Here is a 144,179-nt window from a genome sequence, read left to right as displayed (position 1 = left end):
ACCCAAGATTGGTTTTTAAAATTAAAAGTATTTGCTGAATTTGGTCTAATGAATGGGAGATAAACCATTTCGAAATCGTAAAACCATCGTAGGCTATGTTGTCAGTACTGCACACGCCATAGTGGCGTCATATCTTAAGATGGTTTTACAACTTTGTATTACTATGATAGCTTCGAACCTATTGGCCCAGGACACTACATCATTATGCCAGTATGTAGGAAGACGGCCACCCAATATTGGTTTTTAAAATGGAAAGTATTTGCTGAATTGTGTCTAATGAATGAGAGAAAACGGTTGCTACTTTCACAACAGGATTGCTTCTATCTTAATTGTATTCTGCTATATATGACAATAGTATTGCTATTATAAGAATACTATTGCAGCTATCACAACAGGATTGCTTCTATCTTAATTGTATTCTGCTATATATGACAATAGCATTGTTATTATAAGAATACTATTGCAGCTATCACAACAGGATTGCTTCTATCTTAATAGTATTCAGCTATATATGACAATAGCATTGCTATTATAAGAATACTATTGCAGCTATCACAACAGGATTGCTTCTATCTTAATTGTATTCAGCTATATATGACAATAGCATTGCTATTATAAGAATGCTATTGCAGCTATCACAACAGGATTGCTTCTATCTTAATTGTATTCAACTATATATGACAATAGCATTGCTATTATAAGAATACTATTTCAGCTATCACAACAGGATTGCTTCTATCTTAATTGTATTCAACTATATATGACAATAGCATTGCTACTATAAGAATACTATTGCAGCTATCACAACAGGGTTGCTTCTGTCTTAATAGTATTCAACTATATATGACAATAGCATTGCTACTATAAGAATACTATTGCAGCTATCACAACAGGGTTGCTTCTGTCTTAATAGTATTCAACTATATATGACAATAGCATTGCTACTATAAGAATACTATTGCAGCTATCACAACAGGATTGCTTCTATCTTAATTGTATTCAGCTATATATGACAATAGCATTGCTACTATAAGAATACTATTGCAGCTATCACAACAGGATTGCTTCTGTCTTAATAGTATTCAACTATATATGACAATAGCATTGCTACTATAAGAATGCTATTGCAGATATAGTATTGCAATTATTACAATAGTAATATTGCGACAACCACAATAGTTTTTCATCTGTCGTAATAGACACAGTGATCTCTGCAGTCACTTCAAATAGCAACAGGCCAACATATCGCTTTAAATAAACAATTAAGCCATCCAAAGCCGATTATGAGAGCTTGCACGAATTGTAAAGTTCCACGACATCTGGTCTACTCAATATGTATGTATATATGTCAATCTAATTAAAATTAGCTCCACTATTACACAGCAGCCCGTTGGAGCTCAGGTCCAGTTGACCTTTCATTCGACCAATCAAAATCTTACTTGCAAAATCATGCCAGTGATTTGAAAAGAATTTGAAAACATTCGGGATTATGCCGAGGGTATACCAAATAATTCGGGTGAATTACGAAGTATGCCGGAAACTAATTGCAATATAAAATTTTATATAAAATTCGTTTCAAGACGAAAAAATAAACCGTGATGGTATAGCCATAAAATCTGTTTATACTAGTATACAATCCAAAGTTTATTACTGCACTTTTCCCCCTGTTTTTTTCAATGTTGAAATAGACCAACAATTTCGCCTATTGCATAAATAGTCTCGCCCGATATTTTTAGAATATGTATGCTCCCGAACAACGCTATAAAAGGTGAAGTGTAATTGATCCATATTTAAATTGTTTTTGTAAGGACTTAGTCAGACATTAAACGTTTTTTTTTTAAATAGTCTTCTGACGCCCTTTATTTTTGGCAGTCCGTTTAAATTGCTCAAATCACCTTTGTTTGGCCTCAATTTTACCAGACATGGTAATTTTTGGAACTTACTAAAAAAAAAAAATGTATTCCAAATTCCGCCCACTTCAAACAGCAAGGGATCTTTTACTTGCGCTTCCCACAGGCAGGATAGCATAAACCATGGCCTTTGTTGAACCAGTTATGGATCACTGGTCAGTGCAAGTGGTTTACACCTACCCACTGAGCCTTGCGGTGCACTAACTCAGGGTTTGGAGTCGGTATCTGGATTAAAAATCCCATGCCTCGACTGGGATCCGAACCCAGTACCTACCAGCCTGTAGACCGATGGCCTAACCATGACGCCACCGAGGCTGGTAGAGAGAGAGAGAGAGAGAGAGAGAGAGAGAGAGAGAGAGAGAGAGAGAGAGAGAGAGAGAGAGAGAGAGAGAGAGAGAGAGAGAGAGAGAGAGCGAGAGAGCGCGAGAGCGAGCTTCTCGTTGATTAAGACAATTACAAACCAATAGAAGCTACATGGGAGAGCGCTCGTTTGATGTGTAGTGGGTCGCAGGGTCCCAACAAGTGCCTCCCGTGGAATGTACTGTCCTACCTGTGGGTAAAAGCATATAAAATATTCCTTTCTACTTTCTTCGGTAATTGTTTCGCCTACAAGAGAGACTGCTACTCACCTGGCGAAACTATCTTAGCGCTACGAAATCGTAAAACCATCGTAGGCTTTGGTGTCATTACAGCAGACGCCACAGTGACGTCATACCATCTTTTGCAGAATAATAGATTTTCGTATAGGATATCGGGGACGGATTCAGGAAATGTTATGTGCGTGGGGATCTGACGGGAAAAGGGCGCGCGTGAATCAACTTAACAAAAGGACACCATAATGAGAAAACAAAATTAAAAGAAGAAAAAATGGGCACTTTAATATTTTAGGGGAGACTCGTCTACCCATCCGCATCACTTTGGTCTGCCTCTGGATATTATGTGAACATGCACATTAGAGCTGAATTTATGAAGCCTGTTTTCCTTAAACATATATATATATATATAGTTTACAATGAATTAATGAATGTTTAACAACACCCCAGCGCAAAAATATACATCGGCTAGTGGGTGTCATATATATATATAGTTTACAGGCGCGCCTCTTACAGCTTAAAGGTAATGGTCGGTTTTTCAAAGGGGGGGGGGGGGGGGGTCCGGACCCCTGGACCCCCCAGTTACAGTGTCCGGCTACCATATAATAATATCGTGCACAAATATGAAATACAAGTTCAAATGCACTTTTAAAAAATTCGTGTGTGTTCGCTATGAATGGAGAACGTCAAAAGTATACGCTCGATTCGTGGCCTGTGCGGCCATTGCTCGGCAAACCACAAACGACAGCCTGCTAACAGGTGCGTTTGCGGATTTGAAATTGTAGGGTTCGTCTCAAAAAATAAAATGAGAATTTTTGCGCTGTACAAAGAACGTTCGGTTGAGGATACGTACTATTCTTTCGTTAAAATCAGTTTTGATCTTGACAACATACTATCGACAATCGTACCTTCCTATTTAAGAATTAATATTAGTGTTAGTAGAACTTTCAAAGTTTAGTTTGTATAACACATTGATCATGTATATATTTTTAACAAAATATACTAAAGTAGAAAATGACCGTTTTCACTTTTTAATTTTACGTGTGGTAAAATCGACAAATTCAAATAAATATTATTTCGTTTGGAAAGGGTAAAGTTATTTTGTTTTGTTTAACGACATCAGTGTTAGAGCATATTGATTTAATAAGCATCTGCTTTTGGATGTCAAACGTTTGGTGATTTTAACATATAATCTAAGAGAGGAAACGGACGCATGTGCGGGGGTGGGTGGGGGGGGTGGGGTGGTAATGGGGGTCGAAACCCTTCCCTGACCAAGATAAAAAAAAATTGAAATATATTTTCTGGGGGAACATGGCCCCATATAAACTTCGCTCAACGCAGTCTATAACCCCCAAACCCGCTGAAATCCCTGCACACGCGCCTTGGAAACCCGCTACATTTTAAAAATATGTTTTTATTATTATTATTTTTAGCAAGGGATCATTTATATGTACCATCCCACAGACAGGATATCACATACCATGGCCTTTTATATACCAGTCATGGCACACTGGCTGGAACAATCCCGCCAATGGGGATCGATCCTGTCGCATTTAAAAAAAAAAAACATTTTTAGGTCTAAGTAATGAATAGAAATAACATTTAGTCTTCATAAATGTTACGTATATCGCACATACCGCCCTCTTCCTCTACCTCTAGAGCGTTACGTAATTATTAACACCCCCTTACATGTAAAGCGTATGCCAACCGCTGGTCACTGTCAAAATGTCAAGGCAAATCCCCCACCGACGCCAGGAAAGGTATTATATCATACCTCTTAGAGGTATGATATAATACCTTTCCTGGCGTCACTCTATGGATATAAATATATTTTGGAGGTATGAGACAACCCCTCAATCAAGGCAGTTAAATTTGTTCATAATCACGTGAGAAGCTCAGCGCCTGCGCAAATCGCGTAAATTCCCAGTTCTACTGGCGTCCCGCTAATTGAAGAAAATCAAGCTGGTCATTGGGTTTGCAGTTGACCTAGATAATGTAGATAAGCGAACATTGCGAAACTATAGCGATGTGGTGGGCCTTTTATGTACCAAATAGAACTGGATCATCTATTCTAAATGCTTAAGTAATAAAAATATTCCTGACACTGCAGCTTTAACACATATATGATAAACACAGTCTTTATAAACTCTGCCTTACCATATGCTTTGTAAACAGGATAAAATAACGACTACATAACCTTTTGTAACTTGTTCTGAGAAAAACAACTTTATGGCGAATTTGAGTATCTATCTATGTATATATCTATCCATCCATCCATATATCTCTGTTTGTCAAAGAAGTATATAGAACGCTTCCAAAAACCTCTAACATTAATGTCTTTATTTTTATTTAAAGTGGGATTACCACATGATCAGGTGGACGATGACTTTACGGACATTTCCGAGAAATAAATAATCAGTGTCATGAACCAAAATACATAATTTCGAGAAATTATTTTAAAAGCATCCAATGTTAATGATTGTTTGTGTTCCATTAACAAATCTTTGAAAAACTAACGGAATTTCCCAAAGTATCTAGAATCTCAAAACGTTGTCACTAACAAAAACATGGTAACTGATGAGTTTGTTGTTCGCAACTAACGTGCGATATTGGTCATTTGCAGGGCTCGCCCTGTTGTTCGTCAAAGTCGCAAATTACGAAAAATAATAAAAATTAAGCAAGTTTTTTAATGTTGATTTTTAGTCACCAAACATTCTTTCAACCAATATCGACAGATATGCCTCGCGGTATGCATAAGCGCCATTTGCATGTCCGGGTGACAAGTCTACTATTCAATAGTGAACTGCTTCTCGTAAAGCTACAAAATGCGATCAAATAATATGAAATACTGTTCAAAACATGTTGCATTGTTGATACTGAATGTTTCATTACTAGCTACAACAAGGTTCACTTTTTATTTGTCACGTTTTTAGCGTTGTGTCGTATCAGATAATGTTGTAAAATCTAGGTCACGTGGTTGAGTTCATTTTACTGAAGTGGGTGCGTTGATGAGGATTACATATTTTTTTCTCACATATACACAATCATTATTAGTTGAAATTTTCAAAGTTTACAGATTTAATTTTAAACATATTCAGTGGGGGAATTACAATTTATTGATGCTATGTCTACTTATATAATATTAGCACATGCATGATACATCCTTTCGCCCCTGGTAGATAAACATACAAAAGTCTCGGATCACGTTGCAATGAATTTATGAAACTGAAAAAGGGTTTTTTCCAGTTGTTAAAGTCTGAAAGACGGTCACACGCCAGTGTTTTGAGAACAATAACATATAATGACGTTTTCTTTGTCTTTGTTTTCGGTGACTGGCTATACTCTTGAGTTGGATACGAAAACAATTATAAACAGTATTCAGTTTAAAACATACATATAAGTTAGGAGGGGAGTTACGTACTTAAAAAACCCCACGAAAGCCCAACTATTTCATTTGCATTCATAAAATAAAATACTGCCAGTGGCTATTTTGTTTCTAAACTGTTTTTTCTTCTTTAAACATGAATTCATTATCAAAGAGATTAAAGATACAGGCCCATAGCATATAGCTTATATATATATATATATATATATATATATATATGGCCCATTGGGCCTGTGGAATTGGCACGATATCTGGAGGGTTGGGGACGTATGCAGAGCTTCTAGTGGGGTGGCACAGGTTACATTTTTTATCTTTATATAGAGCAGAACAAAAACATCGGCTACTGAATGTCAAACGTTTGGTAATTTTGATATATAGTCTTAGAGAGGAAACCCACTACATTTTCTCATTAGTAGCACATACCACGACCTTTGCTATACCAGTCGTGGTGCACATACATAAATGAGAAATATCCCAATGGGCCCACCGACTTGGATCGATCCTAGACTTACCACGCGTCCAACCGATTGTTTTACACTGGGCTACGGCCCGGCCTAGACATCAAGGGCCATTCAAATATTACGTAACTTTGTCATTTTCATTATTTTCCAGTTTAACTGAAATGATAACTAGGGAATTTATTCATCTGTTATGTTTATTTCATTTACATTATAAGGTCTTAAAATACAACAAGGCTCTACAACTATGTTCTACCTATAAGTATTGGCTATTCTCTAAATGAGAGTTTTAGTCCTGCTTAATGCTTACTCAGCTTTAGAGGAAATAGAGTGTAAACTGAATCAGTCAAAATCTTTACTGGTAGGTATATCATTGTAGTATGTCATATGTGTTTCACCCCTACGTTCAAAGGCACATAAATGACATTGTATGTTGCGCAATTATTGTATCACTGAATCGCAGTGATTAGTATGCTGTCATTACCGTGGTATACCGTGGTACATTACAAAAAACCGCGGTATACCGCGGTACGGTTTTTTTCGCGGTACCCAACCCTAATGATCAGTGTCAAGAGAATCAAAGCTTCACATGCGGTTTTACACAAATGAGCGTTTGTGTGAAATAAACCTAATCTAATTACAAACCACCTTCTTTGTGCTAACCTGACCGGCCTCGATGGCGTCGTGGTTAGGTCATCGGTCTAAAGGCTGGTAGGTACTGGGTTCGGATCCCAGTCGAGGCATGGGTTTTTTAATCCAGATACCGACTCCAAACCCTGAGTGAGTGCTCCGCAAGGCTCAGTGGGTAGGTGTAAACCACTTGCACCGACCAGTGATCCATAACTGGTTCAACAAAGGCCATGGTTTGTGCTATCCTGCCTGTGGGAAGTGCAAATAAAAGATCCCTTGCTGCCTGTCGTAAAAGAGTAGCCTATGTGGCGACAGCGGGTTTCCTCTAAAAAACCCAGTGTCAGAATGACCATATGTTTGACGTCCAATAGCCGATGATAAGATAAAAAATCAATGTGCTCTAGTGGCGTCGTTAAATAAAACAAACTTTACTTGTGCTAACCTGTGACCATTTTATCATGCATTTCCATCATTCTACCCTTAAAAATAGTTTTAATCCATGTAAAAAAAAAAGGCGTAGTGATTCGTTGGCAACACTATATAGCTGTTTGGTAGTAATGCTAATATGAATAAATGGAGATCTGAGTGCACGAAATACATGTACTTAAGTCACATAATAACACTTCTGAGATAATGAGGGTCAAACGTTTTCAACTTGGCATCAAATCACAGTTTGTAATTGAAACATATTGTGCGGTATTCTACTCATTACGGGTTCTATGCAAAAGTGGAACATTTGGGGTTTTGAGGAGAATGTTCATGCATAATGAATTAATTAAGATAATTAGTTTTGGACTTAAATACTGTTTGCTGTTTAATGGTCAGCCTTGAAAACGTTTAACCCCAAAATCCAAACTGTGTGATAACCATTCATGTGCATGTAACTTTCGTTTGCTCTATTTGCTTGGAAACGGACAGAGATACGTGGTGTCTAGAGGCAATCTAATTAAAATTAGCTCCACTATTACATGTGGATCTAACAGCAGCCCGTTCGAACTCATGTCCAGTTGACCTTTCATTCGACCAATCAAAACCTTACTTGCAAAATCATGCCAGTGATTTGAAAGAATTTGAAAACATACGGGATTATGCTGAGAGTATACGAAATGATTCGGGTGAATTACGAAGTATGCCGGAAACTAATTTCTATATAAAATTTTATATAAAATTCGTTTCAAGACGACAAAAACGTGATGCTATAGCCATAAAATCTGTTTATACTAGTATACAATCCAGAGTTTATTACTGCACTTTTCTCCCTGTTTTTTAATGTTGAAATAGACCAACAAGTTCGCCTATTGCATAAATAGTTTCGCCCGATATTTTTAGAATTTGTATGCTCTCGAATAACGCTATAAAAGGCGAAGTGTAATTGGTCGATATTTAAATTGTTATTTATAGATGAAATGTCACCTGGAAATGGGAGTTCACGCAATGCTGTTAGATTTACTGGTAGACCAGTAGAGCTAATTTTAATCAGATTGTGTCTAGAGGAAAATTAGGTCTTATTGAGATTGGCATCGTGCTGTTTGACAAGTTTTGGACCAATGTGGGCCGACGGTTGGAGGGTGTTTTTGGCCTATCACTTTTTAAAAGATAATTCACATAAATCGGTCAATAATATGTCATATTAAAGGGAAAACAACAAACAAGACAAGATTACAGTTATGGGGTAAAATATATCAGGTTTATTCAAAGTCATCCACATCATCTTCAAGTTTATCATCTCCTTTAAGTAACCATAGGAGGTAACAGGGGGTGATAGGTCGACATACTGCAACAAAGCTTTCACATGCTTAATCTTTGCTGCTTTAACGGGACATTCCAGCGTTTGCTGCAATTTTAAAGATGTTATCGACTAACAGAGACTTTTTAACGATTGTAATTACATACCAAATATAATTTTCTGCATAAAATATTAGTGGCTGTATATTAAACGTGTTTCTGATCGTTTTAATATTTGTACTAGGTTAAATTTCATTTTATTTCCTAAAACAATATTTTTTCGTACGTACGAAATTATTTGAAGACAAAATCCAGTTTGGCTTCTTACAAATATTAAGACGATCCGAAACACATTGAATATACAGACACTGATATTCTAAACAAGAAAATATATTTAATATGTAAGTTTAATCGTAGAACTATTTTATAAGTAAAAAACACCTTAAAATGCAGCAAACTCAGGAATGTCCCTTTAATGGTAAAACTCATGATTGAAGATATCTCGGTACAGCCAATACTGAACCTTGTCCCGGTGATCAGGATTTTCCTCAATGGAAATGCTGTGGAGTTTTGAAATACTCAAAGATGCATCAAGATATGTTCGATTCTCCTTTTTGGAGCGACTGTAGTGGCTCTCCCTAGCTGGAAATCTTTTAATGTGGTCAAATCACACGGCGTCGTTTGTCACCAGGAATGCGTCGTTGATTTCCATGTTTTCCACGACAATCAGCAATGTTTTTGCTAGAGTTTAGAACCTTCTTCTTTGACCTTGATTCACAGCTTTACACACAGATACAGATTCCCCAGCTTCAGAGAAATGGTAGGAAAAGCTTGATCTTTCAGCACCTGGTATCTCCTTTCGAGGGCGTCGTCTGATGCTCTTGGGTGAGTTCACACAACCACGCAGGCAAATAGTCTGCTTCTCGTGGTCACGGAGACCACTAAAGACTTCCAATATGCCACTCTGCTCATGCTGACAGAATGTAGTGAAGCACCAACAGCGGCAATTCACCACAGGCTGTTTTCTCTCCGTGATTTGTTTTCCAGCTTCTGTTTCTGTTGACAGCATCTGAAATGATGAGAATTCCACAGTTAAGATTTTTAAAATACTTTCCAGATCATTGTCACATGGACCATAAAAGAATAACAGGTCAGTGTCCCATGCATAGTATTATGATATTGCTTATTGATATAAGCATGTATATAGCTAGTGCAAACATTGTCACAAAAGAAGCTGGGTGCTGTTTATGAAATAACAAAAACAATACCTTATTGTGCGTAGGCTAATGTAGTTTATGGTCAAAGAAAGGGGCATAGATCAGTATTTATGCAATACACATACTAGGCATAAGCCCATTATAATTAATTTGCATCAAAAGGAATGATAAAGTATTGATATGTAACTTCATAAATGATAATGCAGAATCTAGTATAAGAACATAATGTGAAGTTTTAAACCCAAACCAGTTCTCTTAACAGTTTCTTTGTATTTTGATTGTTTGGTGGGTGGGTGTCCGAGTGGGTAGAAGCTTCATGTTTATGTGTGCGTGTGTGCGCATGTTTTGTTGTTGTTAATTAAAAACAAATATGTATTGAATGTAAATATATATTGTTTTAATTCTTAGCAATTACCATCAGATTGCATAAATTAAATATCTTCATTTTTGATAAAGTCATAGAAGGCAGTTACCAGTTGCTAGTATTCTAATATTAGCAGTAAACAGTCCCCAGGTAACCACACGTGCATATTGCTTTAGCTGGTCTTTTCCATTAGTTGCATATTTTCCATGTATTAAAATGGTATATTATGCAATGATAATCTATTACAAAACTTGTTTATTTACCCCAAATTTAAAAAATAAAAAAATAAAATAAATAGAATAAAATAAAAACCATTTAGTTTTTGTGCGTTTAAAACATGAAAACAGGTTTTAAGACTAGTATTACTTATTATTCATTATGGATTATATGCCTACTGGCCTGTTCTCTTTTGGTGCAAACTCACTATAGGTTGCATAGTACCAAAGAAGAGAGTACCGTGTCAAAGTTCGACGTGCACCGTGAAATATTTACGGAGTAAAAGCAGCTGTGGGTGTGATTGGTAGTAATATGTGACATTGACTATTTGTGCAAATATTATTATCCATTGACAATAAATAAATACACTTTTATTTGTTATACAGTTGTTATGCAGTATATACCAGAGGTTGAAACTAATGCGGGGTACCCCCAAAATGGAACTGCAATTTTCAGCAAAAATGACGGTTGCTATTAAAAACATAAATTAAATCTCTTAAATGATACGTAACCCCCCATTTTCTTGCAGCTAGATTAGATGTGAGGTGCCACACTTTCTATTGCTGTACTTCCTGGGTGTGTTGAAACGCTGCTTATATCAGTTTTATTAGTAAACGTTAACATTATCGGCAATAGGAATTGATTTGGTCTAATGGAACCTATAGCATATATTCACTATATTATCATTATTTTATATTGTGTGCCATTTACTGTTATTTGACAGTCATAATTGCTTAATTAGGTTACACTCAGGCATGGGAGTTCATAATGACCTTGTGACGGTACATGATCTTAATTTGTTTTCGCCTGTGGCGATATTAATTGTTTTAGAAGGCCGTGTGCAGTTTCATTGCACTTAAGCCCAGATGGGCAACTTGTTACGTAATACCTTTGCGCGACTGTACGCCTAACACACACCCAGAGCAGGTGTGGAGGCCATGTGGCTAGTAGTTACGTAATATCTCCGGTAGTGCTGTTTATGGCCAGGAGATTGCTCGCGTTTGGCGACAGCCAGACTGACGATCAGAGAGAAATATACCGACTCTGGGAGAGGTGGAATATCAGATGATAAGATTCGGTGCCGCGATTTACCCCCAGGCGATATTTCGATTTATAATAAATAGCTAGTGTTTTAGAGTTATGAGGAGAAGCAAAAAGGACGGCTCCCAGGGAACGTTGTCCGTTTGGACTTTGGTAAATATATATATTATTTCTGCTCTGTTGTATAACCTTGATGTGATTGATGTGACTTTTAAATATTTTAATACTGTATTATACCAATATTCTTTAGACAGTGTCTTCGGTCATCTGACGAAGTAAATCGTAGACTTTTTGTTCTAACATTATATGAGTATTTGGTAATATAAAGCTTAGCCAGTCATCCTAGAAGACCTAGGTAAACTGTAGGTTATTGTCTTTATTGTGATAGGTACCAGTATTAATTCTGTGTTACAAGGTTACTGAATGAGTAGTTAAGGGTTAATTAAAAATTAACCAGTTAGGAATAGTGTTGTAATTCCTTTATTAATTAAGTTCTCCTGGCAGCGTTTCTCAATTATCACACGTTACTGAACGAGTAGTAGTAAGGGTTAATTAAAAATTAACCAGTTAGGAATAGAGTGGTAATTCCTTTATTAATTAAGTTCCCCTAGAAGCGTTTCTCAATTATCTTCTTCTTCTTCTTCTTTTTATTCACATAAAGACCACCAACGGTGGTACATGTGCCAAGGTGGATGGTGGCAATATACATGTATAACATACTGTACATACATATAATATATACTGCTACAAATAATAAACTTAATTACTGTTGATCTCTAAATTTTGTCATTATAAGACTAACAAATTTACTAAGTTTTCGTAATCTTGACAGCCGTTTCTCTTGCAACAACATAGAAAACTTATAGAATTTTGGTCGTGTTATAAATTCTTTTTTTTTAAATAATTTTCTTTCTGTCAAAAATGCAGGACATTCAAACAAAGCATGATATTCATCTCCTACACACTCATTCTGGCATAATGTGCAAAATCTTTCCAAGTAAGGGATGTTACTCCAACGACCTCGTTCTACAGGTAATAAGTGGTTACCAGTTCGAAATTTAAGCAACGGAAGTGATACAGTTTTTGGCAGAAATATGTAAAATTCTTGATTAAATTCCGGTTTAATACAATTATAAATTTTACCTTTTGAGGTATTTAACTTATTACTATTCCATTCTTGGCGAAATTGATCTTTAAGTCGTGTTTCTATTAAAGATATCAACCATCCCTTACTTGAGAAACCTTGTTGTTGCCACACAAAACTCAGCCCACAATTATCTAAAATACGTTTAACATTATCTAACCAAGGAGACGTATATCCGTTACAATATTTATGTAATAAATTCTTATATAAAATAGAGATTAATTTATTATCCTTATCCAAAATAATTTTACACCAATATGATATTATCCTTTTATATATTTGTAAACGAATCGGCATTTTACCTGTTTCTCCATACAACATATAATTAAGAGTGTTTTTCTTTAATTTTAAACAAATTTTAATAAAATTACTTTGTAAGCGTTCAAGGATATCAATATTACTATATCCCCAAATTTCAGAACCATATGTCATAATTGGTATAATCATATGATCATAAGCTTTAAAAATGCAATCTAATGGCAAACTGATATTTCTAGATTTTCTTAATAAGGAAAAAGTTGCTTTAGAAGCCTGTTCACTTAAATGTTTTATAGCTTGGGTATACTTTCTATTTTTATTGAATTTAATTCCAAGGTACATATAACTATCAACTAGGTCAATAACAATATTATTAATATTAAATTGAAATTTCTTTTGTTTTGTATATCCTGAACCAAAAATTAATACTTTAGTCTTTTTGTAATTAACCTCTAAATGCCAGTATTCACAACATTTTTGAAAACAATTCAATATATATTGTAAATCAATATCATTATCAGAAAAAAGAACTGTATCATCTGCATACAATAACAACAATAACTTTAAACCATTTTGGAGCACTACATCAGATCGCACATCCATTACCGTAATTCCTTGACAATTATTATATTATAACCAGGTTTCTAAGTCATTCAAAAACAAAGAAAATAATAATGGCGACAAATTTTCACCTTGTCTAACACCTTTTTCACATGGGAAAAATCCAGATATTGTATTATTATGAGCAATACATGATTTAATATTACTATACATATTTATAATTAATGTCATTATTTTACCAGTTATTCCATAAGTGATCAATTTTTGCCAGAGTCCAATTCGCCAAACATTATCAAATGCTTTTCTAAAATCAATAAAACAACAAAACAATTTTTTCTTTGACGATTTTAAAATATCAATTATGCTATGTAACAAACATATTGTCTACTGTTGAATAACCTTTTCGAAATCCCGCTTGCACCTTATTAAGAATTTTATTTTCTTCAATATATTTTGTAAGCCTAAGGTTTATAACCGAGGTAAGTAATTTCCCAAAACAGCTCAATAAAGTCAGAGGTCGGTAATTTTCTGGATTAGTATCGTCTCCTTGTTTTTTAAATATAGGTTTTATAATTCCAATTAGCCAATTTTCCGGTAAAATACCCGTTTCTAAAATCAAATTAAACAATTCAAAATAGAAATTAAGTAATAAATCACGTGTTTCAATTAAATATTAATTTTCTATTTTATCTATTCCTACAGCTTTTCTGCGTTTTAAATTGTTAATAGCATTCATAATCTCATCCTTAGTTATTTCTTTATCAAGTTCGTTTGTATCCAAATTTTCTGGAATTCCAAAATCAAACGCTTCATCATTCGAATTACTATTCTGATTCTTAAAAAAGTCATACAAACTTTCTATATTAATTTTATTCTCTGTTCGTTTTGTTTTGGTGTTCAAAAACTTCCAAAATTGCGAAGGGTCTTCCTTTAACATACGCGTAAACTCGGTTTGTAATTTCTGTTTATGCTTCTTTAAATGTTTATTAACAACATATTTATATTGTCTATTAATAATTTTAACTTGTTCTTTTTCTCGTTCAGACTTTGTTACCATATATTTGTGTTTAGCCTCTTTAAACTTCTTTTTCATTTTTTTACATACCGTCCCATACCAAGCATATTTTGGTTTTCTCTTACTTGAGTTTATTTTAAGCACACCAAATACTTTCCGAGCGGTGTTAATAAAATGATTCGACAAATCAGTCACAATAGTATTCACAGTTCGTTCTGGGTCACTCTGACCTGCACGTGCAGACCGTGCCTGCTTCACCAAGCTGTCAATGAAAACCATGTCAATTTCTGTTACAAATGTGTTCGCTTCAGAGTCGACAAATTTACGAGGCCATCCTATTTTATTGTTAGTAGCTACCTGCTTTACTCGATTGTCATTAAACCTATCAATGCTAGATAAACGTATTTCAACAGGTTTAGGTACATCACACGTGTGGGTGTTGTGTCACGGTGAAGTGATTAGCATATTGTGTAAACTAGACACCTAGAGATTAACTAATTAAGTGATCAGTTCTGGGTTGTTATTATTGTCGTTATTAATTAACTACTGCGGCAGTACATTTGTCAGCGTAGATTAATACAGATTCCAAAGTGTATTGTGTTTTTGTTGTGTTTTCTAGTGAACTAAACGTGCTATAATAATATATACTTTATATAAGATCGTATCTCTGATCATACCTAGACGAGCCAAAGCGGTTTTGAACTGCCCGTTACAGAGAGATCTAATGCACATACAGTTAGGAGAGATATTTGGACAATCGTGTTTTATTCAGTTACGGGTATTATAGAATCCCCGTGACAGACCTTAACCTTGGCATTAATTTACTGTGTACTGCTGAGAATAGAGTTTGAAAAAAAGTCTGTGCTTGACCAATTGGAGATTTTGGCCTATATTTTTTACTTAAAATATTTTAAAGCTTATTTATCCAAGGTGATGGACATGTCATATAACACTAATCCTATTTAGGATAATAAGTCTAGGCAAGATGAAATAAGCTATTAGTAATAATTTATTTTTAGTTAAGAAATAATGTTAGCTGATATTATGTTAAGCTTTTAAATCTCCATTAACAATGTGTATTTGAATGCAATTGGCTCTGGAATGACTATATTTAAATAACCTGATTTCTGCTGTAATTTTAACATACTTTTTAGGTTGGTGAATTATGTTTTAGGCAAATATGGGAGTTTTTACAATTGTTTTTGTGAGTTTGGCAAAAACATTAAAATCTACAGAAGTGGGTTCTGTGTAGCCATTTTGCATTCTCTTCTTTATTTGTACACAAATATAAGCTTGGTAATGATAGCTTTAGGTCAGTTCATTAAATCTTGTCCATATATTCAGTGAGTTTTCTATAGTAAAGGGTATTTGAAGTATATACCAAGTACAAGAGCAATTTTGACACATTTGTTAATCTACCTAGGAGTGTGTTAGTATTATCTTCCACTATTACAACACTTGTAAAGCTATATTTTCCAATATTACTATGTAAATGATGTGTTACATTACATATTGTAGTAATGCACACGATATAAATATTATATTCAGTTAAAACAGAAAATAATTAAAGAAAAATGACTTTCGCACTCTTTTGATGGATTGAATGTGCTTTTTTTTATGACCAATAAAAAATAAAGATGTAAAACCCTAATGATAACTCTAGATATGATACATGTCTGTAAACACCAATCACTGGAGATTATTAATAAAATGTCAACAGATATATTGGTAGCTGTCAGTGCATATATAAAAACCAACTAGGCTGATGGGTTTGAAAATATTGCATTCAGTGACTTGACATCCAAGCATAGTCCATACCTTGGGTGTTTACCCCCACCATGATGTGCACCACATTAATTTACTACTATTTGTGGATGCAGTGGTGTTCATTTCAGATACCACATGTAATATGCTTTTTTTCTAGTGAAGTTCTTATCATATGCCCATTAAAGTCTTTCAAAACACAGGGTCACTGCAATAAATGAGTTTTAAGGTAATTATTTATTGGAAATGAGAGACTCTGACTATGCATGCACACACTACATATACAACTAAGCATACACAACTAATCCATAGTATGTATCTTCAAGAGTAGTATTTTTATTTATTATGTGTTTTAAATATGATACATTGCATTTGTATACAACTTTGCATAACACTGATGCTTCCTGAGGTGTACATTAAATCAGGTTGCACTGTAGGAACAACACTTTCAATTATGTTGTCACATCATATCAGAACACAGAAGATCCTGATAGTCATGAAAACACCAAATTGGACACTTTTTGAAAAATATATTTTGTTGATATAGGTTGCATAGTACCAAAGAAGAGAGTACCGTGTCAAAGTTCGACGTGCACCGTGAAATATTTACGGAGTAAAAGCAGCTGTGGGTGTGATTGGTAGTAATATGTGACATTGACTATTTGTGCAAATACTATTATCCATTGACAATAAATAAATACACTTTTATTTGTTATACAGTTGTTATGCAGTATATACCAGAGGTTGAAACTAATGCGGGGTACCCCCAAAAATGGAACTGCAATTTTCAGCAAAAATGACGGTTGCTATTAAAAACATAAATTAAATCTCTTAAATGATACGTGACCCCCCATTTTCTTGTAGCTAGATTAGATGTGAGGTGCCACACTTTCTATTGCTGTACTTCCTGGGTGTGTCGAAACGCTGCTTATATCAGTTTTATTAGTAAACGTTAACATTATCGGCAATAGGAATTGATTTGGTCTAATGGAACCTATACAGTGCACCAGTGCCTCAGACACAGATGATGATGATAGTAAGTTTAAAACAACAAGAAAAAACAACTGAAGAACAAAACATGAACAGAAAAGACATACCTGATTCTTTGGCAATTGTTTGCTTTTTTCTTGTCCAGTTATCTGTGATCCTTCTTCTTTGTTTACTCATATTTTCATCATTATTAGTATTAATAATTACCTGCTCAGCATGACCATCAGCCATTTTTAATTTGACACATGATAAATACAAGCAATTTGATTGGACACTCAAAGAGTTTGGTACATATGTACTTTTTGAACTAAAAGTCAGTGGCTGTATTTGGGCGAGACAAACGAGGGCCGTACTCTTCTCGCCTCTCAAAATGGTGTCTTTGTAAAAGATTGAAGATTCTTGCGATGAATTGTGTGAGGATTACGATATTTTTAATGACATTCCCCTGATAATAATATTTGCTTTCTAGACACTTGAATGTTAGTCCAACTCCCAAAGTAGGTGAATTTGTACACGTTATTGGTTACATGAACAATGTACAGTTTCGAAAACATGTTCGCATACATAGATCTGTGTTCGAGGAACTTCTGGATAAGATAAAAGGCGATTTAACAGCTATGTAGAGGGGGTTTACACCTATTGAGCCTGAAGTGAAAATCCTGGTCTTCTTGTGGTATATAGCCAATCAAGACGCGATGAGAGAAATACGCGTTGTTTTTGGAATCAGCACATACACAGTTCACAAATGCATTCGCGAAGTATCGAAGATGATTGCTGCTCTGAGTAACAAAATTATTAAATGGCCCAGTTTTGAAGATCAGTGTGATACTGCAAAGTCTTTTAAAGACAGAAGTGGCATTGATCACACAACAGGAGCAATTGACGGAACTCACACACGGCTGTTGAATTTACCAAACGATAGCAAAGAGGCCGCAGAGGATATCCATCGGTACAGCTGCAGCTTGTGGTAAAACACAATCTAAGGATTATGGATGCATATACGGGTTGGCCAGGTTCAACACATGATTCTCGTGTTTTTAGGAATTCACCATTTTTTCATTTATCACAATGTGAACAAAACAGATTCCATGGACATTTTCTACTCGGTGATGGTGGTTACCCTGTAACAAATTGGCTGTTAACACCATTCCGTGACAATGGATATTTTTCACCTGCACAACATAGATACAACAAATATGTCAGTCGTGCAAGGCAAGTGGTAAAAAGGAGTATCGCACATTTAAAGGGGCGATTCAGACGTCTAAGAGAAGTATATTGCACAAGTGTTGAAACTGTTTGCTATCTAATTATGGCAGCGTGTGTACTTCACAACTTATGCATATGTGTTGGAGATGATATTGACCATGTTGACGATATCACGGGAAATGATGACGATGTTTCAAATACTATGTAAAACATTTTTCCAAATGCAGATGGTGGCATATCAAGGAAACATGGTATCGTTCAAAGTTTTACGTAACGAAGTTCTGGTGTTTTGAATATTTAGGACCAAAATCACTTGCTACGTCATTGCATATGTAAATAAATGTTTTGCCATATAAAGATGTTTCAAATTTAATTATAAGGTCTGTTTTCAGTTTCTTTTTTATGTTCATCATGTTGTAAGAAAAATCTCAAACGTTTGTGTAAATTAAGAGACATCTGTCGAACTGTAGCAATTTGTTACATGCACATGATACCTCCGTAATGTACAAACGTGTTATATATAATAAAACAGACAGAACTGAATACTATTCATTTATTGATCATTTAATGCAAATATAAACCGTTTCCTGCCAGTTTAATTGTGTCTAGGAGTTCCAGAGATAATGTTTGAGAATCCTTTCAGAAGTGTGTGAACAATGCAACAATCTGGCATCACTAATCAAGATTCACGTACATATAGTTTGTACATTTTCTATATTTAAATTTTTTTTACACTCCCGTCCATTACCTGACTTTGTTTGGGATGCTGTCCTTTTTATCTGTTTATATAACTTCATAAAAAAACCCAAGAATAAACAAATCAAATAACAAACAAATTATAATGATCATGTAAAACAAAATAAATTTGAATAAGCACAATGTCTTCTGACTATATTTTTCTTATATTATTATTTCTTTAACAATTAAATGCTTGTTTGTAGTAGGATAGTACACTGGGTATTTGCAATTGCCTCTTAACATTTTCCGAATTGATCGAACTAAGCCCACAGCAAAAGCTGATGGGAAATGAAATGTGGCACAGATGCCCATGAGAGACAAGTGCATGTCAGGGTCGGTGAGACAAGGACCAGCCTATGGAAGTGGACAGCAATAGAACCTAAAATATAAGAGGAGACGCCTGAGTGGGGTGAATATAGATGAAATTCAAAGTAGAGAAAGGAAAGCGGAAACAAATGTATAAGTAAATCACTACTAAATGCCTTTCATTACTTCAACATTTTTCACTCCTGCAATGTACAAATAAAACAAAGTCAGAAATGTATTATGTTTTTGCTTTAAGTCCCAGAATACTCACGAAATATTAACTTATAGTCTGACGATATTGAAATAACCCCACAGATAAGTCAAGAGTATACAAAATTAAGTGAATATCACATTGTAGTAAGAAAATATACACATTAAATTTGACATATACTCTTCAAAAGAAGAAACGCAAAACCACATTGTCGTAACATTTGGAGAATTGATTTAATTATTGAATGGTGAGTCCGATAATTACCAAATGTTGCAGGATTGTTCACAATTCACTCTAGTCCATTGTGAGTAAGTGATAGGACACACCACCAAGGTCAAGGTCATCTGGAGTCAATACCGGGTGTGGCCTCCGCGTGTGTTGACAACTGCCTGGCACCGCCTGCCCATTGAAGCAACCAGAGTACGGATGACGTCCCGGGGGATGGTGGCCCACTCGGCCTGCAAGGCTGCTGCCAGCTCGGGCAGGGTCTGGGGCTGTGGTTGTCGCTGTCGGAGGCGTCGGTCCAACTCGTCCCATAGATTCTCAATTGGATTCAAATCCGGTGATATCGATGGCCAAGGAAGGACATTAATGTTGTTGTTCTGTAGGAAAGCCGTTGTGAGACGTGCTGTGTGAGGCCTGGCGTTGGCCATAACTGGAACGATGTGTGGCCGGAGGATCTGGTCAATGTAGCCCTGTGCATTCAGGTTGCCCTGCACGTGGACCAGGTCAGTTCTGCCAGTGTGTGAGATGGCTGCCCACACCATGACACTACCCCCGCCGAATCTGTCCACTTCCTGCACGCAGTTTGCCGCATAACGTTCACCACGACGCCTATACACGCGACATCTTCCATCATGACGTCGGAGCAGAAATCGGGACTCGTCACTGAACCACACCTGTCTCCATCGCAGTTGAGGCCATTGTCGATGAATCTGGCACCACTGCAGTCGGAGTCGACGGTGTTGTGGTGTTAAGATGACACCTCGAACTGGACGTCTGGCACGAATTCCTACCTCACGTAGGCGGTTCCGTACGGTCTGGTCGGATATCCTGCGCAAACCTGGTATTGCTGCGGCTGTGGAGGTGGCAGTAGTCAATCGTTCCCGAAGGTGGCGTACCCGGATGTAGCGGTCCTGCCCGGGGGTAGTGACCCGTGGTCGACCGGATCTAGGGAGGTCACGTGTTGGTCCATGTTGCTGGTAACGGTCCCACAGTCTGGAGATGGTGCTTGGGGACACATGGAATGCCCTGGCAACGGCCGTTCTGGATTCGCCTGCGTCTAGTCGGCCGATGGCATTGTTTCTCTGCGGTTCACTGAGACATGGCATGTCCTGGATTGTCAACTGTCGGCCAGATACAGAGGCCAGGCAAGCGAACACCCTGCACTTTTATACTGTCGGTGTTCATGTTGCACGTGCAGACAACGCACGTGCAGTGGTGACATGGTTTGCACGTGGCTGCGTTTTTGCGAATATTCACATTTTGGAACTTTATTGTACAGTAGCTGCGTTTTATCGAATGTAACCGTGGGAATGTGTTTGGGACATGCAATGACCTTATATTCACAAAGCATGAACCGGTAGGAAACATAAAATCGGAGTTATAACCCATTTGTACCCTTTTGCGTTTCTTTTTTTGAAGAGTATATATATTTCAATTGTGAAAGTCTTTATCAGGAATACATTTACTCACTTTTCAATTTTAAGCTATTTGTCAGCAAAACATGAAAAAACAGCATTTGTCAGAGCTGTCTAAAACCAAATCTAGCCAGGTGCTACCCCTTTTTTGCCATATGTATAAAGAAGTGCCAAAATTAAATACACTTTGAATGGTAGAAGTACTTTCGTTGTATCGTTGTTTGCTGTTTGTGACGTTTCTGGAGATGGCTCATTGGACGTCTCAGAATCAGTTTTGAGTGTAGGTAAAACCACCACCTTAAAACCATCGGATTCTGTTGTTGTCAGTGCTAATTTCGAAGTGTCTGCCAAGCCTATTATATAAATGAAAAAATAAACAATATTTAATGACAGTAAAAATTATAGATTATTCAGGTCATAAACTTGATACATTTTTAACCCATTTCAACACAAATATATATTCCGACACAGTTGACATACAAAGTGGGTGTATTCAAATGTGGCTTTACGAGTTCACAGCCCTATCTTTTTGAAAACTTAAATGTGTACAAAATGCTATACATTAACATGAACATATTTTAGAGTGGAAAATGGGGACCAATTGTGGGATAATGTGCAGCAATAAAATAAATATATTTGTAAATAAATATTGAAACATCAATATACATGTTCTTGCATATCCATTTATTCCAAAATGGAGTCATTTCACATTGTTCTATGGAAAGTAAAAACAATTATTTCTCATAGCTATGAACACTGCATCACTGGTGTGAGTGAACTCTTCTTTTATCTCAGTACTTGTGTCATCTGAGATTTTATAACAATTTATATGTTGAATGAACCATGTTAGAGTTGTGTATTAAAAACAAAGATCGATAAGTGGATATGGATAAGGGTATACAATATTGAAAGTTTATTACTTGCTAGTGGTTGCATCTGTTTAAAAATTATCTCTGCAAAAACTGAATCTGTAAAAGATAAAAGCAAAGAAAAAAGCTCAAAACGTATCTATCTTTAATCAAAATGTACCCACATTTTGGTCAATAATTAAAAAAAATAACAATAATAATTCCCCATTCACGATTTGGTCATAAAATAAAGGCAGTCATTTCAAAATATGTATACTGAGTATGTTTTGACCAAAAAGTGTTCAATAACGAGACAACAGTAAAACTTGGCATATATAAATTACAAAACATTATTTTTTTCTCCTGCACACGTAGTCAGGACACGGCCACAGACTGACTAGGGAGAGGGTCCGGGTCCGTGTTCGGATTACATCTGTGTCCGATGATTAGGCGCACTCGGAATTTTGCTTGAAAATGAACTGGAACTGCCGTAAAAACTATTAACTGCATCCGCAAAATACGCCTAAATCACATTATTCAAACTGTACAACTAAAAAAAAAAACTTGCGTACAATTTAGTAAAGCATACCATTTTTTACTAAGGCTTCCTGCTCATCAGTTACATTTATGGGAATTTTAGAGTTACAGTCGTCCGTGTGCAGATCACCAGACGCCATCTTGACCGATGTTTTACTCTCGTTACTCCTTCTCAAATGAGGGGCGGGACGTAGCCCAGTGTTAAGGCGTTCGCTTGATTCGCGGTCGGTCCAGGATCGATCCCCGTCAATGGACCCATTAGTCTATTTCTCGTCACAGCCAGTGCTCCACAACTGGTGTAACAAAGGCCGTGGTATGTGCTATCCTGTCTGTGGGATGGTGCATATAAAAGATCCCTTGCTGCTAATCGAAAAGAGTAGCCCATGAAGTGGCGATAGCAGGTTTCCTCTCTCAATATCTGTGTGGTTCTTAACCATATGTCTGACGCCATATAACCGTAAATAAAATGTGTTGAGTGCGTCGTTAAATAAAACATTTCTTTCTTTCCTTCTGAAATGGGGAGTATACTCTAGACGCTAGTGTTGGGAATCTAGCATCACACGAACGACCGAGAGTATACTCTTGGGTGAAAGTCTATACTCTTTCGCCTCGCGCAAATACAGCCAGTAAATCGTACAAGGGCAGGCCGACAGTATTTGGGACTTAAAGGGACATTCCTGAGTTTGCTGCAATTGTTAAGATGTTATCGACAAAAAGAGACTTTTTAACGATTGTAATTACATACCAAATATATTTTTTGGCATAAAATATTAGTGGCTGTATATTAAACGTGTTTCTGATCGCTTTAATATTTGTACTAGGTTAAATTTTATTTTATTTCCTAAATTATGTTCACGTACATACGAAATTATTTGAAGACAAAATCAAGTTTGGGCTGCTTACAAATATTAAGACGATCAGAAACACATTGAATATACAAATACTAATATTCTAAACAAGAAAATATATTTAATATGTAAGTCTAATCGTAGTGTCACGGGGATTCTATAATTCCCGTAACTGAATAAAACACGATTATCAAAATATCTCTCCTAACTGTATATCTATTAGATCTCTCTGTAACAGGCTGTTAAACCCTAGTATGACTCGTCTAGGTATGATCAGAGATACGATCTTATATAAAGTATATATTATTATAGCACGTTTAGCTCACTAGAAACACAACAAAACACAATACACTTTGGAATCTGTATTATCCTACGGTGACAAATGTACAGCCGTAGTAGTTAATTAATAACAGCAATAATAACAACCCAGAACTGATCACTTAATTAGTTAATCTCTAGGTGTCTAGTTACACAATATGCGAATCACTTCACCGTTACACCACACTCACACGTGTGATAATTGAGGAACGCTTCCAGGAGAAGTTAATTAATAAAGGAATTACAACACCATTCCTAACTGGTTAATTTTCAATTAACCCTTACTAATCGTTCAGTAACGTGTGATAATTTAGGAACGCTTCCAGGGGAACTTAATTAATAAAGGAATTACAGCTCTATTCCTAACGGGTTAATTTTTAATTAACCCTAACTACTCATTCAGTAACCTTGTAACACAGAATTAATACTGGTACCTATCACAATAAAGACAATAACCTACAGTTTACCTAGGTCCACTAGGATGACTGGCTAAGCTTTATATTACCAAATACTCATATAATGTTAGAACAAAAAGTCTACGATTTACTTCGTCAGATAACCGAAGACACTGTCTAAAGAATATTGGTATAATACAGTATTAAAATATTTAAAGTCACATCAATCACATCAAGGTTATACACAGAGCAGAAATAAAAATATTTACCAAAGTCCAACGGACTACGTTCCCTGGGAGCCTTCCTATTCTGGTTCTCCTCGATATCTCTAAAAACTAGCTATTTATTATAAATCAGAATTCGCCTGGGGGTACAGGGCGGTACCTCCCCTATCATCTGATATTTCACCTCTACTAGAGTCGATATATTTCTCTCTGATCGTCAGACTTACTGACGCCATCGTCGCCAAATCACGGTTGTAAAAACCGCACTCGCAGAGGTATTACGTAACTACTCGCCACATGGCCTCCACAGCTGGACTAAGTGCATATTGGAATGCCCGATCGCGCGAAGTATTACGTAACAAGTTGCCCAGCTAGCTAAGTGCATGTGGAACTGCACACGGCCTTCTAAACCAATTAAAATCGCCACAGGCGAATACAAATTTAAGAGCATGTACCGTCACACACCCCCACCTCAAAAAGGATATTTCCTCTACTCCAGGAATAGGGAACTATACTACATTAAAACAAAAAGGTGCGTTAACCGACGCATATGGGCATTTATAACACAAGTAATAATAAGGTGACTACTAGTAATCACACTGAGTCTCTGAGTCCCTGGTATACAAATAAAATATATATAAACAAAACAAAAATAAAGAATGTCAACACATTATCATAACGTTCAACTTCGGGACAGGGCATCAGCGTTTACATTGGATGTGCCCTTGATATGTCCAATGGTAATTGGGTATTCTTGCAGAAGAAGACTCCATCTCAAAACTCTCTGGTTGGAGGCTTTCATTAGGATGGTCCAGTCCGTCTTCGTCTTCTTGGAACAGCACAGCTCCAGCACCCACGTCACTGGCACCCACAGCTAGCTTGAACGGCATTCGGTAGTCTGGTGCTGCCATCACGGGAGACGAGTAGCGCCTCTGCTTGAGACGGTTGAATGACTTCTCGCATTCACCTGACCAATGGAACTTCGTTTCCTTCTTTCTCAGCGTCGCACGTTTTCCAGGTTTTCTCCGATAGGCATGCTGTCGACGCGGTGTAGCGTTGGGTTCCAAGCGCACATCTTGGCTTAAGGTATTGGTAACGGTTGGAAGGTTCTGACAAATGGAAACATTGTCTTGTTTCGATGTAGTCAGCTTTGCTCGCTGGGGGTTCAAGTCTGCTAGAATCTGGCCGTTGGCCAACTTGATCTCCGCAGTCTTGACGTGTCTCTCAATTTGGACCGGTCTCTCTGGAACTAACGGCAGTCTGTCAAAATAACCTTTTAGCAAATTGATGTGACAATACCTACGTTTCCTAACCCTATCAGGAGTGTTTATCACATACCCTGTCTCATTAACCCGTTTGTGCACAACATAGGGCCCGAAATACCTGTTCTGTAATGAACCCAGTTTAATGGGAAGGTACAGCAGCATCTTATCCCCTGGTTTAAATTCCCGACTCTTAGCCTTCCTATCAAACACTGTTTTTATTTTGCTCTGAGCATGGCTCAGTTGCTTCCTAGCTAGTTCGGTCGCCGGCAACCTCCTATCCCTAACTCTTTTATTCATCAATACTCTCTCAGTTAACAATGTAGTGCGAACTGCCAACAATTTTGGATCAGCCCCCTGCTCTAGAATTAACTCTTGTCTATTACAAGGTAAATCCCCTCTATCAAACACAACTGGTTCAATTCCCCTCCGCGGGAGATCAACAGGTTCCACCACATTTAATTCCTCAGTTGACTTATCTACCATTTTATTGATAACCTCATCCACTCCAATTTCATGGCTCACACACGTATCAGACAAATCACAAATATCCTCTGCGTCTTGGGCTAACCTACTGGCCATAGCCCTAGTCTTTACACACGCAGGATATTTAATCTCATCAACCTCACACTCTTCTATTGGTAACGTGCTGTCTTTAATTAACAGTTGGTCACATTTCGGCTGACAACACTGACTAGTCAAATCATTTCCCAACAAAACTCCTATGTTTTCAACAGGCAAGTCCTTCACAACACCCATAATGACTGGTCCCGTCACAAACTTCGAACACAAGAAAACCTTATGTAACCTGACAACCATATTTTCTCCAGTAACCGAGGTTAAAACCAAACTACGTCCTATGTCTGAATTTTCAATACCAGCTAAACACTCTTGCGTGATCAAACTCTGACTACACCCGGTATCTCTATAGATTGATATAGCCTTAGGACTCAATTCTTGTTTCACATCACAAACCATAGCAGTGGACACATACGGGTTTACTTTCTCCGCCATGGGACTAACCATTAACTCTCTCGCTAACGGAGCTGACCTCACTAAACCGACCACTTGCGCATTATCGCGTTTCCTTTTAAAACAGTCCCCGATAAGATGGTTATCCTTTTTACAGTAACTGCAATGTGGACGAAAAGTTCGTGCATTGGCTGATAATGCAGGCCTATCCTTACTTTGCCCACCAGGTACATTCCTTGCCTGACTAGCTGACCAACTAGATGACTCTCCCCGATAGTTACTTTCCCGGGAAAAACCTGGCTGAAATTTCTTCTTATCACCCTGTTGTAAAGAGCTACCCGGTACTGCCTGAGCTTTGTGTATTAACACGTAATCATCTGCCACTATGCCTGCCTCCTCTATCTTTTTGACATCACGATCCTCTAAATGAATACGTAAGCTAACTGGTAATCCATTTTTAATGTCCTGTAAGATCAACAACTCCCGTAACTCGGTATATGACTCTACCTGATGAGAAATCACCCATTTATCAAACATCCCTGCCTTCTTAGCCACAAATTCACTATAAGACTGACCCTGCGTTTTTCTCAACTCGCTATACCGTAAACGATAATCCTCAGGTCGTAATTCATACGCCCTCAACACTGCAGCCTTAACTAAGTCGTACTGACTTGCTCGCTCATCACTCATTGAATTATAAGCTATACTAGCCTTCCCCTTAAACTTAGACACGGCTAACAATGTCCACTTAGACTGCGGCCAATTTAGCTGCTTAGCGGCCCGTTCAAAAAGTTGAAAGAACATATCTACCTCCTGGTCATCAAATACCGGCACTGATCTATAAGCCTCCGATATGTTAAACCCATTTCCGGCTTCTCGTCTGACTTCTTCAGTATTCAACTTTAACTCATGTTCCACTTTTAATTTTTCTAACTGGAATTCTCTATCCCTATGTCTATCTTCTCTATCCCTCTCTTCTCTTTCTCTCTCTCTCTCTCTCTCTCTCTCTCTCTCTCTCTCTCTCTCTCTCTCTCTCTCTCTCTCTCTCTCTCTCTCTCTCTCCCTTCTCTATCTTCTCTATCCCTATCTCTATCTTCTCTATCTCTATCTTCTTTCTCTCTATCTCTATCTTCTTTCTCTCTATCCCTCTCTTCTCTCTCTCTCTCTCTCTCTCTCTATCTAATGCACGTTCTTCTCTTTAGTACTCAAGTTTTTTAAAAGCTAATTGTTGTTCCACACTTAACTCATTTATCTCTATCTCTGGAACAATCTCACTGTCTTCCATAACAGGCCTATCACCAAAAACTTCCTGGATAATAATTGTCTTTATATCACCTAAGGTTTTAGCTGATGTTAAATCAATTTCTCGCTCACCCGCGATTTCAACTAACTCGGCCTTACGTGCTCGCTTAATCTCCACTACACTGCGCGTAGGCCTATCCAGCAAATTCTTATCCATGTTTAGATATGACGCACTTATTATTAATTAATTTTCTAGTGAACAACGTTGCTACTTCTAGTTAATTTGTAAAATTAATTTATAAAGCCCCCATTTACAAACAATACTTTTTTAAATATGCATGTCCCGTTCCAGATCCGGGACGAGCGCCCCAATTTTCTACTCCTGTCACGGGGATTCTATAATTCCCGTAACTGAATAAAACACGATTATCAAAATATCTCTCCTAACTGTATATCTATTAGATCTCTTTGTAACAGGCTGTTAAACCCTAGTATGGCTCGTCTAGGTATGATCAGAGATACGATCTTATATAAAGTATATATTATTATAGCACGTTTAGCTTACTAGAAACACAACAAAACACAATACACTTTGGAATCTGTATTATCCTACGGTGACAAATGTACAGCCGTAGTAGTTAATTAATAACAGCAATAATAACAACCCAGAACTGATCACTTAATTAGTTAATCTCTAGGTGTCTAGTTACACAATATGCGAATCACTTCACCGTTACACCACACCCACACGTGTGATAATTGAGGAACGCTTCCAGGAGAAGTTAATTAATAAAGGAATTACAACACCATTCCTAACTGGTTAATTTTCAATTAACCCTTACTAATCGTTCAGTAACGTGTGATAATTTAGGAACGCTTCCAGGGGAACTTAATTAATAAAGGAATTACAGCTCTATTCCTAACGGGTTAATTTTTAATTAACCCTAACTACTCATTCAGTAACCTTGTAACACAGAATTAATACTGGTACCTATCACAATAAAGACAATAACCTACAGTTTACCTAGGTCCACTAGGATCACTGGCTAAGCTTTATATTACCAAATACTCATATAATGTTAGAACAAAAAGTCTACGATTTACTTCGTCAGATGACCGAAGACACTGTCTAAAGAATATTGGTATAATACAGTATTAAAATATTTAAAGTCACATCAATCACATCAAGGTTATACACAGAGCAGAAATAAAAATATTTACCAAAGTCCAACGGACTACGTTCCCTGGGAGCCTTCCTATTCTGGTTCTCCTCGATATCTCTAAAAACTAGCTATTTATTATAAATCAGAATTCGCCTGGGGGTACAAGGCGGTACCTCCCCCTATCATCTGATATTTCACCTCTACTAGAGTCGGTATATTTCTCTCTGATCGTCAGACTTACTGACGCCATCGTCGCCAAATCACGGTTGTGAAAACCGCACTCGCAGAGGTATTACGTAACTACTCGCCACATGGCCTCCACAGCTGGACTAAGTGCATATTGGAATGCCCGATCGCGCGAAGTATTACGTAACAAGTTGCCCAGCTAGCTAAGTGCATGTGGAACTGCACACGGCCTTCTAAACCAATTAAAATCGCCACAGGCGAAAACAAATTTAAGAGCATGTACCGTCACACGTAGAAATATTTTATTTGTCGAAAACATCTTACAATGCTGCAAACTTAGGAATGTCCCTAATAGTCCAGCAGATATGTGACAAAATTGTGCCTTTTATGATAAAAGCATGCAACTTCGCATGATGCTAGGACATACCCTAGAGACAAAAATTAGATATAAGGACATTACAGATTTATCCTCTGGGAGCCATGGCGGCCATTTTTCAAAATGGCCGCCATGACTAACGCAAGATCCAATGCGAGTGTCTGAATTTACCATATTTTGTGTCCTTTTTAGAACTAATGACACTGATTTATACATATGTCCATTGTACATGATGTAGAGGTGATATTTTATACAAATTTCAGGGACAGTTCCAGAATATAAGCTAAACGACGTTAGTTCTTCCCCCCTCATACATACGTGTGCAATCATTCATGGTCAGTGTGTCCACCAAACTGGTAGAGATCAGTGCACTTAAGTACAGCCGCCAGTAGTAGGGGTGTATAGTAGGTGGTTACAAGTGCCTCTTAACAATGCTGACTGGCCTCGGTGGCGTCGTGGTTAGGCTATCGGTTTACAGGCTGGTAGGTACTGGGTTCGGATCCCAGTCGAGGCATGGGATTTTTAATCCAGATACCGACTCCATACCCTGAGTGAATGCTCTGCAAGGCTCAACGGGTAGGTGTAAACCACTTGCACCGACCAGTGATCCATAACTGGTTCAACAAAGGCCATGGTTAGTGCTATCCTGCCTGTGGGAAGCGCAAATAAAAGATCCCTTGCTGCTAATCGGAAAGAGTAGCCCATGTAGTGGCGACAGCGGGTTGCCTCTCAAGATCTGTGTGATCCTTAACCATATGTCTGACGCCATATAACCGTAAATAAAATGTGTTGAGTGCGTCGTTAAATAAAACATTTCTTTCTTTCTTTCTTAACAATGCCAGAAGTAACTACTGAACACTCCCCGAAGAGTTCACACTAGGCCAGCAGCTAAAAGCTGATGAGGAATGGCAGCCTTGAAACACTCAGCGTGCGCTCCACATCCTTTTCTACAACCATATTTAATGAGTTCTCTACATGCATTGGTAGCCCTAGGCAAGGTTGTCCAAATTGGTTACCATCTGCTTGTGTTACCTTGATGCCATCCTTATTCATTTGGTGGTGGGAGTTCTGGTGCACAAACTAGCATCTGACCCCAACAGCGTGATGGCTGGTACATTGTCCTTTTCACATACTGTAGAAGGGTTGCCTTTGTAGGAGGTATTTGATCGAGTACTCTTTTTTGGAGGGTCGAAAAGCACAGGTGGTGCTTGGTGTTGTTGTTAAGGCACCAACAACTAGTGTGACTTCATTTGCTACTTTCCAGATGGCCCCACTTCCATCCTTACTGCCGAATGAAGACAGTAAAGCCATGGAACATGGGCAATGAAAGGCACCTGTCTGAAACCAAGACATGAGATATCTCATGGACAGCCAGGTATCGAAAATGTCCAGTACCAAAAGCCACCCAGAGTTCAGAGATATTGAACAGTTGGTATGGCGCCAAGACGCCAGTGTGTTCTTCATTGACAGCATCAGCTACATGAAGCAATATTCGTGTGTCTGCCTCCTCTTGGGTATATCGGGCTATACTGGTGACATCTCTTGGCTGTTTGCACAGGACATTTTGAAGATGTGTGCCATGGCTAGACCTGGGTGTGCAGGACGTTGCACCAAATTATGTATAAAAACATAGTAGAAACTGAGATATTTTCAAAAATAATATCAATTATTACATAAGAATAATTTCGCCATATTAAAATAAAATTAGCCATGTGTCCAAATGACCTGACACTCTGTTTCCAACAGAACTGATTTCTTGGTACGGTAGGAAAACAGTTCAGTCTTAGTAATCCATGCCAATTTCCAGGAATTTTACTCAATGACTCCATGTGCCTTTTCCTCTCATGTTTCAAATGCTTGAATTCAGACTAGTTAGGTTGTAAACATCCCAGATGACATCATTCCTTATAGCCTATTGTAATTGTGATACCAGATATGTGAGGAAGATCTGACTTGCATATTCATGGAAATTCCTGGTTTCAACATGTTATTTTCAGCTTCACCATCAAGGATGCCTACCTCAACAGGAGGTCTGTTAATATTGCAATCTGATGTAATAAGCTCCTCTTGGCAGTACGCAAGGTCAGACTCAGTTTCCCCATATGTGGCAGTGATGATGGCCAGGCTTGATTCTCGTGCTAAAACAACTCATCCAAGTTGCCAACCTTTACCTGACAAGCAACGTCAAGTCTGGGAAACTGAGCAGACATTTGCTGTTGTACTTTGGATTTATTTTGAACTGAAGGATGTTTGAAGAGCGGCACAAATTCTCGATTGGTTCTTGGGTGGACTTTGTCTCTAAAACATGTTGTTCTTTCACAAATATTCCATACTGATCCTGTCCTAACGTCTCAAATCTGCGCATGGTATAAACAATAGTATGGTCTGCAATGTATCGGCCATCTAGTTTCTGTAGATTATCACTACTTTCACAAAATGGATCCCTTCTATGGTATTTGTCAGTGACTTGACATTTCAAAGAAATGATTTCTGTGTTTGTTTGGTCTGTTCATGATGTACCGAATTTGCTGTGCTGCCTTCTTCTGACTCATCTCCATGGATGACTCAAACTATTAGTCGAGTTATCTCTGGTCCACATGCTATCCAGCACCTAAGAGCTGTCGGATTCTCTGCCAGGCTTATAACTCCACCATCACCTTTCACAGCAGCGTTATGTTGGGTCTAATCAATGGTAATAGCAGGGAACAGTCTTCTTGACCATCAACCTGCCTTCTAAAATTCGGAATATAAAAGAAGATGACATCTTTAAGTGCTACCAAATCTCTCAAATGGACTGGAATCCATCTGACATAATTTGTGTGATGTAAGGCAAAAATGAGTGGGACAATGTTGGTCAATGTATCAATGTACAAAAGAAACTTTGTCATCTGGATTGCTCGAACAAAGATCAAGACGTTCACTTCCAGCTGAAGAACCATGAACCAAAACTAAAACTGGGGACTTGCTTCAGCTCTGATACCACTCTGATTGACATCAGATGTTTGTCTTCTACAAATTTGCGGCTGCACCATGTATATGCCTTTTGTAGGAGTATGTGCAGGCTACAAGCTGTGACTTGATGAGCTTTATGAGTGTGTGTTACATTTGTAGCGTTTAAGAAAGAATCTGCTATAACTGCAGAGGCAGCTCCAACCTGTACAAGGGCATCTGTCCAACCATTGCCATCCAATAGATCCCTTACCACCTTAAGGGCTGTCGTATCAATATGAAGAGCACCAAAGAACACAATAAAATTGTCTTCATCGTGACTTGCTGGCCGGGACCACGAATTCGTTTATCAGTGGCATACAAAGGTTGATCCAGGGTACTTATTGCCACCTAATCAGGATTTAAGATGTATGCATGGAACAATTGTAAGAAAAGTTAGGTGTTTTTTTTAACGACACCACTAGAGGGCATTGATAGGCTGTTGGATGTAGAACATTTGGTAATTCTGTTAAATAGTCATTGAGAGGACACCTGTTACATTTTCAGTTAGTAGAAAATGATATTTTTAATATACAAGTCGTGGCTGGAACGAGAAATAGACCAATGGACTCACCGACAGGTATTAATTCGGAAATATTGTAAGAAGGTGCAAAATTACGACACAGTCATGACTTTTATTTTATTAGTACTGTACGTCCTGTACTACTTATAAAACAACAAATCATATATATTGTGAATGAAAGCAATTAAAAAATAATAATGTGTTCTCTATTTGAGTTCGGTGATACTATAAATTCATAATTAAAATTCAGAAATGATTAATTAAGGAACAAATTTATAGTAAATGGGGAGAAACGCTACCCTTTCCCATAGACAATTCTCTCTCATACAGGATATGCTCTGAGATGTTTAACAAACTACACCTCTATATGTGGAATGGACATACCTATAAATCAGTTTAATATGAACCTTGTAAATACTTGCACTATAATTATATAAGCTATTTATTGGCAAAGAACATATAGAACATATAGACACCATAGTTTCTTAATTATTATAATTCCGTTTGGCACATACTCTAGATTTGTCCTTGGAATCAGCACCCCTACATGATGTGAAAAGGCATATCTATAAATCAATGTAATTAATTGTGTAAAGAACAAAAAGTAAGCTAAATTCAAACCCCTGCATCAAGTTGTGTTGTGACCATGGCGGCCATTTTGAAAAACGGCCGCCATGGCAATTACAGGAAAAATCTGCAATGTCCCTATATCTAGAAATAACTATTTTGGTATGTTCTTACTTCATGCCAAGTTTCATGCTTTTATCATCAAAGGCACAATTCGTCTATAATTTTCACCAATCTGCTGCACTATAAAGTACTTCTGTTTGTTAATCCTTTGCATCACAGCCACAGAATATGTCAGTTCTGTTGTCAGCTCGGTTTTTTTGCAAAAAATGTGACTTCTTGTACGCATGTCTTCAAATGTTATCCAGATTCGGGCATTTTGGTTTAATTCGGGCAAGAGCTAGCCACCGCTTCCTACGTCAGTGTCTCTAAAATTTGTATAAAATGCAATACATATTAAAAACATTTACTATTTTCAAATTAAGTTCTTTTAATAATACTGTGGGCCCTAGGGACTTGGACTAAACTCTTTCACTATTTAATTCATGAAACTTTTAATATAAAGAATATCGTTCGTATTTTTATGACACGAATTTTTACTTTCGTGGGCAGCATTTGTCTGGCTCTAATTTCTCTAAACAGCTTCTAACATAAATGTCAAAATCGTGATAATAGTTTCAAGAGGTAATCACTTTTTAATCCACAGCTAATATTGACGAACTTGCGTGTGATGAAAAAAAAAGAGTAAATTTTGTTTTATTTAACAACGTCACTAGTTGCGTGTGACGAGGAGAAAAGAAAATGTTTATTTGAAATTGTCTGCTGAGCTTATTTTCTTTGTATGAAAATCTATTATTAGAATAAACATTAGCGCGTGACTCGTTTGTTCATATATATGTATGTGTATGTATACATTGTATATGTAATTATAGACGTCCTTGCAATATGAGCTAAGTAATGTCTATAAAGTATAATGTGTCATGTACACACACCAATACAATCACATTCATGTATGTATGTATGTATGTATGTATGTATGTGTGTGTGTGTGTATTGATGTGTGAATATCTATATATTGTATGTATGTCGAGGTTGACTATTACATACATAGATATTAACGCACTGGCGTAGGGGATAACTAAATCCTTTCTGGCCTCACAAATTGTCCCGTGCCGTTGCTGGGACTCGAACCTATGGCACCGAATCGCCCGCAACTTTGCAGACTTGCCACGATACCTTTCGAGCTATTGAGGCATCTAGAAAAAGGGTGCTCTTTACCTCAACTATATGCATGGGGTCTACAAGTTACGCGGTCGATCCCGCTTACGTGCATGAAACAGTGGGCAGACCTGGCACTGGCTAGTATGTATCTATATATTGTATGTAGGTCGAGGTTGACTATTATACACATAAATATTAACGCACTGGCGCAGGGGATAATTAACTCCTTTCTGGCCTCAAAAATGGTCCCATGCCGTTGCAGAGTTGCCACGATACGTTTTAGACTACCGCATTATTATTATGCATGCATACATACATATATACATACATACATACATACATACATACATACATGCATGCATACGTGCAATATATAGATATTCATACATCAATACATACATACATACATACATACATACATACATACATGCATACGTGCATCTATTCACGTGTCCGTGTGTGCGAGCATGCATGCATGTGTGTATATATAAATGATAAAGAATCTAATTAGCTCAATTTAATGTAAGGACGTTCATAATTATATCGATCTTGTAATCATATTTCTAAAATAAAACTTATTATATTCACTTGACTGAGCCGCACGGGATCGACCGCGTAGATTGTAGGCCCCATGCATATGGTTGAGTTAAAGAGCTTCCTTTTTATGGAAGCTTCGATAGCTCAGAGCGTATCGTGGTTAGCCTTGCAATTTGCGGGCGAATCGGTGCCACAGGTTCGAATCCCAGCAACGGCATGGGACACTTTGCGAGGCCAGAAAGGATTTAATTATCCCCTGCGCCAGTGCGTTAATATCTATGTATGTAATAGTCAACCTCGACATACATACAATATATAGATATTCATACATCAATACATACTAGCCAGTGCCAGGTCTGCCCACTGTTTCATGCACGTAAGCGGGATCGACCGCGTAGATTGTAGGCCCCATGCATATGGTTGAGTTAAAGAGCTTCCTTTTTATGGAAGCTTCGATAGCTCAGAGCGTATCGTGGTTAGCCTTGCAATTTGCGGGCGAATCGGTGCCACAGGTTCGAGTCCCAGCAACGGCATGGGACACTTTGTGAGGCCAGAAAGGATTTAATTATCCCCTGCGCCAGTGCGTTAATATCTATGTATGTAATAGTCAACCTCGACATACATACAATATATAGATATTCATACATCAATACATACATACATGCATACGTGCATTTATTCATGTGTCTGTGTGTGCGAGCATGCATGCATGTGTGTATATATAAATGATAAAGAATCTAATTAGCTCAATTTAATGTAAGGACGTTCATAATTATATCGATCTTGTAATCATATTTCTAAAATAAAACTTATTATATTCACTTGACTGAGCCGCACGATGTAAATACCTCACTGAAGCAGTCAGGTGTATCAGATTAGATTAACAAGAGTCCGTTCAGCCAGTCCATTGAAGAGATTGTCCTCAGGTTGTAGCCAGTGTTAATATGTTTGTCCTCCGTTTGTAGCCAGTGTCAATGTGTTTGTCCTCAGTTTGTAGCCATTGTTAAGATGTTTGTCATCAGTTTGTAACCAGTGTTAAAAATTTTGTTTTCAGTTTGAGCCATTGTTAAGATGTTTGTCCTGAGTTTGTAGCCATTGTTAAGATGTTTGTTCTCAGTTTGTAGCCATTGTTAAGATGTTTGTCATCAGTTTGTAGCCAGTGTTGATATGTTTGTCCTTGTTTGTAGCCATTGCTAAGATATTTGTCATCAGTTTGTAGACATTGTTAAGATGTTTTTTCTGAGTTTGTAGCCAGTGTTAATATGTTTGTCCTGAGTTTGTAGCCAGTGTTAAGATGTTTGTCCTGAGTTTGTAGCCAGTGTTAAGATGTTTGTCATCAGTTTGTAGCCATTGTTAAGATGTTTTTCATGAGTTTGTAGCCATTGTTAAGATGTTTGTTCTCAGTTTGTAGCCATTGTTAAGATGTTTGTTCTCAGTTTGTAGCCACTGTTAATATGTTTGTCATCAGTTTGTAGCCATTGTTAAGATGCTTGTCCTGATTTGTAGCCATTGTTAAGATGTTTTTCCTGAGTTTACAGACATTGTTAAGATGTTTATCATCAGTGTGTAGCCATTGTTAAGATGTTTGTCATCAGTTTGTAGCCATAGTTGAGATGTTTGTCCTCGTTTGTAGCCATTGCTAAGATGTTTGTCATCAGGTTGTAGCCATTGTTAAGATGTTTTTTCTGAGTTTGTAGCCAGTGTTAATATGTTTGTCCTGAGTTTGTAGCCAGTGTTAAGATGATTGTCCTGTGTTTGTAGCCAGTGTTAAGATGTTTGTCCTGAGTTTGTAGCCAGTGTTAAGATGTTTGTCATCAGTTTGTAGCCATTGTTAAGATGTTTTTCATGAGTTTGTAGCCATTGTTAAGATGTTTGTTCTCAGTTTGTAGCCATTGTTAAGATGTTTGTTCTCAGTTTGTAGCCATTGTTAAGATGTTTGTCATCAGTTTGTAGCCATAGTTGAGATGTTTCTCCTCGTTTGTAGCCATCGCTAAGATGTTTTTTCTGAGTTTGTAGCCAGTGTTAATATGTTTGTCCTGAGTTTGTAGCCAGTGTTAAAATGATTGTCCTGTGTTTGTAGCCAGTGTTAAGATGTTTGTTCTGAGTTTGTAGCCAGTGTTAATATGTTTCTCCTGTGTTTGTAGCCAGTGTTAAGATGTTTGTCCTGAGTTTGTAGCCAGTGTTAAGATGTTTCTACTGTGTTTGTAGCCAGTGTTAAGATGTTTGCCCTGTGTTTGTAGCCAGTGTTAAGATGATTGTCCTGTGTTTGTAGCCAGTGTTAAGATGATTGTCCTGAGTTTGTAGCCATTGTTAAGATGTTTCTCCTGAGTTTGTAGCCATTGCTAAGATGTTTGTCCTCCGTTTGTAGCCAGTGTTAAGATGTTTGTCATGAGTTTGTAGCCAATGTTAAGATGTTTGTCATCACTTTCTAGCCATTGTTGAGATGTTTGTCCTGAGTTTGTAGCCATTGTTAAGATGCTTGTCCTGAGTTTGTAGCCATTGTTAAGATGTTTGTCCTGAGTTTGTAGCCATTGTTAAGATGTTTGTCGTCAGTTTATAGCCATTGTTAAGATGTTTGTCATGAGTTTGTAGCCATTGTTAAGATGTTTGTCCTGAGTTTGTAGTCAATGTTAAGATGGTTGACATCAGTTTTTAGCCATTGTTAAGATGTTTCTTCTCAGTTTGTAGCCACTGTTAAGATGTTTGTCATCAGTTTGTAGCCATTGTTAAGATGTTTGTTTTCAGTTTGAGCCATTGTTAAAATGTTTGTCCTGAGTTTGTAGCCATTGTTAAGATGTTTGTTCTCAGTTTGTAGCCATTGTTAAGATGTTTCTCATCAGTTTGTAGCCAGTGTTGAGATGTTTGTCCTCGTTTGTAGCCATTGTTAAGATGTTTGTCATCAGTTTGTAGCCATTGTTAAGATGTTTGTCATGAGTGTGTAGCCATGTTAAGATGTTTGTCCTGAGTTTATAATCAATATTAAGATGGTTGTCATCAGTTTGTAGCCATTGTTAAGATGTTTGTTCTCAGTTTGTAGCCACTGTTAATATGTTTGTCATCAGTTTGTAGCCATTGTTAAGATGCTTGTCCTGATTTGTAGCCATTGTTAAGATGTTTTTCCTGAGTTTACAGACATTGTTAAGATGTTTATCATCAGTGTGTAGCCATTGTTAAGATGTTTGTCATCAGTTTGTAGCCATTGTTAAGATGTTTGTCCTGAGTTTGTAGTCAGTGTTAAGATGGTTGTCATCAGTTTGTAGCCATTGTTAAGATGTTTGTCCTCAGTTTGTAGCCATTGTTAAGATGTTTGTCATCAGTTTGTAGCCATTGTTAAGATGTTTGTCCTGAGTTTGTAGTCATTGTTAAGATGGTTGTCATTTGTATCCATTGTTAAGATGTTTGTCCTCAATTTGTAGCCACTGTTAAGATGTTTGTCATCAGTTTGTAGCCATTGTTAAAATGTTTGTCATCAGTTTGTAGCCATTGTTAAGATGTTTGTCATCAGTATGTAGCCATTGTTAAGATGTTTGTCCTGAGTTTGTAGTCATTGTTAAGATGGTTGTCATTTGTAGCCATTGTTAAGATGTTTGTCCTCAATTTGTAGCCACTGTTAAGATGTTTGTCATCAGTTTGTAGCCATTGTTAAGATGTTTGTCATCAGTTTGTAGCCAGTGTTGAGATGATTGTCATCAGTTTTTAGCCATTGTTAAGATGTTTGTCCTGAGTTTGTAGTCATTGTTAAGATGGTTGTCATTTGTAGCAATTGTTAAGATGTTTGTCCTCAATTTGTAGCCACTGTTAAGATGTTTGTCATCAGTTTGTAGCCATTGTTAAGATGTTTGTCATAAGTTTTTAGCCAGTGTTAAGATGTTTGTTATCAGTTTGTAGCCATTGTTAAGATGTTTGTCCTCCGTTTGTAGCCAGTGATAAGATGTTTGTCCTGTATTGTAGCCAATGTTAAGATGTTTCTCCTCAGTTTGTAGCCAGTATTAAGATGTTTGTCATCAGTTTGTAGCCATTGTTAACATGTTTGTTGCCAGTTTGTAGCCATTGTTAAGGCGTTCATGTTTTGACATCTAATGGCCGATGATGAATAAATCAGTGTGCTGTTGTATTTCTGGTCGGGCCGAGGTGTGTTCTAACTCAAACCTATTTTCTTTCCCAATTTACATTTTTCGTGCAACAAATATTAAAGTTAAAGGGTTTTTCAACGACACCACTGGAGCACATTGATTAATTAATCATCGGCTATTGGATGTCAAACATTTGGTAATTCTGACTCGTAGTCATCAGAGCAAACCCGCCCATGCACGTGCTGTAACGTCACCGTGGTGCATTTGAGAATGGCCAATAGAGCACAAATCCCCCTTGTTTTCTTCGGGATACAATTAAAGCCGCAAACCCTAGTTCCATCCAGCGAAAATAAATCATAATTTGGTTAATCTACAAACCTGTAACACACTTAGATCACGTTTTTATCAAATGGAGTGAAAAAGCAGGTTTTATATCGATAAATACCATGGGAATTCCCATGTCCCAGTTGCTTGAAATAATTTTGAAAGTTAGTATTCTGATGTCACCGGTAGATGTCGCTCGAAGCACAACAATGCCTACGTCACGACAAATTTCACAGACTTGGGGTGCGTTCGTTTCACCTCTCCTGGACATGTTCCAACTGTTCTGTCCTGGTTGTATCCCCTCTCCAGATATCGTAAGACTTAGCAAAATTATTGGTTTTAAGGGTTTGTAACGTTTTGTATTGAGACACTTACTTGTCTGAACTTTATTGTTACTGAAAATGTTCACGAACTGTGAAGAAAAATCTCACAAATGAACAACAACAAATCGGATGTTGATTGCGCGAACCGTGCACGAGAAAACAAACCGAACCAAAATGATAACGATCACGTGATATACCAACGTCTGTGACATTGAAATGGAAATATCCCCTCTAAAAATAGATTGGACCTCACTTGCTTAACGGTTTTTTCTCGACAACACGTTTTGTGAAAAAATGCAAAAAAATGCATTTCGTGGTTTTACAAACATCAGGATTACCAAAAAGCACTTCAGGTGAATGGAAATGTGTATTCTAAATAATAAAATGTAAGTAAAGTGCAATTTTATTTGTGAAAAATGGGGTTTAATAGCGAAAAACAACGCCGTAATGGTTAACAAATAAACGTAACTAGGGTGTGTCCCTTTAACATTTAAAATAAAAGTCAGTATCTATCTGTGATATTTGTGTTTTTGCGCGGTTCTTTACATTGTGTTTTTGTTTAAATCTTGAATTTTTATATTGATGTTGATCATTGCTTTATTTGTTTGCATTACCATGGTTTGACACCCAATAGCCGATGTATTTTTCGTGCTGGGGTGTCGTTAAACATGCATTCATTAATTCAGAGCAAACCCGCTACATTTTTTCCAGTGCAGCTGGGAATCTTTCATATGCACTTTCCCGCAGACAGGAAAACACATACCACGGCTTTTGTCCAGTTGTGGTGCACTGATTGAAACGAGAAAATAATCCAGTCAGCTGAATGGATCCACTGAAGTGGTTCGATTCTGCGTCGCAAACACCTCAAGCGAGCACTCAACCGACTGAGCTAAATTTCGCATTAGGACAGCTAGAAACATATTGAATATACAGACACTGATATTCGAAATAAGAAAATGTCTTCGATATGTATTGCCTTATTAGAGTAACTCCGCTACATTATTTCCATTAACAGCGAGGGATCTTTATTTCCATTAACAGCAAGGGATCTATTGTATGCACTTTCCCATTGTGCATGTCATCATAAATGTATTTCCTTTAGAAAAGGCCACGGGCCTTCATAGTCTCTATTTATATGAACACAGACAATAACAATACGTAGATATAGCTTATCGCGCATGAGTGTTCCGTCGACTGGTACTAGTCAAACATCTAGAAACTCCCACCAGGATCCGAACGCCCGTGGACAGGACGGCACATGACATGACCCCTGATATATACCAGCCGTGAGGTAGGAAGGTGCCAAAACACGGGGGGAACACTTTTATATTTACACACTTTTATACTATTATAAAGCAAAATATCTGAAAAGTGCCAGTGCCATTCGTGGGGTACTGGTTGGGACGAGATCCATCCCCCACCCCCTACACTCACACACCAGAAAATGGGTCTACCGAGGGGAGGGGGTCGATACTCCGATGGCTTCAGCCCAGTACAAACACAATCTATACCTAATAAGGTGGGGAGGGGGACACAAGCCATATTTGTACGTTTATTTATATATACACCGGGTGGGGGGGGGGGGGGGGTGATGAGTGCACAGCCTCGCCCCACACCACCCCCGGTCCCTACGGGCCTGCTCTCCCTGTCGAGCATCCGACGTCATATAACCGTTGTTACAAATGTGTGCGTCGTGAAATAAAACTCTTCTTTCTTTCTTTCCGTATGAGTAGTGAGTGGAAAAGGCACATACGATAGTTTCGGAATTAGGTTACAACGACAATATAGCACATTTCTTTGTCCTTTAAATAATTCTTATACAAACATTTCAAAATGGCCGGCTCCAACATCGTTACGAGATATGCAGTTAACTGTGAACATTTACAGAATGTTCTTGCTGCTATGATTTTTATTTTCGTTTTATATTTAATTTATTTGTGGGGTATTATTTACAAAATATGGAAGAGTGGACTGTTGTAAATGGCAAAGACTGCTTATATAAGAAAATTACAAAACTATTACGCTTACAGACAGAACGGACAAAATTGTACGGACAAAAATGCACGCAATACATGTCCCCTACGTGCTTAAGTATTTTTCACCTCCTCTTTAGAGGAGAAAAACTAAATTTTAAATTAATGTTTATTTTTATTACTACTGGTTACAAATACTGTTTGGTGTGCTGTCATCTTATCAACGACTGAATTTTGTTTAGAAATACTTGTATGCATATAGTAACATGACATGACATTTTATTGTACAGTCATAACAGATAAATACTAATGACCTTGAAGCGGCCGAAAGTTAATAAGCTGGTAGGTACTGCGTTGTTTCTCGGTGGCGGCTGCCACCCAAAACACCCCTGTGTGCAGAGCCGATTTAAGGATCCGCGGGGCCTGTAGCATAAATAATAGCGGGGGAGGGGGGGGGGGGGCTTTCCAGGATATATATTTTGCAACCCCCTCCGGGAGAGGGCAAAGATGACCTGGGGAAAATAAATGTACACATCACCGCGTGGTCCCCTGAAGCACGGGGACCGTAGCACGTGCTACTAGGATAAACCGGCTCTGCATGTGTGTACTGTTACTGTTACTGTGAATAAAAGAAAAATATTTTATTTAACGACACACTTAAAGGCATGTTGTCACAGACCATTGACCTATTTAATGGTCTAACAAAGTATTATCTGAACAAATGTACTTTATTCAACCATCTTCATAACCACCATACTCCATTTATTAATTACATTTTGTAAAAATAATTGAATTATGGCAATGGTCCATAATTAAAAAACTAAAATTGCCGAGAGGGTTGACATGGATTTCACTCCATCATGGTTCAGTTAAGGTGATGTGATAGCTAGATTTAGTTTCCAAACAATTAATGTAATTTTTATTTATTATCCATTTTTAGATAAATAATGTCCTTAAATCTGTGACAGTATGCCTTTAATACATTACATTTACGGTTATATGGCGTTAGACATATAGTTAAGAACCACACAGATATTGAGAGAGGAAACCCGCTGTCGCCACTTCATGGGCTACTCTTTTCGATTAGCAGCAAAGGATCTTTTATATGCACCATCCCACAGACAGGGTAGTACATACCACGGCCTTTGATATACCAGTCGTGGTGCACTGGCTGAACGAGAAATAGCCAAATGGGCCCACCGACGGGGATCGATCCCAGATCGACCGCGCATCGAGCGAACGCTGTACCACTGGGCTACGTCCTGCCCTGTTACTGTGAATAAATGAAAATGAATGTTTAACGACACCCCAGCACAAAAATACACATCGGCTATTGGGTGTCAAAGGTGGAAAGTGAGTCTAGCTTTTTCTAAGTTGTTTAATTGACTCTTTACGGCCTAGGAACCATGCTTACAATGGATGTGCAAAAATATCTCCAGTGGCAATTTGTAAAATCCAATATGTCCGCCGCTACATAATGGAATCATTAAAATCGCAATAACTCAGGCCCGTAGCCAATGGGGGGCCGTAGGGGGTTGGTCGAACCCCCCCCCCCTCCTCCTCCCACACACACACACCGGTGATTTCCTTTTAATATGCCCCCGGACCCCCCTAAGCAGCTCAGCCTAAACGACACACACACACACACACACACACACACACACACACTCAAAATCCTGGCTACGGAATAGTAGGAAGATAACGTTAGGTTCTATACTTTGCACAGCTGTGAAGAATTTATTGACTCCATAAACATTGGTTTTGACACTAAGATCACATTTCTAAGTTAAACCGGCCTCGGTGGCGTCGTGGTTAGGCCATCGGTCTACAGGCTGGTAGGTACTGGGTTCGGATCCCAGTCGAGGCATGGGATTTTTAATCCAGATACCGACTTCAAACCCTGAGTGAATGCTCTGGAAGGCTCAACGGGTAGGTGTAAACCACTTGCACCGACCAGTAATCCATAACTGGTTCAACAAAGGCCATGGTTTGTGCTATCATGCCTGTGGGAAGCGCAAATAAAAGATCCCTTGCTGCTACTCGGAAAGAGTAGCCCATGTAGTGGCGACAGCGGGTTTCCTCTCAAAATATGTGTGGTCTGACGCCATATAACTGTAAATAAAATGCGTCGTTAAATAAAACATTTTTTTTCTTTCATATAACCGTCCATTAAGCGCTTCTTTCTTTTTTTCCATAACATGTAGTGGCATATCTCATACCATAGTTTCGAAATTAGGTTTACAACGACAATATAGCAATCTTTCGATCCTTTTAATATATTTTATACAAACATTTTAAAATGGCCGAATCTGACATCGTTATTGAGATATGCAGTTAACTGCGAATATTTACCTAACACTCCAGCTGCTAATATTTAAAATTTATTTTTATATTTAAATTATAATAAGCTATTGGTTATAAAATATGGAAAAATGGATATTGTAAATAACAAAGACCACATATATAATAAAAACAACAAAACTGCAAGTACAGACGGAACGGACAAAATTGTACGGACAAAATGCACGCAATATATGTCCCCTACGTGCTTTTTCTATTTTTGAACTCCTCATTAGAGGAGGAAAAAAGTACATTTTAAATTAATATCAGTCCGTTCCATCCTCCTACAAAAACGGAAAGAAAGAAATGTTTTATTTAACGACGGACTCAACACATTGTTATTTACGGTTATATGGCGTCAGACATAAGGTTAAGGACCACACAGATTTTGAGAGGAAACCCGCTGTCGCCACTACATGCGCTACTCTTTCCGACTAACAGCAAGGGATCTTTTACTTGCGTACTGAGCCTTGCGGAGCACTCACTCAGGGTTTGGAGTCGGTATCCATTGCGATTTGTTTTATAGTACCGACGTTGATTAAACCAATTCTCCCTTTAATAGCAAATTGACAAAAACTTTGTAATAAAATAACATAAGCGATTTTGTCCTTCGGTGCTCGTAAAATAGTGGTAATGACAACTTTCAAAAAATAACTTTATTTAAATCAACATAGTTCATATTAATGTTACTTCTGTTAACGTCGCGTTATGGTACCGACATGAAACTTGGCGACCAAGTAAAATTTGCCTCCAAAATTTTGATGTTTACATGCTGTAATATGACAAGATAACTTTTAATAATATAAAAAACCTATTTGTTAATTATTCACCCATATTGATGATAACCCTGACAATATATCGCTTCCCCCTATACTGGCGACATGCTGATTTTGCTGACACATGATATATATAATAATTTATATAATCAGCGAACTTGAGAAACAATATCTTGAGTAGAATCATGACTTAATATTTCAAGTTACTATTTAGTTACAAATCATGAGAATCTTGTGAGTATTATTGTAAAAATTAGCTCCTAAAGGCTGGCGACATCAATTTGGGACTTTATCTGATAATGACCCATAACTGTCTGAATAAAAAAAAATCGAGACACATTTGTTTTTTTAATTCTTTTATTAATATGCATTTAATAACAAGAGTATCTCAGTTTTGCTTTTAATAACATTCAATGAAAAACATATTGCAAAACATTTAAATGAAATATGTGAGAAAAAATAAAAGGAGAATAAGAAAATTGTCCTGTAAACACACCAAGGGACTGAATAGTCTTTGCGTTTATTTCTGGTCCACAAACAAGGAAAGGAAAATGTGTCCAACGACCCCAAAGCATCTTAATTTCTTATTCCTACCAGTATCCCATAAATGGTATATTAAATACTGGTGTGCACCATCTTGTCTGTGGGTAAGTGCATATTTAAAAAAAAGTGTTTTGTTTAACGACACCAGTAGTGCACAATGAGTTATTAATCATTAGCTATTGGATGTCAAACATATGGTAATTTTGACAGTCGTAGAACGAAAACCTGCTATATTTTTCCATTAGTAGCAAGGGATCTTTTATAAGCACCATCCTACAGACAGGATAGCACAGGCTTTTGATATACCAATCGTGTGCATATAAACAAATAAAATAGAAAGAACTGCTGACTGAAAAATGAAGCAAATGCTTGTAAGTCGCCCAAACTGGATTTGGACTCCCAGCAAGTTTGTACTTATGACAAAAATATATATTAATCACATGAAGTTTGGACTTAGTACAAACACTAGGACGATCAGAATAACATTTAGTATACAGCCACTCAGATGTTTTGCAGAAAATATTTAATGTGTAATTATAATAGTTAAAAAAGTCTTTATGTTGGCAACATCTTAAAACTAGGAACAAACTCTGGAGTATCTGTTTACTTAATACATACTAAATGCTTCACATCCAACAGCTGTTGATTAATTAATTAAATTTATATATACATACATATACATATACACATACATACATACACATAACGGATTCACATTTTAATTACGGTTACATGTCGTCGGACATTTTCAATAGAATGACTTGTAAAATCTAATGCATGTGAAAGTAGATGACTTGGGACTCTCAACTTTGCATTATTGGGTTCTCATATAAAGCATAATATACATAATAATAATTATATACGTTAACAAATACCTAAGGGACCATTCATTATTTATCAATATTTTCACAAATGTGCAAATGATACAACAGGGTGTAGAGTGGGTGACAGACCTGTCAACCTTTAGTCAAGAGACTGGGTGATGGGGTTAACGTTAACTAATGGGGTTAACGTTAAAGGGACTAATCTGAGTTTTCACTCTAGCAAAATACACGTTCTGCCATTTCTTGTTTTTAAATCACTATTATACCTCTAACGTGTTTCAAATAAATAAAAAACATTATACAGATACCTGTAAATACTTTTGGAATGACCTTTGGCTTAATTATTTCAAATTTTGTTTTGCGATTGGGAGAAATAATAAATTTTTACTTACCTAATTATTTCAGACAAAAATCGATACTGAGATACTACAAAATATTACAATGTCCAGAAATACATGTACATTGATTATATAGATACTCAAGCCAAAAAACTGCAAGTAAATTGTTATTTTAATAATAGATTTTTTTGTTATTATTTAATGAAAACTTTTTAAAATGGCTACAAACACAGGCTAGTCCCATTAAAGAATACTCCTTACAATGTCATCATTTTTCGTTTTTGCTTTTAAAACGGTGAAGAGGGTCAAAAAAAGAGAAAAGAAAAAATATTTTACATGCCCGTAAAACTTTTGATAACTGAACAGCCCCTTAAGCAAATAATGCCTCTGTTTGTTTTGTGAACTAAACCAATATGGAATAATGCTGTATACATAAAACAAATGTGGAAGTAATGCCCTCTTGAGTCGGAAGTGATCAGAGTTGAAGTATATGAATCATTTGTAAAATGGCCGCAATGGAAGACACCCACTGTAAGCCCGTCCACTCTGTACACACAATGCTGCTTGGAATGACATGAATAAATTAAAACAAGACATGGTTCAAGATTTCAGTTAGTCTTCAAATAAAAGGAATGTCTACTTAGCACCTCAACATGTTTTTAAATCTAGTCTTCAAAGGAAAGTAATATCTATTTATCACCTCAACATGTTTTTAAATCTAGCCTTCGAAGGAAAGTAATATCTATTTATCTTTGAAGGAAAATGTCTACGTAACACCTGAACATGTTTTTAAATCTAGCCTTCGAAGGAAAATGTCTACGTAACACATCAACATGTTTTTAAATCTAGTCTTCGAAGGAAAATGTCTACTTAACACATCAACATGTTTTTAAATCTAGTCTTCAAAGGAAAGGAATGTCTAACACCTCAACATGTTTTTAAATCTAATCTTCATAGGAAAATGTCTACTTAGCACCTGGACATGTTTTAATCTAGTCTTCAAAGGAAAGGAATGTCTAAAAAACACCTCAACATATTTTTAAATCTATTTTTCACAGGAAAGGAATGTCTACCTTGACATACATGTATTTTTAAATCTAGTCTTCAAAGGAAAGTAATGTCTACTTAACACCTCAACATATTTTTAAATCTACTTTTCAACGGAAAGGAATGTCTACATAACACGTCAACATATTTTTAAATCTTGGCCCGAGGTTGTTTTAAATTTGTGCAGTTTTAGCACTGTACTTGGAAAGTGGAGCATCAAAAAATCTATTCTATGCTATGTGAAACAAGGTTTTTCTAAACAGTATCCACATAACATCAACAACCACTGGAATGCAACACACACGTTCTACTTCCCATGTCCACATGTAGTAACTGTAACACACACAATAAACTTCCACAACACACACGTTCTACTTCCCATGTCCACATGTAATGACTGTAACACACATATTAAACTTCCACAACACACATACTCTAATTGTACAACACACACATTCTACTTCCACAATACAGCTGGAACCCAAGACAGATATGCTCAGACTCTACACTGTCCTAAAATGTTGAACCATGTCTTAAATGTCATCTTTACTATCGTCATTATGCTAAAGTTGCTTTTGCTAATGCCCTTTTTTTGGTTATGAGACCTATTCAGTCAAAATTATATACACGGTTTTTATATATTGATCATACATGTTATACATATATACATTGTATTTATATTGTTATGTGTGTACGATTAATATATCACACACTCTTAAATATGGTTTATATATCATATATGATTCATCTACCGTACATGCATACCCCGTAATCCACTGTTTTGATTTTGACTTCTAAGATCACTATTATTTTATGACAGACAGTAATATTTTTAAAATGTTACCACTATCTGAACATACAGAACATGTAGCAGACAAAACAAAAATGGTTTCATCGTTACATTTATATGGAAAAAAAAGAAAAAAAAAGAAATGAAAACATTATATCACAGTGTGGGAGTGTGTGCAACATTTTAGGCTGCAACCCTGTTTTTATCGATTCAGTCAATTATAGGCCTAACTGTAATCACTTGACTCAGTATCCCTAATAATATAAAATAGACCACTCGATCCCTCCGCTTTCACAATAGAGTCCAGGGTTGCTGCCAGAAGGTAAAACGGGTATGGCTCCATACCCAAATTTTTATCTTTTTAAGTTAACATTTTGACCAAATTAATGACTTTTTATCATTACTGTATGATTTCCTTAACCATAACCCTAAACTTAACCCATTTTCTTTTTGGGGGAGCCCTCCCCCCATACCCTCCATTGACTATGGTTGCATTCAATTCCATAGCGCCATTCCCAAAAATTTCTTTCTGGCAGAAACACTGGACAGGGATCAATCCTAAACAGACTGTGCATCAGGCGAGTTCTTTAACAATGGTACGGTTTGGCCCTGTGGAAGTTAATTCAAGTTCAGTTACATTAAACCATTCTTACTACTACTACCACTATAACTGATATTAACCATAAAACATTTTTTTTAAATTTATACTGTTTTATTAACGTACAATGTAGATCCCTGTAAGCCCAATAATATATTACTGAGTTGATTTTTAATTATTAATATTTCTCATTTCAATCTGCAATGCTCTGTAGTGACCTGCATGAGTGACCCTGCCAAAGGGCATCATGGTCCTAAATCAGCAACCACCTTTACTAAACAAATGACTAGATTGGTAGGGTTTAATTAATTAGTTTTTCACTTTAAAAAAAAAAATGTATCAACATATAACAGTCACAAATGGTATCAATTTTGAGCAGTTATACATTGCTAACTTATGAAAAAAAGACTGACTTTTTTCTTTAATTACAAATAAAATAACAAAAATAACAGTTCAAAATACATAAATTAAGTTCCATTTGTCAATATTCAATAGTGACATCACTTTCTATGTTTTATTGAATAATAACATCCAGTTTGTATAAAGCAGAATATTGTTGATGGTATCAAGATAAACAAAGAATTAAGAAGTGTATTTATTGCCTTACTGACAATGTACTCCACAAAAATCCAAATAAACAGAAGACTTGACAAACACATAAATGAGATGAATGGTTTTGCCTTTCAGTAGGACAACTTAACTTGTCGCATGGAACTGGAAATCATTTCCCATTTGGGGATGTACACATGACACGATTGAAGAGAGTAAAACTTGGTGTATGTGGCCCAACACCTCCCCATTTGGAGTTGTAAACATGACATGTTTGAAGAGAGTAAAACTTGGTATATATCATTTCCCAATGGGGTTGTACACATGACATGCTTGAAGAGGGTGAAACTTGGTGTATGGCCCTACACGCACGCCCCCCCCCCCCCCCCCCCCCCCCCCCCACTGAGCCTAGCGGTAACAGCCTGAGCATAATAAAGTTCTGTTCTGTTCTGTTCTGTTCTGTTCTCTCTGGGTTGGAGCCCGTACTGGATTGAAAAATTCACCATACCTAATGTGGGACACAAATTCAGTACCTACCATCCTCAAGTCGGACAATTTAACCATAATGCTACATGCATATAATAATTTACAGCAACAAACACTTCATTATTCAAACATACTACTGAGTACTGATGGAAGAAAGACCCATCATCCATTTTAGTAAATTTGGCTTTATATCATCAAACCCACCATTTCAGTTATGGGTCAGTTATTTGTCAACTTGAAACAAAACCATACTATATGCATTACAATACATTCGAAATTAAAAGCAATCCTACATTATTATGCATCTAATCTAAGTTCACTAATGATAATAATAATATATGGATTTTTTTTACCACAAACATTTTTCAGAAGATATTTGGGCTATTTTCTGCTGAACCATTCTCACATTAAGAAATGACCATGAAATCATGAACTGTTTCCTTGTCTACATTAGCGGTTAGAAATTAGAACGTGTGTACATTATGTATGTAAAAATATACATTTTCCACAGCAAATACCCTTAAAATTATCATGGTTTTGAAATGCTCATCTGGAAGACAAACGTAACAAACTATCAAAATTTAAATAACATGTAAAACAAAATAAATGCATTACAATGATGTGGAGATCTAATATCATCTAGTGAATAAACTGATTTCTCAAGCCCTGATTAGTTGTAACAAGAGAGAGAGAGACAGAGAGAGTGAAAGAGAGTGAAAAAGATCAAGAGATAGATATAAATATATAGTGAGAGTGTGTGTGTGTGTGAGAGAGAGGGGGGGGGGGGGAGAGGGAGGGGGGGGAGAGAGAGAGAGAGAGAGGGGGAGAGAGAGAGAGATAAGAGTTACAAGTTTGCTTTTGTTTAATGACACCACTAGAGCACATTGATTAATTAGTCATCGGCTATTGGATGTCAAACATTTGGTAATTCTGATATTGGCTTGTTGGTTTTGAAAACAAGTAATGTTATTGGGTTTTGAAAAAGAGTGAGATTATTCGTTTTGTAAAAGAGTGGGATTATTGGTTTTGTAAAAAGAATGAGATTAATGGTTTTGAAAAAGAGTGAGGTTATTGGTTTTGTAAAAGAGTGGGATTATTGGTTTTGTAAAAAGAGTGAGATTATTGGTTTTTGTAAAAGAGTGGGATTATTGGAATTGTAAAAGAGTAGGATTATTGGTTTTGTAAAAAGAGTGGGATTATTGGTTTTGTAAAAGAGTGGGATTATTGTTTTTGTAAAAGAGTGGGATTATTGGTTTTGAAAAAGAGTGAGGTTATTGATTTGCAAAAAAGTGGGATTATTAATTTTGAAAAAGAATTAGGTTACTGCAAAAGAACATGGAGAGAAACGGTTTTGGAACTGCACTAAAACTGACAATTCTGGAAAACAATCTGACAATAAATGTCCATGTATATATCAACAGGAAAATGAATTCAAAATCAAGTGAACAATGTTAATCTGAGGAATGTCCCAAACCTCTAAGCATTATAATTGTTGCAGACACTACAAACCACATACATGTATACGACCAGTCAGGGCTTGAGAAAGAGATATACAAGATATCAACATGAAAATATAAATGACTAGAATCTTAATATTGACATGCACAAGCATCACAAACATAGTATGAACTGAAGTATAAAATTCAATTCACAATCTGGATTGAAAATATAATGCCCTTTTATATATATATAAAAAAACAAAACAAAATTATATATTATCTAGATCTAAACCAAATACAAATGACAAACAAAATATGATGACTAGATACATGGTTTTACATAGTATAATCTAGACCAAAATGGTGAGAAATAATTTGGCAATTAGCCTTTTAAAATCAATTAAGATGAGGTATGTGCGTATGTGCGTGTGTGTGTGGAGGGGGGGGGGGGAATGCTATCACATGTCATTTTGGAACTAATGTAACATCTCTAACTGTAATGTAGAAACAAGAACAGCTGCTGTGTAAGAACATCTATCCATCACTTTTTAATGTGTAATCGAGCTCCTTCTCTTCAAGGAAAAACTGAACGCAATAAAATTCAATATTCTGTGTCTGGGTATTTGGCACACAACTGCTTAAATGTTCCATTTACAAGTTTTACAAACACATTTAGGACAATAAAATTAATCTTGTGTCCGACAGAATCACATTTACACCAAACAAATATGGACAAAGTATTTAATAATGAAGAAAAACTGAATGAGATGATTTATCTCTCCTTGAGTTACCTCCCTCTAAGTATTAGAGGCTTGAATAAATTGCTGTGCAAAAATAAGTTAAAAGACTAGCTGGTTTTATTGTGGAGCTTAATCCTTGAGATTGACTTATTTTAGTCATAACTGGCTCACATAGGTCCTATTTACAGGTTAAAAGCTGGACAATCCAGAGAAGTCTCAAACAATTTTTTAAATTATTATTCTTGATATTATTTTGTACATTGTCTTTAAGATTATCTTTAAAAATGTACTAGTTTCCTCAGTAAAGTCATCTTTCTTCTTATTCTTATAATTACCAGATGTTCTTTCAACTCAACTATTTTCTTTAAGAAATCTGCTTTTTTTAAGTACTATGTTCAGGTTTCTGAAGCTCAAATGTCTTGTTTTACAGAACGTTCACATTTAAGACACAAGTAGACCATTCTTTGAACTAAAATCTTTTTTAAAGAACTTTAAAGCACTAATTTTAAATTTTGAAACTACTGTGTCCAATACCTTTAATATTCACTTTCAAAAGAACAACTTTTCTCACACTATGGAATTTACTACATGTTATTCATTTTTGAGCTGACCGTTTTCTAAACTGCACACAAAAACAGTGGGTTTTTTTTGTCATTTCCAGAACACTTTTACTTTTCTTGTTACGTCAAACGAAAATGAAATTATTTACAAAAACAATTTTAGTAGGATGATGGTACAGACTATAGATGCTCCTTAAAACAAAATGTCGTCTTTACGAAATTTGTATTTTCCACAGCACTATTTTCAAACTGCTAAAACTGAAGTGTCTTACTAAGACCGTGTATTCAAAACTCTGATCTAGTGCAGAGAAAATGTTCCTAAAACATTTTGAAGAGGCGACAATGTGTTCTGTGTTCGTGAACATGTTGCCATTTTAAAATCCCACACTAGGTTGCATAATAGTTTGACGAGAACAAGTTCTTAGCCATTCATGAAAGGTGCATGGTATGGAACATATACATTCAAAAGCACAACCACAAATAAACCGAGAGTATTTTCAAGAAATAAATATGTATACTGATATCCTTCTTCTCCTTACACTACATTCTTTAAGGAGTTTTTACATTCAAAAGAAAAAACATTACAATAATAAATGTATTATGTTCCTAAAACAAAAAAAAATTCTTTATGACACTACTTTAGTTACATGTATAATAATAATAATTTTCTATCTTTTGTAGTAAAAACCAGGGCTGCAATGGTACCAGAAGAGCAGGCTAACATTTCCTATCTACTGTAAATCAGAAAATATTAGCAAACATAAAATTTTAGCGAATTTAGCAAAAATGTTTGTTTTATTTAACGACACCACTAGAACACAATGATTTTTTTAAACACCAGCTATTGGATGTCAAACATTTGGTAATTTTGACACATAGTCTTAGAAAGGATCTTTTATATGCACCATCCCACAGACAGGATAGCACATACATGTACCACGGCCTTTGATATACCAGTCGAGGTGCACTGGCTGGAATGAGAAACAGCCCAATGGGCACACCAACGGTTATCGATCCCAATCTGACCACCCCGAATTTAGCAAGGCCAAACAAGATTCTAATATTTCATGATGCTAAATTTAAAGAGACATACAAAAGTTTGTCGCTAAACATGTGATTGTTTTGTCGGTGATTAACTGAACACATAATGCTTACATGCTATTGATTAAACCAAAAGGACAGCAAACATCTGTAATTTTCTACTAAAATTTAAGTTGTCTATAAGCTGCATAACATCAGTCAAAATTGGTCAAAAATATGATTTCAACTGATCCTACCACTTTAGCTTGTTATTTTGTTCACTGATAATGCCAACCTCGCTAATATGTGCCACTTACATGTATATGGATTTTGCTCAATTTTAAGATCACTAACATTTTATGATTTACAGTATTCTGGTTTTATGCACTTCGCGCCCATGACGACTGTTGTCGCTGAACACAGGCCCAGCTAGTACGTGACGTGACAGAGTTCCTCAGACTCCTCCTCGTTGCTCGGTCTGTTCAGTGAAGCGAAGTTTCGCCGCCCAGGCCAGCCCAAAGTCGTGCCCGGCTGTGAAAAGCTTCGACGAAGTCCCGGCTGATAGGCCAGCACAGCTTCAGGGTTGCAGGCCTTCAAGTCGAATGGATTGAAATAAACTCCCTGTTTGAAAGAGGAAGTCTTTTTAGATGATACTCCATAACCTCGTTTAATTAATGCTTATTAAGCAGGGATAGAAATGAACAAATATTTCTTTTGGTACAAAGGGACTAGTAGCCTAAGAAAGCTAATAGTCCCCAGGACAAATCGCTAGTTCTCCATTGATTAGAACCACCTGACTGATAATATATGCAACATTTGAAGCTCATCGTGAAAAAATTCAAACCTTTGTATGACTGCACAATAATCACATTAAAACATATCTAAGAGACCAGGAGGACTAGCTTCATTCAAACTGTAGTCATCCTCAACAGCTTTACTTGCCTGGGGCCAGTTAAAGCTAAATTTTAAGACGTTTACAGTATTTCCATACCTATTCCTCTACATCCATCATTTTTTCACTGTCATTTCCATCCCACCCACCGCCATTTTTTCATTAGTAGCAAGAGATCTTTTATATGCACATTCCCAAACAGGGCAGCATACCATGACCTGATATACTAGTTATGGTGCTGTGGATGGCACAGTCAAAAGCCCAATCAATGAATGGGTCCACAGAGAGGAATCGATCCTTCAATCCGTGGAAGTAATACTGTTCCTGAACACACTACAGAGTTCCATCAAGGAGAATGGTTCTGGTAAAGAGAGAGAGAGTTACCTCGAGATTGAGGAGACAGACTTCTGGGAAGTCATGATGCATCGAGTGCCAGTTCTCGGGCTGATGTCGTGACAACGAGCGTTTGGCCAGACCCAGCAGTTTCTTGTCAGAGTACTGTCTTAAATCTGAAAACACAAGACCCAGCTCAACATGTGTTAAATCTCACATCAGTTCATCATGTTATACAATATTTACAGGACTGTCTATAGCTTCTTCTCAAGAGTCCTGTCTTAAATCTGAAAACACAGACCCAGCTCATCATGTTATACAATATTTACAGGACTGTCTATAGCTTCTTGTCAAGAGTATTGTCTTACATCTGAATCACAGACCCAGTTCTATGTTATACAATATTTACAGGACTGTCTATAGCTTCTTGTCAAGAGTATTGTCTTACATCTGAATCACAGACCCAGTTCTATGTTATACAATATTTACAACTCTCTATAGCTTCTTCGCAAGAGTCTCACCTTAAATCTGAAAACACAGACCCAGTTCATCATGTTACATGTATACAATATTTACAGGACTGCCTATAGATTCTTGCCAGAGGTTTGCCATTGCAATATGTTTCCGGATAACAGAGCATCTCCAACAACTAAACTCACATATACGATACATTGTCTTGTTTAGATGTCTGTATACACAAGGTCTCTTTTTATCCTAATGTTTGTAGGCAGCCCAAACTGTATTTTACCTAAAAATTAATTTCTAACCTACAAAACAATTTATACTAGAACCAGAAACACATTTGATAAATCAACGCCAAAGTAATGGATGTCCTAACCGAACAGCGAAGGAAAAATGAAGGGAGTTACAGTCACGTGACCGGAACTAGAAGGAGCATACAGTAGAAGAATTTAGGCCATCCCATTGGCTTTTGGTATGTTAGGACCAGACTACTAGCTGTAGGAGGTGAGTGCACTTGTTTGAGGACAGGTAATGTTGAAAAGAAAAGTAATTTTTATTTGAAAATACGTCACAATAGTTGCAAAGTCAGGATGGTCCTTTTTAAAGGACTTTCTTGCAATTATCAAGACACCACTTGAGCACACCAATTCATTAATCATCAGCTACTGGATGCCAAACATTTGATAATTTTGTCATTATAGTCTTAAAGAGGAAACCCACAAAAATTTTCCATTAGTAGATTGGGTAGCGCATTCCTTTGATATACCAGTTGTGCAATTATTTTCATTGTCACTCGCTAAAAAGCTTGTGACGATTGAAAATTATTTCCCTCGTTTAATATTTTATAAATCAGATGAACGTCACTAGTCTACTTACTTTCAACAGAATACAACTCCTCAGGATAGTACTGACTCTCTCTAGTGTTAAACAAGATCATACACTAGAACATCACCAATCTACTTACTTTCAACAGAACACGACTCCTCAGGATCGTACTGACTCTCTCTAGTGTTAAACGAGATCGTACACTAGTACATCACCAATCTACTTACTTTCAGCAGAACACGACTCCTCAGGATCGTACTGAGGCTCTCTATTGCTGAACGAGTTTGTGTCCAGTTCCTCGTGTAGAATCTGCCATTCAAAGCTTTGTTCACCAAACTTCGACAGCCCATCACCTTGACCAAAGTTGTGAGAAGGCGGATCTGAAAGTAGCACAGAATGTGAACCATGTCTAAATGACAGGCAGAACTAAAAGCTGCCGATGCTAGTGTCCGAGACGGGTAACAAGTATGGGACTTAACAAAAATAATAATTAAAGTAAAAAGTTGTCAGTAGCAGGGTCAAGCTGCAAATTGTCGTAATAAATAGTCATATGCTTCAATGCCCTCATAATACTCGGTACTAACTGGTCATCATACTCAAACACGACTCCTGAAAGTTGTTTTATTATAAGGAAAGAAATGTTTTATTTAACAATGCACTCAACACATTTTATTTATGGTTATATGTGTCGGACATAGGGTTAAGGACCACACAGATATTGAGGGAGGAAACCTGCTGTCGCCACTTTATGGGCTACTCTTTTCGATTAGCAGCAAGGGATTTTATTATAAAGAAAGGTTTTGTTTAACGACGCACTCAACACATTTTATTTATGGTTATATGGCATCAGACATATGGTTAAGGACCAAACAGATATTGAGAGAGGAAACCCGCTGTCGCCACCTCATGGGCTACTCCTTTCGATTAGCAGCAAGTGATATTTTATATGCACCATCCCACGGCCTTTGATATACCAGTCATGGTGCACTGGCTGGAACGAGAAATAGCGCAATGGGCCCACCGACGGGGATCGATCCCGCCCCCTGCTTAATGTTGAATGCGTGCTGTTTTGCTTGTTAAAGTTTGCCTTGTTGCCCTGCATTCTGACCGCAATGCCCTCAAAAAGTCTCCATTGGTCTGTGCCAAATGGTCTTGCCCTTTAATTTGCCAAATTTAAGGCCTGCAGTAGTGTTTAAGTTATCAATAAAAACGTAACAGTAACAATCGAAAATATTTTACACCACCTAAAAGCTAAGGGCAACAGTTTTAAGATGTACTGTTAGATTAATCACACACAAAAAAAACCCCACCCAAACTAATTACAACTGTATTTGACAAATATATTTCATGTATAAATTAATCACTAATAATAAGCCGTTCACAATGTTTTTAACAGTTTTATGAGGGTACGAGCCACACGCTATGAGCTGGAAGTTAATGTCTGCATACTCTTTTAAAACAAACAAAATGCTAATACAAATAACATTCCACGATTGGCTATATGTTTTTAAACACAACATGCTTAAACCCTGGTCAAACCAAAATGTGTGGTTTACTTCAGTAAATTGTATGTCATTTACGACACTGAAATTTTGCTTTAAAAGGTCAGTAATATGGACCATTTTAAAATCAACCTTTTAGAAATATTAAAACCAGGAAATGAAATCATTTTCAGCATAAAAATTTATAAATTAAGACATAAAAATGCAATTCTTAAACGGTTCAGAGATAAATAATAAAACGGAAAACACAAACCAGTAATCAGATACTAATAAGTGAAAAGAAGAAAGGAATAAATGATTAAAAAGCACAGTACGTACTTTTAAATGGTGTACTTCTAACTACGTGCTTCGTCGCTGACACTTTTGCTTTCCTTGGCATGCTTGACTATGAACATAAAATAGAAATAATTGCTGCAGTTTTAAAAATATCTCAGATAAAATAAAGCAAACTCAACCAAACATACAAATTAAATATCAATTTTAAATCTGTCTCACACTTTGTTTGTGTCTGTTACAGCAACAAATATGGTGTATGACACAATACAAAGTTTGTTTTGTTTAACGACACCACTAGAACATGTTGATTTATTAATCATCGGCTATGGACAGCCAACAATTGGTAATATTTTTTAAATATAGTCTTAATGAGGAAACCCGCTACGCTATCTTTTATATGCACCATCTCAGACAGGATAGCACATACCACAGCCATTGATATACCAGTCGTGGTGCACTAGTGGGAATGAAAAATCTCTCAACAGGTCCACAAACAGGGATCGATCCCAGAGACCATATAAGATTGGAGCACTGGTTGGAATGGGGGTTAAAAGGGTTGGCTGAGGTGGGTGAACACTTCCACCCTTAAAAATTAAGAAACAACAAATTAAAATATACCTGTATGTCACAGCCTTCAGTGCTCTCTAACTTTATCAAGTGGGTACCCTTCATCTGACAAATCTTGTTGACAGCTTTCTGAAACAGGAGAGAGAGGACAGCTCTTTGTTAACACTCATCTACAAGTGGTTTTGGTGCAAGACAAGTAGACTGTTCTAACAACTTGTTCAACCAGTCAAGCTGACTGAAAATTGCAATCCATTCGTAAAATAATAATTTTTCTTGAATATAACACCATGATATACTGTAGATCCTGAAATTAATGTGATTCTAATATAACAATTTTAATGTTCATGCGAAAAATGCGGGTTCGTGTTATTCGCATTAATAATATGATGCATTTTTTTTTTTTAAATGTATCCAGCAATAGTTCAGCAAGCTACATGCATGTGTCATATGCTATTAAAACAAACAAAATTTTGTTTTCATTGCAACTTATTTTCGTGCTTATATCCAAGCATGGTGCCCTGGGCACACGCCTCAGCTATATGGGATGTCTGTCCAGGACAGTGGGTTAGTTGTTAGTGGTTAGTGATAGAAAAAAAGTGTGTAATGGACTAGTGGTCTCACACCTACCCATTGAGTCATTAAAACTCGCTCTGGGTGGGAGCTGGTACCGGACTGCAAACCCTGTACCCACCAGCCTCATATCCGATGGCTTAACTATGACATTCATTTTATTTCAATTTATTTTTGTACTTATATCCAATTAAGGCTCCAGCACGCAGTCCTGGGCACACACCTCAGCTATCTGGGTTGTCTGTCCAGGAGAGTAGCTTAGTTGTTAGTGAGAGAGAAGAGGGTGTAATAGTCTTACACCTACCCACTGAGTCATTAAAACTTGCTTGTACTGGGCTGCGAACCCTGTATCTACCACCCTTATGTCTGATGGCTTAACCACAACACTATTGAGGCCAGTAAAGAAAGATTAAAATTCTAATTTATACATTTGTAAAACAACATGAGCACAAATCATCGTAGGTAAGATAGACTAATTGTCCAATAGGCCAGCAAAAGCCGACACAATGCATCATGCGTGAATGGGTTTTAGCACGACCATTTCTTTGTTTTTGCTGTTCAAGTTCACTGCAACTTTGTCGGCATATCTTAATAAGATATAGTTGCAATGGTACATGTATGATAATGTTTAGCCAGATTTAGGTAATTATACACGTTATGTAAATCATTGCTGCAAAAATATGCTTTGAGTTGAACTCCACAAAAAACACTAGGGATTAAACAGGCTAATTGATGTGTACACTAACATATTAGTGAGTTCATCTAATTAAAGACGCCTGTAACTCAGATTTAAACGAAAAGTAGACAGACGTGTATTATTAGAAAAGTAATATTTCATAGGGAGGCCACTCGTATTAATTTCATGTCGTATTTTTGTCTGCCCACCGTCACTGCAATTAATTTTGGGACGCATTAATTTCAGGATCTACAGCATTTGGCAACTTAAGTTTCAATAAAATGGGAGGTTTTGCTGTCTAGCAATAAGTCACTTAAATACTGCTCGACTCTTACACAAGCTCGCGTGATAATTAATATCCATTTATTTTACCGTCATTGTTCTGCAAGAGCACCAAATGTGCTTGTCTGTATGGAGGATGTGCAGATGGACGTTTGTCCTTTCATCACAACTGAAAATGACACTGGACAAAAAATTCACTAACTCTAGACCTTGCCGTTCAAGGGGATACTCCCCTCAGACTAATTCAAGGAGAGTAATTTTTATCTGCCCTTAGAATGTGAATATAATTTTTTATATAAATACACAATATAGTAATATCTTTAATGGTTCCCAATTATCTAAGTATGGGAAGAAATTAATAATTCCCCAGGTCTAAAACTCTGAATGGCTATGAAAATTAGGTTCTTGTAAGCAAAACAAGGGCAGGAAAGTTTTCTGGCAGGACTAAAATACGGGATTTAAGGAAACTAGAGTATTTTTCGTGTCATATGTCATACCATAAGAGTCTTCAGACATCTGGATGCCAAGACGAGTTTCTCTCCATCCATGCTGATCACAGAGGTGTATGATGGTGCTGTATCATCAGAATCACCAGGGGTAGAACTACAACACAAAACAATCAAACATTCAGTAAATAATCCACACTGATGACAGAGGTGTACGATGGTGCTGTATCATCAGAATCACCTGGGGTAGAACTACAACACAAAACAATCAAACATTCAGTAAATAATCCACACTGATGACAGAGGTGTACGATGGTGCTGTATCATCAGAATCACCAGGGGTAGAACTACAACACAAAACAATCAAACATTCAGTAAATAATCCACACTGATGACAGAGGTGTACGATGGTGCTGTATCATCAGAATCACCAGGGGTAGAACTACAACACAAAACAATCAAACATTCAGTAAATAATCCACACTAACGACAGAGGTGTACGATGGTGCTGTATCATCAGAATCACCAGGGGTAGAACTACAACACAAAACAATCAAACATTCAGTAAATAATCCACACTAATGATAGAGGTGTACGATGGTGCTGTATCATCAGACTCAAGGGGTAAAACTACAACTCAAAACAAGCAAACATTCAGTAAATAATCCACACTGATGATAGAGGTGTACGATGGTGCTGTATCATCAGAATCAGCAGGGGTAAAACTACAAGACAAAACAATCAAACATTCGGGGAAGAACTATAACACAAAACAATCAAACATTCAGTAAATAATCAGTAAACATTCAGTAAATAATCCACACTGATGACAGAGGTGTACGATGTTGCTGTATCATCAGAATCAGCAGGGGAAGAACTATAACACAAAACAATCAAACATTCAGTAAATAATCCACACTAACGACAGAGGTGTACGATGGTGCTGTATCATCAGAATCACCAGGGGTAGAACACAAAACAATCAAACATTCAGTAAATAATCCACACTGGTGATAGAGGTGTATCATCAGACTGAGCAGGGGAAGAACTACAACACAAAACAAGCAAACATTCAGCAAACACAAAACCACAGCATAGAAATAACAGGTGAAAATTAAATTAAAGGCGGCTATTTCATGCGACCTAAACAAATTGATACAGAAGAATGATGCAACGTCATTGGTTTATAATTAAATATTAACACCATACTACAAACTAATATTAACCAAACAGGGATGACGTTTTCAATTTATACATCACTTGTAAGGTTATCAAAATGCACAAATTATGTAAATAATAATCATTCATTAGGGAAGTATTCTTTTTAATTTTATATCCGATGGACATTTATTATTATATTAAATAAGGGGAGTAAAAAATCACTCGTAGTCACCTATTAATGGCAAGCCAGCAAAACAAGCCAACATTCAGTAAATAATCCATGTCGATGATAGAGGTATACAGTGGCATCATATGAGAATCAAGGCCATATTTTCTTAGCTATCTTAGCACTTTAAAATCGTAAAACCATCATAATCACTGTGCCATGTAGTGACATCATAGCCTACGATGGTTTTATGATTTTGTAGTGCTAATACAGGTTTAAAAGTTGAGACAAAATGAGGAGAAATCCATGAAATATGGACAAAACTGGACTGTGTTGTGTGGTCTGTCCTTAGCCATTATGTCAATATGGCGAGTGCTGTAGGGACATCATAGACTATCATAATTTTATGACTTTGTAGTGCTAAGACTGCTTTAAAACTCCCGTATCAGATTTAGAAGAACTACGACAAAAAAAACACCAAAATACATTAAATACAAACCTGGACTCTGTGTTGTGTGGTCTGTCCTTGTTTATGGCATCACTATGGCATGTGCTGTAGTCACATCATAGCCTACAATAGTTTTATGATTTCCCTAGTGCTAATATACCTTAAAACATCCCTAACCAGATTTAGAAGAGCTATGACACCACACGAGGCACGGTGTTGCGTGGTCTGTCCTTGTTTATGATGTCACGATGGCACATGCTGTTGTGACATAACCTACGACAGTTTTATGATTTCCCAAGTGCTAAGATAGCTTCAAAAATCCCTAATCAGGTTTAGAAGAACTACGACACAAAACAAGGAGAAATCTATAAAACACACATAAACCTGGACTCTGTTGTGTGTCGTCTGTCCTTGTTTATGATGTCACTATGGCACATGCTGTAGTGACATCATAGCCTACAATGGTTTTATGATTGCGTAGTGCTAATATAGCTTAAAACATCCCTCACCAGGTTTAGGAGAACTACAACAAAACACGAGAAGAAATCTATAAAACACACACAAACCTGGACTATGTGTTGTGTGGTCTGTCCTTGTCTATGATGTCAATATGGCATGTGCTGCAGTTGTGTCATAACCTACGATGGTTTTATGATTTTTATAGTGCTAAGATAGCTTTAAAAGATTCAGATTTAGAAGAACTACGACACAACACGAGGAGAAATCTATAATTTAACACACACAAACCTGGACTCTGTGTTGTGTGGTACGTCCTGGTCCGACTCCTCGAGGAACTGCCGCCTGGCCAGTTGGATCTGTTTCTGCAGGAGGTGGGGATCGGCCGGCCTCAGACTGCCCAGCTTGTGGTGCAGCTCCTCCATCTTTGCCTTGTGCACGTGCTGGGTGATCGCCCACATGTCCTTGGTGTTCTTTACACCACCCTCGCCACCACCACCGCCCCTGCCTCCACTCGAACAAAACACCTCCGCCTTCGATGATATCACAGGATTCGTCACAGTCTGGAAGTTCTTGGCAGCGGCGTATGGCGAAGTCTGAATAGCACCCTCAGAGCCACACGTATGGACGGGACTACCAGGCGAAGTCTTAAGATCGTCCGTCATCGAAGTCCCCACTTCCAGCCTCTCCCCATCATCGCGGTTCTGTTGTTCCACTTTAACATTGTGTATGTACACGTTGACATTCCCCGTGTTTAGACGGTTAGCGTTGCAGTCGGACTGATCACCACTGGAGGAACTGGATGTCGAGGACTGTCTGTTGAACGGTGGAACATGTCTACCATCACTACCACCACCACCAGACGACCGTCTGAAGATCACGCGTTCGTGGGGCGTGGCTTTGTACCCAACTGTCTGACACTGTGGTTGTTCTTCGCTTGCACTCCTCATGTTGCCAGACTCGCTCACCTGCCTGGCAACGGTGGTGGGTCGGTGACTCGCTGATGACGATGATTCCGATGCGGAGCTGTCAATGGACGAGCGACGGCTGCCAACACTCGGGTAGTGAAGACTCTGCTTCAAGATGTTGTTGTTGCACTCGATCATGGTGTCACTGCACAAGCTGTCAAGAGTGTTCTGAAATAACGTACAACAACTTCAGGGATCCATATTGACCTGACCTATCTTAAGTATATTTGTCTACCCAAATGTTTCTGTTAAAAGGAAGGAAGTGTTTTATTTAATTATGCACTCAACACATTTTATTCACGGTTATATGACATCGGACATATGGTTAAGGACCACACAGATACTGAGGGAGGAAACCCGCTGTAACAATACTTGATAAAGCAATACCCATAACATCAGCTCAATATCCTAAGGCATTATGAAAAGAAAATCTGAAAAACTATATGTAACAGACAGAGACGAAACCTATAGTCCCCTCCAGTTGGACCAGTAGGGAATAATAATTTATAGATATATATAATGTACATTGCAGGGTCTAAGAAGCTCAAAGAATAATGGCAAATTCAGTCCAAAACTACCGAGGCAGAATAAAGGAGGGACATGTATTTAATGACGCACTCAACACATTTTATTTACGGTTATATGGCATCGGACATGTGGTTAAGGACCACACAGATATTGAGAGAGGAAACTCGCTGTCGCCACTTCATGGGCTACTCTTTTTCGATTACCAGCAAGGGATCTTTTATATGCACCATCCCACAGATAGGATAGCACATACTACGGCCTTTGTTATACCAGTCATGGTGCACTGGCTGGAACAAGAAATAGTCCAATGGATCGATCACAGACCAATCATACATCAAGCGAGCACTGTGGCTTGCTGGACCAAATGACTGGCAGGTATTTCAACCAATTTTGACCCCCAATATCATATCCTATCAGTACAAAATAATTTTGTATTATCAAATATTGCACAAGGGGATGTTTCTCGGTATAAGATAGCCTTTCTGCTAGTTACAAATGAAAATATCTGTTTCCTCACCTGTGAATACCTCTCGTTATCAACGCTACAAGTAGAGTCGGTTGTTATGATGAGATTCCGAAACCGATCCTCCTGTGATTCAAACATACTGGTAGAACGCTTTGGTAGCGGGGGTTTCATGTCTGAAAGAAATAAATAAAAATATTTAAACTGTGTGGTCCACAGGTTGTCATTATCTTTGAAAATAGGCAGTTGTTTCCGATAAGTAGTGAACAGTTTTATCTAATGTTTTGTATGCATGATAAATGTACAAGAGAGATCAATTTAACCTTCTGACTACTGCAGGCAAAGTATCTCGCCCAACATCACCATATATTGGGATATGAATTGTAGGGGATTTTTTTTAATTCTAGTGAGAATGACATTGTTAATGGGAATAATGGACATAAATACTGGACAGATGGCCACATATGCCCGTAAGTAAACACAACTTCTAAGATTGTTTACTTAATTTTAATCAATATTAACTGATCTAAAATATCATAAAAATTAGAAAAACCCACGAAACTAATACTTACCGATTCAAATATGAATTTATGTATTTATAAAACATTTAAGTGAATATATGCGAGTAAAAATTATAAACTTGTACCCACTCAACGTGGTTTTTGTCAAAAATTAATCCAGTAGTCTAAAAGTTAAAGATGTCCACAATGCTGATCTCAGTCTTCGCCAGGAAAGGCGAGTAATCTCTCCCACTCCCCTACACCTCACCTGAAAAGTTTTAGGTGTGGCAAATCACCTTGTAATAAACTTTTTACTAAACGTCATTTCAAACTTAACGAGACTGCCCGCCTAGCACCATTTCTGGGGCGACCTTCAGTTCACCTTGATTTTGTTCTTGTCAAAGACTGTGGCCTAGATGCCAAAACCACACTGTCCAATGAAATTAACACTACCAAAATGTGCAAGTGCTGCAAGTAGTTTTAGTTGGGGAAAGTTTTCTGCTCAATGCCATATGATCATCACAAGCTGAGAATCCATTAGAAACTCTTTTGGAATCAAGGTAAAGGGGGATTATGTCACATGATAAAGGGCAAGAGAGTTAGGTCCAAAACACACCGAAGTTGGGTCTGGCGAGTGTGGCAAAGACACACCACGTCTGGTATATTCTGACGTCTGGGTCTGTAACTGTTACGTTTTTTCAATATTGCATTCATATCTTGAGATATATTTTGTTCTATAAACACCAACAATAATTACGAGAATCCTACTTTGAGTAATATACATCTTTCCAGTTGTTTATCAAGAATTTTTTTTTTTAATACAGCTTGCACAGGCTGCAGCTCAAACTTAAAAACAAGCTGATTTTCACTTTCATTACTGATATATGGTACTTTTAATTTTAGAATGTAATTATGCAGCACATAACCGATTGGCGTTCTCATGATTATAAAGTTGCATAACCGACATGCGAACAAAACAACGGTTCTCGTGAAATATTGTGCCCTGCAGCTGCCAGTGTGAAAATATAGCGTATGTTCTATGTCGTCTGCTGCCAGATCTGTAGTTCATGCCAGCACAGACACAGCATAATTAGTCCTATTCAATTCAGTGTTTAATTTTTTCGACTGGTACCATACTCGCCAGATCTGATGTGTTCTGGGCCTTACAGTACTGTGAATTTACCCACACACTAAAGCTACACGTGCAATTTATCACACTGTGAAATACAATCACCTGTCTGTCGTTCAGGGGACGATGTCTGTCTTCGGAGCGGTCGTGGTTTCTTCAAGCCTGTTACTTTAGGAGCTCGCACGATCCCCACACCAGCGGCCATCAATGCAGACATGGTTCACTATGTAGAAATTATCACAACTTATTATCACTTTTAAACTTCAACTGTTCATAATGAATCATAATACTGTAGAACAGGCATCGGAAGCAGTGGGGTTGGGGGGGGCTAAAAAGAACTCCCCCCCCCTCCCCCAAATCTGAAGATAATTCATTGGCTCACTCCAGTTATTATAATCTTCCAATGCCTACATATATATATATATATATATATATATATATATATATAAATATATATATATATATATAAATATATATATATATATATAAATATATATATATATATAAATATATATATATATATATATCAGTATGTGAGTGCAGATTTTGTTTCAAGGACACAAATGCCATCACATAAACTAGAAATGATACTTCCCCTCCAATACCAATTAGTTTTAGACTGACGGGATAACATTAAGTTCTAGTGAATGTAATAGAAATGTTATAATGATGCTCTATGTACTCAGCGGCAACTATTTCTCAACACATTTTAATTACCCAATATGGGATTGGACATACACATACATACATGTACATATGGTTCAGGGCCCCGTTCCACGAAGCGATCTTAGCACTAAGATCACCTAAGTACATAGTTACCTAATTGCAAGATTTTAGGGTACATAATTTTACCCTTCGTACCCTCTGGCCAGGTCTGTAGCAGGGGGTGGGGGAGGGTGGTGGCAGGAGGGCCCGCCCCCCACCCAAATAACTTTAGCTTTTTTTTTTTTTTGATAACCTTTACATCTCGAATGAATGTAAAAGTTATAGCGAGAGTTACATTAGCGGGCAAATAACATTTGAATCATGCCCCCGGACCCCCCCCCCCCCCAAATACCTCGCGCCTTCGGCGCTCGTTCAACTGGACCCTCCCAATAATGTCCACCATGCTACGGGCCTGCTGGCAGAAATCCTGGTTTGTAATGTTATTAAGTAGTGAAGAATATTTGTGTGTATTACAGCTTTCGTAATTTCTTCTTTGTGTTTTGCCATTAAACTACACACTGCTTACAACTCTGTGCTTACAGTTACAGGCCTCTTTAGAACTGAAAATTGGCAGAAACTATTTAAGGGATATATGCAAAAACTAATTTAGGTATCCGTGATCCACCCCCTCACTAAATTTATTCAAGTGCCTCTTTTTTCTGGTGTTTGTTTTTCACTGGGTTTCCTTTTTCAAGAATTAGTCCATCGTTACTGAATTTTACAAAATTAAAGGTGGGTGACTAACTGACCCCATGCACCCTTCCAAGTAAAACAGAAAAGCTAAAAAAAAAAAAAAATAATAATAATAAAAATCTGAAAGTTTTAATGATGTTGTGTGTTAAACATTTTAGTGTTTGCCTTCAAAAAAGAAAAAAGAAAAAAAATATTAATTAGTATTTTATTATATTATTTTTATATTTCTTTAATTATTTTTATTTAATTTATTTCATTATACTAATTATTACAAAAGATATATTATGTCATTATTCTGTAAGTACAGTGTTTGACTGAAAATATTAGGCACGTTGTTGAATAACAAAATTAAAGGTGAGCAGCTGAATTACCCCCATCTTTCCAAGTAAACCAGAAAAGCTAAAAAAAAAAGAAGATAAATTAAAAAAATAATAAAACTGAAAGCTTTAATATTGTGTTAGTTGACTCTAAGGATAGGCCTACCCCTTATTTTGCCCCTTAGTATCTCGTACAAAAAAGGCGTGTATGAAGTATTATATGTAGCAGAACTAGAGCAGGTCATAGGATTTCAAATTTCATGGAAAATACTTTTTCGGTTCCCTATCTTGTGATCATGGGAACCCATCGTAAATTGGTATATTATATAGTATTTTCCCTAGCTTGTTTTAGCATGGCGCAGGACCATGCCTCTATAGTCTAGCACCATCTTGCCTTAATCAAGATGATGCTGCCCTGAGATTAAACAAGCCTTTTTCAGTAATTAAATTCTAAAATTGCCTTTATAAAACACCAATTTTTTTTAGGTATTATTAATTAATAAAATATGCCTTTTATAATCTTTTGCCATTTACTTATTAAAGCAAGCATATAAATTACATTAACGTTTTTTTCAATTAATTTTTGTGTGTTTTTAATGGAAAAAAAAAGTGCCCCGAAAATGGCCCCAAAGTGTTTGGTCTATCATGCCTTGCAAAATTTCTAGGTAAATCACTATTATATATATATATATATTATTTTTGTTGAATAGTCGTACTCGATATAATAATCATGGGAACCGAAATTTCTGATCCATGATTCTACCAACACAGTACCGGAAATGTAAAATCCAAAGGCCTGCGGATATAACGTTGGTCTGTTTTAATGCATGGGATAACACAGTTCTGAGTTGTTGTTGTTTTGGGTGGGTTTTTTAAATGAATCAATTACATTGATGAATTGATATCACCTGCTGTTGGGTTTGTTTGTGTTTTTTTTCCCCAGTGCCCCCTTTCCTTTCTCTCCTTTGAATTCCATCTCATTTCTTCCTGATCTGGCAACTCCTATCTTTCAACTTCTTTTGCTGTTCACCTCCACATCCCAGTCCTTGTCTCTGCTGTTGGTTTTCATAAAGGTGGTGTAAATATTATTTGGTACCCAAGATAGGTATAATTGTAATGATAAACACTATCAATGCTGTTGTTTTTGTAAGCGGTGGGATGTCTTGGTGCTTGTAAATTTGGCTGAAAATTGATCTGTGGGACATAAAATGTACATACTTCGGAAACTAGGGTTGGTGACTTTAATAGGAAAAGCCACAGTGACATCACGTTTTGATCACGTGGTACCGCGTGAGCACTGGTAGGCAAGAAACCGCTGTTGACATTAGTAGTAATGAACAATCAAATGTTTTTTCGTCAATTAAATCAGTATAGACTAGTTTTGATAAATGGTATTTTTTCATGGTAATTTCATACGTTGTTGTTAGTTTCACAAATCACTGTAGGAAGGATTGTGGAATTAGTTTTATCAAATACCACTGGAAGCGAAATGTCGAACAGTAAGCTGACAACAATCAATTTTGCCCATTTCACAATGGATATCGTCATTGTATACAACGTTTGTTGTATGTTATTCATTTGTAATACTAGTACACGTCAGTATTTTATTGAAATGAAAAATTGAAAAGATAATCAAATTAAAATGGAAAAAAAAAACCCACAACACCAAACTGTGACATGGAAACAAAGAGGCCCTGTTGACAGTACCCAGTCAATCGACAAACAGTGTTTTATGTAACTTTTTGTTTGTATTGACAAATCCATTATAGTGGGTGAAAATAATTCTGAGTATATTTTATATTGTATCATGCCATAAAATATGTAGGTGGCTGGAGTATTTATATTTTTAATTAAATATTAAACAGGGAGCTCTGTGTGTGTGTGTGTGTGTGCATGTGTGTGTGTGTGTGTGATAGTCAAATCATGCTATAGTTACTAATACTACTATGTACACAATATAAAACTTTAATATTTATATCACAGAAAATTCTTAATTTTCATATTTTTTCTAGATATCAATGATCCCTGTTTATGGACAAAAAGAGAACCGGCAGCTGTTGGATAAAATGAGGGCCTTTCAGGATGATTTAAGGGATGCTAAAGAGAACACTGGCATCAGATTCGGCGATTGTTTTCACTGACTTTCCAAACTATGCAACATTATTGGGGCTATTCAATATGTGATGATGACATTGATAACACCTGGACTTAATCGTTTTTACCAGGATCTCTATTTTGTAATAAAAACAGAATTTACAAAATCAATAAAATTATATTTTCTTTTTTTATCATTATAAACCAAATATCACATCATATACATTGTATGCATTGTGTTAATTTGTGTCTTAAATTAAAACATAAAAACATTTTACTGTTACAATTTACAGTAATTAGTTGTTTTAACTAGTTTATTAATGAGGTTGAAAGCGAAAGCCTTTAAAACTGTGTCTCTTATCAAAGGTAATTGACACTGTTTGGGATTTGAAAGGAAGGAATCTTTTATTTAACGATGCACTCAAGTCATTTTAATTACGAATATATGGAGTCGGATATGTTTAGGGATCACACAGATAATATTAGGAGGAAACCTGCTGCTGCCACACAATGGGTTACTCTTTCTGATTAGCAGCAAGTTTTTTTTTTATATGCAGCAGACCACAGACAGGATAATAAATAGCATAGCCTTTGTTACACCAGTTGTGGAGCACTAGCTGGAACAAGAAATAGCCCCATAGGACCACTAACAGGAATCAATCCTAGACCGACTGCGTATTAAACTATGTCTTGCCCCACATGGAATTAGGTGATTAAAATATTAATGGAAAATTTTTATATATATATAATATATACATATATACAGTCAAACTTAAATAACTCGATCTTAAAGGGGACGAGGAAATAGTTTGAGTTTCAGGGAGTTCAAGTTTTCGAAATTAATATATAAGAGTTCAAATTTGAAACTGCATTGCAGCTGGTTTATTTCGCTTAATATTGTAAGAAGCGTGCGCTTTGCTGCCTACCTCTAAACTCTTAAAAACTATGCATCTCTATTTACAAGGCGAATTAATATATCAGTCATCTCATCCCACCCCACCCCAGCTGTTGGCATCTTCAACGGCTGTCCTACATTCATTTTGTGTATATTGTAAGAGTAAGTAAATAAAACAAAAAGGATCACCCAGATGAATTTGAAATATATGCTTGATCATATAGGCTACATTTATTTATTGACAGAAAAAAAACAATGAAAAATGAAGGCATTTACATACATACATACATACATACATTGTTTTTGTATATAAATAACAAAAAGTAACGTTGACATATTTTGCAGATATCACAATGTGGCGGAACGTAACTACCAAATAAATGCCGAATAACACTATAAGTACATTTGTTTTACACAAGATTATTTATGCTTCACACCTCTATTTTCTTTCTCCAATCTGGCCACCCACCCTCCTTACCCAGACTGCTCGATCTGTGATACATCAATTTTTAACATAACTAAATGACTGGTAATTGATAAACATTAACTGATACATAAATAGAAAAGCTAAAGTTTGACATGATTCACGCCTTTGAGAGCAAAAACAAACAGCGCTAACAATTATTACAAGTGCTCTTTGAAGTTAACCAGACTGTGTCTGTGATTAAGTATTACGTAGCGAGGCTCTTCACCATGGACAACACTGACTACCAAACATAGGATCATTTCGTTCTGCTTAGTCGGTGATCTATTATTCTATAATAATCACCCCAATCCTCGACAGCTAAGACCACCTGAGACAGGCACGCTTCGCTTGTTTGACATGATTGACAATACATTTGTCTTAAAATACTATCGGCAACAACAGTTTGATCAATCCACACCCGTCGAGTTTTAGAGGTGCATACTCTATTAAATCTTTACGACGGGACCAAAGAATTAGGTCGAGAGATCCAGGTTATCGAGTTTTCGAAGGTCGTTATTACTAGTTTGTATAGCAACACACACACACACACACAGAGAGAGAGAGAGAGAGAGAGAGAGAGAGAGAGAGAGAGAGAGAGAGAGAGAGAGAGAGAGAGAGAGAGAGAGAGAGAGAGAGAGAGAGAGAGAGAGAGAGAGAGAGAGAGAGAGAGAGAGAGAGAGAGGGGGGGGGGGGGGGGGCTTTAAAAGGCTAAGTTCTGTACTAATATTTAAAAAGGGACGCTGTAGCTAGAGGGACCAATGTATGTGTGGTCTTGGAACAGGTAGTGAAACTTAATTTAGTATCCTCCATTTTAATACAATGTGTTAATATATGTATCCGATGTCAGTAACTTAAGGAATAAAAAAGGACTTCATAAAATTAATAGTTTTAAAGTTTTCTAATAAGATACTTACTTGCTTAAAGTTTAAATTTTATTGTTGATGAAAAGCCTTACAAATGAACCTTACAAGTATAACACATCATTCTAGCACAATGACGTCGTAGAAAGGTGCTAGAAAGGGGTGGTAGAAAAACCGTCTACCACATGTGTGTAGACACTAATCCGCCATTTTCATTGGTTAATATTAGGATGTACACGGCAGTTGCTACCGGTTGATTACGTAATTTTTTAAACAAAGTAGTATATGACGTCACATAATATGAGTAGGTCTTCTCAATACCACTGTATGCTTTCACACTCGTGACGTAACATGGGTGTCAGCTTAGAGGTGACATCACGTTACAAAAATAAAATTGAAGAGATTTACAGTATAGTTAGACTAAATTAATAATTAAATTTATGAGACAGGTTGTGCTAGAAAATAGTTCTGGCACTCGTCCTTTTGTATATGGTTTTTCTGACACTCGTCTCAAGAAAATCAATCCATGGAGCTCACTCCAAAGATTGATTTTCTTGAGACTCGTGTCAGAAAAAACATCTACAAAAGGACTCATGCCAGAAACTATTAGTCTTGTCTACTGGTTGTTCATTTGTAACAAATGTATATATATACTGTAGATCTCAAAATTAATGCGTCCCTAAATTAATGCGAGTGACGGTGGGCAGACTAAAATGAGACATGAAATTAATGAGTGGCCTCCTTTTGAAATATTACTTTCCTAGCAATACACATCCGTGTACTTTTTGGTTCAATCCAAGTTACAGTTGTCTTCAATGAGATCAACTTACTTAGTAACATATCTGTGTACACATCAGTTAACCTGTTTAGTCCTTAGTGTTTTTGGTGAGATCAACTCCAAGCATATTTTGCAGCATTCAATTACGTAAAAGGTATGGTTACATACATTAGCATATATGTACCATTACAACTGTATCTTCCTAAGAATGTAGACATATTTCAAAGTCATAACAAAAGAACAATTCACCCAACTAAGTTTCATGAACTTTAACAGTGAAATCAAAGAAACAGTCGACCTCAGGATTAGCGTGCTAAAACCCATTCACATGCGATGTATCGTGTTGGCTTTTGATAGGATAGCCAAAGACCCTGCAATCATCATGCGTGGCTGGCATCTTGTTAGATTATTGTACAGTTAGTATGTCTCATCTACAATGAATTGTACTCCAGTTGTTTTATAAATGTATTAGAATTTTAATCTTTGTTTTAAAAGAGTGTGACACATAGCTTGCTGGACTAGTCAACAATTAGTTAGACTTGCCTACAAGGAATTGTTTTCCAGTTGTGTTATTTGTTAGAATTTTAATCTTTGTTTGTTTTGTTTTAATAACATGGAACACAGACAAAACATAGAAATAAATGGGTCATATTATTAATGCGAATAATACGAGCTCACAGTTTTCGCATTAATATTATGATCGCATTAATTTCAGGATCTACAGTATATATATATATATATATATATTATTTATTTATTAATGTGAAGAAAAAAAGAAGAAAAAGAGGAAGTTTGTTACAGTCTTGACCTTGGCCAATCGTCAAATTTGATGGGTCAAAAGAGTACATGTATCTCCTCCATACAGGAGCTATGTAGAATAGCGTTCCCGTGCTACAAGCGGTAATTTAAGCACGTTTTGGCCATTGTTTGCTATTCACGCCACGCTAGTTCGCTTTGTTACTACTTGCCATTATCGACTTGTGCCTACCAGATGCGCGCGTTTGCTAATATGTGACGTCATTTCTCTAAACACATGGCTGGTCCTATATGGTACTATGATGATTTCCCTAGAAATTAGGCAAGGCATGGTAGACCAAACACTTTTGGGGCATTTTCAGGGCACTTGTTTTTCATTAAAAATACACAAAAATTAATCGAAATAAACATTAATGTAATTTATGTGCTTGCTTTAATAAATGAATGACAAAAGATATAAAATGCATATTTTATTAATAATACCTCTTTTTGTGTTTTATAAAGGCAATTTTAGAATTAATTACTGAAAAAAGCTTGTTTAATCTCAGGGCAGCATGGTGCTGATTAAGGCAAGGTGGTGCTAGACTATTGAGGCATAGTGCTGCACCATGCTAAAACAAGCTAGGGAAAACACTATACTAATACTATACATAATTTTTTATTATTTTAATTGTTACTATAATAAATACACTATTAATTACAGATTTACATTTTTAGGGGCCTATCTCTAATGCAGACACCTTAGTTTAAGAGGAGCTATCACTCACACTCCCACACACCCACACACTCCACACTGAGTTAAAGGAGAATATTTTAGCTCCCTAAGTTAGGGGAACAATTAATCACTCCCCTCAAGTCTCGTACTGTACTGCACCTGTTGTCATAGCTGCAATTACAACATAATGAATATAAATATATATGCCGCATATATGTTGTTTAAATTGGTTGTTTATTTTTAGTATTCGAGTGAGGTTTTCTCAAAAGGTATATCAATGTCGGCATTAGACTGATTAATGGGGGACGGGAGACATGCGGACATCGTAATGATCGTTACCTATGAATAGTATTGATGTCGATTCGTTTATTTTAACATATGTCTACAAATGCAAAGATGTAACCGCTTGAAAAACATATATATCAAATGACAATATTATATCACGAATGTATAAAAATTAATACAAACATACCCTAGGAATTTAACTAATATTTATCGTTAAACCTAAATGTGTAACCGCTTCTTAAAAAATTGCAACTGTAGCAGTCTGCCAACGTTTTCTCTTCGCCGTTTCCTCTCTTTTTGTGATGCACCAGGTTAGGATTAGGGTTCTACAGAAATATATGCATTTCAAGACATTCAGTTTTCTAAATTTTACGGAGGGAGTATACCTCCGAGCCTCCTAGAAACTTTGCTTTGCGCCTTCGATCTCAGTCCTCTCCCCCCCCCACCCCAATGTCAACTTGCTTCCGCCGTGCCTGACCTAGTGAGATTTTGCCATGGTGCAGAATCATGATTGGAGAGATCGGGCTGGATTTCTGGCAAACATGGCTTCAAATAAGTTGTTTGAGCAGATGCTATCAAGGAACTCAAGAACGGAAATGCACTAGGCCATGCGGAGTTATTCAAAGCTGACCCAAAACTAGCAGCCAAACGTCTTCAACCCGTATATGTCATGATATGGGAGGAATAGATAATTCCTGATGAGTTGTGCAAAGGCACACTTGTTAAACTCCCCAAGAAAGGCGACTTGACAAACAATAACAACTTGTTGTCAGTCTCCAGCAAAACTCTTCTGTAATATTATTATAAAACGATTATCAACGGCAGTAGACAAGGTGCTAAGAAAGGTACAAGCTGGTTTTCGAAAAGGAAGAAACTGTACGGACCACACAGTATTTACTCTCAGAAACATCATTAAACAGTGCACATAATGAAAAGAGAGAACTGTATATAAACTTTACAGACTTTGAAAAAGCCTTTGACAGCGTGCATAGAGACAGCCTCCTGGGGGATACGTCGTGCAATGGAGTTCCATCACATATTGTGGACATCATTAAGCTCTTCTGTGATAATTACACATGCTCCATAGGACAGTCAGATATTGCATTTAAAGTAAAGTCAGGGGTCAGAAAAGGATGTGCGGTGTCAGAAGTACTATTCAACCTTGTAATAGACTGGATTAAAAAGAAAACAACCGAAGAAACAACGCGAGGAATAAGATGGACAATGTTTCCCTTTCTTGAGGACACGACTTACAGGAAAAGACAAATACACTCAATGACAGCAGTAAAAAAACATTAGGACTAAAGATAAACAAAATGAAATGCAAAGTGATGGGATTAAACCAGAGAAATCCGATAACAGTCTATCTTGATCACGAAGAACTGCAAACCACAGTCACCTTCACCTATCTAGGAATCATATTGTATGCAAAAATGGAGATGCTGGTGGTGACATAAAACATCGCACAAACAAGGCCATATGTGCTTTCTTCAGACTGAAACCTGTTTGGAAATCAACAATATATTCAAGAAGAACAAAACTTAAGCTATACCAAAGCTGTGTCTTCTCCATTCTTTTGTATGGCTCAGAATGCTGACGTATGACAGAACTTGACTCTAATCACCCTTCTACCTTCCACACAAAATGCCCTCGAAATATAATGACAAAAAAACTTCAAAGTAGCAACTGTTTATAACAGCCAGACAAAAGAGTATGAGGAACATAATCATTACTAGAAGATGAAGATGGACTGGCCATATCGTAAGAAAGAAAGATGACAGTATTTTCAAAACTGCACTGAGATGGACACCAGAAGGAAAACAAAAACGTGTTCGGCCCAAACAAAACTGGTGGGAAACTGCAGAAAAATAACTAAAACATAAGTTAACGCCAGGCAGCAAAGTAAGTAAGTATACAGCTGAATCACAGACCACTGTAATAATACAACATATAAATAGGTTAATTTGTGGAGTGAACAGTATGCCTGTTTAGATGTGGCCATGTTATTGATCCTGACGCCTTATAACCATAAATAAAATGTGCTGAGTGCGTCGTTAAATAAAACATTTTTTTCTTTCATTTCCATGTTATGTTTGTCAATATTTTCCATGGACCCTTTGTACAGAGATACCATTTTAAACAATAATACCATTATAGTCATTATTACAACACAAATACAACAATAAATGCATGATCAAAATGGATTTTAAGTCAATAACATACACTTTTAGTGGGTTTATATATTTTTAGAAAAACAAACTATGTTATCTGGTTTTCCTTTCCATATAAATTTAAAAAGTTTCTTTTGAAATTCTAGTATTAAATTAGTAGTCGGATTTGGAATGGCTGAAAATAAATGATTTAGTTTTGCCATAAATAAGGATTTTACAACAGTGTTTCTTTCTAATGGTGTTAAAGTTCTACTTGACCAAATATTCATTAAAGACTCAATAGCTTTCACTTTATCAGTATAATTAATTTTAACTATATTTTCTAAATCAACATCAAACTTAATTCCCAATAAATTAAACTGGTCTGTCCAATCAAGTTTCCATTCTTTACATAATTTATAACGACTGCGTTTTTTTGATCCTATCCAAATCAATTTAGTTTTCTCCATATTCACTTTAAGACCTGAAAATCTAGAATATTTTTTTTAAGTATTCAGAGTAGCATATAGGCTTTTCTCCGTTCCATCTAATATTACTGTGGTATCATGTGCGAATTGAGTAAATAAATATTCAGTGTTACCAAGTTTTATTCCTTTTATATTATTATTGTTTTTTAATAGTCTGGCTAATATTTCTGCACAGAGAAGGAAAATATATGGAGACACCGGATCGCCCTGCCTACACCCTTTTCCTAGGTTAAAAAAAGATGAAGCAAATCCATTTACAAGGACACTAGATTGGCTATCTCTCTGAAATAAGTAAACCCATTTCATCCAAAACCAAAAAACTTTAGTACTTTATGAATAAAATCCCAGTCTAGCTACCGAGTCAAAGGCTTTTTCGAAATCAGTCAATAATAATAAGCCTGGGATATTATGTTCTTCGGTATAATTCATAATATCATATACCAATCGTGTCACTTCACCAATGAATCTACCTGATAGAAATCCCTTTTGTTCTTCACTTATAATAATTGGAAGGACCGACTTTATTCTTCGGGCTATAGCAGCTGATGCTAATTTATAAGACACGTTAAGTAAAGAGATAGGTCTCCAATTTTTTTAAAGTTTCTTGTTTGTATTTACTTTTGGAATACAGGTTATTAAACCTTGTTTTGGGGTAACTGAGAGCATTCCATTATTATATGCATAATTAAAGAATTTATTAGATATTTGTTTAGATCTCTCCAATTTTTTTTTTTTTAATTCTACTGTAAATCCTCAGGGCCAGGACTTTTTTCATTTTTCATAATTTTAAGAGCTTGTAGGATTTCATCATAACATAGTATACATTCCAGACATTCAGAAGTATCTGGGTCCAATTTTGTGAACTCACTCAAGTCATTGTGTGAAAAGAGTTCTTCTAAGTTTACTTCACTTACTGTTTTTTTTTCGAATAAAGTTTTTTTAAAGAAAGACTTTGTTTCCTCTATTATACTCACCGTGTCTTTGATTGTTTGACCATCATTTGTCTCTAATTCTACAAAAGATTTATTTAGAACATTTCTAGATTCTAAATTTAAAAAAATATTTTGTGGGTTTTTCACCTTTCTCAACCCATCTTGCTTTTGATCTAACAAAATTCACTTTAGCTCTTATGCAACTAATTTTTTCAGTATTAACATTAATTAATTTAACATTTTGGATCAGTTTGTTTTTAACATTAATATCTTCTGTATCATCTATTTTTTGTGTTAGTCTATCAAGTTCAATTTCTAACTCTTTTTGTCTATTTATTGTAAAAAAATTTTTATTGATGAATACCATATTGTCTTCCCCCGAATCATAAGTAGTAAGGTCTCCCATAAAAGCTGATCATTGATTTGATTGTGAATTGGTTTATAGTCTCGTCATTAGTTTTATTTTTGTATTGCTCAACAGTTACATTTATAGTTTCTTTAATCAACTTTACAAATTCCTTGTCTTCAAGTAATGAATTATTAAACTTCCAAAAACACTTTCCTCTTTCTATTTCATTAATTTTTAATGTTAATTCAATAAGTGAATGATCAGATTTAAAACTGGGATGAATATTTGTAGAAACAACTGATGATAATAAATTATGTGATATTAAAAAATAGTCTAACCGTGACTGTTTCAAGGGTGTAGTCTGTCTCCAAGTAAATCGCCTTGAAACTGGGTTATGTTCTCTCCATGGATCTTTTAAGTCAAATATTTCTATCATATCAAATATTTTTTCTCGTGCATTTGGATTATTAACTGTTCTATAATTGTACAAATCAAGTGTTGGATCTTGAACTAAATTCCAATCACCACATAAAATAACAAATTTACTATCTAATTTATCAATTATATTAATTAAATTGTTATAAAAAGTTGGTTTATTTAAATTGGGACCATAAACACTAATCAACGTGTAAGAATCTTTGTCTATTTCAACACTCAGTGCAAGATAATTACCATTTTTATCTTCCTGTATCGGATTTACTTTAAATTCAAAACTGTTATTAAATAATATTGCTGTTCCCCGAGCATTAGATTTAAACGAGCTAAAATAGCATTCCGAATAACCCCACTGTTGTTTAACAATTTGTTCTAATTCTTTGGTAAAGTGCACATCTTGGAGACAATATATTGAAGCTTTTTTACTTTTAAAAAAATGGAATACCTGTTTCCTTTTTAATAAATCATTTAAACCTCTACAGTTTAAACTAACTATGTTTATATTCATATCCATTTTACAGAAAAAAAGGGCAGTTTTTTTTGTAATTTGTAAGGCACCAATCAATACTTACGTTAAGAATAGTATCTTGCATACATAAATACAAATACATGTATGTACTCATCAATATGGTTATGTATTTTAAAGCTAGAACTTCTGGTATGGTTAACAACATAAAGATTAAAAAACTACAAACAAAAAATAAATGGAAAAAGTAATAACAAAATAAAGGTTGCATGACGACTAAAATAGCATGGGAAAAGAAAACTCCTGGTATGAGATATACAGCACAAGAATCAACAACAAAATGATCTAACTATAAATGATTTTTGGTCTTGTTTCACTGGTTGTCTGTATGATCACAGTAAAGTTTAAAAGTAGTTGGACCAATCAGCTGAGGATGTTAGATCAATAGTGTTAACTTGATAATATCTGCATTATCTAATCAATTAACTCCTCGTCCTCCACGTTTTGCCCAATCTAATTAAAATTAGCTCCACTATTACATGTGGATCTAACAGCAGTCAGTTGTAGCTCATGTCCACCAATCAAAACCTTACTTGCAGAATCATGCCAGTGATTTGAAAATAATTTGAAAACATTCCGAATTATCCTGAGGGTATACGACATGATTCGTGTGAATTACGAATGCCTTAAAACATGTTTTATTTTATAAAATAAATAATTTTTAATGTAAAACTGAAGGCTGGTTTAGTTGTTTTAGTTTTTTTATAAATAAATAAATAAATTAATGTAAAATTGAAGAGTGATAACCCATCCCGTACGTATTGGTATGGTTCGCTGTACTGCGGCCACTAAAATAGACTCGCCCGATATTTTTAGAATTTGTATGCTCCCAAATAAAATTATAAAAAGCGAAGTGTGATTGGTCAATATTTAAATTATTATTTACAGACGAAATGTTACCTGGACATTGGAGACTACGCAGTGTTGTTAGCAATCTGATTAAAATTAGTTCTACTGGTCTAAATAAGGCATTCGTAATTCACATGAAACATATCGTATACCCTCAGAATAATTTGGAATATTTTAAAATTATTTTCAAATCACTGGCATGATTCTGCAAGTAAGGTTTTGATTGGTGGACATGAGCTACAACTGGCTGCGGTTAGATCCACATGTAATAGTGGAGCTAATTTTAATTAGATTGCGTTTTGCCATCTTAAATGTTCTGATAAATGTTGTACAACCAATATATTTTGTCAAATGCCCTGAAAGATTCAACTCCGCATTATGCAGAGATACGGCCCTGATTACGTATTACGGTTTTGTCGTTTTAGCCACAAAAGGAAAATTCCGTAAACAAATTGATTGCCGTGGAAATGGAGGTAGGGTATCAAAATGTTTAGCTACACGCAGAAAGCTGTGATTCCCGCAATGCTATCATATATTTTCCATCTCTAGGGTTATAGGCTTTGACAAAAATCACTATGAGCATTCGTCCCCCCCCCCCCCTCCCCAGGTGGTACCGACCTACCCCTCTGGCTCATGGACCGAGATAGAAAGGCGGTATCTTCATCTCTAAAGTATCGAAGATCTCGCCATGTTCTAGCCTATTTTGAAACTTGATGCGTTCTTTGGAGCCATCGCTGATGTTCCACTTCTGGATGCCACTTTTCGAATAGACGATGATATCGTCCTTTCCTCTGTTCACAAAGCCAAAGCATCTCCCAGGTTTGTCGAATTCTGCCACACGTTCAGCTCTCGGTATCGGCATCCTTGAGTCATCATCGATGTGCAGGAGGTCGACAGCGCCGTGATCGTGCACTAAATATATATCTGACATCCACCGATACGACCTCGTGACGTATCCCGTCGTTTCTGGCATGTCGATAATAGACAGAGCATGTGTGTTTGTGTTGAAGCAATGGATGACGTCTATGATGTTCCCATACATGATTCCACCCACCACGAGAATGTTTTCTCCAACAGCTTCAGCGGAGGAATTCTGTCTCTTACAGCCGATATCTCCAACCACCTGCCATTCTTGCTGTCCGTGCTGCAGCTCTTCTATGGTGCTACTGTTCTCTCCTCCAATCACGTATAGTGAGTCGCCGAGGACCGTCATGCAGTGAGCATAACGTTGGTGTTTTAGGATTGGCCCGTAATCCCACACCCTTTCCCAGACACGATACGTCAACGTCAGGTTCTTGTTTTCATAGCCTCCTGTGATGTAGATACATTTACCAAACACTGCCGCCGCACACCAGTCGCCAGGGTTACACGGAGCTGGCGGTAACTGGTACCACGTTTTGTTGGTTAAACTGGCAGCCGACAAAACGTTCACGTACCCTCTAAGCACGAACACCACGTCCAGACATAGCTCTAAAGCTCGATTGTCAGTAAATGAGTCTGTTTCTCGGCGTGGGTGGTGGTAACGCGTGGTGCCTTCCTGAACCACTTGCTGCACCGCTCCGTGTTCCTGGACAAAACTTGTAAAGTCGATGTCATCAGTCAGATAACTCAAGCTGACGTGCTCAAATTTGATTTCTCTGAACAGATCGACCATAGTGTTATCTGAAGGGTTGTTTTCCTGTATCCACATCTGGACATCTCGAACAACGTCCTCTTCTTTATACGACAAATCACACTGAGACAATATTTGAAGATATTCATCTTTTGTCAAATCCACGATGGATCTATTCTTTGAAAGACCCCCCATGTTTCTAACCGCGTGACAAAATGCTTGTGTAGCAAGATTCTCCATGTTATAATTATTAGATAATCTCCAAATGTAAATGCAGTTCTTCACGGTTAGTGTGAGATTGTCATGCATGTAATCCATGCAGAAAGACTTAAGGTCATCCAAAAGCATCAACTCGGCGATATCAAGTAACATGTGACAGTTGGCGTCGTTGACAACGTTTTCACCAAGAAAGTGAAATTTCAGCACATTGTTAAACGTTTGTTTAGATACTGTCGGTAACATCACCACTCCAGTGTTCTTTTCCAACATATCAGACGTCAACATCGCTTCAAAATAAGGCGACAGTGCTATCAGACATATCTGACTTCCAGTCGTGCAGCCATCTTGAAAAACAAGTTTTATGTCGTTGTGGTCGCCTTGAATTAGTAGCTCGTGGATGTTTCTAAGAAACGACAGTTGAACCTTTGCCATTCCGACAGCTAAAATTGAAAAAAAAAAAAATGTACACTTATTAAAACACACTGAATCTAGAAGTATGTCATAATATGTCTGTCTGTCTGTCTGCCTGTATATATGAATGTATGTATGTATGTATGTAGGGGCCTATGTATGTATGTATGTGACTGTGTGTGTGTGTGTGTGTGTGTGTGTGTAATGTATGTGTGTGTGTGTGTAATGTATGTGTGTAGTGTGTGTTTATATATGTATGTGTATACTAGTATGTGTATATATTTGTGTGTGCGTGCGTGTGCGCGTGTATGCCTGCATGCAGTTATAAGATGTTTTATATATATTTTATGTTAGACTATTTACAATACCAACACTTACTTGTGTGCTGAGAAACGTAACGTAGATGATATCGGTAGAACAGCTCGATAGTAAATAATATGTTACCCCGTGACAATTTCTCAATAGACCTGTGAGTACTAAATACACATTCATTTTGTTTGTTGCGACACCGATATCCAAGCATGCGTGTCATATATGATTTACCTGACAAATAAACTGAATCGACCCGTAGTCAAAGTATTCACGTGTTGTTTATAAAAAGGTTGTAAAAGCGAAATACAAAGATATTGACATATATATAAATATATACAGTGGAAACTGGCAAAACCGGATCACCACGGTACCTTTGAATATGTCCGATTTCGACAGGATCCGGTTTATATATATATAACCAACCCCTTCCCTTGCTTTCATATGTTCAACGCCCTGTATTTTATCGAGTATTATATTTTATTATTATTCATCAGCTAATAGAAGGAAGGAAGGAATGTTTTATTTAACGCCGCACTCAACACATTTTATTTACGGTTATATGGCACAGATATTGAGAGAGGAAACCCGATATCGCCACTTCATAGCCTACTCTTTTCTGTTAGTAGCAAAGGATCTTTTATATGCACCATCCCACAGCCAGGGTAATACATACCACGGCCTTTGTTAGACCAGTTGTGGAGCACTGGCTGGGACGAGAAATAGCACAATGGGTCCACAGACAGGGAGCGAACGCTTTACCACTGGGCTACGTCCCGCCCCCAATTATCAGCTAATAATGCTAAATACTTGTACGTATATATCATAAATTAACAGTTATTTATCTATGCTTTATCTCTTAGAATGTATGTATGTATGAAGATGTATATACTATATTTATGTCGGGTTTGACATATTATTACACTAACAGGCAAAATAAACTTATCACCTTGTTCAGTAGGTCCATAAAGAAAAATCAAGACAGATGTGATCTATAGGATGATTATTTTACTGAAAGGAATCATTTTTCAATGTCTTTACAAAAAAGCATTGCTATATCGATAGTGCACTTGCCATAAGGCCGAGCGAAAGAGACATGGGGTCAAAATTAAAAAGTACACAATCAGAGTCCCTTCAAAATGTGCTTCTAAAGTTAAATCATGGGACAGTAGCGTGTGTGACCACCCCTTGCGTCAATACACGCCAAAACACGTCTCCTCATGGATGTCATCAGTCACCGGATGACGTCAGCAGGAATTCTGCGCCAAACATCCAACAAAATGTTCAAGCTGCTGTCGATTTGCTGGGGGAGGTACGCGTTGTCTCAACTGTCGATCCAGATGATCCCACAGATGCTCTATGGGATTTATGTCTGGAGAACATGATGGCCAAGGCAATACGTTGACGTTAACGTTGTTGAGATAATGCTGAACAAGTCTGGCTGTATGAGGTCGTGCATTGTCATGCTGCAAAAGGGTACCCCTAGGCTGTTGACGCAAGAATGGCACTACAACAGGTCGCAACCCTTTATCCCTGTATCGTTGACCAGTCAGATTTCCACGGATGATGAGAAGCCTTGTTGTCCGTTGACCGCAAATACCGCCCCATACAATTACGCCGCCTCCACCAAAAGGGTGCACATCTTGGATGCAGTTCGGCGCCAGTCTTTCTCCCCTACGTCGATAAACACGAGCTCGGCCATCATTTCGGAACATGTTGAAGCGACTTTCATCCGTGAACAGCACCCTTTCCCAATCACGCCGCTGCCACAGCCGTACAGTTCGTGCCCATTGTAATCTGCGTTCACGGTGTAGAGGGGTCAAGGCCAGTTCACGGAAGGGGCAGAAAGCTCTGATACCAGCCCTGCGGAGTCGTCGTAAGACTGTTCGTCTGCTGATGGGGTGTCCCAGTGCCGTCGCCGCCGTTGACATCGCCGTCACGAATCGGTTCATCAGGTGGATTGTCCGGATGTAGTGGTCTTTAGCTGGCGTTGTGACCTTTGGTCTTCCCGATCTTGCACGGTCTTGTGCCTGGCCTGTCTGCTGATAACGGCTCAACAAGTTGCTAATGGCTGCTTGACTGCAGTTGAAGGTTCTTGCAATTTGCCGTTGAGAGGCCCCCATATCGGCCATACCGATAGCTCTGTTGCGTTCTGCTTGGGCAAGTCTCGGCATCTCTCTGATGTTCTTTTTGATATTGCTTCCTTGCATTGTCCCACACCGGTATTTATGCAACAATCATGCACGAGCATTTTTAACAAATTCAAATTATGCTGTTTTTCACATTTTTCATGACTGCACGAAATTCACTCAATCCGAAAACAGTGACTTTTCGGAAACACAGGGTGTGTTTTGGCGAATCTTTTCTCATTATTTTCAAACTTATTGCAGTACTCAAAAGAATTTAAGGGTCAGACGATATTTTCGACATTATTTTCTGAATGTCAGTTATATTAGCTAGACCATAATATCACGCATGGTATTGTTCCATTTTGACAAAAGTGGGTCTAAGCAACCCATAAATGAATTAAAATCCACTGTCATTGACACTGTCGACTAGTTCTAATGGCGAAAACATGCTTACATTTGCACGTAAATTAGGACGAAAGTGAAAGGTCTGCTAAGTGTCCATAACTTGCTTTTTCACAAAGCGCTTCATTTGCACGCTTTGCACGTGTATTCCATGTTCCTAATGCTGAATTTCCGTATAATTGGAGCTTGCGTTCGTGTACGGTGCACACTCCAAATTCGACAATGGTACGACTTCAACTGACTATCGAAGATCGAGGAAGGGCTATTGCTTGGCTTCAGGATGGCAATACGCAAAGAAATGTTGCTCTGAGACTTGGTGGCGGTGGCAACGTGTTCAGTGGGGTCGAGTGATGTTCACTGATGAGTCCAGGTTTTGTCTCCAGTTCAACGACGGTCGGGTTCGTGTCTACAGACGTCCTGGGGAGCGCTTCGCTGATGTTAACGTTAGACAACGTCACCGTTTCGGTGGTGGCAGCGTCATGGTGTGGGGCGGCATCTCCATCCACCAGAGGACCCCCCTCTATGTGGTGGATGGCAATCTGATTGGAATCCGCTATCTGAATGAGATTATCCGGCCGTTGGTTCTCCCAGGCCTTCAGCAGATTGGCGGCGGGGCAGTTCTGCAGGATGACAATGCCAGACCCCACCGCGCCAGGGTGGTAACGGACTTTCTCAGACAACAAGGTATCGCCAGGATGGATTGGCCAGCATATTCGCCTGACTTGGCCCCAATAGAGAACGCCTGGGACGAATTAGGCAGGAGAGTTCGGGATAACCATGCCCCTCCGGCCAACCTTCATGATCTGGATCAACTTCTTATGGCAGAGTGGCAGGCCATTCCCCAAGAGTTCTTCAGACGTCTGATCAACAGCATGAGGCAAAGATGTGTCGAGTGTATTCACGCCAGGGGTGGATTCACACACTATTAAACGAATGTTCTAATGTGTAAAATCCATGTTTGACAACCTTCAACTTTGACAGCATGTCATGTGACTTTCTTGTATACAGTGACGTTTATTTGTTTTGTTTTTTTGTAAATATGGAACAATAAATAAAATATTTGGTGTAGTTTACATCATCAATCTAATACACCCTGAAACTTATTTGGTTATAAATTTTTGACCCTTAAATTCTTTTGAGTAGTATATAGATAAACTTATTTTAAAAGTGATAAGTTTCTTTTGCCTGTTAGTTTATACTATATATTATATATGTTATTATTATAAACACACTGGAACAGAGGATAAAAGTCTTCTCTCTTTTTTTGTATTGGCAAATAATCATTCAGTGAACACAACTATTAGAAAACTAGGATAGTAGGATACACGCAATAGTTTTAACTATATACTTATGTTTTACTCCAGATAAATGTGCGAGTTGGGGACGGGTCGTAGTCCAGTGGTAAAGCGCCCGCCTGATACACAGTCGATCTAGGATAATTTCCCGTCGATGGCCCATTTGGCTATTTCTCGTTCCAGCCAGTGCACCACGATTGGTATTTCAAAGATCGTGGTATGTGCTATCCTGTCTGTGGGATAATGCATATAAAATATCCTTTGCTACAAATGGAAAAATTACCAAATGTATGACAGCCGTTTAATTTTTATTAATTTTTTTTTTTTTTTTTTTTACTGCTACGATATCGTAAAAACGTAGTAAGCTATGCCAACTATTTCACGCAGAAAATGACGTCATTACAAAAAATAGAGAGAGAAAATAAAAGTTTTTTATTTTGTTTAATAACACAACTGGAGCACATTTATTTATTAATCACTGACTATTGGATGTCAAACACTTGGTAATTTTTGACATATAGCCTTAAAATGGGAAACTTCCAACATCTTTCCATCAGTGGCAAGGGAAAAAAAGATGGAGCATTGCAAGGACAAACGAAAACGAACTATATGTGTACTTCAAAGTATATTTGTACTCTTAATATAGTACGGGGCGGGACGTAGCCCAGTGGTAAAGCGCTTGCTTGATGTGCGGTCTGTTTGGGATCGATTCCCGTCGGTGGGCCCATTGGGCTATTTCTCGTTCCAGCCATTGCAACACGACTGGTATATCAAAGGCTGTGGTATGTGCTACCATGTCTGTGGGATGGTGCATATAAAAGATCCCTTTCTACTAACAGAAAAAAAATGTAGCGGGTTTTCTCTCTGAGACTATACGTGTCAATTACCAAATGTTTGACATCTAATAGCCGATGATTAATAAATCAATCTGCTCTAGTGGTGTCGTTAAACGAATCAAACTTTACTTTTACTTAATATAATAATACGAATTATGATTTCATCGTAGCTGTGGGCGAGGCGTAGGCCAATGGTACAGCGCTCGCTTGATACGCGGTCGGTTTGGGATCGATCCCCATCAGTGGGCCTATTGCGCTATTTCTCGCTCCAGTCAGTGCACCACGACTGGTACATCAAAGACCGTGGTATGTGCTATCCTGTCTATAGGATGGTGCAAATAAAAGATCCTTTGCTGCTAATCGAAAAGAATAGCCCATGAAGTGGCGACAGCGAGTTTCCTCACTCAATATCTGTGTGGTCCTTAACCATATGTCTGACGCCATATAACCGTAAATAAAATGTGTTGAGTGCGTCGTAGCTGTACCTTTTTGTCCAAAGTTAGGTTTATGATATTCTGTGAAAATGGTCCCAGGCCTTTAGAAACCGGAGGGTGGGGGAGTGGGTTATAATAAAGATACAAATACATATGTATGGCTTGTGCCACCCACCACCACCACCACCACTAAAGGTTGGGATCCACTCATTCGAGATTATGCCCACACACACACACACACCCACCCAACCCCAACTCCAGGTATCGTTTCCACGGACCTGGCTAACCAGTGCGTATACAAGTTTACCGGGCACTGGTGTTCTGGTCCTGGGTGGTGTTCGTTTAATACTAGTTGGAACCACAGGCGTATAGGGTCCCATTTTTGTAGGGGTGGGGGTGGGTGGGTGGGTGCGGGCAGCCTGGTTTTTTCCTGAATTAAACGAAAATGTCCGAATCTGAATAACAACATTTGTTCATTTTGGCATTACTACCAAACAGTTATACAAGTCAGGCAGTGAAAATTCAAAAGTGCCCTTCAAAACAATATGTCATCCATACTAAAAGTGTTGTGGCATCATAGTGTAACACTCCTAGGGTGGATGTCACTAAAAATGAGTATATAGGTTTGCAAACGAATCACTACGCATTTCTACCTGAATTACAACTAATTTTGAGGGCAGAATGTTGGAAAAAAACACACAAAAAAAGTCTCAGGTTAGTACATTTTACCAGAATAACTTTATAATGTTTGACCTAATTTGAGGTTTCTCTCTAGCACAAGGGTGACAGTTGCCCCCCTTCCCCCGTCTCGTACGCTTATGGTTAGAACGAGCAGGCCCATAGCATGAACATGTTCCGGTTAAATACGTAGTTGCTGACGGGTTTCTTCCTGTAGTGTGTATTAGTATTATGTGCTTCTCTTTTATCAAGGAACTCGAAAGGAAGGAAATGTTTTATTTAACAACGCACTCAGCACATTTTAATTACGGTTATATGGTGTCGGACATATGGTTAAGGACCACACAGATATATAGAGAGGAAACCTGCTGTCGCCACTTCATGGGCTTCTCTTTTCGATTAGCAGCAATGGATCTTTTATATGCACGATCCCACAGGATAACACATACCACGGCCTTTTATATACCAGTCGTGGTGCACTGGCTGGAGCGAGAAATAGCCTAACGGGCCCACTGACGGGGATCGATCCCAAACCGACCGCGCATCAAGCGAACGCTTTACCACTGGGCTATGTCCCGCCCCGGAACTCGAAAATGATCGATGTAAAGGTATGTATGTAACGTCAAACATAGGATTGTTGTTGTATTAGAGCGGGAATCTGACTACCGTACATTTGGTAGGCAGCGATTGCGCAGAATTTATATAAACTGGTGTCGGGCGGTTAGAGAGCATTGGTAACTGTCCAAATGTCCGTATAGCTCTCTTACCCATCAGAGTACTCGGGCTACTATTTATGGAAACTTAGCTCATCAAAACCTTACAATAAACCTCATTTGAATAAATGTTTAACTATTAAAATTTTCACAAAATCAGCTTGTTTGAAAATTACCCAGTGGTCGCGACCCACTTTTAACACAAGTGAAACCCGGTGCCGTGTTACAGCTCAACGGTTTGCACGGCTGGACCAATGGCATGACGTTAAATTGTATTGAAATGTAACGGAAATTGAATTCTATAGGCCTACATATACACACAAATGAGCTCCTTCCATTTAAACAGTTCTGTCCCTCACCCTCATCCCGTACGCTTTTAAATCATTCATTTCGATCCGATAACGTTAATATAAACTGTAACCGATTGTTGTGTGTCTGAGGTTTCATTTAGGTAATTAACAATTTTGTAGTTTCGAGTGGGCTGCCGACTTCCGAATAGATTTAACTTACATCGGGATCAGTCGAGGTTTTCCGACCGAACTGGCGTCATGAACAATTAGATGACGTCACACTTGGTAGCGACGTTTGTTTTGATACAAGTGAGCTGCAAGGGTGAGAGCAAATGTCTTCTTTAGAATATTCACAGCCTTTCCCGTCTTTACGAACTGACGACTTGATTGCGTCTCTCACGATTCAACGGCTGTCGGACTTCTCGCTACAGAGCAAACAACTGCGAGACGAAAACGTCGAGTTGAAGAACTGTCTTCGCGTGCTTCGTGAAAACACCGACGTGCCAGCCAGCAATTTGATCTCGTCGGTCATTGGATGGAATACTGGGGAAAAGGCGAAAGAAATTCCTGCTGGTAAATGTACTAATTGTGGGTTTTTTTCTCCCCACAACAAAATGAGTTGGTATTAGCGATGTTATAGCGAGAGTAATGGTTGAACAGGTACATAACCTTGGGGGGGGGGGGGGGGGGGGGGGGGGCACCGTATTGGGAGTACGCATACCCTCGCTTGAAACTTTAGAGTACCATGAAAATCCTTAATACTTTTTTATTACAATAAACCATCAACATTTAAATTAACGCAACTACTGTCCAGCGACAATTCAAAACAGCTAATTAAATTGTGTAAGTATTTGAAAACTGCTACCACGCATAGAACAGACAACATTGATACATGACATATGTTATTATTGTATATTATTGCTATGCATGCATTACCCATTTACTATAGAATTTTATCGGTTGTAACCCGATGCTACATACCATTCCCTGCAGTGTGCACATTATATTAATTTATGTATAAATATGTATGTATACCTACAAAATGTATATTTTTTGGCAAAAATAAAATGTGTGTTTATCTAATATTAAATGTGGATGTATAGATATAGAGAATACTACATGAGTGGCCAATAACCTTTAAAATATCACGGACCTTTAGACCCTTCTTTTTAACATAGCCGGGACACAAAATATAACTCTCAAAATCTGTGTGGTCCTTAACCATATGTCTGACGCCATATAACCGTAAATAAAATGTGTTGAGTGCGTCGTTAAATAAAACATATTTCTTTCTGGAACCTACCGAGAGTTCGGTTTCACTCTTTGACTGCATCTTTCGATTCTTTGTATGCGTCATTAAACCCATCTTCATAAATCAAGGCTAATATTCGTTCCTTGTATTCAGCCTTGATACATGTCAAGAAATCGTGCCACAAAATGCTAAAATTTCATTGGATGCGATGAGATCTGATTGCAACGAATCGCAACGCTCCTTATAGATTCCCTTGTTATTGTAAACAAAGATGGCAGCGTCAGCGTCCGGCGGTTAATTTTTGATATGGCCTCAGATTACAGTTATCTTCCCATTTGGTTGTCCAAAATCCGGAAGTTTCACCGCGCAAGTAGTCTGCTGTTTGACTGTGATTATTTCATGGCAGACAGCTATGAAGTGGCAACTGTTTGACTGAAGTGACAGGGGATAGCATGTAGTTTGTAAACATGTGTAACTTGCTGACATTGAAGACTTGTTTGTGGTAATTCCGGCCCATGCAAAAGTAGTGCTTTTTGTGTAAAATGGGTGTACTCCGGCCTGGTTTAGAGGGTGTGTCTGTTTAAACCAATATGCTGGGAGAAAGAGCTGGACAACAGGGGTTGTCCTTTTCAGGGTATGTGTCCCCCATGCAGGCAAAGGTACATACAAAACTTCACGGGCCTGCTGATATTAATAAAAATGTTATAGCCACTAAGGCTATATAGAAACATATAGCGAAATTAATTGTGGTCTGAGGCCATATTGCTTTCAAGATTGTCACATGTTACCGATGCTGTGATTGGTCAGCGATGTCATCGTGTAAGGGACATAATCGGTGTTACAAATTTTCTTCCAATAGAGGGCGCTAGTAGTGGATATCAGTAATCTTGACTACATGTATCAAGGCTGAATACGAGGAACAATTATTAGCCTTGATTTATGAAGATGCATTAAACCATGCATGGTTTACGCTTCGGTACTGGTCTTAGAAATAGTGTATCTGTTATATCTTTCAAGATGGAAGTGAACAAAGGCAAGGGGTCATTGGCATTAGTAATGGCAGATTGTTACAAACAAGTGCAGGCATAGATTCTGAAATTGATGCCAATTTCCCTTTGCCAGCCTCCATTTATTTAACCCTTTTAAGTAATATGAACCCGTCATTCTCCAAAATAATTGGAACGTGGTCACTGTCACAAGGGTCTGGACCAACTTTCCAGGAGAAATCAAGAAAAAGTTATGGACTACAAAGGGTTTAATCAATAGATGTGAACGAGCCACTTGCAGGACGAAAGTATGTATGAAAGAAAGAAAGAAATGGTTTATTTAACGACGCACTCAACACATTTTATTTACGGTTATATGGCGTCGGACATATGGTTAAGGACCACACAAGTATTGAGGGAGGAAACCCGCTGTCGCCATTTCATGGGCTACTCTTTTCGATTAGCAGCAAGGGATCTTTTATATCCACCATCCCATAGACAGCAAAGCACATACCATGGCCTTTGATATACCAGTCGTGGTGCACTGGCTGGAGCGAGAAATAGCCTAATGGGCCCACTGACAGGGATCGATCCCAAACTGACCGCGCATAAAGCGAACGCTGTTACCACTGGGCTACGTCTCGCCCCTTCTTTTTCAGAATTAAGTCTCCTAATTGTTTACCTCCATTATTTATATCGTCGCATTCCCAAAACGTGTGGTGATCACACGTGTAATGCACATTGTTTACCGACTTGAATACACATGTGCTGGAGATGAGTTTAAATTGTGGATAACGGTTTTGTGTTTCAGATTTTAAAAACTTAATCTTTTGCTTATGATATAAGTCAAGATAAACTGACATTTTCTTTCTTCTTTTTTTTTTTTTTTTTCTCTTTGTTTTTTTCTCACCCAATCTGCTGAAACTGACGAATACAAAGAAATTTTACGAGGTCCTGAACTAGAGCGTTCCAACCTCAGCCCAGTACCTTACCCGCCCATTCAGTTTCAAAACCTGCCAAAGTCATATTCTCCGTCGTCATCGCAACGGAACATGTCAGCTTATCCAAGGTCAGACGACAGGTATCAGGTATTGGGACCTCCAGAGTATGTAGCATGGCCCGTGAACGGATCGGACTTCGGCGGCTCAGAAAGGTCTTTGAGTAAACTGAGTTCGGTGCCCGTCTGTGGACACTGTAATCAGGAGCCGGAGAGTCCGGGAAAGACGCCAAGCTACCTGGTGCCACCCGATGCGTTCTCGGACACGGCCTCCAAGATCTCGTCGACGAGGTCTTCAGGTCGAGCTGGTCCGAAAATGACATCGACGCCAAAATCAGGTACACTTCAGCTACTGTCGCAAATTTCTTTAAAAGCACAAACCGGCCTCGGTGGTGTCGTGATTCCGCCATCGGAAATAAGGTACTGGGTTCGCAGCCAGGAGGGTGTAGTGGTCTTACACCAACCCATCACTTTGGGTAGGTGTAAGACCACTATTAGTCCGGGAGCCCAGAGAGGTTTAATTAGCATTGCGAGTACAAAAGGTCTCCTGGAATATGTAGGTGTGGGCTGTGGGACCCCCAATCGGCCATTCTTAAGTGTCATCTCCTGTACCAATCCGAGGGGCCGCCCCTCAAAATACCCCAAATTTTAAGTTTAATTAGCATGGTTGAGTACACCAATCAAACCTACACCAAAATGTTCTCTGTTGATGTACTAATTAAGTTCCACCATTATTAAGTGTCAGCTCCTGTACTTAGTCCACTTAAGAACGCCCCTAATTAGCACTAATTAGAAGTTTAATTAGCATGGTTGAGTACATCAACGAAACTGATGCCAAAATATTCTTTAGGGTACCCTGACTAAGGATCAGTGATTCTTAAGTGTCAAAACCTGTACCGAATCCACTTAAGAACGGGTCAAAGGTCATAATCCACCCAATTTCAGGTTAAATAGCACGATCGAGTACATCGACGAAACTAACGTTAAAATTTTCTCTGTTGATGTACTAATTAAGATCTACCATTCTTAAGTGTCATCTCCTGTACTTAGTCCACTTAAGAACGCCCCTAATTAGCACTAATTAGAAGTTTAATTAGCATGGTTGAGTACATCAACGAAACTGATGCCAAAATATTCTTTAGGGTATCCTGACTAAGGATCAGTGATTCTTAAGTGTCAAAACCTGTACTGAATCCACTTAAGAACGGGTCAAAGGTCAAAATCCATCCAATTTCAGGTTTAATTAGCACGATCGAGTACATCAACGAAACTAATGTTAAAATTTTCTCTGTTGATGTACAAATTAAGATCCTCCACCATTCTTAAGTGTCAACTCCTGTACTTAATCCACTTAAGACTGCCACTAATTAGCGCTAATTAGAAGATTAATTAGCATGACTGAGTACATCAACGAAACTGATGCCAAAATATTCCTTAGGGTACCCCCACTAAGGATCAATGATTTTTAAATATCAACCCCTGTACTGAATTCACTTAAGGTCAAAGGTAACAATTTGCCCAATATTAGGTTTATTAGCATTCACGAGTACATATGTCCTCTGTTGGTATGATAAACAAGACCCACGATTCTTAATGTCAACTCCTGTAGTTAGTCCACTTTAAATGCAATGAATGTGAAATGAAAATGTATGATTAATATAACTAAATAGTTTTCTATTTGATTGTAATATTATATGAATATGATGATATGACTATTTCCACATTTGAACAATGAAAGATTACATTTACTTGATCTACTCATTGTCTTTAATTCTCAATGTGAGTGTTATAGCAGTGATACTTTTTGCATGAATGAGAGTAACTGTTGTAATAGTTATACATACGTTGATCCATTGTTTTTATCAGTGTCTGGTGAAATTCTGAATGTACTATTAGTTAACAATGAAAAGTCTGGTATACCAAACTTAAGATACAAGCTAGTTCACAGGGTCCATAGGTGATAGTTCTGGGCGATGTAATGGCCACTCATTTGAATAATAAATTTTGGTGAATTCTGTCCAAGTTGCGAGCCACATGATATACTTTCGATTCCACGCCATAACACATGACATAAAAATTGGATTTCTCCAAAACTACAGCATGAATAAAGAATGTGAGTATGTGATTACTATAAATGCAGTCGAACTCCAGGACTAGATCAAAACAGAAAGTGCGTACCTAAATCTAAACTAAGTTATTAATGTGATCAAAATTCAACTCACGGTTCATTTTTTTTATTAGTCACCAGACAGAAAGAAAATTATTGATCAAAACAGAACTTGAGTTCCAGTCTGGTTCCATTTCATTGCCTGCCTAAACAACTTTCACCTTCCTTAATCTTCATCCTCAGAAAGGACTGCCTCATCTTCAGATGATACTGTCATGTCTTCCTCTTCAATGCTCTCATCACCAACGATCCCGTTTTCATCTGGATGAGGGTTTCTGGCAGTTGTGTTTTTTCATGGAATATTGGTTGATAATATCCATTGTAAAAATCCCAACCATTTGATGCAGTTGGATGTTGTTGGATATCAGTGAGATCGGCATTCACCCACATTTGTGCAACAAAGGATGCATGTTTCATATGAACCTTTACCTCTGCCTCACATGGTGGAATGGCACTAGTATTTATGCCCTTCAGCTTCTCCAACGGATTCTTTGTCGTTAACTTTGGTCCATAACCCTTTTCAAATATCTTGTATCGAAAGGTATTGAGTGTTGTCTTGCTTGTATCCTTTGCTTCATAGATGCTAGCGGTAAATGTTTGCAGGGTATTTTGTGTGATATGACTGCTTCAATTGCCATATCTTCAAATGCTTTTTGTATCTTTGTATTATTTTCCAAATTAGCAGATGGTCTCAACTTTCCCTTGCGAACAAATGGTCCAGTGTAGTCACTACCAGTGAATGCATGGAATCCTGGTAGTGCTGCACATATCTTAGGGCCAAGTATCAAACTCAAACTTTCTGCAGTGATACAGCATGATGACTGCTTTGTCAGTACCTGACGCACGGATGACTATGTCTCCTTTTACCTCAGTCTGGTGAGTGTCATCAACTGCTTTTGCATGAAGGCATATCTTGGCATCCGCCTCCTCGTCGTTATTTCTAAGGTCATCAACCACATCACACTTGAGAACTCCATCTACAACTTTGAAATGATGGCATTCCCCTGGAATATCAAGGTAAAGCTGGCGGCTTCTAATTATTTGTGCATATTGCTGGTCCTGCCACTCCCTTGCCAGGAACTGTGAAAGTTGGGTTTTGAATGATCAAAAACTTTCTGTTATCTGCTCCTCTTCTGCCTCACTCCATATCTTTCAAAGATGGCTGTGGGTAGTTGTCAAAGACGAGGTGAATTTGAATGATAGACAATGCCATTGTTTGAATCAGAATGTTTCTTGCAAGTCCTCTGTAAGTTGACGGTAGACAGTGAGGTAATGTATGAAGGAGAAATTGGCCGTCTACAATGCATACACGTGTGAATTCGGGGTGGCCTTTTCCATCTTTCACCTCTGATTCCAATAAATGGAAGGGAGCGCTTTTTTCGGTTTTTGCCATTTTTCCATCTGTGCTGCACATTGACAATGGTACAGGTGTGAGTGAATATTCAAATATGAATGGCAAGTCCAGAGTCCGTTTGGTTGCTAGTAACACCAGGTGAACCATAAGATATCTTGTACTCTTAAGTTCAGCTATTCTGTGGTCTTTAGCTCTTTGATTCTTCACACAATCATTTGTAAAGGACTTTATCTTCTCTTCAAATCTGTTGAGATCACTAATGCAGAACTGTAGGAATTCTCGATGGTGTGACTGTCCATTTTCTGGAACGCTGAGCAGACTTTCCCGAATCTTGTCACTGGCAGCCTTCCCTGTGCTTATGTTGAGCAGATAACAGGGAGTTTTTGATAACTGGACCCGAACAAAGGAGACCACAGGTCAATAGTCATGCCTTGAAATCGAGATCATTCAAAACCCAACTACCACAGTTCCTGGTCAAGTTGTAGATGGAGTTCTCAAGTGGGAAGTGGTCGATGACCTTAGACATAACTACAAGGAGGCGGATACCAAGATATGCCTTCATGCAAAAGCAGTTGATAACACTCACAAGACTGGTGTAAAAGGAGATACTGACATAGCAGTCATCATGCTGTATGACTGCAGAACGTTTGAGTCGCCACTGTGGATTGATGTTGGTACAGCTGCCAAAAATAACCACAGATATACCAATATAATCACTATTTACCAGATACTTGGCCCTCAGATATGTGCAGCACTACCAGGATTCCATGCATTCACCGGTAGTGACTACACTGGATCATTTGTTCGCAAGGGAAAGTTGAGACTATCTGCTAAGCTGGAAAGGAATACCGAGGTACAAAAAGCATTTGAAGATATGGCGATTGATGCAGAACTCAGTCATATCATACAAAATATCCTGCAAACATTTACCGCTAGCATCTATGGAACAAAGGATACAAGCAAAACAACACTCAATGCCTTTTGATACAAGATATCAAAGTCAACGACAAAAAATCCGTTGGAGAAGCTGAAGGCCATAATTGCAAGTGCCATTCCACCATGTGAAGCAGAGCTAACCATGCATATCAAACATGCATCCTTTGTTTCACAAATGTGGGTGAATGCCGACCTCACTGATACAACTGCCAGAAACCCTCATTCCAGATGAAAACGGGATTGTTGATGATGAGAGCATCGAAGAGGATAACATGACAGTATTATCTGATGATGAGGTAGTCCTTTTTGAGGATGAAGATTAAGGAAGGTGAAAGTTGTTTAGGCAGGCAATGAAATGGAACCAGACTGGAACTTAAGTTCTGTTTTGATCAATAATTTTCTTAATGTCTGGTGACTAATCAGAAAAATGAACCTTGAGTTGAATTTTGATCACATCAATAACTTAGTTTAGATTTAGGGACACACTTTTCGTTTTGACCTAGTCGTGGAGTTTGACTGCATTTAGTATAATCATATACTCACATTCTTTATTCATGCTGTGGTTTTGGAGAAATCCCATTTTTATTTCATGTGTTTTGGCACAGAATCGAAAGTATATCGTGTGGCTTGCAGCTTGGACAGAATTCTGCAAAATTGATTATTCAAATGAGTGGCCATTACATCACCCAGAACCATCACGTATGGACCCTGTGAACTAGCTTGTGAAAACAATGCAACAAGTACGTATAACTATCACAACAGTTCATACAAAAAGTATCACTGCTATAACGCTCACACTGAGAATTAAAGGCAATGAGACGATCAAGTAAATGTAATCTTTCATTGTTCAAATGTGGAAATAGTCACATCATCATATTCATATAATATTACAATCAAATAGAAAATTATTTAGTTATATTAATCATACATTTTCATTTCACGCTCATTGCGTTTAAAGTGGACCAACTACAGGAGTTGACATTAAGAATGACGGATCTTGTTTACCATACCAACAGAGAACATATTAATGTTTTGATGTACTCGTGAATGCTAATAAACCTAATATTGGGCAAATTATTACCTTTGACCTTAAGTGAATTCAGTACAGGTGTTGATATTTAAAAATCATTGATCCTTAGTGGGGGTACCCTAAGGAATATTTTGGCATCAGTTTCGTTGATGTACTCAGTCATGCTAATTAATCTTCTAATTAGCGCTAATTAGTGGCAGTCTTAAGTGGATTAAGTACAGAAGTTGACACTTAAGAATGGTGGAGGATCTTAATTTATACATCAACAGAGAAAATTTTAACGTTAGTTTCGTTGATGTACTCGATCGTGCTAATTAAACCTGAAATTGGATGGATTTTGACCTTTGACCCGTTCTTAAGTGGATTCAGTACAGGTTTTGACACTTAAGAATCACTGATCCTTAGTCAGGGTACCCTAAAGAATATTTTGGCATCAGTTTCGTTGATGTACTCAACCATGCTAATTAAACTTCTAATTAGTGCTAATTAGGGACGTTCTTAAGTGGACTAAGTACAGGAGATGACACTTAAGAATGGTAGATCTTAATTAGTATATCAACAGAGAAAATCTTAACATTAGTTTCGTTGATGTACTCAATCGTGCTAATTAACCTGAAATTGGGTGGATTGTGACCTTTGACCCGTTCTTAAGTGGATTCGGTACAGGTTTTGACACTTAAGAATCACTGATCCTTAGTCAGGGTACCCTAAAGAATATTTTGGCACCAGTTTCGTAGATGTACTCAACCATGCTAATTAAACTTCTAATTAGTGCTAATTAGAGGCGTTCTTAAGTGGACTAAGTACAGGAGATGACACTTAAGAATGGTGGATCTTAATTAGTACATCAACAGAGAACATTTTGGTGTAGGTTTGATAGGTGTACTCAACCATGCTAATTAAACTTAAAATGTGGGGTATTTTGAGGGGCGGCCCCTCGGATTGGTACAGGAGATGACACTTAAGAATGACCGTTTGGGGGTCCCACAGCCCACACCTACATATTCCAGGCCTCAGACCTTTTGTACTCGCAATGCTAATTAAACCTCTCTGGGCTCCTGGTTTATATACCCTCCGGGCTGCGAACCCAGTACCTACCAGCCTCATGTAGGATAGGCTTAACCACGAAACCACTAACAACTAACCCACTGTCCTGGACAGACAGCCCAGATAGCTGAGGTGTGTGCCAAGGACAGCGTGTTTTAACCGTAATTGTATATAAGCACGAAAATAAGTTAAAATGAAATAAAAACATAAATGCGTAAAAAAATTAAGTTTTACTATTATGTTATTAAATGTGTTTTTTCATATTGGTCTTGTTATAGGTCCAGTGGGGCAGTTATACTGGCCCTCTGGCTGCTATATTGATCTGAGACAACGCGGGAGGGTCTTTCCGATGTCACTCAACAAAAAACACACCGGAAGTAAAAAAAAAAAAAAAATATGAGCCCATGGGCAAATACAAGTTACATCTCGATTATGATGTGTATGATGCAGACCGTTTGCAACGTATTACGGCTTGTTTATTAAAGGGATACTAAACTAAAACATGAGCCTTATGTGTTGGAAAGATGCATACCCGGACCACCAACACATACTGACACTTTAACAAATGAAAAACGCGCAATTTTAGTGTTAATAATTTTTAAAAAACGTGATTATTCCTGCTAACTGGGAGAAGTCATTTTCATTTCTTTTCGAGACGTCCGGTACTCTAGCTTGGGGGCGAAGTGACGTCAGCTCTGACCAACTCCTGTACGCACAGTGTAAAAGAAAGCAGTAATTTACGACAAAACGCTTCTCTTTGATCAACCTGACTTGTAAAACAACATAAATGACGTGATAATATAATAAACTATTTAACTAAATATATTTCAAGTTGCATTAACGGAACGAAATGGGTTATAGTATTTTGCTGTTAAATAATCCAAAGGAACTTTGGGGATCTATCTACCGCTATTTTGACTTTGGGGATCTATCTACCGCTATTTTGACGTTGGAGACCTGTCTACTGCTATTTTGACTTTGTGGATCCATCTACCGCTATTTTGACTTTGGAGATCTATCTACCGCTATTTTAACTTTGGGGATCTATCTACCGCTATTTTGACTTTGGGGATCTATCTACCGCTATTTTGACGTTGGAGACCTGTGTACTGCTATTTTGACTTTGGAGATCCATCTACCGCTATTTTGACTTTGGAGATCTATCTACCGCTATTTTGACTTTGGAGATCTACCGCTAGTTTCGCTATTTGTGGATAGATCTACTGCTATGTTCGCTATTTGTGGATAGATTTACCTCTATTTCGGCTGTGGTTTTCACGATATCTTAGACATGACATTTCGCAACATATTTTCTGACCAGTTGAAATGTGTTATTAATTTAAACGAACATTCCTGACTTTGCTGCATTGTAAGATGTTTCCGACTAATAAAATATTTCTACGATTAAACTTACATATTAAATATATTTTCTTGTTTAGTATATCAGTGTCAGTATTTCCAATGTGTTTCTGGTCGTTTCAATATTTGTAAGAAGCCCAAACTGGATTTTGTCTTCATATACTTTCGTACGTACGAAAAAAGTATATTTTAGGAAATAAAATGAAATTTAACGTAGTACAAATATTAGAACGATCAGAAACACGTTTAATATACAGCCACTAATGTTTTATTCAGAAAAAATATATTTGATATGTAAATACAATCGTTAAAAAGTCTCTGTTAGTCAATAACATCTTAAAAATTGCAGCAAACTCGGAAATGTCCCTTTAAGGAATACTTGTTTTTAAGGACACCGTTCTCCGAAGCGGTCGAAAGATGGATCCAAAGAGCGCCGATCGAAGAGCCCCAAGGAAGGCAAGACTGGCCGAACAAAGTCGGCAAAAGCCAGCGGCAAAGCCAAGAAATCTCGATCGCCGTCGCCAGCTTCCCGCGGCAGCAAAAACAAAAAAAAAGGAAGCGAGAGATCGTCACGTTCAATTTCTCGTACAAATTCTCGTGAGTTGTATCTTTATTTTTGATAAGCACCCCCCACCCCCCCCCCCCCCCCCCCCCCCCCCAAAAAAAAAAAAAAAACAACAACAACAACAAAACCCCGGACGTTTTCCACGGTCCCTCTTTAAAGATCAGTACAGAACCAGTCTAAACCGAATATCTCTTAAAACCGGACTGTTACTACAAAATTATTTTAAAAATAGTTTGTTTTGTTTAACGATACCACTTGAGCACATTGATTAATTAATCATCGGCTACTGGATGTCAAACATTTGGTAATTTATTATGACTCGTTATCAGAGGAAACCCGCTACATTTTTCCATTAGCAGCAAGGGATCTTTTATATGCAGTTTTCCACAGACAGAAAGACACATATCACGGTCATTGATCCACCGAGGTGGTGCGATCCTGCGACGCAAACATCTCTGGCAAGCGCTCAAGCAACTGACCTTAATTTTGTGTCCGAGTTGGAGGATATTTACTCTGTGTGTGTGTGTGTGTGTGTATGCGTGTGAGTGTGTACGTGCGTGCGTGTCTTTGTCGTATTAACGAAAAGATTTCTTTGTCTGTGTGTTATATGTTAGTGACGTGTTTTTTTGTTGTTTTTTTTAAACACACACACACACACACACACACACACAAACAAACACACAAACACACACACACATACAAACAAACACACACACACACAAACAAACACACACACACAAACAAACAAACAAACAAACACACACACACAAAGTAAATCTCCAAATCGGACACTAAATGACCCTAGTAAAAGTCATGGGGCGGGATTAAGGTCAGTTGCTTGAGCGCTCGCCAGAGATGTTAGCGACACACACACACACACACACACACACACACACACGAAACAAACAACAAATAAACAAACAAAAACCCATCTGTACACATTATTAATATTTTTTTCAGCTTTGTCTTCTGACAGGCAGGGTTCGAAAGAGGTCCTTCCAGGACGTAAGTACCAGGGGCGTCACTAGCGGGGCAGAGGGCAGAGGGCAGAATATCCAGTTGCGTCCCACCTTCGAGATCAAATTAAAAAGCTAGTGTTCTAATAAACAAGTAACTACACTGTATGGTTACTCGGTTACTGCGAGAGTGGACTTGCGCCGATTTTTGGTACGGCGTTTTGCTTTATTTTTTTTATACAGAGTTTTGACATGTTTACCGATGAGCGTCAAATTGAAAACAGGGTGCGGAGAAGAAGACACAAAAAAGAGAGAGAAAAGCAAAAACTCGTATTAAGTTAATAATTAACAATAAGGTCTAAAAGCAAACAAATGTCATAAACTTAAAAAATAGCATAGAGTTTAACATAATATATATATTGTTTTATTCCTGGAGTGAGAACGACGGTTGTAAAATAATTCCCAAAGGAGTTCCATAAATTTTGTGTGTCACTTTGCCAACTATGATTATTTATTTATTACTTACAAACTGTAATGTATAACAAAAGTTAAGTATGGTTGTAATGTCTACTGAATGGATGTTAATATCATCTAGTTTATGAAAACATCGATTTATTTGCACAGTAAAGTGTTCCCACCAGGTACCATTCATTTATTTGTGCATTGTTTATATTTTCGTTAAAGGCATACTGTCACGGATTTTAGGACCTTATTTCTCTAAAAATGGATAATAAATAAAAAATTACATTAATCGTTGGAAACCAAATGTAGCTATCGCATCACATTAACTTAACCATGATGGAGTGAAATCCATGTCATCCCTCTGGGCAATTTTAGTTTTTGAATTATGGACCATTGCCATAATTCAATTATTTTTACAAAATGTCATTAATAAATGGAGTATGTTGGTTATGAAGATGGTTGGATAAAGTACATTTAGGGACAAAGCAAATTATTTTTGTTCAGATAATAATTTGTTAGACTATTAAATAGGTCCGTAATCTGTGACAGTATGCCTTTAATACAAGTTTGTGTCAAAGATACACCGGTGAAGTCAATTTCACTAACTGCGTCTGCTGTAAGCTCCAAAGCTGCTATACAGAATAACTACGTCCGTAGTGTACTGTACCAATACTGTTATGGTTTTGTCGTTCATAGTAAAATAGTAAATATCTACTCAAAAGAATTTAAGGGTCAAAAATGTATAACCAAATAAGTTTCAGAGTGTATTACATTGATGATGTAAACTACACCAAAAATTTAATTTATTGTTCCATATTTACAAAAAAAACACAAATAAACGTCACTGTATACAAGAAAGTCGCATGACATGCTGTCAAAGTTGAAGGTTGTCAAACATGGATTTTACACATTAGAACATTCGTTTAATAGTGTGTGAATCCACCCCTGGCGCGAATACACTCGACACATCGTTGCTTCATGCTGTTGATCAGACGTCTGAAGAACTCTTGGGGAATGGCCTGCCACTCTGCCATAAGAAGTTGACCCAGATCATGAAGGTTGGCCGGAGGGGCATGGTTATCCCGAACTCTCCTGCCTAATTCGTCCCAGGCCGACTCTATTGGGGCCAAGTCAGGCGAATATGCTGGCCAATCCATCCTGGCGATACCTTGTTGTCTGAGAAAGTCCGTTACCACCCTGGCGCGGTGGGGTCTGGCATTGTCATCCTGCAGAACTGCCCCGCCGCCAATCTGCTGAAGGCCTGGGAGAACCAACGGCCGGATAATCTCATTCAGATAGCGGATTCCATTCAGATTGCCATCCACAACATAGAGGGTGGTCCTGTGGTGGATAGAGATGCCGCCCAACACCATGACGCTGCCACCACCGAACCGGTGACGTTGTCTAACGTTAACGTCAGCGAAGCGCTCCCCAGGACGTCTGTAGACACGAACCCGACCGTCGTTGAACTGGAGACTAAACCTGGACTCATCAGTGAACATCACTGAACACGTTGCCACCGCAGATGAAGTGTGCACCAGTGACGTCTGGCCGTTCTGTGACGTGGTAGGAGTGGTGGTCGAACAGCCTGGCGACGGCAGCGTAGATTATTGGCTCTCAGACGATTGCGTATGTTTGATCAGACACTCGAGTTCCAGTCGCAGTCCGCAGATTGTTACGTAATCGGCGTGCAGTGGTTGTGCGTTGACGTAGAGCCATATTGGTGATGTAGCGGTCCTCTCTATTTGTAGTGTTTCGGGGTCTTTCCGAACGTGGACGATTTCGAACAGAATTCGTTGCTTGGTACCGTTGCCACAGTCGGCCAACGACACTCTGACTGACACCAAGTCTCAGAGCAACATTTCTTTGCGTATTGCCATCCTGAAGCCAAGCAATAGCCCTTCCTCGATCTTCGATAGTCAGTTGACGTCGTACCATTGTCGAATTTGGAGTGTGCACCGTACACGAACGCAAACTCCAATTATACGGAAATTCAGCATTGGGAACATGGAACACACATGCAAAGCGTGCAAATGAAGCGCTTTGTGAAAAAGCAAGTTATGGGCACTTAGCAGACCTTTCGCTTTCGCCCTAATTTGCGTGCAAATGTAAGCATGTTTTCGCCATTAGAACTAGTCGACAGTGTCAATGACAGTCGATTTTAATTAATTTATGGGTTGCCTAGACCCACTTTCGTCAAAATGGAACAATACCATGCGTGACATTATGGTCTAGCTAATATAATTGACATTCAGAAAATAATGTCGAAAATATCATCTGACCCTTAAATTCTTTTGAGTAGTATATATTTGAGAACCCAAATAAAATCCTTCAAAAGCCACAGGAAATGAGCTAAAACAAAATGTTGAAGGGGACCAATATATAATGAAAATATGGGGTTGGGTGGTAAGCCGCCACACACCCCTCATGGCATTCGCACCTTTGGTACTCGTCTTTTCGGGCTAGGCGGTATGTATTATGATGTATAATTCGCTTATCTTACCGTCTAACAAGACCTATTAGACAGTTGATCGTTTTATCAAATTTAAATAAAGTAATTGCGTTTTCTTCTTCTAGTATATGAATCTAGCGGATCCTTTTGTGTACGTTTTCCATAGACATATGCATAGGTAATATTGACCCTACAGTACTAACAAAAAATTAATAATAATAAATAAATAAATAAATAAATACCGGTGTTACAAATTATAAACTGTAGAGGTGGAAACTAACTTCGGACAGTACACAAACTAACAACAAGGCTTGAATTTAATAATTTTTCACTGATTGCACAATTTTTAGGCTCCTTACGTAAAAAAAAATTAAAGTTAATTTTACTGCAAATAAATATGACTAAAAGGTTATTTTGCTGTATTTAGTCATATTTCAAATGCGCAAAATTGCAAGGGCAATAAAACTCAAAATACATATTTTTTTATACCAGTAATGCTGTGACAACTCCCGGGTCCCCCTCCAAATTTATGTAATGTTTCTGTAACAACCGCCCCCACCCACCCCACCGCGACGTGATTTTACCAACATTATAATGCATGTAATAATAATAATAATAATAATAATAAATGGTGAGTTCATGTTCCGACTGTTGATTATTTTATTTCAGCGTATTCGCAGTTATTTTTGTCATGAAATAATATTTTTTTAAATTATTTTATTATATAGTCAGTCCTCATTTGCCAAGTCCCCATACACGGCAGTGGTTTATTATAAAATTCTAAACTACATTATACGGTTGTCGTATATACAGCCTCATCACTACGAGTCTGTTTTGCCGTATTTTTTTTATGACTTTTCAGAAGAAGAGTTCTAAATTTTAAAAATGAAATCCCTCGATCGTAGTTCAATTAAAATGTTTTGGATCATACAATAGCTTGGTTTGGTATTCCAAATAAATGTAATTTCCATTTATAATCTATATTTAGAGAAATAAGGCCCACTAAATCCGTGATTGAGCGCCTTTAAGAACAGACAAACATGTATTTTATGACATTTCAAGGCAATATATTAACAATAAATGCCAACATATAATGTAAACACATATTTTTTATTACTGCAACGCTGAAATTGGGCAGGGCAGTAATACTTTGACGTGTATCTATTTTCACTTGCAATATTGAATGACACTGAATAAAATGATACTCTAAGCTGCCTTACACGATACTTTGCATAAAATCAAACAAATTAAATTTAATTGAATATCTGAGAGGTTTTCAATGATGAAATATGAAATTTACTTATATATACGATAAATATTCCCTGGATATCAACTGGAGAGCGTACGAAAACTCGGAAGGAAAACGCCATACCAAAAATAGTCCGAAGTGCATTCCCGTAGTAACCGACTAACCATACAGTGGAATAGTTCATTTCCAAAACGCGATTTATCCATTAACATCTGTTTGAGAAAAGCATGGTTTTATTGCAACATGACGTAGTACACCGTATATCATATAAAAACCAGTTTTAACAAATGTGTTCAATGGGCATACACAGGAGAGTAGGCTGCCCCCCCCCCCCGAAGCAAATGGTCCACTTTCAGAACTAAAACATACAGGTTTGTACATATGGAGTTTCTGGTGGTGCAAAAACAAAATAGAAAAGGTCCACTTGGTTCATATTCGACCCCCCCCCCCCCCCCCCCCCCAGGTCCAGTTCACGCTACGCCACTGATACATCATGGTTTGTCACAAACACCATCGTCGTAAAGGCTGGTATCCGCTTACGTCGTGGGATCGAATCATATCAGTGGACTGGGTAGGTGGATTTGTGTGTGTGTGTGGGGGGGGGGGTTGTCCTTTATTCATTTGAACTTATTTTCGTGCTTATATCCAATTAAGGTTCAAGCACGCTGTCCTGGACACACCTCAGCTATCTGTGCTGTCTGTGTTAGTGTGTTAGAGTGTTAGTTGTTAGTTGGTCAGTGGTTAGTGCGAGAGAAGAGGGTGTAGTGGTCTTACAACTACCCACTGAGCCCTTGAGAACTCGCTCTGGGTTGGAGCTGGTTTGTGTTGCCCTGTGTGCGGGATTCCTCCAAGACCCTGTGTCAAATATTACCAAATGTTTCACATCCAGTAGCCGACTATTAGCCGATCAATGTGCTCAAGTGATGTCGTGAGACAAAACAAGCTTTAGCGTTTTAGATCGTGTTTTCTCGTAAACTGTATCGTCGTCTTGTTGAGTCGTGTCCTTCAATGCTAACTGGCCATCGGTATACAGGCCGGTAGGTACTAGGTTCGGATCCCAGTCGAGGCATGGGATTTTTAATCCAGATACCCTGAGTGAGTGCTCCGCAAGGCTCAATGGTTAGGTGTAAACCACTTGCACCGACCAGTGATCCATAACTGGTTCATCAAAGGCCATGGTTTGTGCTATCCTGACTGTGGGAAGCGCAAATAAAAGACCCCTTGCTGCTAATCGGAAAGAGTAGCCCATGTAGTGGCGACAGCGGGTTTCCTCTCAAAATCTGTGTGGTCCTTAACTATATGTCTGACGCCATATAACCGTAAATAAAATGTGTTGATTGTGTCGTTAAATAAAATATTTCTTTCTTTGAATGCTAACTCTTGAAATTGGCGCATATCGCGTTGTGGATATTGAATTCTCCAAATGTTTGTTTTATCTATGTCGAGAACACCCTATCAAATCGTGATCAAATAAAACGTTATTCAGGGACCGCGTAACGAGGGGGAAGGGGGGTGGGACGAGTAGCGGGTGTCATGGTCCCTGCCTACGTTTCATATGCAACTTAACAGGTTCGGTATCTTTTGCCAATTTTGGCCCTCAGATTTCCATCTCCGGACTATCGCAGTAACTGCCCAAACCTACCCCCGCAAACTTTCAAATACACTCCGCGAATTATGTTGTAAATCGTGTTTGAATCACACTGACTCTGTTTCAGATGAGACTGACGGTCGGATGGCATCAAACGAACTATCTCCACGAAATTCAGGAGGGGTCTGTGATTCGTGTACAAGACATTCAGGAGGGACGACACCAGCATTTCATCCTATAAACAGCGTAGCCAGTGAGTGCTGAAAATCCCACGTGTGTGTGCCAATGTGTGTGTGTGTGTGTGTGTGTGTGTGTGTGTGTGCGTGCGCGCGTCTCTGTGTGTGAGTGTGTGCGCGCGTGTGTGTCTCTATCTCTCCTCTGTGTGTGCGTCTCTGTCTGTGTGTGTGTGTGTGTGTGTGTGTGTGTGTGTGTGTGTGTGTGTGTGTGTGTGACCCCACATTCAATAGCTGGCTTTAATAATGTCTGTTTCAGGAACTATCGGAATTATTTTTTTATTTTTTAATTGAAAAAGTGGAAGAAATTAGGGAATGGGAGGTAATTTACTGGGAGAAAATGTTGTTGTGGTGTTTTAATTTTGTTGTTGTTGTCGTCGTCGTTATATAGTAGTAGTAGTAGTAGTAGTAGTAGCAGTTGTTTTTCAATCGCTTGCTGTTTTACCACAGGCATCTGCTCGTCGTGTTCCGGGCAGCACATGAGCCTGTTACCCGGAAGTAGATCGTCTTCCCAGCACTACCCCATCATCGCGGTGGACTCGGAACTGGTAGACGACGGCGAGTCCTACCCACAGTCCTACAGAATCCTGGGCGAGATCGCCTTCCAACTGGAACGTCGCATCCTCGACTACGTCTTCTGCGGCGACAAGTCCAAACTGGTAGGATCGCGCGGCCGCAGACGTTTCTATGGTTACACTGTGAACAACATCCCAGTGATGATTTCGAAGGAGGCGGAGGGAGAGGATGGGGAGGTGGATCAGGATCGTGACCAGCAGATCCGTAGCCGACTGCAGCGAATCACCCAGACCCTGGCCTCCCTCGGTTACAACATGGACAAGCACAGCGTCGTGTCCCAGAAGATCATCAACAAGTACGGCCTGCTGGGAACCATCCCACACAGGAGCACCATGGACGCGTTCGGGATGAACGACGACGATACGCTGCGCTCGCTGGTGAAGAAGATCACGTGCGACGATGAGGAGAGGAAGAATATGATGATCCTGGTCGAGTGTCTGCTGCTGTTGGCACGACAGGACGGAAAACCCATACTGCTCTGGTAGCAACCAAGGGAAACAACTCAGCTGAAGAAAACGTCTGACAAACTCATTAATTGCTGCTCTGGTAGTAACCTATGGAAATAATCTAATAAAAACTAAAAAAAATTTATATAATAAAAAAAAAATAATAATAATAATAATTTTGAAAAAAAATTGTACAGTAATTCTTTGGTGGTAACCAAGGGAAATAATCAGAAAAGGACCGACTTAACCTTATTACATATATGTAAAAAAAAAAAAAAAAAAAAAAAAAAAAAAAAAAAAAAAAGGTTCTCTTACAATGCTTGGCATTATAGCAAAGCCATAATTATTGCTTGGGTAATATAGATAAAGAGGGATAACTTCCATTGTTGAAGAAAAAAGAAAGAAAAACTCAAGCCAAATGTGTTATAATAGAAGGTATTTATTGTATATATATATATATATATATATATATATATATATATATATATATATATATAAGGCTTATTGATAATCAAGAAAAATAAATGGTAGAAGACATCCAACTGTAAAGTACATTTTTGTTTTGTTCTAGAATAAAGAAAAATAAACTGATTTGATTTTTTTATAAAATGTCTTCTTATTGCTAAAATGTAGTACAATTTGTTAAATAATAACATAGACAGATATCATATTACCATATTTAAGAATATTAAACATGCATATTGACATTTTTGTTTGTTATTTTTTTATTTGAACGTCATGCAGGACCTGGTGTTCAATTTATTGAGATGCATATTTGATTAAGATGCATACGATTAAGTGTCTTGGCCGAGAATAGCAGATTACGACAACACAATACAATTTAATCGGTTGCTATGCATTTCTCGTTCCAACTGGTGTAACAAAGGCCGTGTACTATCCTGTCTATGGGGTGGTGAATTTTTTTTATAAAAGATCCCTTGCTGCTAATCGAAAAAGAGTAGCCCATGAAGTAACGACAGCGGGTTTCCTCTATCTTTATATCTGTGTGGTCCTTAACTATATGTCTGACGCCATAGAACCGTAAATAAAATGTGTTGAGTGCATCGTTAAAAAAACATTTCTTTCTTTCGGTCGCCATCCATAGACCAAACATATAGCAGTAACACAGAATAATGGAATGACTTATCTAACTACACGGGGATAAGATTGTGTCAAATAATATAGACTCACGGAAATAGAAGTTTATATTAAAAAAAAGTGAAATGGTAACTTTTTTTTTACCCCCCCCCCCCCCCCAAATTTTCCCAAAAATGGAGTAGGGAAGGAAATGTTTTATTTAACGACGCACTATACACATTTTATTTACGGTTATATGGCGTCAGACATGTGATTAAGGACTACACCGATATAGAGGGAGGAAACCCGCTGTCGCCACTTCATGGGCTACTCTTTTTCGATTAGCAGCAAGGTATCTTATATATGCACCATTCCACAGACAGGATAGTACATACCACGGCCTTTGTTACACCAGTTGTGGAGCACTGGCTATAACGAGAAATAGCCCAATGGGGCCACAGACGGGGATCGATCCTAAGCCGACCGCGCATCAAGCGAGCGCTTCACCACTGGAGTTTATCAGTATTAATATCAGCAGTCCCATGGATTTTTTTTATGTACCTTTGCCTGCCTGAGGGCAACATATCCTAAAAAGGACAACAGGGCAACCCACTAAACCTGGCCCGAGTACACCCATTTTACACAAAAGAACTACTTTTGCATGGGCCGAAATTACCATAAGATTAAGTCTTCAATGTCAATAAGTTACGTTTGTAAACTACATGCCCCCCCCCCCCCCCCCGTCAACTTCAAAGCTGTTTGCCATGAAATAATTCATAATAGTCGTTCATTTTTCATTTTAACTCATTTTCGTGCTTGTATCTAATTAAGATTCAAGCACGCTGTCCTGAGCACACACCTCAGCTATCTGGACTGTCTGTCCAGGACAGCGGGTTAGTGGTTAGTGAGAGAGAAGAGAGTGTAGCGGTTATACACCTACCCATTGAGTCATTAAAACTCTCTCTGGGTGGATGCCGGTATCGGGCTGCGAACCCTGTACCTACCAGCCTTACGTCCGATGGCTTAACCACGACACCACTGAGGCCGGTATAATCAGTCAAACAGCAGACTACTTGCGCAATGTAATTAAAATTAGCTCCACTATTACATGTGGATCTAACACCAGCCAGTTGGAGCTCATGTCCACCAATCAAAACCTTACTTGCAGAATCCTGCCAGTGATTTAAAACTAACAACACTGCGTAGTCCTCAATGTACAGGTAACATTTCGTCTGTAAATAATAATTTAAATATTGACCAATCACACTTCGTCTTTTATAACGTTATTTGGGAGCATCGAAATTCTAAAAATATCGGGCGAGTCTATTTAGTGGCCGCAGTACAGCAAACCATACCAATACGTACGGGGTGGGTTATCAGTCTTCAATTTTACATTAAAAACTATTTATTTATTTATTTATAAAAAAAACTAAATCAGTCTTCAGTTTTACATTATAAATTATTTATTTTATAAAATAAAACATGTTTTAAGGCATTCGTAATTCACACGAAACATGTCGTATACCCTCAGGATAATTCGGAATGTTTTCAAATTATTTTTAAATCACTGGCAGGATTCTGCAAGTAAGGTTTCAATTGGTGGACATGAGCTCCAACTGGCTGTTGTTAGATCCACATGTAATAGTGGAGCTTATTTTAATTAGATTGACTACTTGCGGGGACAAATGGGAAGATAACTGTGATCTGATTACTTTTTCCAACGACGGCGAAGGCATAAGGATAGCATTGATCAGTCTCAGAGACAAGTCAACACAAAACCGCCGCTCGATGAAAAGGAAGGAAATGTTTTATTTAACGACGCACTCAGTACACACCACGGCCTTTGTTACACCAGTTGTGGAGCACTGGCTGGAACAAGAAATAGCCCAAATGGGATCCAACTAGAACGCCTGTACACAAAATGCCCAGTGGACGAACTAAACGACTAGTGTATATAAAACAGTAGTAAGTATACAAAACATCCTACCTAAAGAGCAGGTGTTTTGTTCAACGACACCACTAGAGCACATTGATTTATAATCATCGACTATTGGATGTTAAACATAATTAAGTAATTTTGACATAATATATATAGTCTAAGAGAGAAAACCTGCTACATATATCCATTAGTAGCAAGGGAGCCTTTATATGCACCAGCCCACAGACAGGAGCACATACCATGGCCTTTGGTATATCAGTCGTGCTACACTGGCTGGAACGAGGAATATCAAAATTATGGGCCACCAACGGGGATCGAACCTAGACCGACCGCGCACAGGCGCGTATGCAGGGGGGGTGGTGGGAGGAATTTGAAGGTTGAAACCCCTCCCTGCTCAAGTAAATTTACTTCTTTTTTTCAATATATTTTTCGGTAGAGCATCTCTCGACCACCGACCACCCACCCCCACCCCACCCCACCCGGCCCACCCCCCCATCCTATCCACTTCGCTGGTCTTTGGTGTATAAGTCCTGAAACCAAGTTCACTGAGGGCGAATGATGCTGCATTTAAGCGAGCGCTCTACCACCGAGTTAAAGTTACATTATCTGGTTACCATATTATAACAGCATGTACAAATGCGAAATACAAGCTCAAATGCACTTTTAAAAAAGTCGTGTGTGTTCGCTATGAACTGATATCGTCAAACGTATACGTTTGATTCGTCGCCTGTGCCGCCATAGCTCGGCAAAGCACAAACGACAGCCTGTTGTCAGTTTCAGTTAACACGTGCGTTTGCCGATTTCAAATTGTAGGGTTCGTCTCAAAAAATTAAAAGAGAAATCTTGCGCTGTAGTTAAAACCGGTTTGATCTTAACAACGTATTATCGACAGTCGTATCTTCCTATTTCAGAATTGATATTTTATAAAGTGTTAGTAGAACTTTAAAAGTTTAGTTTGTATACTAGTAACACATTAATCATGTATATATTTCAAAAATAAAATATACTAAAGTAGACAATGAACGTTTTCACTTCTTAATTTTACGTGTTCAAATCGACAAATTCAAATAAATATTATTTCATTTGGAAAGGGTAAAGTTCGGGGGGGGGGGGTGTGTTTAACGACATCAAAGATAAAGCATATTGATTGAATAATCATCCGACCCCATACAACCGTAAATAAAATGTATTGAGTGCGTCGTTAAATAAAACATATCCTATCCTTCCTTCCATCTGCTGCTGGATGTCTAACATTTGGTAATTTTTACATATAATCTTAGAGAGGAATCGGGTGCATGTGCAGGGGGAGGGTATTAGAGGTCTATAACCCCAACCCCGCTGAAATCCATGCACACGCGCCTTGGAAACCCGAGGGATTGTTTATATGTACCATCCCACAGACAGGATATCACATACCATGGTCGTTTTGTATACCCACCGATGGGGATCGATCCTAGACTGACCGCGCATTTCCAAAAAACACCTTTTTAGGTCTAAGTAATGAATAAAAATAACATATAGTCTTGAAAAATGTTACGTAAATCGAACACAGTACCCTCTTCCTCTACCCCTAGAGCGTTACGTAATTAGTAACACCCCTTTACATGTAACGTGTATGCCAACAGCTGGCACTGTCAACATTTCAAGGCAAATTCCACCACTCACCGACCCCTGGAAAGGCGTTGTACCATACCTCTATGGATATAAATATGTTTTGGAGATATGAGACGACCCCTCAATCAAGACAGTTAAATTTGTTCAAAAAATTGCGAAATCTCACGTGATCTCTTGTTGGGGAATTCTATACTTGTGATAAGACAATGAAAACCGAGATCGGTACGAGCCCGTCAAAAGTGTTCCACTTTCAAAATCATGGCTTTGTTTTTGACCTGGATAAGCCAGCGTAGTAAAACCAGTGCAGAGTGCGGCGTCATATATGCACCAAATGTAATTGGATTTTCTGTTCTATATGCTTAAATAATAAAAATATTACAGGGAATGTAGTTTTAAATTCCAACCAAATCGGCTGGTTGAATATAAATAATTTATGTATATATAGGAGGTCGGGACGTGGCCCAGTGGTGAAGCGTTCGCTCGATGCGCGGTCGGTCTGTGATCTATCCCTGTCGTTGGGCCCATTGGGTTATTTCTCGTTCCAGCCAGTGCACCTCGACTGATATATCAAAGGCCGTGGTATGTACTACCCTGTCTGTGGAATGGTGCATATAAAACATCCTTCGCTGCTAATCGAAAAGAGTAGCCCATGAAGTGGCGACAGAGGGTTTCCTCTCAATATATTTGTCTGACGCCATTTAACCGTAAATAAAATGTGTTGAGTGTGTCGTTAAATAAAACATTTATTTCTTGTATATATAAGCTACTTATGCATTCACATGAGATGGCATTGTATTCACTGTTATTGGCAGTGTTTGGAATAATTTGTTGTCACCATGCTCAAGTGTGTGTGTGGGGGGGGGGGGGGGGGGGTTGGGTTTTTTGTTGTTGTGGTTTTTGTTTTTTTGTGGGTTTCTTGTTTTTTGTTGTTTTTGTTTTTTTTGTGTTTTTTTGTTGTTGTTGTTTTCGGGGGGGGGGGGGGGGTTTGTTTAATTAATATAAGTTATGTACATTTATAACTTTATGTTAAATATTGACATAAATCGTAGTTAAATATATAAAAATATTTAGATTGTTATTGCATGATTTGGAATTATCAAAAATGCATAAATAAATAATAATAATAATAATAATAAATAAATAAAAATATAATAAATCAATCAATCAATCAATCAAATCAAAGAAAGAACGAAAGAATCAAATAATGAGGGGAATGTAAACTATACGCTTCGAAAAAGCCCTGCAGCCGCTCAAAACAAACTATTTTTAGGAAATAAGTTTCAATTAAAAAGACTGAGCCACAATTTTTATATAAGATAAACATTTTTATTTCAAACTTGTTTCGCAATATATTTTAACTCCATTGATATTCAGAGGCGGATCCCCCTCCAAACCTCCCCCAAAGTTCCCCTGGCATTATACCTTATGTCACTGCCCCCCACCCCCAAATGGATTTTTTGGATCCGCCACTGATATTTACCTTCTTTTTTTGTGTGTTACTTTCATACTATAAATATAATATATATTTAATATTAATAATTAACAAATTTATAAAGTAACGTTTTTCATTATTAATCAAACCGAACATAACAATATCACGGCGGAAATGGATATCAGTTCCAGTTTCAGTCAATATCCCATTTGTTGTTTACTTTTTTACAGTCAAAGAATAGTTGCAGAAGTCACAAGCGTTAGAATCCGATGTATAATGTGTAAACGTTTATTTGTAGTTAAGACCGGCATCGGTGGCGTCGTGGTTAGGTCATCGGTCTACAGGCCGGTAGGTACTGGGTTCGGATCCCAGTCGAGGCATGGGATTTTTAATCCAGATACCGACTCCAAACCCTGAGTGAGTGCTCCGCAAGGCTCAATGGGTAGGTGTAAGCCACTTGCACCGACCAGTGATCCATAACTGGTTCAACAAAAGCCATGGTTTGTGCTATCCTGTCTGTGGGAAGCGCAAATAAAAGATCCCTTGCTGCCTGTCGTAAAAGAGTAGCCTATGTGGCGACGGCGGGTTTCCTCTAAAAACAGTGTCAGAATGACCATATGTTTGACGTCCAATAGCCGATGATAAGATAAAAAAAAAAAAATCAATGTGCTCTAGTGGCGTCGTTAAATAAAACAAACTTTACTTTACTTGTAGTTAAGATTATTTGCATTATTCTGTATTGAACCTACGATAGTCTTTCACACATCGAAAAGGAATGACATACTATTTTTTCCATTTCTTTGTACCGTTCATGTTTATATATATATCTTCTTTCACCGGCCTCGGTGGCGTCGTGGTTAGACCATCGGTCTACAGGCTGGTAGGTACTGGGTTCGGATCCCAGTTGAGGAACGGGATTGTTACCGACTCCAAACCCTGAGTGAGTGCTCCGCAAGGCTCAATGGGTAGGTGTAAACCACTTGCACCAACCAGTGATTTATAACTGGTTCAACAAAGGCCATGGTTTGTGCTATCCTGCCTGTGGGAAGCGCAAATAAAAGATCCCTTGCTGCCTGTCGTAAAAGAGTAGCCTATGTGGCGACAGCGGGTTTCCTCTAAAAAACAGTGTCACAATGACCATATGTTTGACGTCCAATAGCCGATGATGATAAGATAAAAAAATCAATGTGCTCTAGTGGCGTCGTTAAATAAAACAAACTTCTTTCTTTTCTTTTTTTCATTTGCACATTTTAATTGCGCTTTTGGAATTATATTTTGGGAATTTAAAATATTGTACATATATTTACACCCTTTTTTGTCTTTTAATAAACATTTTAGCTTGAACGGAAAAACTCTTCTTTCTTGTTTTTTTAACATTGTGAACGTGTCGTCATAGTTTATGTTTTCAGTGAAGCGTATTCTGGGAATTTTTATTTATATATTTTGTTGTAAACTGTTCGTATGCTAGAAAGTCACCTTATTCGTTTAATACATTATTTATAAATGTGTTACCGTTATTGATATAATTGTTTTGTATACAAAAGGTTTGTTACCTATGCATAGTTTGCTGTTGTTCCAGAGATTAATACTTAAAATGTTATTAAGATTTGCGAGTTTGTTTTGTATTCTTGTATCTCTCTCCAGCTGAATAAGGTACCTTTCCAAAACTTATTTCCAACGTGTTCTGTTTTTCGCATTAAGAAGTAATCCCTTTGTTTAATCAAATCGATTAAAGCTGTTTGTAACCGATTTAAACTGTCAGACTGATCCACTTCGAATTATTCCAAAACATTCTGCGAATCCATATACATTTTAAGGCCGTTGTAAAATGATTTATGTTTATCATTTTAATATCACCCCATTTGTAATCTTGCATTATTAGATTTAATTTCAATTTTTCAATATTGTTTTGCCAGATAAATTAAAAGAAAAATGTATTTACATGTTCTATCAGGATTTTTTTTTTATTGGTTGGGGGGGGGGGGGGGGGTGTCGGTAAAGCTAGTAATAGATGAGCAAGCTTTGGCATTATTAACGTTTTCAATACCAGTGGCGGATCCAGAAAATCCATTTAGGGGGATCCCAGTGACACGAGGTGGAATGCCAAGGGAACTTTGGGGGAGATTTGGAGGGGGATCGTAAAAAAAAATGAAAATATAATAAATAATAATATATTATATATATAATATATATATATATATATATATATATATATATATATATATATATATATAAATATATAACTATCGCAAAATTTAGGGGGGGGGGGAGCAGGGGCCTCTGAATACTGCCATTTTTTCATAAAACTGTTAATTTTCAGATAGACTGTACTTTCATTATGTTTTCTATTTCTATTACTAGTATTTTAGAAGAATAATTCAGATCGATTATCTGTTCAATGTTAACTGGACAACCGATACTAAGCAAACTAAATGCTTACGTTTGTTTACGTATTCACACAGCTTGAAGCTATATGGCGTACACCATTAACCATTGTGTTTAAATCGATTAATTATATTACGTAGTCAATAAACATTCCATTTTGCTGTGTCTTTAAAATGTTATTACCATTTTATAGTAGGACCAATCCAGGGTACGCCCCTAGTGTCCTGAATATGATTACGGTAACCGTATGTTGAACATGACAGATATACAGTTTTTCTTACACACCCGCTTGTGAAAACACATTTATTTATTTATGATAACACATACTTGTTTACACACGTATGTGTGTTAACAATTTCAAAACATACAACTGGCTGCTCCTAGATGATGACCAGGTCACCAATGCCACATATCCAATGAAAAACAACACAATCGAAATCGATTACACTGTGACGTATAGTTAACCTGACAATCACGTGTCTGTGACGTGTAGGCTAAAAGTGCAAAGGTTTGTAAATATCTTTTAGTCAAAAAAGATATTAAAATTTGCTTAAAACCTGGTTTTTATGGATATGTAAGAAATAGAATAATACATTCGTGTCCGTTAGATACCATTTATCTCACAACTCGTTTAAAAACGTATCAAACTCGCTTTCGCTCGTTAGATACATTTTAAAACAACTCGTTGTGAGATAAATGGTAGCTAACTGTCACTCATGTAGCCTATTATTCTCTATTTACATGTTCTATCAGGATGGTGTGTTTTTTTTATATGGGGGGGGGGGGGGGGGTCGGTAAAGCTAGTTATAGATGAACATGTAAACTGTTATTTGCTGAACGAAATTTTGGATTTAGTCACCTTTAACCTGAAAAAGAAAAAAAAAGAAGAAAAAACAATAACAACAAACAAACGAAAACAAAACAAAAAACCTTCATTGCAAAGCTAGGGGATGTTTGCTGTATAACAAATAATATATCTCTATTTATATGTACATAGAGCCGTAGGCTAATACACATATTGAAAATGTATTCACATTGCAATGAGTTTATTAATTACAACTTGAACGCAGCTGATGTCAATGCACCAAACGCATGCGGCAGCCGCAACAACCGGATAGCATGCCCGCGGTATCTAATCCAGTGAAGTGTGAATGCACCCTAACATTTCACGCTCCTTTTTATTTCTACTAACGTTAGTTATCGCAGCACGTTTGCAAAACAGCTGATGACAGCTAAAGTTAGCTCAAAAGGAACGTACTCCCAGACAGACCTAACAGAACAGAGGGGAAACACCGTCGTGACTTGAACAGGCAGTGACGTCACACGCAGAAGTGGAAAAGATGGCGCTGTGTTGAGGATACTCCCTCAACAGCTAGATCGTTTTAGCTCGTCTGGGAACGAGCCTACGTTCCCCATTTGGATAGCAACCCATCTGGAAGCATTTCTTAGTAGAAGATGGCAGCTTTAAATAATATCCCGCGAGATATACTAGGTAAGACGCCATATAAATGACTAGTAATCCCGACGGGACATTTAGGCCCCCTACTTCCTGTATTTTTGTGCCTCATTTCAAAACCACCTGCCGAAGTTAAAACATTTTATTTTTATTTTTATTTATTACATTAATTTTCATTCCTTGTTTTATGGTTTTCAGAAAGTTTTCGCGATGTGTTCGACAGACGAATTAAAATCAACATCAAGCGAATGGTTAGACAAGAAGTTCGCACTGACAAGTTAGAAAACAAGATTTTGGTAGGTTGTAAATTAAACTTGCTGGAATGCTAAATATAAACTAAAGTATGTAGTTACATGTGCTGTCAGTGTTATCAATAGACCATGACATTCTTACCAAGGTAAGGTGTTCATTCACTTCCTAGTTGAACTTGAACATGCAAAAACAGCACACCTAATCACATGCTTCATCACCACCTTCAGTCAAACGTGCCTAAAGGGTCTTTAATAAAATAAATTTAGGATTTATGATTATCAAATGTAACTAGCTGGGACTCACCATACATTTTATTACACTGTCAGCTGGCAATTATTTTATATTTATACACAGTGTTATACAGCCACCTTATGAAGTATTTAAAATGGTTTCTTAATACAGTTGGATAATTAGTACTTAATCCAGGTCAGTTTGTTCTTCATTGCATGATGTGACAACATAGTGGGGTGGACTGTGGCCTTTAAAAACAGTGACATATTTATTGCAACAAAAAGGAAGGAAAAACAATTATGGCTGAAAAGAATGACTCATAGGAATGTCTACATGAGTTTATTGGGACACAGTGAGAGACAAAGATTTGTGTTTGGTGGGGTGGGCTGGGTTTATGACGAACTACTAAAGTTAGTGTTTATGTGTTGGTAATTTGGTAAATTGTCTTTGAAAACAAATAGCTTTATTAAGTTTGTTTTAGACAAATAAATGCAGTTGGCTAAATTCTAATTAAAAACATCAATGTTCCAATTAGTGTTTTTGTGAATTTATTATGAAGTACATACTATGTACATGTATATTTGCTGAATTCAGTTTTAATTTGTATTTGGCAATTAACTGTCCTTCAGGGAACATTTTGTTCATAATTCAATGCACAAATTTCAGAGATCACTGCACAATTCTTAATGTTAAACAACTAGTCCAACTGATAATCACCAACTTGTTTTAAAATCAAAATTTTAAAAACTAAATATTCCAGGTAGGTAAAGTTAAAAGTTTTGTTTTGTTTAACGACACCACTAGAGCACATTGATTTATTAATCATCAACTATTGGATGTCAGACATTGGGGAAATTGACATATATAGTCTTGGAGAGGTAATCCCCTATATTTTTCTATTAGTAGCAAGGGATCTTTTATATGCACCATCCCACAGACAGGATTGTATATACCACAACCGTTGCTATATATATATATATATATATATATATATATATATATATATACTTAGTATACCAGTCATGGTGCACTGGCTACAACAAGAAATAGCCAAATGGGCCATCGACTGGGATTGATCCTAGACCAACTGTGCATCAGGTAATCGCTTTACAACTGGGCTACATCCCACTCCTTCCCTTTAGATGTACATATGAATGATGGAACATGCTGTATTTATGATTTAATGTGTAGCATGTACTGTAGTATAATGTATTCATGTATTTACGTATTGACATGTACAGGGTACATCAACTACTTACAGTATGACATTGCAAAATATATTTTTAAAAAAAGGTTTACAGAGTAAATATCTTTTTGATGCATTGCTTCTTGAAGTAATGAAACAATATTGTTTTTACTATTATTATTATTAATATTTTTTAATTTGATTATGTAATATGTACATGTATGTAACAAATAAGAAACTGTTTGATGAGTAAATTGGCTGAAGATAACGGTTACCTGTGGAAGGGTCGTATTTGGTTTGACAATAACAAGTGATTAATGTTTATCTCAGGTCTTGAGCTGAGGGTGTGGGTTACCTGCTCTCCGTGGCGATGAGGAAGTAAAAACCAACTGTGTAGCTTGCCTGTGAGATCTTGATAGGGCAGATTTGTTTGTTTTTGTCCTCATTGAAGAAGCTGCCTGTCAATAGTCTGTCATTGGATGTAAAGTTTGTTTTATTTAACAACGCCACTAGAGCACATTGATTTTTTATCTTATCATCGGCTATTGGATGTCAAACATATGGTCATTCTGACACTGTTTTTAGAGGAAACCCACTGTCGCCACATAGGCTACTTTTTTTTTATGACAGACAGCAATGGATCTTTTATTTGCACTTCCCACAGCCAGAATAGCACAAATCATGGCCTTTGTTGAACCAGTTATGGATCACTGGTCGGTGCCAGTGGTTTACACCTACCCATTGAGCCTTGCAGAGCACTCACTCAGGTTTTGGAGTCAGTATCTGGATTAAAAATCCCATGCCTCAACTGGGATCCAAACCCAGTACCTACCAGCCTGTAGACCGATGGCCTAACCACGACGCCACCGAGTCCGGTGTCATTGGATGTAGCCACATGTATGCATTTCAGTCATGATATATGTATTTACACAGATATGTATTAATATGTACATGTATTTCATATCATGAAGTTTTCTCTTATTTTATACTGTATTCCCACCAGTTTGTTTATTTACACTGATGAAATGTCGAATATTTAAATAAATCAGTTTAATGTAAACTTAAAGGCATACTGTCATGGATTTAAGGACCTTATTTCTCTAAAAATGGACAATAAATAAAAATTACATTAATTGTTGGAAACCAAATCTAGCTGTCACATCACCTTAACTGAACCATGATGGAATGAAATCCATGTCAACCCTCTCGGCAATTTTAGTTTTGAATTATGGACCATTGCCATAATTCAATTATGTTTTTAAAATATCATTAATAAATGGGAGTATGGTGGTTACGAAGATGGTTGAATAAAGTACATTTAGGGACAAATCGAATTACTTTTGTTCAGGTAATACTTTGTTAGACCATTAAATAGGTCAGTGGTCTGTGACAATATGCCTTTAATTTTAAGGTGGTTTCAGTGGAAACAATGTTTAAAACATTTTGTGAATTATAATATCAGAGAATATTTTGTTTTAAAATTTTTAATTAGCAAGGCAACAGTTGTTAATGGATTGAAAATTGACTAGCAACTAATATTTACCATTTAGGATTGTGTAACCATCTCTTAAACATGCATGTAGATTTTTTGCAAATTGCGACATTTCTAAACAAAATGTTCCCTGGATATTGATAATACAGTCGGTTGAGTGCTCTCCTGAGGTGCTTGCATTGCAAGATTGAACCACCTCAGTGAATCCATTCAACTGATTGGGTTTTTTGTCGTTCCAACCAGTGCACCACAATTGTTCAAAGGCTATGGTATGTGCTTTCTTGTCTGTGGGAAAGTGCATATAAAAGATCCCTTGCTACTAATGGAAAATGTAGAAGGTTTCCTGAAATTACTATGAGTCAGAATTATCAAATGTTTGACATCCAATAGCTGATGATTAATTAATCAATGTGCTGTAGTGGTGTTAGTAACCAAAACATACATTTGTTGATCTTTTAAAAGTACATGTAATGTTACAAATTTTATCTGTTATATATGTAAATGTTTGTTTTTAAATGTTTGTTTTTCTCAATTTAAGGCCTTTTCACCATGCCGCCTTTATGTTATGGCAGCAAAAGTACCATGTCGGGTAAGTACTCAATAAACAATACAGATCTCTATTACAATGATAAATATCATATAAAGTGTTCCAGTCCATTCAGTGACATCATCCTACCATTCTACCTGAGAGTTGGTACATGTACATACATGTACAGTGTATATATAGTTTTTTTTTTGTAATTGTTTTAATTATATTCATGAATAATTATATTAAACAGAAGTGGTCAGTCTGGTTAAAACACATCATATTTTAAAAAATCCTTTCTTAATATAAACAATAGCTAACCAGTGTAATGTTTTTTTTTTATCTGAATTGTTATTTCAGCAAGAACAAAGCTTTCACTTCTTGGACATTCAAGCACTAGAAAGCAGGAAACCAAATCGAGTAAGTGACTTCTGCTGCAGGACATCGGTTGAAGAATGTTTTTTCTAAGTTTATTCGTTAACTGCAAAATGGCGGGGGTGTGGTGGGAATTGAGACAATCACATACTGGTACATTAATAGGTACATACTATTTTTAGAAGTACTGTTTGGGGGGTTTTAATAGCTATACAGTGAAACTCCTCTAAACCGGACACCCCCAGGACCAATTAAAAAATTCAGTTTTAAGAGTTATCCGGTTTAGAGAGGTTCCCTTCTGTACCGATATTTAAAAAGGGGCCATGAAAAATGTCTAGTTTTGAGGGGATTCCAGTTTATAGAGGGTTTTCAGAGGTTTCACTGTATCATGGATGTGACAAATTTAGTAACCACACTCTTCAGTGATAAATTTATCTTTTAGTTAATTTAAAGGGTATTTCCTTGTTACGGCTGATATATTTCTAAAGTAAACCCCTCCCGCCATCTACACACTTTATATCAGGTGTCATACTTTCCACAAATTAGATATTTCATATTATTGTGAAACCCCTTCAAACTGGGTCATGAATCAGTAAACCAGAATTCCCTCAAAATAAGAATTTTTCAGATGCATGTTACAGGAAATTGTGCAGGGGGTGTTTAGACTGGCGAGAAAGGTTTTTAAGGGGGTTAGGTCGGCTTACATGGAAAAGATATTAATAAAAGAAAATGTTCTTGGTGCAGGAGGTTTCATATCTTGTGTACATATGCATACAGGACCATAAAATCTCACATGTAGGAACAACTTGGATGGCGGTATGTTACGTACTGTTACTAGGTCACTGTGATCTACTTTTCATGGTCTACTGCACATAACAGTAAATCCTTGTTTGGACCATATTTTACATACAGATGCATACAGGACCATCAAACCTCACATGTAGGAACAACTTGAGATGGCGGTGTGTCGCGTACTATTACTAAGTCACTTTGACTTCTTTTCATGGTCTACTGCACACAACAGTAAATTCTTGTCTGGATCATATCTTGCATACAGATGCTTGTTCTGTCCATAAAGTATAATTACACTTCCAGCATGGAATTCAGCACCGACAATACATATGCAAATTTCTTGGCGGTTCTGTATTGTTAATATTGCATATATACATAAACTGTTTCTCTGCCAATGTAAATTTGTCACGAGAGTACCCATGCTAAACAAAATTTCGCTTTCTAATAAAGAACAATAACTTCATTAATCAGACAGCACCTTCTCCAATGGATACAGTATCATCAGTAGTTAGCTCAAAACAAACTGTTCGTCCATCCCATTTCACATAATTAGAATTGAATCATACCCGTAACATATTCATTCATAGCTATGGTTTTCCATCAAACTCCTGACGGGTGTATCACGTACCTCACCAGTACCCTTGTTTATTTATAAGTATAGAACAGAACTTACCAAAACCAAATACCCCTCAAAACCAGATTTTTAACTTGGTTCGGTGGATGTCTGATTTAGAGGGGTTCCACTGTAATAGTCACTTATTAAACAATGTCCTACAGTGTTGTGAAGCGCACATTCCTGTCCCTTACATGATGATATGTCAATACTGTTAGTGGTAGTCATTCATCAAGCTCTTCAATACGCTCTACAAGTGTTCTATTTTAAATATTTTGAAACCAGCCTGGGGCTATTGAAAACAAATATCTCTGCGATTGATCAATAAAATACCTACATGTATACATACATGTACAAAACAAAGATGAATTACAAAGTTCTGAATCAGCAGTATAGCTGTTGTGACGGTTATATTAGATGTAAGGAATGTTCTAATCAAGAAGCTAGTAGTTTTGTTCACCTCTTTAAGACACATATATACATGTATGTATGTCTCTTTTTACCTTGTATGTGTTTTATTGTTGATATGTGTAGTTAGAAGTTAGCCAGTATATATTTTTGTTGACCAGCAATGTTTTTAATACATGTACATGTAGGTAATATTTTGTTGTCATGGATATATTTTTTGTTGTTGATAGAAGTGGGGTTCACCCTGCACAGGGTTTCTAGAATGTTTATGAAATCCACTAGCCATGGATCAGTGATTTTTAAAATTTACAAGCCCAATTAAAAATTCACTAGCCCTACTTTACTTTAAGTTAATACAATTTTACTGAATAATAGTAATAATCAGATATGTCACCTAAAGAGGGAGACAGAGCTTAAAAATACTAACATTCGGGGGTTGTGGTAGGGCCAGGATATTCATATTTACAAAATAGACAACTGCAACAGGTGATTCTTTTTTTCACTAGCCATCGGGCATGGCGTTAGTAGTTATTTACTAGCCCATCATTGAATATCACTAGCCATAGAAGTGGGGCTACCATAATCTAGAAGCCCTGCCCTGCCAATTGCTAATTTTTATAGATATCATGTAGTGTATGTAGCTACATCATTAGTTTTCGGCTAATAAAATGTTTCAATTAGCCACTTTTTACTAATTTTCAAACAAATACCCATCATATCTAAAATTGGCTAAAATACATTTCTTTCCCTGTGACCCTGTAAAAGATATAATGTATTTGTTGATGTCTTTAATAAGTGTATTTAACAAAATAATATGGTAGGCCCTATATGACATATTATAGTTAGAAGATAGTCAATATATGATATTTTTGTTGATGTCTTTACTTTTTAAGTTTTTTCTTGAATGTGTTATTTATTTATAACAGATGGTGCTGACGGTTGATGGCAAGCCTTACACATTCTTTGCGATCGACCCGGACACAGATGAAATTGATTACATGATAACACATATCGGAAAGTCTCTCAAACACATTTTCCCAGCATTCCCTCTCGAGTGAGTATATTCCTGCAAAATCTGCTTTGTTTAAAAAAAAAAAAAGTTTTTTATTCTATCCCAATTATGACATGAAAGCAATGCAAGGGTCCCGTGCTACATTTTTATAGGAGTGCCCTATTTGGCCAGGGTTCACAATTGGAAATAAATTTGTGTTAGATTACTGAATGGCTTATTTATATATATAAATACAAAATTTTATTAGCCAAATACTAAATGTGGTGGCTACAGTTTATAAAAATTAGCAATTGGCTAATTTGTTTCTGGGCAGGGTGAGCCTCTTTTGGCGGTGATGGGTTTGCTCTCTAATTTTATTAATAAAATTATGTTAGACACCAAATAGTCGTAGTTCAGCAGATGTTTTTATCTTGTGGCCATCTTTGCCACACACTTGCCATACTTGATCTGAGCCCTGTTTCATGAAGCAATGTTAGTGCCAAGATCACCTTAAGTTCATAAGGTAGTTATGCATTTATGGTGATCCTAGCAAAAAGATCGCTCCATGGAAGTCCTTCATTTCGTTGTTTTTGTCAGCAAAATGAAGTTTTGTACTGGGATGTATGCGGCCATTGGAACTGATTGAACACTGGAACGCTTCTTGTTTCGACAGCCTGCACCACCAGGTTGGATTCTCTTTTAGCGAGATTCCTTGCCTCCACATCATTTCTCCGTCTGACTGTCAACTTGTATTTTTTTTTTCGTGACTCGTATGACGGCCATTTTGCAGAACGCCACGGTTGTTCGCGTTTAGTCTCTACATGTCCGAGCCTGTCCTAGCAGCACTGGAAGATTGACCGCTCCACTCTAAGAAGAAATAGGAAGCGGGGTCGGCCCCTACTACTCTTTTTCTAGACTTTACCTTGCTTTATAGTGATACCATCTCGTATCCTCCGGAGTCGGGCACGTTCGCACACTATACCAAACCATGACAACTGGACTATACCCTAGTCTGATACTCTATCGTTCAGACAGATCCGGCTTCTCAAGATCTGTATTTCAGCACAGCACTACACCTTCAACGTCTATCGACTGTCAATCTAGGGGTTTTCTTGACGGGATGCAACCCATCTCGTCCCTTTAAGCTGTGCACCCAAACGGCCTTAACGAGGCCACTTGCGTGGACATATCGATCGGACTTTAAACTTTTAGATCTGCGTTCAAAATTTTATGTCGAAATTACTTCTTTTTTTAAAATATTATTAAATAGTCCGATCCTCTCTTCTTTCTCTTATTTAATTTTGGACTGTCCTTCTAAAATGCTCCAAATTATATAAATATTTGGCCGAGCAGTCAATTCTTTTTTACTTTTGGCTTGTAACCTTTTTCTTTTTTTTAATTTATTCTATTAACTTTTTTACTAATTGCTATTTTCAAAATTCTGCCCATTTTCACCCCCCCCCCCATTTTCACCCATCCCGAGTCAGGCCACCGATCTTATCGGAGGTCGTACCCGGGATGGGCGTGTTCGAAACCCTAGTGGTATATAGGCACGTTAAACTAGTTATCATCATCACCATGGAAGTGGGCCGTAGGCCCCGTTCCACGAAAGCATTGTAGCTAAGGTTAATTGCAGTGACTTAAGGTGAGTTTTACAACTGGCATCATAAACCTTACAGCTATTCCACAAAGCAACCTTATTGTAGTCGTAAGTGCTAGCAGAGTGCTAATGATTAAGATCCTCTTTGCAAAGAAGTGCAAATTAGTTCAATAATAAACTGGTAACCGACTTTTCAGAACATCTTGCATGTATTCATTGGTATTGAACATCCATGAAGTAACTTTGTCAGTTATGTGCTAAGCAAAAATTGCCTAATGCAGAATACGTGAGAGTTACATGTATCTCCCATATTTTCGTGTGAAGGTCGTATGGCCAAGAATGTTTTTCATGGAACGACGAGTTTCATAAAAGGTATTTGGTATGTATTAGACCTGTTTTTACACAATAAGTTAGTATCCTTCTTCAAAAATTATTAAATCATTATGTAAATGTTATTTGACAATTACGTTAGTGGCTTACAACTGCCTCGTACCTATTGTAAATTTTCACAGTAATTTACGACGATAGTAAGCTATGCCGCGTCGTGCGATGGGCTAGCGATCGTAGACAAAAATTAAGGTCGCAATGATAGGTATTTATGGCGATAGTAGGGCTAAGATAGCTTCGTGGAACGGGGCCCAGGTCTTTTTGTGAATTTAGTGTGACACTTGTGAGAATGTTCACATACCAGAACAGATTATATGGCAGAGGTGGGACACAAGTTACAAGTATATGGAGCACCCTGAACATAAAACATTAATTCAACAAAGCATGCTTCATGAAAACATTATCTCAAACCAGTCAGGTATGGTCAGAAGCATAAGATTATAAGATAAAATCCAAAAATATTTTCTAAATTATCTCCCCCCTGAAGATCAATATCTGGTTATGTCATAGTAAGTTACACTGACATAATGCTGGAATACTTTATGCCCAGAACATATCATTGCTTACATTTACCTGTACATGTAGTAGTCTGAGATTAAAGATGTGCCGAGATGTCTTGAAACAAAACATTGCTTTCCTTTGAGGCGACTGATTGTGAAGATTGACGTAGTGCCCCCGGAGCGACTGAAGACAATGTACGACATGATGCGTGACATCGAGGTCAAGGAGCAGGGTCCGTGTGGCGGTTTCACGATGATGTATGCCTGTATGTGTGACTACTATGGCCTGACATTCAGGGACGAAGTAGCGTGGGTAAGATACTTTATATCTGTTCACCATGTCTGTCTGTACACCTGTATGTATGACTACTATGGCCTGACGTTCAGGGCTGAAGTTGCGTGGGTGAGATACTTTATATTTGTTCACCATGTCTGTCTGTCTGTTTGTGTGTACACCTGTATGTGTGACTAGTACAGCCTGATGTTCAGGGACGAAGTCGTGTGGGTGAGATACTTAATATCTGTTCACCTTGTCTGTCTGTGTGTGTACGCCTGTATGTGTGACTAGTACAGCCTGATGTTCAAGGACGAAGTCGCGTGGGTGAGTTACTTTATATTTGTTCACCATGTCTGTCTGTCTGTCTGTCTGTGTGTACACCTGTATGTGTGACTAGTACAGCCTGATGTTTAGGGATGAAGTCGCGTGGGTTAGATACTTAATATTTGTTCACCATGTCTGTCTGTCTGTCTGTGTGTATGCCTGTATGTGTGACTAGTACAGCCTGACGTTCAAGGACGAAGTTGTGTGGGTGAGATACTTTATATTTGTTCACGATGTCTGTCTGTCTGTGTGTACACCTGTATGTGTGACTAGTACAGCCTGATGTTCAAGGACGAAGTCGTGTGGGTGAGATACTTTATATTTGTTCACCATGTCTGTCTGTCTCTGTGTGTGTACACCTGTATGTGTGACTAGTACAGCCTGATGTTTAGGGATGAAGTCGCGTGGGTGAGATACTTAATATCTGTTCACCATGTCTGTCTGTCTGTCTGTGTGTACGCCTGTATGTGTGACTAGTACAGCCTGACGTTCAAGGACGAAGTTGCGTGGGTGAGATACTTTATATTTGTTCATGATGTCTCTCTGTCTGTGTGTACACCTGTATGTGTGACTAGTACAGCCTGATGTTCAGGGATGAAGTCGCGTGGGTGAGATACTTAATATCTGTTCACCTTGTCTGTCTGTCTGTGTGTACGCCCGTATGTGTGACTAGTACAGCCTGACATTCAGGACTGAAGTCGCGTGGGTAAGATACTTTATATCTGTTCACTTTATATCTGTTCACCATGTCTGTCTGTCTGTCTGTCTGTCTGTGTGTACGCCTGTATGTGTGACTAGTACAGCCTGACGTTCAGGGACGAAGTCGCGTGGGTGACATACTTAATATCTGTTCACCTTGTCTGTATGTGTGACTAGTACAGCCGGTTGTTCAGGGATGAAGTTGCATGGGTGAGATACTTTATATCTGTTCACCTTGTCTGTCTGTCTGTCTGTGTGTACGCCTGTATGTGTGACTACTGTGTACAGCCTGATGTTCAGGGACGAAGTTGCGTGGGTGAGATACTTTATATCTGTTCACCATGTCTGTCTGTCTGTCTGTGTGTACGTCTGTATGTGTGACTAGTACAGCCTGACACTCAAGGATGAAGTCATGTGGGTGAGATACTTTATATCTGTTCACCATGTCTGTCTGTCTGTACGCCTGTATGTGTGTCTAGTACAGCCTGATGATCAGGGACGAAGTCGCGTGGGTGAGATACTTAATATCTGTTCACCATGTCTGTCTGTCTGTGTGTATGCCTGTATGTGTCACCAGTACAGCCTGACATTCAAGGACGAAGTCACGTGGGTGAGATACTTAATATCTGTTCACCATGTCTGTCTGTCTGTCTGTGTGTACGCCTGTTTGTGTGACTAGTACAGCCTGACGTTCAAGGACGAAGTTGCGTGGGTGAGATACTTAATATCTGTTCACCATGTCTTTCTGTCTGTGTGTACGCCTGTATGTGTCACTAGTACAGCCTGACGTTCAAGGACGAAGTCGCGTGGGTGAGATACTTAATATCTGTTCACCATGTCTGTCTGTCTGTCTGTCTGTCTGTCTGTGTGTACACCAGTATGTGTGACTAGTACAGCCTGACGTTCAAGGACGAAGTTGTGTGGGTGAGATACTTTATATTTGTTCACGATGTCTGTCTGTCTGTGTGTACACCTGTATGTGTGACTAGTACAGCCTGATGTTTAGGGATGAAGTTGCGTTGGTGAGATACTTAATATCTGTTCACCTTGTCTGTCTGTCTGTGTGTACGCCCGTATGTGTGACTAGTACAGCCTGACATTCAGGGCTGAAGTCGCGTGGGTGAGATACTTTATATCTGTTCACTTTATATCTGTTCACCATGTCTGTCTGTCTGTGTGTATGCCTGTATGTGTGACTAGTACAGCCTGACGTTCAGGGACGAAGTCGCGTGGGTGAGATACTTAATATCTGTTCACCTTGTCTGTCTGTCTGTCTGTGTGTACGCCTGTATGTGTGACTAGTACAGCCTGACGTTCAGGGACGAAGTCGCGTGGGTGAGATACTTAATATCTGTTCACCATGTCTGTCTGTCTGTGTGTACACCTGTATGTGTGACTAGTACAGCCTGACGTTCAGGGACGAAGTCGTGTGGGTGAGATACTTAATATCTGTTCACCTTGTCTGTATGTGTGACTAGTACAGCCTGATGTTCAGGGATGAAGTTGCATGGGTGAGATACTTTATATCTGTTCACCTTGTCTGTCTGTCTGTGTGTACGCCTGTATGTGTGACTAGTACAGCCTGATGTTCAGGGACGAAGTCGCGTGGGTGAGATACTTAATATCTGTTCACCATGTCTGTCTGTCTGTCTGTGTGTACGCCTGTTTGTGTGACTAGTACAGCCTGACGTTTAAGGACGAAGTCGCGTGGGTGAGATACTTAATATCTGTTCACCATGTCTGTCTGTCTGTGTGTACGCCTGTATGTGTGACTAGTACAGCCTGACGTTCAAGGACGAAGTCGCGTGGGTGAGATACTTAATATCTGTTCACCATGTCTGTCTGTCTGTCTGTCTGTGTGTACACCAGTATGTGTGACTAGTACAGCCTGACGTTCAAGGACGAAGTTGTGTGGGTGAGATACTTTATATTTGTTCACGATGTCTGTCTGTCTGTGTGTACACCTGTATGTGTGACTAGTACAGCCTGATGTTTAGGGATGAAGTTGCGTTGGTGAGATACTTAATATCTGTTCACCTTGTCTGTCTGTCTGTGTGTATGCCTGTATGTGTGACTAGTACAGCCTGATGTTCAGGGACGAAGTCGCGTGGGTGAGATACTTAATATCTGTTCACCTTGTCTATCTGTCTGTGTGTATGCCTGTATGTGTGACTAGTACAGCCTGATGTTCAGGGACGAAGTCGCGTGGGTGAGATACTTAATATCTGTTCACCTTGTCTATCTGTCTGTGTGTACGCCCGTATGTGTGACTAGTACAGCCTGACATTCAGGGCTGAAGTCGCGTGGGTGAGATACTTTATATCTGTTCACTTTATATCTGTTCTCCATGTCTGTCTGTCTGTCTGTCTGTGTGTACGCCTGTATGTGTGACTAGTACAGCCTGACGTTCAGGGATGAAGTCGCGTGGGTGAGATACTTAATATCTGTTCACTTTGTCTGTCTGTGTGACTAGTACAGCCTGACGTTCAGGGCTGAAGTTGCGTGGGTGAGATACTTTATATTTGTTCACCATGTCTGTCTGTCTGTGTGTACGCCTGTATGTGTGACTAGTACAGCCTGATGTTCAGGGACGAAGTCGCGTGGGTGAGATACTTAATATTTGTTCACCTTGTCTGTCTGTCTGTCTGTGTGTACGCCTGTATGTGTGACTAGTACAGCCTGATGTTCAAGGACGAAGTCGCGTGGGTGAGATACTTAATATCTGTTCACCTTGTCTGTCTGTCTGTGTGTATGCCTGTATGTGTGACTAGTACAGCCTGACGTTCAGGGACGAAGTCGCGTGGGTGAGATATTTTATATCTGTTCACCATGTCTGTCTGTCTGTCTGTGTGTACGTCTGTATGTGTCACTAGTACATCCTGACACTCAAGGATGAAGTCGTGTGGGTGAGATACTTTATATCTGTTCACCATGTCTGTCTGTGTGTACGCCTGTATGTGTGACTAGTACAGCCTGATGTTCAGGGACGATGTCGCGTGGGTGAGATACTTAATATCTGTTCACCATGTCTGTCTGTCTGTCTGTGTGTACGCCTGTTTGTGTGACTGGTACAGCCTGACGTTTAAGGATGAAGTCGCGTGGGTGAGATACTTAATATCTGTTCACCATGTCTGTCTGTCTGTGTGTACGCCTGTATGTGTGACTAGTACAGCCTGACGTTCAAGGACGAAGTCGCGTGGGTGAGATACTTAATATCTGTTCACCATGTCTATCTGTCTATCTGTGTGTACACCTGTATGTGTGACTAGTACAGCCTGGTGTTCAAGGACGAAGTTGTGTGGGTGAGATACTTTATATTTGTTCACGATGTCTGTCTGTCTGTGTGTACACCTGTATGTGTGACTAGTACAGCCTGATGTTCAGGGATGAAGTCGCGTGGGTGAGATACTTGATATCTGTTCACCTTGTCTGTCTGTCTGTGTGTACGCCCGTATGTGTGACTAGTACAGCCTGACATTCAGGGCTGAAGTCGCGTGGGTGAGATACTTTATATCTGTTCACTTTATATCTGTTCACCATGTCTGTCTGTCTGTGTGTACACCTGTATGTGTGACTAGTACAGCCTGATGTTTAGGGATGAAGTCGCGTGGGTGAGATACTTAATATCTGTTCACCATGTCTGTCTGTCTGTGTGTACTCCCGTATGTGTGACTAGTACAGCCTGACATTCAGGGCTGAAGTCGCGTGGGTAAGATACTTTATATCTGTTCACTTTATATCTGTTCACCATGTCTGTCTGTCTGTCTGTGTGTACGCCTGTATGTGTGACTAGTACAGCCTGACGTTCAGGGACGAAGTCGCGTGGGTGAGATACTTAATATCTGTTCACCTTGTCTGTATGTGTGACTAGTACAGCCTGATGTTCAGGGATGAAGTTGCATGGGTGAGATACTTTATATCTGTTCACCTTGTCTGTCTGTTTGTCTGTCTGTCTGTCTGTCTGTGTGTACGCCTGTATGTGTGACTACTGTGTACAGCCTGATGTTCAGGGATGAAGTCGCGTGGGTGAGATACTTTATATCTGTTCACCATGTCTGTCTGTCTGTCTGTGTGTACGTCTGTATGTGTCACTAGTACAGCCTGACACTCAAGGATGAAGTCGTGTGGGTGAGATACTTTATATCTGTTCACCATGTCTGTCTGTGTGTACGCCTGTATGTGTGACTAGTACAGCCTGATGTTCAGGGACGAAGTCGCGTGGGTGAGATACTTAATATCTGTTCACCATGTCTGTCTGTCTGTGTGTACGCCTGTATGTGTGACTAGTACAGCCTGAGGTTCAAGGACGAAGTCGTGTGGGTGAGATACTTAATATCTGTTCACCATGTCTGTCTGTCTGTCTGTGTGTACACCTGTATGTGTGACTAGTACAGCCTGACGTTCAAGGACAAAGTCGTGTGGGTGAGATACTTTATATCTCTTCACTATGTCTGTCTGTCTGTCTGTGTGTACACCTGTATGTGTGACTAGTACAGCCTGACGTTCAAGGACAAAGTCGTGTGGGTGAGATACTTTATATCTCTTCACCATGTCTGTCTGTCTGTGTTTATGCCTGTATGTGTGACTAGTACAGCCTGATGCTCAAGGACGAAGTCGCGTGGGTGAGATACTTAGTATCTGTTCATCATGTGTAAAATTTATCCTAAATGTAATTCATGAAAAAAAAATGGGCTATGCAAAACTAGATATGTGTGAGCAATTTGTAAACAAAATGATTGTTCTCTCTTGTATATTAAACATGGAACACATTACAGAACATGAAATAAGTTACCAGTACTTTTAGAAAAAACATAATCCATAAGTTATATGTTACAGCCATTAGCCAATATCAATAAAGTGAGGTATTCATACATATTTCGTAAGTGAGGTATTTCATACTTCCTGTTGACATAATGTGTACACATGGTGTTTGCATATATATATATATAATATAGTACATGTAGTACATGTAGTGTTTAAGTGCTGGTACTAACACAGTGACAGTAGCTAGTGGGAATTTCCCTATTAACTCATTGGGTAGAGTGTGGTACTTTGATCAAGGGTGTCACTGGATCAGATTTTCTTAGTGGGACTTTGGTTACTCATTTTGTACAATTGAAGAGTGTTTATATACAAAACTTGAGTCTATGAGGGACATAAACATGATACGAAGTAGTAGCGAGTTTAATATCCTATTTATTACCTATAATCGATCTTAATTTATATTACTCAACTCATTTGGTTGATGTTCCTGTAAAGTTGTAGTACGCCAATTGATGACGTGTTATGTCCCACTTGGCATTCTAGTGGAATATATGTTACAAAATATCATATGGGTAATAATATATATTAACTTCTTTCATAGACTTGATCTGTTTAAGGGTAACCAGTGTGCATGTAACCTTATATAGTATACCAAAGAAAGAAAAAAAAGAAAGAAAGGAATGTTTTATTTAACGATGCACTCAGCACATTTTATTTACGGTTATATGGCGTCAGAAATATGGTTACGGATCACACGGATATTGAGGGAGGAAGCCACTTCATGGGTTACTCTTTTCAATTAGCAGCAAGGTTGTTTTTTTATGCACCATCCCACAGACAGGATAGTGCATACCACGGCCTTTGTTACACCAGTTGTGGATCATTGGCTAGAACGAGAAATAGCCCAACGGGCCCACTGATGAGAATCGGTCCTGGATCGATCGCGCATCAGGCGAGCACTGTACCACTGAGCTACATCCCGCCCCATTACCAAAGAAGCAGTTTATGGTGTTATCTCCATTTTAGATCACCTGACTCGAAGCTAATCTTAAAACATATTCTCTACTGCTAGAAATTATACTAAACTGAATAATCTTCATTTATTTAAAGGTTTTAAATGGTTTATTAAAGTTCTGACTTTTATTAATGTTGTGTGCCCTGTTATTACCTGCGGAGTGGGGAAAGTATCATAGAGTTGAATAAAGAAATGTAATCTAAACTGTAAGTTCTTTACAACTAATTACAACATTCTGACCATAGGGAAATGTGTACCATGCATTCCCAGATTCGACTACTGTTTGAGAAGTTCACTAACCCTTACAGAAGCTTTGGCTAGTGCCCTATGTATTATAGTAATATACAGTTGATAATTTACACTAGGCCAGACTAAACATTCACTAGCCAGGACTGAGTGGATTTTGTCGAACCCTGGCCCTCCATGAGCCTGGTTGGTGGGTAGGGTCAGTAATTTACTCAGGTGACTGTTTAAACCCATGGACCTCTTGCTGAAGTAACAGGCTTTCTACAAATACACTTCAGTTGTATGTGTGTATATGTTATTTTTGTATGAAAAGAAACTTCCTGTTTCTTAGTAATTGTATCCACTTGTATACATGTACCATGTATATATGGGACAGTTAGCAGTAGGAGACTTGAGTCACATGAATGACGTGTTGTATGCTTGCACTTTCTTTATGTATTCATTACTATTTGCTTCAAGCATACAAACACTATATTGCCAGTCCAAATAAAGGATCCTTGTGTGCCAGTGAATTGTACTTTTATAAAAGTTTGCAGTCGTAAGATGTTCTGACTATTCAGAGACTTTTTGTCAATAGAAATTATATATTAAATACATTTTCTTGTGTAGAATACCAGTGTCTTTATATCCAATGTGTTACTGGTCTCATGCTAATGTTTCAATTCTGTAGCAGACATTGCTAATGGAAAAATGTAGCAGGTTTCTTCTTTAAGACTATATGTCAGATTAACTCAGAATTACCAAATGTTTGACATCCAATAGCTGATGATTAATGAATCAAATGTGCTCTAGTGGTGTCATTAAACAAAAGAAAACTAACTTTGTTCTCCACAAAAATTTATAAACAAAAATACCACCACCAGTTGTTTGTTATTTAAATATGTACATAAACATACAAGTATCAATGCAATGAGAACAGTGAGGTGAATGAATATTAAAGTATTGATGCATGTGTCTGTGAAGGCAGGGCTAGCTCTGGGTTAACCGTAAATTTCGCCAAATCATCTATTTAAACTTTAAAAATGGCAAAAAAACAGGTATTTTCTAATAAAATAACAATTACTACAAGAAATTTATTTGCCAAATTAAAACGAATTTCGCCAATTGTTTTTAAAATTTGCAGTTGGCGAACTTGGTGAGTGCCAGAGCTAGCCCTGGAAGGATGTTATAATACAGTGAAACCCATCTAAACTGGACATCCACGAGACTAAATAAAAAGTCCTGTTTTTAAGGGGTTTTAAGTTTAAAAAGGTCTGTGAAAATGTCCAGTTGTGAGGGAATTCTAGAAAAATTCAGAGGATCTGGTTTTGAATGGTTTCATGTTAGTAATAATGAAAATTGTAAATTTAGTAAATAAGTTGTTAGGCCCTTATGGTCCTTTGTGGTAGAGTGTACATGAGCTACCAAACACTGTTTGTTTATTTTCATGTCTGAAGTTATAAAAGAAGGGGTGGACCATAAGTGATAGGAGGGTGCAGGACTACACCCTCCTCTCCTATTTTGACTTACTTGCACTGGTGAAATGGCACTCATTGGCGGCAGATCTAAGGGTGGCTCAGTCGGTTGAGTGCTTACTTGAGGTGCTTGCATCGCAGGATTGAACCACCTCGATGGATCCATTCAGTTGATTATTTTTTTTCTTGTTCCAACCAGTGCATCACAACTGGTCAAAGGTTGTGGTATGTGCTTTCCTGTCTGTGGGAAAGTGCATATAAAAGATCCCTTGCTGCTTTAAGAAAAATGTAGCAGGTTTCCTCTGATGACTACTAGTCAGAAATACCACATGTTTGACATCCAGTAGCCGATGCTTAATTAATGTGCTCCAGTGGTGTCGTTAAATAAAACAAAGAAACAAAATCTAAGGGTGGGGACCTGGACCAGTAATATTTCAATTTTTTTTTTTTTTTTTTTTTTTTTTTTACGTTAAAGAATCTGAGGAATCCCTTCGGGAACATTTGTGACCTTTGGCACTTTTTGGATAAAATATTTTATTTTTATGGTGGGGTTTGATGGGGGTGGTGATAAATATAATTTATTCTCTTTGATATTAGGTTTTTATGGTGGAATGGAGACTGGATTTGTTTTAAATATTCATTTGGTCAATGTTACATACACATGTACTTGTATTTACTGAAATTACAGGTATAGCTTTTTCCGAGAAAAAAAAAGGAGAAGGAAATAGGTAGCCATTTTCTTAGGTACTATAGGGATTTGGTTCCAGGTTTTTCAGCCTTATATAAAGTGCTGTAATTAATCAGAAAGGTGGACTAGTGCTTTATTTTGGTGGGCTAGTGGAATTTACAAACCCACTAGCCCTGTAGCTAGTGACTTTTAAAACAATTGTCATACCCTGTTTCTCCAAAAGTGTTTTAACCTGAAAGTGTTTAACTGATGTTTTGCAGGATGTAGATACAATATACCTCTCTCAGGATACTAGGGAGCTGTGTTTACGAGATTTTGACCATCTCAGTGGAAAGTGAGTATAGTACCATAATAATTAATATGTGTATCATATATACATGTACATCAAGTTTCAGGGTGGTTGGATTGGGAGTTTTCTGCTTGTCGGAGAACATTTTGTTCAGTATCTCGGTGTGATTTACCACGCAAGTTTCAGAGATCGCTGCACAATTTTAAAACATTAAACAGCGGTTGCTAATAAATTTTCAATTGACTAGAAATATCACTAATCGAGATTTTGAACACAACATTTTTTCCTGCATGTTTGAAAGAAAGTTTATTATTATACTGAATACAGGGATGTGAGAGCTACGCGGAAACGCATAAATGCACTTTTTCATTTCGTCTAAAAAAACAAAAAACAAAAAAACAATGTGCCTTTTGGCTGACGGAGACTGCCGCGCCGCGCACAAGAGTTAGATCACAAGTAGTATTCGCACGTAGTACATTCCCTTGGCTGGATTTCATCAGCTTCGCTGCGATTGGCCAGTTTTGTCCAATCCAGGATATGCTATTCGAAAGCCTTTGTTCGACTTGGGGAAAAAAGTAAGCATTTTTGTTTCAGCCCCTCTCACATCGCTGTTAATAATATAATATATTCATCAGGGTTCAGTCTGATTGGAGATTTTGTTCTGCATGTTTATTCAGCTACAACACAACTTGTTGCCTAAAGTTTGTGCTGTCCAGTTCCTTTCTCATGACCATAGTTGTTTCCCTTTGGTTGTTACTGTGTTTTTTCAAAAGTTTTAGTCCCGTAATTTCCATTAGTTAGCGTGTGAGGATTGAACAGTTTGAAGCCTGTCTCTATCCAACTGCATCATGAACAAATTTATAGTTTTTCTCTCTAATATTTTAATGTCTTCTTTTCTCAGGGACCTTGTGCCTATCATTGCAGCATTGGAGCATAATTCCTGGTTTACAAAACTCAATGCAAGCAATGTTAAACTGGTAAGTACCTGTAACATTAGAATGTAATTCCTGGTTTACAAAACTCTGCAAGCAGTGTTAAACTGGTAGGTAGTCGAACATAATTCCTGGTTTACAAAACTGTACAAACAGTTTTAAACTGGTAAGTAGTCGGAACATAATTCCTGGTTTACAAAATTCAATTCAAACAATGTTAACTGGTAAATTAATGAACATAATTCCTGGTTTACAAAACTCATTTCAAATAATGTTAAACTGGTAAGTAACCAAACGTAATTCCTGGTTGACAAAAAAGATCCAACAGACTTGTACTGGTAGGAACCACAATAATTGCTGTTTACGAAACTCACAGTCATGAATGTATTCCTAGACCAGTTCCAGGGCCCCATTTTATGAAATGATCCAAGCACTAAAATCGTCTTAATTGAAGTTATGCAGAATGAAGGAAATGTTTTATTTAACAATGCACTCAACACATTTTATTTACGGTTATGTGGCGTCGGACATATGGTTAAGGATCACACAGATATTGAAAGAGGAAACTCGTTGTCGCCACTTCATGGGCTACTCTTTTCGATTAGCAGCAAGGGATCTTTTATATGCAACATGCCACAGACAGAATAGTACATACCACGGCCTTTGTTACATCAGTTGTGGAGCACTGGCTGGAACGAGAAATAGCCTAATGGGTCCACCGACAGGGATCGATCCTATACCGACCACGCATCAAACAAACGCTTTACCACTGGGCTACATCCCGTCCCTGAAGTTATGCACTTACTTGGAGATTTACAAAACAAAAAGGCGAGATATAGGTATTACTTTTCTGACTCTGCATGGTGATGGAGGCAACAATGGCATTAACTTGTGTGTTTAAGTTTAACATTAAAGTTTCCCTTTTAGATCCGTTTGCTAGGTCAATGAAACGTGGTTTATGGTTAAACCTATGGATGTGCATCACAGTTCACTGAAAAGACATATGATGTATGAGATATTTAATTCCAAGGAATTCTTGATCTGTCCTGATCAGACCTTTCTGGGCAATGTGAAGAGTGTGTTCATGACAGGCATACTAACCTTCATTGGATGTTACCACATGCCAGGTGATTGACTGAATGGTCAATTGATCGATTCAACTTTCCGACATTGTCATAGCAATAAAATCTGTTTAATTTTGATTAGGAATCTTTAGCAGTATGAGTATTAAACTTCTCCTTTTCTGTGTACAGACTCCTGAAGCATCAAATGAAATTCTGAAGGTGATGAAGCGAAACGCTGTGATAGAGGAACTGTTGCTGAGCAACACGGGCATCAAACTGTGAGTTCAAGCTGAACTTTAGTTACATTATCATAGTCAAAAGATGTACAGAGAACTTCAGTTGCATTATTATAGTCAAAAGAGACAGAGAACTTCAGTTACATTATCACAGTCAAAAGAGACAGAGAACCTCAGTTACATTATGATAGTCAAAAGAGACCAAGTTACATTATGATAGTCAAAAGAGACCGAGAACCTCAGTTACATTATGATAGTCAAAAGAGACCGAGAACCTCAGTTACATTATGATAGTCAAAAGAGACAGGGAACCTCAGTTACATTATGATAGTCAAAAGAGACCGAGAACCTCAGTTACATTATGATAGTCAAAAGAGAGACAGGGAACCTCAGTTACATTATGATAGTCAAAAGAGACAGGGAACCTCAGTTACATTATGATAGTCAAAAGAGACAGGGAACCTCAGTTACATTATGATAGTCAAAAGAGACAGGGAACCTCAGTTACATTATCATAGTCAAAAGAGACAGGGAACTTCAGTTACATTATCATAGTCAAAAGAGACAGGGTTTGTAGCGGTCTTTAAATTCCTTGAAAGTCTTTCAATTTGAAAAAAATGATTTTAGGTCTTTTAAAGTCTTTGAATTGTAATAAAAATCTTTAAAAGTCTTTAAATTCTCTCAAATCATAGCCATGATTTGCAAAGCAATGATGATATCATTTACAGCTGCATGCACTTGATATTTTCCAGTTACAAGGTTTAATCTGTCATGATGCATGTAAAGAAACCTAAAAAAATTATTTCCCATGGACAGCAACGTAAAGAAACTGATTTGGTATTTTTTATTGCATTCTGTTGTCTTTGACTGCTGTGTAAAAGTCTTTGAAAGTGTTTGATTTTTAAGGCTGTGAACCCGGAGAGAACTTTAGTTACAATTTGATAGCCAAAAGATGCAGAGAGCTTTAGTTACATTTTGATAGTCGAACGAGGCAGAGAGGTTTAGTTACGTCTTGATAGTTGAAAGATGCAGAGTGCTTATTACATTATGATAGTCAAAAGAGGCAGAGAGCTTTAGTTACATTTTGATAATTGAAAGAGGCAGAGATCTTTAGTTACGTCTTGATAGTTGAAAGAGGCAGAGATCTTAATTACATTATGATAAGTCAAAAGAGGCAGCAATCTAATTAAAATTAGCACCACTATTACATGTGGATCTAACACCAGCCAGTTGGAGCTCATGTCCACCAATCAAAACCTTACTTGCAGAATCCTGCCAGTGATTTAAAAATAATTTGAAAACATTCCGAATTATCCTGAGGGTATACGACATGTTTCGTGTGAATTACGAATGCCTTAAAACATGTTTTATTTTATATAATAAATAATTTGTAATGTAAAACTGAAGACTGATTTAGTTTTTTTTAATATATATAAATAAATAAATAATTTTTAATGTAAAATTGAAGACTGATAACCCATCCCGTACGTATTGGTATGGTTCGCTGTCCTGCGGCCACTAAAATAGACTTGCCAGGTATTTTTAGAATTTGTATGCTCCCAAATAACGTTATAAAAGGCGAAGTGTGATTGGTCAATATTTAAATTATTATTTACAGACAAAATGTTACCTGGACATTGGGGACTATGCAGTGTTGTTAGTTTTAAATCACTGGCAGGATTCTGCAAGTAAGGTTTTGATTGGTGGACATGAGCTCCAACTAGCTGGTGTTAGATCCACATGTAATAGTGGAGCTAATTTTAATTAGATTGAAGAGGCAGAGAGTTTTAATTACGTTTTGATAGTCGAAAGAGGCAGATAATTTCAGTTATGTTTTGATAGTCGAAAGAGGCAGAGAATTAGTTTCATTATGGTAGCCAAAAGAGGCAGAGAGCTTTAGTTAGTACATTATAATAGTTGAAAGAGGTGGAGAGCTTTTGCTTACTTGTTTTTCTCTTTGTCATCGTGGTACATGTATATATATCTTTTATGATGTGTTTCAGAGACTTCATTCAGAAACTGTCCACGGCCCTTCTGTCGAACAGCGGGACACAGCTGACTAGCATCGACCTGTCGAACAACATGCTTGAAGACAGAGGTTAGTTTCTGAGAAAGGAATTGTATGTTTAGTGACACCCCAGCAGTTGTTTAACCCCTTCACTGTAGTAAAGAGCATGAATTGGTTCAGAAAGAGAAAGAGTAAAGGGAAGTAATTAACTGGACTAACGTTAGTTATTCTGCTAAGAAAGGAAGTTGTGTGAAGATGTACCATGCTTGTCCATAACACTACGTGGATGGAGCTCGTCCGGCATACATGTGTGTCCACAGAGGGTGTTGAGTGTTATGATTTATTACACCCCTATTCAATCTTACTATAGGGCAGGATGTAGCCCAGTGGGAAAATGCTCCCTTGATGTGCGGTCAGTCTAGGATCGATCCCTGTCGGTGGGCCTATTGGTCTATTTCTCGCTCAAGTCAGTGCACCACAACTGGTATATCAAAGGTTGTGGTATGTGTTATCCTGTCTGCATATAAAAGATCCCTTGCTACTAATGGAAAAATGTGGCGGGTTTCATCTCTATGACTGTGTCAAAATTACCATGTGTTTGACATCCAATAGCCAATGATTAATGAATCAATGTACTCTAGTGGTTACTTAATGTTAAGTAAATCCATGAAAGGAGGAT

General features: G+C 37.8%; 4 protein-coding genes across 10 annotated transcripts in view; 2 read left to right on the top strand and 2 right to left on the bottom strand.

The window, feature by feature from the left end:
* Positions 1–54,037: 54,037 nt before the first annotated feature.
* LOC121388199 lies at positions 54,038–75,964 on the bottom strand. Its single transcript, XM_041519467.1, has 10 exons — positions 75,724–75,964; positions 67,078–67,195; positions 65,398–65,519; positions 63,676–64,520; positions 61,205–61,310; positions 59,231–59,308; positions 58,655–58,721; positions 57,062–57,214; positions 55,599–55,723; positions 54,038–54,943 (listed from the first exon to the last, which is right to left on the bottom strand). The coding sequence occupies exons 2-10, from the start codon at positions 67,187–67,189 to the stop codon at positions 54,752–54,754; spliced, it is 1,800 nt and encodes a 599-aa protein (XP_041375401.1). The 5' UTR covers positions 67,190–67,195; positions 75,724–75,964; the 3' UTR covers positions 54,038–54,751.
* A 5,932-nt stretch (positions 75,965–81,896) lies between these two features.
* Positions 81,897–83,528, bottom strand: LOC121389269 (kelch-like protein 29). Its single transcript, XM_041520867.1, has one exon. It carries the CDS (start codon positions 83,526–83,528, stop codon positions 81,897–81,899), a length of 1,632 nt encoding a protein of 543 aa, XP_041376801.1.
* A 7,334-nt stretch (positions 83,529–90,862) lies between these two features.
* LOC121388854 lies at positions 90,863–110,746 on the top strand. Its single transcript, XM_041520371.1, has 6 exons — positions 90,863–91,166; positions 93,771–94,166; positions 102,112–102,318; positions 103,247–103,291; positions 109,121–109,246; positions 109,677–110,746. Exons 1-6 carry the CDS (start codon positions 90,926–90,928, stop codon positions 110,285–110,287), a joined length of 1,626 nt encoding a protein of 541 aa, XP_041376305.1. The 5' UTR covers positions 90,863–90,925; the 3' UTR covers positions 110,288–110,746.
* Positions 110,747–120,035: 9,289 nt separating this feature from the next.
* LOC121388619 (F-actin-uncapping protein LRRC16A-like) overlaps positions 120,036–144,179 on the top strand; it is a 98,901-nt gene continuing 74,757 nt past the window's right edge. For all 7 annotated transcript variants that reach the window (XM_041520036.1, XM_041520034.1, XM_041520032.1 and 4 more), the window contains exons 1-10: positions 120,036–120,187; positions 120,350–120,447; positions 123,851–123,901; positions 124,199–124,258; positions 126,953–127,080; positions 129,649–129,817; positions 139,232–139,305; positions 140,162–140,237; positions 141,446–141,534; positions 143,496–143,590. In XM_041520036.1, the coding sequence (XP_041375970.1) occupies positions 120,151–120,187; positions 120,350–120,447; positions 123,851–123,901; positions 124,199–124,258; positions 126,953–127,080; positions 129,649–129,817; positions 139,232–139,305; positions 140,162–140,237; positions 141,446–141,534; positions 143,496–143,590 (877 nt within the window). In that variant the 5' untranslated portion in view covers positions 120,036–120,150. The remainder of the gene's footprint in view (positions 120,188–120,349; positions 120,448–123,850; positions 123,902–124,198; positions 124,259–126,952; positions 127,081–129,648; positions 129,818–139,231; positions 139,306–140,161; positions 140,238–141,445; positions 141,535–143,495; positions 143,591–144,179) is intronic.

Source organism: Gigantopelta aegis, chromosome 14, assembly GCF_016097555.1.
Source record: "Gigantopelta aegis isolate Gae_Host chromosome 14, Gae_host_genome, whole genome shotgun sequence".
Classification (NCBI taxonomy): Eukaryota; Metazoa; Mollusca; class Gastropoda; order Neomphalida; family Peltospiridae; genus Gigantopelta; species Gigantopelta aegis.
This window is presented reverse-complemented; position numbering and strand designations above follow the sequence as displayed.

Excerpts from the sequence above, each read along its gene's own strand:
- LOC121388199 (XM_041519467.1), bottom strand. The coding sequence starts at position 67,189 with ATGTCTGCATTGATGGCCGCTGGTGTGGGGATCGTGCGAGCTCCTAAA. Across the intron at positions 65,520-67,077 it reads GTCCCCTGAACGACAGACAG|ACATGAAACCCCCGCTACCA; the intron begins GTGATTGTATTT and ends TATTTCTTTCAG. Across the intron at positions 58,722-59,230 it reads CTGAAGGCTGTGACATACAG|TCAAGCATGCCAAGGAAAGC; the intron begins GTATATTTTAAT and ends TTATGTTCATAG.
- LOC121389269 (XM_041520867.1), bottom strand. The coding sequence starts at position 83,528 with ATGGCAAAGGTTCAACTGTCGTTTCTTAGAAACATCCACGAGCTACTA.
- LOC121388854 (XM_041520371.1), top strand. The coding sequence starts at position 90,926 with ATGTCTTCTTTAGAATATTCACAGCCTTTCCCGTCTTTACGAACTGAC. Across the intron at positions 91,167-93,770 it reads GGCGAAAGAAATTCCTGCTG|AAATTTTACGAGGTCCTGAA; the intron begins GTAAATGTACTA and ends ACGAATACAAAG. Across the intron at positions 103,292-109,120 it reads GAAAGAGGTCCTTCCAGGAC|ATGAGACTGACGGTCGGATG; the intron begins GTAAGTACCAGG and ends ACTCTGTTTCAG.